At 40.3% G+C, this 144,179-nt stretch overlaps 1 protein-coding gene and 1 pseudogene across 1 annotated transcript; one reads left to right on the forward strand and one right to left on the reverse strand.

The window, feature by feature from the left end:
* Positions 1-3,419: 3,419 nt before the first annotated feature.
* Positions 3,420-3,536, reverse strand: LOC124723748 (annotated as a pseudogene).
* A 44,117-nt stretch (positions 3,537-47,653) lies between these two features.
* On the forward strand, positions 47,654-115,857 carry LOC124722177 (mucin-5AC-like). The gene is made up of 7 exons (XM_047247377.1): positions 47,654-47,962; positions 48,125-48,184; positions 77,362-77,466; positions 86,078-86,847; positions 95,359-95,688; positions 113,526-114,273; positions 115,700-115,857. The coding sequence occupies exons 1-7, from the start codon at positions 47,875-47,877 to the stop codon at positions 115,855-115,857; spliced, it is 2,259 nt and encodes a 752-aa protein (XP_047103333.1). The 5' UTR covers positions 47,654-47,874.
* Positions 115,858-144,179: the final 28,322 nt, after the last annotated feature.

The raw sequence follows: 144,179 nt of genomic DNA on the forward strand, positions 1-144,179 counted from the left end.
ATGTGCGTTCACCGCGATGTCGCCAAACACGGATGCGACCATCATGATGCTGTAAACGGAACCTGGATTCGTCCGAAAAAATGACGTTTTACCATTCGTGCACCCAGGTTCGTCGCTGAGTACACCATCGCAGGCGCTCCTGTCTGTGATGCAGCGTCAAGGGTAACCGCAGCCAAGGTCTCCGAGCTGATAGTCCATGCTGCTGGAAACGTCGTCGAACTGTTCGTTCAGATGGTTGTTGTTTTGCAAACGTCCCATCTGTTGACTCAGGGATCGAGACGTGGCTGCACGACCCTTTACAGCCATGCGGATAAGATGCCTGTCATCTCGACTGCTAGTGATACGAGGCCGTTGGGATCCAGCGCGGCATTCCCTATTACCCTCCTGAACCTACCGGTTCCATATTCTGCTAACAGTCATTGGATCTCGACTAACGCGAGCAGCAATGTCAGCGATACGATAAACAGCAATCGCGATAGACTACAATCCGACCTTTATCAAAGTCGGAAACGTGATGGTACGCATTTCTCCTCCTTACTCGAGGCATCACAACAAGGTTTCACCAGGCAACGCCGGTCAACTGCTGTTTGTGTATGAGAAATCGGTTGGTAACTTTCCTCATGTCAGCACGTTGTAGGTGTCGCCATCGGCGCGAGCGTTGTGTGAATGCTCTGAAAAGCTAATCATTTGCATATCACAGCATCTTCTTCCTGTCGGTTAAATTTCGCGTCTGTAGCACGTCATCTTCATGGTGTAGGAATTTTAATGGCCGGTAGTGTACTTTGATAAAGGCAGTACCTGTAGCCTTACTGCATGGCTTCAGATCTTCACTTTCAGTGTATGCAACAATTAAATCGTTCATCATCTGTTGGCTGTGTTATGCGTGACAGTGTCGGGTGATCCCTCAGAAGAAAGTGAATACCGGTGTCCCAGTGTTTTCTGCTGAAGTTCACAGGCGACAGTTATCATTTGTGGACATTGGATTCAACCCAAAACGTGTAATGAGATTTCTTAATGCAATGCCAATTGCAAGGACTGTCTGTTTGCTCTAGATGCCAGTGTCTCTCCGTCTGTTATTCGTAGGTTGTGCACAGGGTACAGGGAGACATGGCAGTACATAAGGCGAGTTTGACAAGGTCGCCGACGCTTTGCAACCCTACGTGAAGACCGACATCCGGCCAGCTTTGCTTTGCGGCGTCTCACAGACCATACCAGAGAACTGCAAGACGATCTCAGAAGGGCCACTGGAGCCGCTGTGTCCGTTCAGACTGTAATGAACAGGTTACGAGAAAGGACTTTACGTCCCAAACGTCCTTTTCGAGGACCGCGCTTGACACGACAAAATCTTGGAGCCTACCCACAGTTCTACCGTCCCCATGTAAACTGGCAACTTCGTCATTAGCGAAACGTGTTATTCACAGACGAGTCCAGATATCCTCTGTCACAAAGAGATGCTCGTGTTCGTGTGTGGAGACCCCTGGTGAGCGGTACCTCTCAAATGTTGTCCAGGAAATTGCTGTCTCTGGATCACGTGGTCCTGGGTTCGATTCCTGACCGGATTGGGGATTTTTCTCTGCCCAGGGACTGGGTGTCTGTGTTGTCCTCATCATTTCATCATCATCATCATCCTCATCATTTGTGACAGTGGCTAGATTGGACTGTGAAAAAATTGGGCTGCTAACAACTGGGACTTTGTATGGGCGCTGATGACCGCACAGTTGAGAGCCACACAAACCAAACATCACCATCATCCTCATCAGTGTTGATAGCCGTACGGGTCTTGTCGTTGTCCACGGTCGCCAGACAGTGCATCGGACAGTTCCTGTTGGGCCGTGTGATGGCTGCTGCATACCGTGGTGGGCCTGAATTCCTTCTAATGCCAGTAGATGTGGCGGGCGTCAGCAGGGATGTCTTGCAAACCCTGGACACTTAAGCAATGGAATCGCCGGTGGTGAGTACCGACCTAAACCCCACGCTGCATATGTGGAACACGCTTGACAGGCGTGTCCGTGGTCGTCCTTCTCCACCACAGAATCTTCAAGAAATCTCATAGGCTCTCACTGAAGAATGGGAAGTTATAATACAGGGTGAACTCCATAGTCTTTCTCCATAGAGCATGCCGCGTAGGTGTCACGCAATGATGGTAATGATAAATGCTCACGGAAAGCATCCAGGATGACGGGATAGTATATATGCTCAGCACGTGGGGGCCCTTACACTACCTCTTCCTATATTTGTACCATTTTTTGTTCAATCTTTTTCAGATGTTGGAGCTAAGCAGAAACAAACTATCCCCCCCCCTCCCCCACACACACACGATGTTTTATATGCTTATTGATTCCCTAACTGAATTTCATTCAATTCTGACACTACAATTAAGTAATAGAATCCAGTGCGTTGTCCTCGATGGTGAGTGTTCATCGGAGGTGATGGTATCATCTGGAGTTCCCCAGGGAAGTGTGGTAGGTCCGCTGTTGTTTTCTATCTACATAAATGACCTTTGGATAGGATGGACAGCAGTGTGCGGCTGTTTGCTGGTGATGCTGTGGTGTGCGGGAGGGTGTCGCCGTTGAGTGGCTGTGGGGGGATTCAGGATGACTTAGACGGGATTTATGGTTGGTGTAAAGAATGGCAACTAACACTAAATATAGGTAAATGTAAATTAATGCAGATGAATAGGAAGAGGAATCTCGTAATGTTTGAATACTCCATTAGTAGTGTGGCGCTTGACACAGTCACGTCGATTGAATGTTATGCCTAAATTCATTTTATTTTGAGCAGTTTACTTATGGTGTCGTCCGAAGAACGAGGACCCAGGGCAAAAGTGATACCTCACGACGGAACCACTAGTAAGTACAGTCGCTGCTAATGCAGCAACGAATGAGAGACGCCGACGCAGACACGTCCTCAAGAGGTTCCATACGACCCCGCTGCTGGAAGAGCACATGTCCGAGTAAAGTGCGATTCAGCCCGACTCTGCAATCATCGCTTGCGACGACAGCGTTGTCTTACTTCAGATCCAGCAGCGATAGTTGTATTAGAAGTCAGAACTTATAGCAAATTTTATAGTAAATTGTACAGCGAAACGAGACCATTATTCTGTATTGTATCAAAGTTAGTGTTCAGCGACAGCAAAAAAAACATAGACATTGCTAAGGACATGGTTTGTTTCCAAGCTAAGTATTTTAGATTGTTCAAAATTTAATAAAAGACGAAGGTACTCCGTCTTCAGGCCACAAGTGGCCCATCGGGATCATCCGACCGCCGAGTCATCCTCAGTTGAGGATGCGGATAGGAGGGGCGTGTGGTCAACACACTGCTCTCCCAGTCGTTATGATGGTATTTTTGACCGAAGCCGCTACTAATCGGTCGAGTAGCTCCTCAATTGGCATCACGAGGCTGAGTGCACCCCGAAAAAATGGCAACAACACATGGCGGCTGGATGGTCACCCATCCAAGTGCAGGCCATGCCCGACAGCGCTTAACTTCGGTGATCTCACGGGAACCGGTGTATCCACTGCGGCAAGGCCGTTGCCCAAAATTTAATAAAGTGATCTAATATTGCGTGTGTCGTATAATCTGCTCGGCCTCCTCCAGAAGTAAAACTAGACTTGATAGGAGCCACCACAGTGTCGACTCGAATGTCTCAAGTGTTCTTTCGTCCTGCACTACATAATTAGCGTGCTTCTACAGTTCCAACACAAATAAAAGTTAATTAGGAATGCTAGAATCTTTCACGCAGGAGGATCGTACATACATACCGCCGTTTGAGTCCCGTACAGATTCCCGTATGGAGGACATAGTGATAGACATCCCTGCGGTTGTGAAGCAGCTGAATGAGTTGAAAATAAATAAATCGCCAGGTCCTGATGGGATTCCAATTCGGTTTTACAGAGAGTACTCTACTGCATTGGCTCCTTACTTAGCTTGCATTTATCGCGAATCTCTTGCCCAACGTAAAGTCCCGAGCGACTGGAAAAAAGCGCAGGTGACGCCTTTATATAAGAAGGGTAGAAGGACGGATCCTCAAAATTACAGACCAATATCCTTAACATCGGTTTGTTGCAGGATTCTCGAACATATTCTCAGTTCGAATATAATGAATTTCCTTGAGACAGAGAAGTTGTTGTCCATGCATCAGCACGGCTTTAGAAATCATCGCTCCTGCGAAACGCAACTCGCCCTTTTTTCACATGATATTTTGCGAACCATGGATGAAGGGTATCAGAAGGATGCCATATTCCTTGACTTCCGGAAAGCGTTTGACTCGGTGCCCCACTGCAGACTCCTAACTAAGGTAGGAGCATATGGGATTGGTTTCCAAATATGTGAGTGGCTCGAAGACTTCTTAAGTAATAGAACCCAGTACGTTGTCCTCGATGGTGAGTGTTCATCGGAGGTGAGGGTATCATCTGGAGTGCCCCAGGGAAGTGTGGTAGTTCCGCTGTTGTTTTCTGTCTACATAAATGATCTTTTGGATAGGGTGGATAGCAATGTGCGGCTGTTTGCTGATGATGCTGTGGTGTACGGGAAGGTGTCGTCGTTGAGTGACTGTAGGAGGATACAAGATGACTTGGACAGGATTTGTGATTGGTGTAAAGAATGGCATCTAACTCTAAATACAGATAAATGTAAATTAATGCAGATGAATAGGAAAAAGAATCCCGTAATGTTTGAATACCCCATTAGTAGTGTAGCGCTTGACACAGTCACGTCGATTAAATATTTGGGCGTAACATTGCAGAGCGATATGAAGTGGGACAAGCATGTAATGGCAGTTGTGGGGAAGGCGGATGGTCGTCTTCGGTTCATTGGTAGAATTTTGGGAAGATGTGGTTCATCTGTAAAGGAGACCGCTTATAAAACACTATTACGACCTATTCTTAAGTACTTCTCGAGCGTTTGGGACCCCTATCAGGTCAGATTGAGGGAGGACATAGAAGCAATTCAGAGGCGGGCTGCTAGATTTGTTACTGGTAGGTTCGATCGTCGCGCGAGTGTTACGAAAGTGCTTCAGGAACTCGGGTGAGAGGCTCTAGAGGAAAGGAGGCGTTCTTTTCGTGAATCGCTACTGAGGAAATTTAGAGAACCAGCATTTGAGGCTGACTGCAGTACAATTTTACTGCCGCCAACTTATATTTCGCGGAAAGACAACAAAGATAAGATAAGAGAGATTAGGGCTCATACAGAGGCATATAGGCAGTCATTTTTCCCTCGTTCTGTTTAGGAGTGGAATAGGGAGAGAAGATGCTAGTTGTGGTACGAGGTACCCTCCGCCACGCACCGTATGGTGGATTGCGGAGTATGTATGTAGATGTAGATGTAAACGACACTCTAAAAAGGTAATTTACACAATAGTGCCTATGCCCCTATGCCATCAGCGACACTCCACAATAATGCAGCATATATTAGGACTACAATCGTCACAGGGTAACCAACTTATTTGTAGCTCTGTCTTCACAAAAATAAGCATATAGGACAAAAAAATTTGTCATCTCCAGGACACACCATGGATATGTACACGAAAGGTAACACTTCGTCACCGAGAAAGTTGAAATAAACATTCTGGTTCATGTTCGCGGTTACCTGAATGAGTGGATCCAAGTCATGGTACGCAAAACACTCCCAAAACATTACAGAACCATCTCATATCTGAGCTGCACCCTCCACATACAGAGGGTTAAACGTCTAATTGAACCGTTGGTGCACTTGACGCTTCACATTATTTACAAGTGGACCATACTACACGCCTCCAGTTAGCTGCTGTCCAGTTTCTATTTTGTTTGGCCCATTGAAGACGTGCAACTGCAAGTGCCACTGTGAGAAATGGCCTTTTGCGAGGTACTCATATCCAGATGTCCATTTCATGCAGTCGCAATTTTCGCACGGAAAGTGACTGAGATGACTCTACATAAACTGACACTGGCAATTCTTGTAGGGATGTCATTGACAAGGGTGACACTCCCCTGTAGTCCCTGACGATTTGTTTTTTTTTTTTTTTTTTTTTTTTTTTTTTACGACCAGTGTTCTTAACCCGTGTTACATGGCTACGGGTGGTACACCATTTAATTTAGACACGTTGCATAGTACACGTTGATACATTAACCAATCGATCAACTTCATTCACATTGTGGCCATGGACACATCCGAAGACGATGGCTTCTTTCTACCATTTAGTCGCGTCTCCATATCGACCTGTCTTACTGCGCTGATTCGGTTCAAGCGACTGGAACACACATACCACTTCACTGTCATGACTTCCGTCAGCAGAGGAGTCTCACATGAGCACCTGGTAGCAGTTCTACGCTACCCATAGCTCTACAGAGTGACCAGTGTGCTCCTTTAAGAGGGTGGCTAATATTTTGCCCCCTGGGCTTCTTGTAGTTTAATAATACAACTACTGTCTGCGGAATACTTGAAATAAACATATTCCATTCGTATCCTGCCTCGACCCTGATACTTACTGTAACATATCTTGCACCGAAATGCATTCCAAGAAAAGAAGGAAAAAAAAACAGAAACAAAGTACCACAAAGGAATTATCGGATTGAGAAGAGAATGAGTAGATGTGATATACACATAAAACAAACAAATGATCATAATTTCAGAAAAATCGGATGATTGATTCAAGAGAAAGGGCTTCACAAATTAAGCATGAACCCGTTGGTCCACCTCTGGCCCTTACTCAAGCTGTTAATTGATAGAGTGTTGGATGTCGTCCTGAGGGACATCGTGCCAGGTTCTGTCCAACTGCCGAGTTATATCAGCAAAATCCCGAGATGGTTGGAGGGTCCTGCCCATAATGCTCCAAACGTTGTCAATTGGGGAGAGATCCGGCGAGCATGTTGGCCAGGGAAGGGTTTGTTTGCCTATCCCTACCTTGGCCACCAAGCTCACCGTATCTCCCCCAACTGAGAATGTTTGGAGCTCTAAGGGCAGGTCCCTCCAGTCATCTCGGGATTTTGACGATCCAATATGAACAATTGGACAGAATTTGGCACAATATCCCTCAGGAGGATATCCAACTATTATCAAACAATGCCAAGACGAATAACTGCTTGTATAAGGACCAGAGGCGAACCAACTGGTTATCTCTTGCTCAGTTTGGGAAGCTCTTTCCAATAAGTCATCCAATTTTTCTGAAATTATAATCATTTGTTTGCTGTACACGTACATCACATCTAGCGATTTCCGTGCCATACGGATGATTCCTTCGTGGTGCGTGTTTCTCTCTCTCTCTCTCTTTTATTTATTTATTTATTTATTTATTTTTTGAAGCGTAGCTCTGATACCCTGCTCGGTAGTATCTCATTCAAATTCTCTGTGACTGCAAACTCATTACGTCGCATTTTGTTCTGAACAGCACATATCATTTTTATCAGCAGAGGCTGTTAAAAGAAGAATGGTAATCCACAAAGGTTTCAGCGATACCCTCCAGATCGTATTTATAATAGTGAAAGGGAGAATCTGCTGTTTAGGCAAGGAAAGAAAATCGTAGCCCACTCGAGATTTCTATGTTGGTTACATATTTATCTGACATTGAGTAGCAGACCGTCTAGAAATGATCATCATCAATACTATCTCGGATATTTTTCTTACAACAGCAACTCACGTCACTCTGTTTTTCCACTTTTTGTATTGGATCATTCACTTTACTCTATATATAGTATTTTGTGCTATAAATAATTGTATGATTCCTCAAGTTGATCAGGTTATCTAAGCCGGCAGTGAATAGGGAATCGTCTTATCAACAGCTCTTGGCGGTTCTGAAACGCTACTTTTTTCGTTATTACTCTGTTTACTCCATGATAATTGTTACCATTCCTAAAATTGGGGCTGCCCTCAGTCCTTCCGACACTCCAAAAATTCGTTGCACTTAAGAAACACAACCAATCCAGTCTTCTCCGCATTATCTTTGGCCTCTAAAACTAGGAGTTGCCTAACATGCTATGGCAACTTAATGTCAAGTCCCAAAATAGTAGTTTCCAAATGACTAACTAAAAAAGCGTTATTTTATGGATTCGCGTCTAACAGCAAGCCTTCGCAGCCGTTCATCAAGCCAAAACTCACTAAGGGTAGCCGGTAGACATTTCTTGGACTATAAGTGGAATTTAGTTTCAAACTGGTTCACCATTTGACTAGCCTCAGCAACAGGCACATTTCCTCTCCCCATTCCCCGTGACAGACATTTAGAAGCTTCCTCACTTTATAAACGATATCTTTTCGTTCTAACAACTGGAAACGTTTGTAAAATGTTTTAAATAAGACACCGGGTGGATTAAACTTATCGGATCGATCTTGGAAAAATTCTAACATTCACCCAAAGTGTTTTCCTCTGGTACGCTCTCTCCTGATCAAGACGCCAACAAGCTGATATGCTGTTTTGGACGTCTCTTAACGTTTTGCAGGCCTTCGTTGTTTTTGTCCTGTACATGTTCATGCACTGTTACATATCACCCTTCACCAGCATTAACTTAGCACTGCTCCCCTATGTTCCTATATCATCACTACAGTCATTGACAATCTTTCTCATCTGTTCATCACGCCGTTTCTCCATCATTTTAAGATTATTAATGCAGGACTTTTTTAGTTTATCACCAGAAATTCTATGACTATTATACAACTTGAACGTCAGTGACGATTTTACTTGGTCGTTGTCTCTTTAAGATTTGAAATAATACTGGAGATACTAGAAGGTATCAGATAGATTATATAATGGTAAGACAGAGATTTAGGAACCAGGTTTTAAATGGTAAGACATTTCCACTGGCAGATGTGGACCATGACCACACTCTATTGGTTATGAACTGTAGATTAAAACTGAAGAAACTGCAAAAAGGTGGGAATTTAAGGAGATGGGACCTGGATAAACTGACTAAACCAGAGGTTGTACAGAGTTTCAGGGAGAGCGTAAGGGAACAATTGACAGGAATGGGGAAAAGAAATACAGTCGAAGAAGAATGGGTAACTTTTAGGGATGAAGTAGTGAAGGCAGCAGAGGATCAAGTAGGTAAAAAGACGAAGGCTAGTAGAAATTCTTGGGTAACAGAAGAAATATTGAATTTAATTGATGAAAGGAGAAAATATAAAAATGCAGCAAATGAAGCAGGCAAAAAGGAATACAAACGTCTCAAAAATGAGATCGACAGGAAGTGCAAAATGGCTAAGCAGGAATGGCTAGAGGATAAATGTAAGGATGTAGAGGCTTATCTCACTAGGGGTAAGACAGATACTGCCTACAGGAAAATTAAAGAGACCTTTGGAGAAAAGAGAACCACTTGTATGAATATCAAGAGCTCAGATGGAAACCCAGTCCTAAGCAAAGAAGGGAAAGCAGAAAGGTGGAAGGAGTATATAGAGGGTCTATACAAGGGAGATGTACTTGAGGACAATATTATGGAAATGGAAGAGGATGTAGATGAACATGAAATGGGAGATATGATACTGCGTGAAGAGTCTGACAGAGCACTGAAAGACCTGAGTCGAAACAAGGTCTCGGAGTGGACAACATTCCATTAGAACTACTGACAGCCTTGGGAGAGCCAGTCCTGACAAAACTCTACCAGCTGGTGAGCAAGATGTATGAGACAGGCGAAATACCCTCAGACTTCAAGAAGAATATAATAATTCCAGTCCCAAAGAAAGCAGGTGTTGACAGATGTGAACATTACCGAACTATCAGTTTAATAAGTCACGGCTGCAAAATACTAACGCGAATTCTTTACAGACGAATGGAAAAACTAGTAGAAGCCGACCTTGGGGAAGATCAGTTTGGATTCCGTAGAAATATTGGAACACGTGAGGCAATACTGACCCTACGGTTTATCTTAGAAGCTAGATTAAGGAAAGGCAAACCTACGATTCTAGCATTTGTAGACTTAGAGAAAGCTTTTGACAGTGTTGACTGGAATACTCTCTTTCAAATTCTGAAGGTGGCAGGGGTAAAATACAGGGAGCGAAAGGCTATTTACAATTTGTATAGAAACCAAATGGCAGTTATAAGAGTTGAGGGGCACGAAAGGGAAGCAGTGGTTGGGAAGGAAGTGAGAAAGGGTTGTAGCATCTCCCCGATGTTATTCAATCTCTATATTGAGCAAGGAGTGAAGGAAACAAAAGAAAAAATCGGATTAAGTATTAAAATCCATGGAGAAAAAAAAAAACCTTTGAGGTTCGCCGATGACATTGTAATACTGTCAGAGACAGCAAAGGACTTGGAAGAGCAGTTGAACGGAATGTATAGTGTCTTGAAAGAAGGATATAAGATGAACATCAACAAAAGCAAGACGAGGATAATGGAATGTAGTCGAATTAAGTCGGGTGATGTTGAGGGTATTAGATTAGGAAATGAGATACTTAAAGTAGTAAAGGAGTTTTGCTATTTGGGGAGCAAAATAACTGACGATGGTCGAAGTAGAGAGGATATAAAATGTAGACTGGCAATGGGAAGGAAATCGTTTCTGAAGAAGAGAAATTTGTTAACATCGAGTATTGATTTAAATGTCAGGAAGTCGTTTCTGAAAGTATTTGTATGGAATGTAGCCATGTATGGAAGTGAAACATGGACGATAAATAGTTTGGACAAGAAGAAAGTAGAACCTTTCTAAATCTGGTGCTACAGAAGAATGCTGAAGATTAGATGGGTAGATCACATAACTAAAGAGGAAATATTGAATAGGATTGGGGAGAAGAGAAGTTTGTGGCACAACTTGACAAGAAGAAGGGATCGGTTGGTAGGAAATGTTCTGAGGCATCAAGGGATCACCAATTTAGTATTGGAGGGCAGCGTGGAGGGTAAAAATCGTAGAGGGAGACCAAGAGATGAATACACCAAGCAGATTCAGAAGGATGCAGGTTGCAGTAGGTACTGGGAGATGAAGCAGCTTGCACAGGATAGAGTAGCATGGAGAGCTGCATCAAACCAGTCTCAGGACTGAAGACCACAACAACAACAACTGGTCAATACATTAAAAAACTTGAAAACTTTTGACTCATAATTGAAAACTTGTGGCCATAATATCAAAGTTTTGCTTAGTTCCGGCTAACTGTGAACTGTAAATGGTGGTAAACTCTACATAGGATAAACCACATATAACAATTGTGTATTTTTTTATCAAAGTATTGCTGCAAATGTCGATATGGACTGTAGCTGTCTGTTATTAGTCATAGGCAGTTTTACAAACTAGAGCCACACACGCATTGTTCATGCAATTCCTCATATGGCCTGAGCTACTCATTCTTTACTATTTGTTCTGATCTCAAAATACTCAGTTCTTGACTCTCTGCCATCTGTATAATTTTGAGCCCAAAGTTTGAAACACGCTGCACATGGTCTGCAAACAATATTGTCTTAGGTCGCAACAACCAAATTTTAACGTTGTAACTTTGATTTTGCTGTTATAGGTACTGAACGTGCCACGAAAACGTTAAATAAAGATACATCTTACTGTGGGTGTTACAAGTTACGCATCAGTTACTTTAATGCTCGATATTTTGTGTTTTGTATTCCTTCTTTTTTACTGATAACAACTTTTCTCCAAAGTACGACTCCAGCTTCGACATCACAAAACCAATTTCTCCTTTAGAATAAGTTCTGTATTTGATTCAGGAAACAGTGCTCAGAGAAGTAGCGTGTTTGAGTTAACAAAGAAACACAATACCCGTCATCGCAGTAATTGCATTTCAACATGTCTGTCTTAATTGGCTCCTCATGCTGCCAAGTCCTGATGTGTATTTCACATTGCCGATTTCGCGACGACCTGTCCCATCATCAGATTTGGCCCAAAACTAGAATCAATCTTTATAATGTACGCCCATTGTGTGTATTCATTCGTCTACAGATCTATCTTCATTCACAGGCGACATCCGATACCAACTGAACCGCAACACCAGCAGACAGAGTATTTTAACATTTTCCAAAACATTCAGTCTAGTTATGCATCTTTTGCAATGTTGCAGCTAACTTAAGTGCAGATATTGTGTTCATTCGCACCTTAGTATGTATCCATTTCAGTGTTTTGTTTTGTTTCAGAGAGCACAAACAACCAGGGCCATACGCGCCCACTTCAATGTGTTAGTTGTTCTTTTTTCTGAGTCTAACAGTCTTTCTGCAGACATGTCAAACAATTTACTATCTGATGTTACCTGCACGGTCGTAACTGCACCACTAAGTGGACTACGCCCGTCAGTATACACTCACGTTTTGCGTCCCTGTGTCCACACTTCAACACATATCTTGCTGCCCAGAGGAAACGAAGCAGTAATGGCTTTCTCTTGTAGTATGTATTTGGAGGTACTAACCGGCCTAAGAACATACTACCCCTAATAACTCTAATTTTTAGCCTGCAAATGAAGTAAATACTGACGCAATATTGTTGAGTAACTGTCCTCAGTCACCAATAAAAGTATGTGCACTTATAGCACCAACACCCTGTGTATCACAAGGATTTAATAATTTAAATTTACATTAAGTAACAGCTTGGTGATTACACACTATTCCAATAAATATGTTTTATTTAACAGAAAGAAGAAACGTGAAGAGATACCTAAATGTTTAGGATTGTAAAAGTTTTTCATGTGTTATTTGGTCTCAGGAGTTATCACTTTTGCTGTTTTGTTCCTGCTCGGATGAAACCAGTACGATGCCTATTCGGAAAGTAAGGTCCGATCGGTCGCAAAATGGAAATCATTGTGAAAATCAAAAACGTTTTATTTGCAACAGTTAGCTACACCTTCCAGCAACTTCTCTACATAGTCGCCGCTCCTATTTACACATGTGTCGCAGCGTTGTCCCAGCCTTTCAATACCCTTGTCAAAGAAGGAATCCGCCTGTGCTTCCTGTCAATTCTCTACTCTGGTCTACAGCTCGCTGTCTGAGCCAGAACGTTGTCTTCACAGCTAGCGGTTCATGTGAGCAGAGAGGAAACTCAGAGAGAGTCAATTACAGGCTCTATTGTTGGTGATCAAACACTTCCCATCGAAAACGCTGCAGAAGCGTCTTCATTGGCACTTCAGAGTGCGGCCGAGAATTGTCATGCAGAAGGAAACGTATGACAGTTATATTATGTGGGCTGCATTACATCAGGTGAAATCTCACACCAGGCCCTCCTACTTGGCGGGAGACACTATTGTTCTAAGCATCTTTACGTGCCCACTGTGCGCTCAGAACTGAATAGATCGTCGTGACGCGATCGACGGGGATACTAGAGAGCCTGCCCAACGTATCTGTGCAAAACTTCATCGGATTTTCACTGTGGTTTCCATTTCGCACGCCATCGGACCTTACTTTCCGACTAGCCGTCGTAAAATATAAAATATTACTTTTATTTTATTAACACTTTGATAGTGGTTTAGTCCTCTTTATTCTTTTTGTCTTTACCTTTGTCTAGCTTGAGCTGTAGGTCTATATCTGTTTACTTCCTGGAATTTTCTTGGTTTAATCTGTGAGGCTATCGTTAGTTTTTAATTTATCCATCGGCGTGGAGAGGAGTCAAAACCATAATGAACCGCAAACCTAACAAGCTATTGATGGGCCCAAAATTTTACAGGCCTACCTCATTTCTGGACGCCATAAGAAAAACATTTCGATAAAATTTGGCACCAAGAACTGCTGTAAGACTTACAAAAGTGGGAATACAGTGCGACTCATGGGAACGCTACTGGAAGACGGACTACGTGAAGCACAAGTAAAAATGCCACCTTAGACGAGTGCAGACCACAAGAGCCTATCTTAGAAAAGACGAGAACACGAGGGATACGAAAGATTCAACCTCTGCGACGACCACAGACGCAATCAGGCTATACGAAGTAGCTAGGCTTAAATCTGAGAAATACCTAAACTGAAAGACAAAATTAAATAGTACCATTATCCATATGCCTCCATACGATCTATAATCTCTCTAATATTATCCTCACGGTCCTTGTACGAAATGTGCATTGGTGGCAGTAGAATCGTTTTGCAGTCAGCCTCAGATGCCGGTTCTCTAAATTTGCTCAACAATACTCTTCGAAAGAACGACGCCTTCCCTCCAGGGATTACCATTTGAGTTCCTAAAGCATCTCCACAACACTTACATGTTGTTCGAATCTAGCAGCGACAAATCTAGCAGCCAGCCTCTGAATTCTTTCGATGTCTTCCATTAATCCGACGTGGTGCCGATCCCAAACACTCTTAACATTAGCAATAACGGGTCGCGCTAGTGTAGTGTACTGTAAGTTCGCCACTTCATCTAACTCGGGTGAAATTACATTAGGTGTTCCACAGGGTTTAATCATGGGTCCCTTCTGTTCTTGATATATGTGAACGGCCTCCCTTCCTATCTGAAACAGGAAGCTGAACTGACACTGTTTGCTCATGATACAAGCATCATTATTAATCCAGTAAAAGATACTCTAATTGAAAATGGTGCAAATGAGGTCTTTGGAAAAGTCATTAATTGGTTTTCTGCAAATGGGCTTGCTCTGAACTAAGAAAAAATGCAGTAAATCCAATTTTCTGCTGCAAAAAGTACAGTTCCTTCAATAAATGTAATACATCAATAGAAGTCAGTAGACATGGTAGAGCATACTAAGTTTTTGGGTGTACATATATATGAGAATCTTAATTGAAAAATTCATATTTTGGATCTTCTAAAGCGACTAGGTACAGCAACTTTTGCAATCAGATTAATTGCCAATTTTGAGGATATAGAAATTAGTAAGCTAACATACTTTGCATACTTTCACTCTCTGATGTCACATGGAATAATATTTCGGGGTAGCTGAACATTTAGGCATAAAGTATTCACTTTTCAAAAGAAAGTGGTTAGAATAATGTGCGGGGTTCATTGTCACACATCTTGTAGGCATCTTCTTAAAAGATTGGGAATTCTTCCAGCAGCCTCACAGTCCATTTACTCACTAATTAGATTTGTTCTCAACAACATGGACCAGTTTAAAAACAACAGTGACATTCATGATTATAATACCAGAAAAAAGAAAGACTTACACTATATTCTACTCAACCTATCTTTGGCACAGAAAGGGGTAAAATATGCTGCTATAAAAATTTTCGACAAATTACCAGATGAAATAAAATGTCTGACAGACAGCACTAATAGCTTCAAAAATAAATTGAAATCATATCTCTTTGACAACTCCTTCTATACCATAGATGAATTCTTGAATAGGAATAAACAAATCTATAAATATAGTATATGCATTTTGTGCATTTAAGGGAATGGGGTAAATAATAGAAATATTAATCTTTAACTCTGCATTGTAATATATATAGGGTGTCCCAGCTATCTTGTCCACCCAAAATACCTCTGGAACAATAACAGCTATTGGAAAACGACTTTCACCGGTATCAATGTAGGGCTGGGGCCCATGAATCTACATATTTGGAAACATTCTAAAACGAAAGCATATGTGTTTTTCAACACAAACTTATGTTTTTTTTAAATGGACCTCCTATATTTTTTCTTCAGCAATCCATAGCATGACAAAGCACATACACAATGGCGTTGATTGCGTCGCAATATTCCCATTACATCCCGAGATATTGAGACGCGAAGTTGACGCTTGAAACACCCGACATGCGCTGCTAGCGCACGTCCTGAGGCTCAGGCGTGAACCCCATGCTGCCCGTAATCGCAATGTGATTGACATGCGTAATCACACTTCCATACTTATCAAGAGGTCCGAAACGAATAATACGGGCTGCTGCCATCCTGCATTAACGTCGTACATTCCAGCAGGTATTTATTCCATAGGCTAGGGGTGATGCGGTTCTGTAACATATCTGTGTACCGCAACGTTAGTCACAAAGTTAACTTCGCTTATCGTTAATCCGTTACTAAAAAGGTAATGCCGTTCAACGTTAAAACTTTACTTTACTGTAGATCTAGCACAAGTGACAGTTAAACATTCACTCGTAATAGTAAAATTAATGTTGATGGTTTTAGTGAAACGAGCAAGTGGTCTAAAAGTTTTACCGTTGTTTAGGTAAAAATGTTTTGATTTGGGAAGTTCAGGTAGGACATAGAAGATGAATGTAAACATGTTTAACCAATTAGTTTTATTATCAATGTTATGTTTATCTAGTGCGTTAAATGACAAATTGTTGCAAACAAATGTTTCTTAACATCACTGGGTAAAATGGTCCTTTGTAGAAACTTCCACTGTGATACCAGCACTACATACTAAACATAGCGTTCACATCTCATGCTCAAAGTGATGCCCATTGGCTTGCATACATAGGGTCAAATGAAATGGCTCTGAGCACTATGGGACTTAACATCTATAGTCATCAGTCCCCTAGAACTTAGAACTACTTAAACCTAACTAACCTAAGGACATCAAGCAACACCCAGCCATCACGAGGCAGAGAAAATCCCTGACCCCGCCGGGAATCGAACCCGGGAACCCGGGCGTGGGAAGCGAGAACGCTACCGCACGACCACGAGATGTGGGCACATAGGGTCACTCTGCGGATGAAGGATGCCCTACTTCGTGCTACTGTTTCCTCTTTGATGGCTGTACCAGCATCAATAATGCGTTGCTTCATGTCCTCACGTGTTGTTGGTTCATGTTGGTAAACAGCATCCTTCACTGCTCCCCAAAGAAAATAATCCAGCGTTGTAAGGTCCGGAGATCGGACAGGCCACCTACCTGGGCCACGTCGTCCGATCCACCTACCAGGGAACTTACGGTTCAGAAGTCGTCGTGCTCGTAAGGCGTTATGTGCAGGGCATCCATCATGCTGATACCACATGACCATTCTCCGGTTCAGGGGTACGGTGTCCAAGAGAACAGGAAGATTGTGTCGTATAAATCTGGAGTATTGTCTGCCATTTTGGATGCCATTTATAAAGAAAGGTCCGATAATGGTATCTCCAATAATCCCACACCAAACATTAACTTTCCACGGACGTTGATGTTCTACCTGACGGAGCCATTTTGGATTGTCTGCGGACCAGTAATGCATATTCCTCATATTGACAATTCCTTTGTTGGAGAATGATGCCTCGTCGGTAAAGAGAACATCTGCAAAAAAATTTGAATTAGTCAGAAGTTTTTGCTGAGCCCACCAAGAAAATGTTACCCTATTGCGGAAGTCATTTCCATGAAGATCCTGGTGTAAATGAACATGGTAAGGATGAAATTTATGACGTTTAAAAATACGCTGTGCACTTGATTTCGACACACCAACTTCACGTTCAATTTGACGTGTGCTGATTTGAAGATTCACAGCTATGGTAGCGAGCACAGCAACTTCAGTACGTTCAGCTGTGCGTGTTCTAGGACGATGTCGAGGTCTTGGATTTAAGCTTCCCGTTTCAAGTAGACGAGATGTGAGACGACCAAACATCCGGCGCGAAGGCGATGGCTTGTCAGGGAATCGTCTTCTGTACAGTCGTTCTGCCTGGACAGCATTTCGTCCACCTACAACAGGGTACAGTACAGGTATGTAGAGTAGGGTAGAAAACAGACATATTAACTTAATAATCATAATGTTCGCTAACAGTACTATCAACAAACAAGCAATCTCATAACGTATTTCCAGTCAACGTACATTCTCCATAGATCAGCAGCATTTCTACCATATCTTCATGTGTGTACATTATACTGTACAGTATAAGTTCCACAACACAACGTTTATTCACAAAGTGTACTACCTTCGTGCCGTCACTAGATTACTCTGATGCACAACTACACTGGAAAGCGGTGTACTGCACGCCAAAGCAACAACAAATGGGATGCTCGGAGGGTGGTGGAGTACAGGAGTTTGCATGGGTCGCAAATCATAAACAAGGCGAAGTGGTAACTGTGGCAGTAGTGGGAACTACGTTGGACACTTGACTAGGTAGAGCCAGGCCCTGCGCGACAGGCTCAATGGGTCATATAACGCATTAGATAAACCTTATTTTGGGTGTGCAGGATAAATAAGACAACCTGACGGGTGTACACCGATCGGTGCTGGTTCATATTGTGTACGTAGATACGTAAAACGTGCGAGAGGGAAACCATTATGTGCTTATGAGAGTTGATGGCAGCAGACCGTATTATTCGTTTCGGACCTCTTGATAAATATGGAGGTGTGATCACACATGTCAATCACATCGCGATTACGGGCAGCATGGGGGTCACGCCTGAGCCTCAGGACGTGCGCTAGCAGCGCATGTCGGGTGTTTCAAGCGTCAACTTCGCGTCTCAATATCTCGGGATGTATTGGGAATATTGCGATGCAATCAACGCCATTGTGTATGTGCTTTGTCATGCTATGGATTGCTGAAGAAAAAATATAGGAGGTCCATTTAAAAAAAAACTAAGTTTGTGTTAAAAAACACATATGCTTTCGTTTTAGAATGTTTCCAAATATGTACATTCATGGGCCCCAGCCCTACATTGATACCGGTGAAAGTCGTTTTCCAATAGCTGTTATTGTTCCACAGATATTTTGGGTGGACAAGATAGTTGGGACCCTGTATATACACTCCTGGAAATGGAAAAAAGAACACATTGACACCGGTGTGTCAGACCCATCATACTTGCTCCGGACACTGCGAGAGGGCTGTACAAGCAATGATCACACGCACGGCACAGCGGACACACCAGGAACCGCGGTGTTGGCCGTCGAATGGCGCTAGCTGCGCAGCATTTGTGCACCGCCGCCGTCAGTGTCAGCCAGTTTGCCGTGGCATACGGAGCTCCATCGCAGTCTTTAACACTGGTAGCATGCCGCGACAGCGTGGACGTGAACCGTATGTGCAGTTGACGGACTTTGAGCGAGGGCGTATAGTGGGCATGCGGGAGGCCGGGTGGACGTACCGCCGAATTGCTCAACACGTGGGGCGTGAGGTCTCCACAGTACATCGATGTTGTCGCCAGTGGTCGGCGGAAGGTGCACGTGCCCGTCGACCTGGGACCGGACCGCAGCGACGCACGGATACACGCCAAGACCGTAGGATCCTACGCAGTGCCGTAGGGGACCGCACCGCCACTTCCCAGCAAATTAGGGACACTGTTGCTCCTGGGGTATCGGCGAGGACCATTCGCAACCGTCTCCATGAAGCTGGGCTACGGTCCCGCACACCGTTAGGCCGTCTTCCGCTCACGCCCCAGCATCGTGCAGCCCGCCTCCAGTGGTGTCGCGACAGGCGTGAATGGAGGGACGAATGGAGACGTGTCGTCTTCTGCGATGAGAATCGCTTCTGCCTTGGTGCCAGTGATGGTCGTATGCGTGTTTGGCGCCGTGCAGGTGAGCGCCACAATCAGGACTGCATACGACCGAGGCACACAGGGCCAACACCCGGCATCATGGTGTGGGGAGCGATCTCCTACACTGGTGATCGTCGAGGGGACACTGAATAGTGCACAGTACATCCAAACCGTCATCGAACCCATCGTTCTACCATTCCTAGACCGGCAAGGGAACTTGCTGTTCCAACAAGACAATGCACGTCCGCATGTATCCCGTGCCACCCAACGTGCTCTAGAAGGTGTAAGTCAACTACCCTGGCCAGCAAGATCTCCGGATCTGTCCCCCATTGAGCATGTTTGGGACTGGATGAAGCGTCGTCTCACGCGGTCTGCACGTCCAGCACGAATGCTGGTCCAACTGAGGCGCCAGGTGGAAATGGCATGGCAAGCCGTTCCACAGGACTACATCCAGCATCTCTACGATCGTCTCCATGGGAGAATAGCAGTCTGCATTGCTGCGAAAGGTGGATATACACTTTACTAGTGCCGACATTGTGCATGCTCTGTTGCCTGTGTCTATGTGCCTGTGGTTCTGTCAGTGTGATCATGTGATGTATCTGACCCCAGGAATGTGTCAATAAAGTTTCCCCTTCCTGCGACAATGAATTCACGGTGTTCTTATTTCAATTTCCAGGAGTGTATATTAAAAATCCTGTTTCATATGTGCGTTTCTTGTGCAGTTGACACGTTCCACATCATAACGGCTACCGGACGGTGTGACTGATCAATGGAACACACAACCAACTAACTAACTGACAAACTATACGCGTTCTCCTTTATAGATGAACCACACTTTCTTAAAATTCCTCCCAATAAACCGCAGTCAACCATTAGCCTTCCCTAAAACTGTCCTTACATGTTCATTCTGTAACGTTACTCATAGAGATTTAATCGGTGTGACTGCGTCAAGCAGCACACTGCTAATGCTTTATTCGAACATTATGGGTCTGTTGCCGCGCGGGGTAGCCGCGCGGTCTTCGCGCCTTGCCACGGTTCGAGCGTCTCTTCCCTTCGGAGGTTCGAGTCGTCCCTCGGGCATGGGTGTGTGTGTTGTTCTTAGCGTAAGTTAGTTTAAGTTAGATTAAGTAGTGTGTAAGCCTAGGGACCGATGACCTCGGCAGTTTGGTTCCATAGGAACTTACCACCACCACAGTATGGGTAGTTTTTTCCTGTTAAACTGCATTAACTTACTTTTTTTCTACATTTAGAGCTAGCTGCCATTCATCACATCAACTATAAATCGCGCCTAAGTCATCTTGTATCCTCCTACAGTCACCCAACGACGACCCTTTCCCATACATCACAGCATCATCAGCAAACAGCCACAGACTGCTGCTTATCCTGTTCGCCCGATCATTTATGTATAATGGGTGAATCAGCTGAAACTTGCACCGCAAATATTGTGGAAGCGGAAAGTGCTACTGATGTGCTGTTTCGACTGAATGGATTGGTAGTCAGGGGCTCGTACTGTTAGCCAATTTACAGATTGTAACAATACTTAGAAAGTTTATTTTTTACAGACATCCATTTTTTTAATGGAGCAACGCCTACTGACATTAACAGACTAAATGTAGGGTAAATTAGATTGTTAGTGGTATCTGTTGCAGGACTCTATAGCGATTAGTATTCTAAAAAGTTCCCACTCCGACAGTTGTACAACATCTGAGGGAGCACACACTAAAGTACAACAAAATACTCTAGTTATGTGAATTCTCCCCAGTAATGAGACAATTAACCACCACAGTTTGTGTTCAAAGCGAGCACCTGCAGCTGTAATACACGCTTCCAGTCTGGTATGGAACGGCAGCTGCACATCTTTCAGCGGAGATATCCGAGCAGACTACAGCAATACGTCGTTGTATATCATCGGGTGTAGTTGGTATGTACTTGTAGACAGCGTCTTTCAACTTTCCCCACAGAAATGAAGCCTACAGGAGTAAAACTGGGGAACGGGCCAGCAAAGGCACAGGGGGTCCTCTGCGTCCAGTCCAACTATTTGGAAACGTTTCGTGAAGACATGCTGTAGAACTTCGTGTACTATTGACTGGACAGTCATCATGTTGGTACCACAGGTTCCTCCTAGTCTGCTAAGGAACTTCTTCTAGCATCTGTTTGGAGGCTGCGATACTTGTGCGCGTACAGCGTTCGTTCTATGAAAAACCGGCCTATGAGCTGATGGTTCACTATTCCACACCACACGTTTGCGCTCCATGGACGCTGACATTCCACCTGACAAAGCCAACGGGGATTGTCAAGAGACCAGAAGTTATCACGATTCTTGTTATCATTTCCCCGCATCTCTTGATGAGGAGAGATGTGATAGGGATCTACATCTACATCTACATGACTACTCTGCAATTCACATTTAAGTGCTTGGCAGAGGGTTCATCGAACCACAATCATACTATCTCTCTACCATTCCATTCCCGAACAGCGCGCGGGAAAAACGAACACCTAAACCTTTCTGTTCGAGCTCTGATTTCTCTTATTTTATTTTGATGATCATTTCTACCTATGTAGGTTGGGCTCAACAAAATATTTTCGCATTCGGAAGAGAAAGTTGGTGACTGAAATTTCGTAAATAGATCTCGCCGCGACGAAAAACGTCTTTGCTTTAATGACTTCCATCCCAACTCGCGTATCATATCTGCCACGCTGTCTCCCCTATTACGCGATAATACAAAACGAGCTGCCCTTTTTTGCACCCTTTCGATGTCCTCCGTCAATCCCATCTGGTAAGGATCACCACCGCGCAGCAATATTCTAACAGAGGACGAACGAGTGTAGTTTAAGCTGTCTCTTTAGTGGCCTTGTTGCATCTTCTAAGTGTCCTGCCAATGAAACGCAAACTTTGGTTCGCCTTCCCCACAATATTATCTATGTGGTCTTTCCAACTGAAGTTGTTCGTAATTTTAACACCCAGGTACTTAGTTGAATTAACAGTCTTGAGAATTGTACTATTTATCGAGTAATCGAATTCCAACGGATTTCTTTTGGAACTCATGTGGATGGCACCTATACCGATGTAGAATGCGTGGGACACTTGCCTGACATGTGCCGCTTCTTCATGCGATTGCACGGTGTCTAACATGTGGATCAGCTGCAACAGCAGCAAGAAAATTAATTTCTCCCTTTACTGTCGTCACTTATTTCCTTCTGTTACGTCGTGTAGGTGTTACACTACCATTTTCATGTAACTGGTTGAAGAAGTTGATAACTAATGCCCGAGATGGTTGAAGCCTATTGGGGTATCTTGACGCATACACCGTACAAGAACGACCTACATTCTTCGTACACTCTCCATACACCACGAACATGTCGGCTTTTTCTGTGTTGGTAAATGCCATCGTCCACTCACGACCTACTGTTTGGACTATCAAACACTAACTGACTAGCAAGTCGCAATGAACTCAATGAACACACACGAGTACACTGTAAGCGAACATAACAACATCGTACATAGCAACTACGCAGGTTGAATGGCACAGACAAGTGATGGTTTGGAAAATTTTCAAAATACGATATCTAGTAACCGACTCGCTCTAAAATCCTGTAACAAACAGCACTGACATTCTAATTTACCATACTTTTAGTTTGTTAATGTCATTATGCATTGTTCCATTTAAAAAACTTTATCTTTGCACAAAAATACACTTTATAAGTATTATTACAAAATGTTTTTTGGCTAACAATACGAGCCCCTCTCGACCAATTCATTCTGCGAAAACCGCACGCCGCACATCAATAGCACCTTCCATTTCCGCAACATTTGCGGTGCAAATTTTTGGTGATTGACCTTGTATAGAAAACAACAGCGCTCCTATCACACATCCCTTGGCCAATGCTGACTATATCCTTGTCTCGCATAAACACTCACCGTCGAGGACAACATACTGGGTTCTGTTACTTAAGAAGTCTTCGAGTCATTCAAACACCTGGGAACTCATTCCGTATGCTTTTCTCCAGTCTGCGTTGTGCCACCGTGTCAAATGCTTTAAGTAGATTTAGTAACGTAGAATCCACCTGTTGCCCTTCATCTGTGGTTCGCATTATCTCATGTGAGAAAAGGGCAAGTTGAGTTTCGCACGAGTGATGCTTTCTAAAACCGTGCTTCTTCGTGAACAGAAGCTTTCCCCCTGAAAGAAATTTATTATACTGTATTTGAACTGAGAATATGTTCAAGGATTCTGCAGCAAACCGATGTAAAATTTATTGTTCTGTAATGTTTGCGGGTCCGTTCTTTATCCTTCTAATAAGGGGTCGCCTGAGCTTTCATCCAGTTGCTTGGTACTGCGCTGCCGAGCGGTTCTAGGCGCTACAGTCTGCAACCGCGCGACCGCTACGGTCGCAGGTTCGAATACTACCTCGGGCATGGATGTGTGTGATGTCCTTAGGTTAGTTAGGTTTAAGTATTTCTAAGTTCTAGGGGACTGATGACCTCAGATGTTAAGTCCCATAGTGCTCAGAGCCATTTGAACCATTTTTTGGGACTGCGCTGAGCGAGAGATTCGCGATGAATGCAAGCAGAGTAAGGGGCCAATGCTGTAGGGTACTCTTTGTGAAACCGGAATGGAATTCCATCAGGACCTGGCAACTTATTTGCTTTCAACTCATTCAGTTGTATCTCTACACCAGCGATGCTTATTACTATTCCTCCAAACAGGAGTCTGTGCAATGATTAAACAACGGTATGTTTGTTCGAGTGCCCTGCGTGAACGATATCTTAAATGCGAAATTTAAAACTTTGGCTATACTTTTGCTGTATTCAGCTGCCGCGTCAGACTGATAAACAAGTGAGTGGATAGAAGCTTTAGACCCACTTAGCATTTTTACCTAGAGCCAGTGTTTTCTCGCGCTAGGACACTTCCCTGGGTCACGACAGTTCCTCGTGCGATTGCGCGGGAGCTAACGTGCGGATCAGCTGCAACAGCAAGAACGTTAATTTCCTCCTCTTCTGTCGCCACTTATTTCCTTTTGTTACTCTGTCTAGGTGTTACACTACAAATTTCACGTAACTGGTTGAAGATGTTGATAAATAACTGACAGTGCATTGCTAAGGTATGGCTGTGGAAGTTGTAAGCTTCGCACAGCGATCTTTTTACAGACGCCTTTCAATTAAATTACGCCTGACGTCATTCGCACGTTCTCTTTTGAACCAAGTGTGCAGCAGCCTGTGCTTGCTTCTTCAGTATTTTTCGAATTTCGTTGTTGAACCACGTTGGGTCTTTAAATTTGGTTTACTTTTTTTTAATTTAGTGTAAAATGGTTCAAATGGCTCTGAGCACTATGGGACTTAACTACTGAGGTCATCAGTCCCCTAGAACTCCTTAAACCTAACTAACCTAAGGACATCACACACATCCATGCCCGAGGCAGGATTCGAACCTGCGACCGTAGTGGTCACGCGGTTCCAAACTGACGCGCGTAGAACCGCACGGTCACACCGGCCGGCTAATTTAGTGTAGTATTTGATAAATTTAACGTAGTTTTTCATTGGTATCACAAATGTTCTTATGTGTGTTGTCAGTCTGTGCTACTCATTATCACAATTTTCATAGCGACGATCTTTGTGTGTGGGTTGTAGTGCGTATAGCGTCAGAGAGAGCAGTTTTTCTGTTCAAATGGTTCAAATGGCTCTGAGCACTATGGGACTCAACATCTTAGGTCATAAGTCCCCTAGAACTTAGAACTACTTAAACCTAACTAACCTAAGGACATCACACACACCCATGCCCGAGGCAGGATTCGAACCTGCGACCGTAGCAGTCCCGCGGTTCCGGACTGCAGCACCAGAACCGCACGGCTACCGCGGCCGGCAGTTTTTCTGTGGAATGGGGTGTTATGCGCTGTGGTAATCAATGGGTAGTTGCACTTATATCGAAATTTTGTTGTGCGTCTAGGTGCAAGAATATCACTCATTTCTAGTCTGTTCCTTAGAATGCGTCATCCGTATGTAACACGAGGAGTTGAAACTCCCGTGTGTAGTGGGATCACCTCAGTGTGAGCAGGGATACGCCACGAAAGGCGAGGGATACAGTTGTTCATTAGTTAGGCCGGTCGTAGCTCCCTAGGCGGCAGATGCATACTCCATCACCGATCTTACGTATATTTTATATGTGCTTATTGTCGTGACGGGACTGCATCCATGGAAACGTTCTTGCCCAAACCGTGTTAGTTTTTGTCTTTTGCTCTATTGCTCTATTTGCGAGTGGAACAGAAATGGAAATGATTGGCAGTGGTATTTGGTACCCACAGCCACGAACCATATAGTGGCTTGCGGAGTGTGTATGTAGATGTAGATGTAAGCATAATAAGCGATAAATATACCTATTCAAATAAGCTAAAAGTATGCCTATTCAAAAAACAGATAAATATTCACTTGACGCCTTCCTGAGAGACAATCTCCACTCATTCCAAATTAATAATATAAGTGTAGACCAGATGTGGCTTAAATTCAAAGAAATAGTATCGGCAGCAATTGAGAGATTTATACCAAATAAATTAACAAACGACGGAGCTGATCCTCCTTGGTAAACAAAACGGGTTGGAACACTGTTGCAGAAACAACGAAACAAACATGACAAATTTAAACAGACGCAAAATCCCCAAGATTGGCGACCTTTTACAGAAGCTCGAAATTTAGCGCGGATTTCAATGCGAGATGCCTACAACAGTTTCCACCACGAAACTTTGTCTCGAAAACTGGCAGAAAATCCAAAGAGATTCTGGTCGTATGTGAAGTATGTTAGCGGCAAGAAACGATCAATGCCTTCTCTGCACGATATCAATGGAGATACTATCGAAGACAGTGCTGCCAAAGCAGAGTTACTAAACACAGCCTTCCGAAATGCCTTCACAAAAGAAGACGAAGTAAATATTCCAGAATTCGAATCGAGAACAGCTGCCAACATGAGTAACGTAGAAGTAAATATCCTCGGAGTAGCGAAGCAACTTAAATCACTTAATAAAAGCAAGTCTTCTGGTCCAGACTGTATACCAATTAGGTTCCTTTCTGAGTATGCTGATGCATTAACTCCATACTTAACAATCATATACAACCGTTCGCTCGACGAAAGATCCGTACCCAATGACTGGAAAGCTGCACAGGTCACACCAATATTCAAGAAAGGTAGTAGGAGTAATCCACTAAATTACAGGCCCATATCGTTAACGTCGATATGCAGCAGGATTTTGGAACATATATTGTGTTCGAACGTAATGAATTACCTCGAAGAAAACGGTCTTTTGACACACAGTCAACATGGGTTTAGAAAACATCAATCTTGTGAAACACAACTAGCTCTTTATTCACATGGAGTGCTGGATGCTATTGACAAGGGATTTCACATCGATTCCGTATTTCTGGATTTCCAGAAGGCTTTTGACACTGTACCACACAAGGGGCTCGTAGTGAAATTGCATGCTTATGGAATATCGTCTCAGTTATGTGACTGGATTTGTGATTTCCTGTCAGAGAAGTAACAGTTCGTAGTAATTAACGGAAAGTCATCGAGTAAAACAGAAGTGATTTCTGGCTTTCCCCAAGGTAGTGTTATAGGACCTTTGCTGTTCCTTATCTAAATAAACGATTTGGGAGACAATCTGAGCAGCCGCCTTCGGTTGTTTGCAGATGACGCTCTCGTTTATCGACTAATAAAGTCACCATAAGATCAAAACAAACTGCAAAACGATTTAGAAGAAATATCGGAATGGTGCGAAAAGTGGCAGTTGACCCTAAATAACGAAAAGTATGAGGTCGTCCACACGAGTGCTAAAAAGAACTCGTGAAACTTCGGTTACACGATAAATCAGTCTAATCTAAAAGCCGTAAATTCAACTAAATACCTAGGTATTACAATTAAAAACAACTTAAACTGGAAGGAACACATAGAAAATGTTATGGGGAAGGCTAATCAAAGGCTGCGTTTTATTGGCAGGACACTTAGAAAATTGTAACAGACCTACTAAGGAGACTGCCTACACTACGCTTGTCCGTACTCTCTTAGAAAACTGATGCGCGGTGTGAGATCCTTACGAGATAGCCGGCCTGTGTGGCCGAGCGGTTCTAGGCGCATCAGTCTGGATCCCCACAACCGCTACGGCCGCAGGTTCGAATCCTGCCTCGGGCATGGATGTGTGTGCTGTTCTTAGGTTGGTTAAGTTTAAGTAGTTCTAAGTTCTACGGGACTGATGACCTCAAATGTTAAGTCCCATAGTGCTCAGAGCCATTTGAACCAGATAGGACTGGCGGAGTACATCGAAAAAGTTCTAAGAAAGGCAGCACTTTTTGTATTATCGCGAAATATGGGAGAGAGTGTCACAGAAATGATACAGGATTTGGGCTGGAAATCATTAAAAGAAAGGCGCTTTTCATTGCTACAGAATCTTCTCACGAAATTCCAATCACCAACTTTCTCCTCCGAATGCGAAAATATTTTGTTGACAGCGACCTACATAGGGAGGAACGATCACCACGATAAGTGAAATCAGAGCTTGTACGGAAAGATATAGGAGTTTATTCTTTCCGCGACCTATACGAGATTGGAATAATAGAGAATTGTGAAGGCGGTTCGAGGAACACTCTGCCAGGTACTTCAATGTGATTTGCAGAGTATCCATGTAGATGTAGATGTAGATAGATGTAGATGTAATTATATATCACATAAAGCAATTATTAAGTTTTGCATCGTCAGCTATCAATGGCGGACTGCAGTGCTGAGGAGTCGGATTCAGTTCCCTGTACTGCCAGTGGACTGGAACGAGGTCCAATCAGCATCGTGGTGCCAATTGAGGAGCTACTTGACTGAGACGTAGCAGCTCCAAGGCTGCAGTGCCGACAACGGCGGGAGAGCGGTGTGCTGACCGAACACCCCCCCCACACCGCAGGCGGCGCCGGCGAGATATACGAGGCCTGCAACGAACTTGTGACGTCACACTTGTCAGCTTGCCCGTCACACTTAGCGAACGCTCGGCCCACGAGAAATCGATTTGTAAAAAGGTACCCACTAAAGGTATTAACTTTGTCGTCTGTTATCGAGAGCTTGCATGCATTTAAACGCGCAGTCAAGAATTATTACACTCGTCTGAAACAGTTACTCGCTCCCCTCCGGAGACAACTGTTGGCTCTCGTGAGACCTGCAGTGTCACGTGCTGTGACGTATGCGCCACAGCCTATCTTTTCGAGGGCTTCGTACCGCAGCCAAATGACGTCACCGGCTGGGAATGACACTGCGGTCGCTAGGTCCTGATTGACTCAGCCGACGCCAGAACGACGGAGCTTTGCATGTCCAAAAAAGAAATTGTTTTCTGCCATGTCTCAGTTAGACAAAAGAAAGTAACCACTGATAACATTACATACGTAATTTTAGCCTACATTATATTTTAAAATAAAAAAAGAAAATAGACCACAAAGAGCCACAAGTTCTCAAAGAGCCTACGCTGCCCCTTTAGGGAAGAAAACGAAGCGGAAGAGTAATTCTCCGTACACTCAAATATTTGGCAGCCTTTTTTCTGGACAGGGCATCTTGGGGGATGTTTGTTTCTAAACGTACTCATGTTCTTACGTGTAACAGATGCTGTGAATCTTGTGTCTAGTCATTGTTCTTTTCTTTCTTTGGCGAGATGGGAAATAATATTGCTCCCTTTGTGTTGTTATTTCGTCGCTTAAACTGAAATATTTGTTCGTTCGACGCCCTGATGTCACCTGATAGTGTGCTTAGTGTTGCAACATGAAATAATATGTGTATACAGTTTAATATGTGTGTAGTGTGTGCAGTGGTGAGAAATGAAAGAATAGCGTAACACTAGTCTTTTACATTATCAAATAACTGCTTTGCAAAACGGTATTCTAGTCTACAGATAAACCTAGTAAGGTAACACTGTTTAAGACAGACTGGCCTTGTATTTAAAAGGATGGCCGTTCCAAACTTCATCTGAAGCACCAACGCAACCTCTGTTTAAAGGTGAGGATGGGAGGAATAAATCGACACAGTTCGAGATATTCTTTTGCTTTCACTTGGAAAGAATGGGAAAAAATAATTTTGGAATTTTTAATGAGGCTGTTAGTTAGATCCAAATATGTCCTGTTTATCGTGTACACTGTAATAGAGGCATGTCCGGCAAATAAGTACCGTTTTGATAAAATCTCATAAAAACTGGTTTTCTACATAATTGTTCACATTGTTCAGACATTTATCATAGCGGAAAACCAATGTTTCTATTCCCTTTTCACAGAGAAATGCCGCCAGTGAAGATAGCCACTGCTGAACACCATTTTTTGAGTCGTCATCGCTGTCAAAGTACTTTCCTCCAAAATCACGCTTCCAGTTGAAGAACAAGTGATAACCGAAGGTGCGATATCGGGACTGTACGGCGGGCGAGCGAAGTGCTCCTAACCGAACTGTGGAATAAGGTTTTGAGTGACACCAACAGAATGGGAACGTGCGTTATCACGAAGCCATGCGATGCCTTGACTGAGCATTGCGCTCCTTTTGTCTTGAATTGCGCGCCTACATTTTCTCAGTGATTCACAGTATCGTACCGTGTTGACGGTTTCACCTCTAGGCAGGAACTTAACAAGCACAAACCGGTGCAAAAAAAAGGTGTTCAGCAGTGGCTGTCTTTACTGACAACATCTTTCCGTGAAGAGGGCATAGAAAAGTTGGTTACCCGCTATGAAAAATGTCTGAACTATGTTGGTAACTACGTAGAAAAATAGTATAAGAAGTGCTCTTCCTTGTAAAAATAAATTTATGTTTGAAAAGACGTTTTTATGGTTTTTTTTCAAAAACGGGACTTTCTTTCTGGACATGTATGTTATGTGGTAGATCGTCATACTTGATGTGAATAAGCTTTAAAGCGCTGGCACGCAAAAAAGTACTACTCCCGTCAATAATGTCTGTGACTTTCTTCATTGAATGGCACAGACGAAACTGTAAAAATATTTCCATAATTTCATGGAGGTACGTCATACGCCCATGCATAATTTGCTAATTTCTGAGCACCTGTGACCATGCTTTCTTTACTTTCTTTATATCAAGAAGGCAACGATATTTTCATCACATGTACTCTGTGACTGGAGAACAGATGAAATTTGTTGTTCTGCGTTGTAAGTTCTTTTTAGCTATGAATAAATAATCAGGTTCACATTTGACACTATCTCCTGATTGTTATTAATAAGTGTGAAATGTAAGATAGTAAATAATGTCATACTTGCCAGTCGTTGTATTGACTTTGAAAATTAAAGGAACAAACCTTAAACACTGACGCCACAGTAAGCAACTACTGCTGTGAAAATGGCTACCGACGAAAGTCCGTTTGGTGCTTTTCTCGAGAAATCGTGGATAGAATGGTACGAACACATTAAGGATGGACAAGTTTCGAGTAAGTTGAATAACCCTAGTGCTGACTGACGTATATAGGCAAAAATAACTGTTTGGGAATGTGTCTATAAGAAGTGCGCTTAGGAGACAGATCGGTAGTACTAATGCAGTTTGTTGAGACCTTGTTTACGTTTATTTAACATCATTAAAAATGTTGTCGCAGGTGACGAGGAAGACACTCCTTCAGGACCATCTGGAGACTTTATGCAGCTTCCGAAGGAAGGTAATGCAACTCATTTTATCTGTTCAGTGTGTGTTGTAAGAGTTTGTGCTTGGAGATATTGTGTTAACTTGTGCTCCATAACTAATGATCCGCCCTTTGTGTTTGTTTATTGTTCTGTTGGATAATACCAAGTGTGGTGGGAAGTAATTTATATAAAAATCAACGATTCGGTGAATGTCACTCGAGGAAGCAGGAACTCGAGATTTGTTATTTACAGTACCCGAAAGCGTTAGTATCGGTTTGGGTGTAAGTAAGAGAGTCCGAGGGATTTTTAATATATTTTACTGTTCTGAAACCAGAAATATTGTATGGGGCATGAATGATTTCTTTTTGTGTAGCATTCTGTCGGTTAACTGCTTCAGGCAAAGATTAATAGTCACCCATATTGAGTGCGCTTTGGGCATTTTATGTAATGCAGGACAGTAATATCCGTTTTGGAATACCTTTCGTTAATTTAAAAGGCTCACATGGGAACTATTAAATTCTAAATAGGCTGTATTTTTATCGAAATTTTTTTTTAGGTTTCGTCCAATTTAGTGATGTTTATGGTGTCAGCCAAAGGAGTTTAATATTTAAATTGAGAAATTATTTCTCGATGTTATAGATTATCAGCAAATGTTTGTATTGAGCCGTGGAAAAGATGTGTGTAGAAAATAACTGTATAGGGTGGGGGGGAGGGGGTGATTGACATTGTTTGTGGGAGTAACTTAAGCAGCTTCTTTCTCATTTCTGTGAGATGTAAGATTTTGCTCATGGTTAGTTTTGAAATTGGTTTTACAAATGTGAGACAGTTTTGTTTCATTACGTCATTTGCAATTCTAAAATTTGTACTTCTGTTGCAGTACAAATAAATTAGTGTATGTATGTGTGTGTGGTATGTAGGCATGCTCATGTCAGAATTCAGTAATCACTGATGTGGACTAACATGCAAAGCAGTATACAGATGGTGATATAAATGTAAACTGTGTGAATGGCTGCCAATGCAAAGTTTTTGAAAGTCTAATGCATTATTGATATGATGTAAGTAAAATGTCTCATGTGAGTAGATGGTTCATGTTAGTAGAGTTTGTGTTAGTAGTGTTTAAAGGTTAAAATATGAAGAGGTGTTGTGCAGGGTTTTTTAGTGTATTCGGTATGTGTTCTAAGTGCAATCTTTACTTCATATTGTTGAATGGCATCTTAGAACGCGTTGTTGGTAGCTAGCTGACAACCAAAATAAGACAGTATGTAGGGAAACACCATCATGAGAACTGTTCAATTAGTTGTCCTGAAAGGATGGGTGTAAAGGCAGTGGAGAAAGTCAAGACCTTAGTCGTTTTAGTGTTTCATAATGACGAGGACTGACACCCAAAACGTTTTTTTTTTTTTTGTCAAATTTACACTGACCATGGAAGCCTATGAACTTACACAGTACTAATACCTTACTTGCCCTCCTTAAGCAGAAAGAGGTTAGCGGCCCAGAATATAATTATATTAATTGCTACACTCTAAAGTTATGTGTAGCACAAAATTTTTTCACATGCATGCGCAATTGGCAGTTCACAATTCTGTGTAACCAGTTTGTGTTGGAGTTAATCCTTCATAAATTCTCTGTAGAATTGACAGAGGTTCTTCCCTTAAATACTCATCACCAGTTTATGTAAATGTGGCAATCTTTTTTTTCCACAATCTTCATTATCAAATTAAGTTGAATATGCTACATAAGTACAATACCAACATAACAGTAGCAGGAAGTGAACTCCTTACCACTGAAATCTGTTGCTCTATTGTGGTAGCTTGCTTGCATATTGCAACTGTCTGCTTTCAGGGTTGAATGAAAAAAGTTTGTTACACCATGAGAAACAATTATCCATCATTTATTAAAACAATGTACACAATAAATACCTAGCTTTAGTTTTATGAGAAAGTGTAGTACTGATGTTCTGAACACTGGTCTAACCTAACTTAGTGAACAATGACTAACTAAGCTAATAACTGTTCAGTCTGGGCTGCTGTCAGTGACAGTTTCTATGTTCACACTGTCAATATACATACCCTGTGGCACTCGGCAATAACTGTGGCAACAGCACTTGTTGAAAACTGCCGCTGAATTGCTGAGTAGTATATGAGTGTGCTGGGTTAACTAGGACAGTGAACTGAATTATTTTCAGAAATATGAGAAAAGGAATGAAAAATTGAATCAGATTATAAAAATTGTAATATTTTTAAAATGCATGAAAATTATTAAATCATATTGTATAAATCGTAATATTTTTAAATACAAGAAAATATAGAATCAAATTACGTAAATCGCAATATTTTTGAATTTTTGAAAATATTGAATGAGATTATGTAAGTCAAATGTACCATACATATTTACGGTAGATGGTATAATGGACTGAGCATATGAAGATTGCATGTTATTCCAATGTGAATTACGACAATGATGCATTTTCAAAGGCATTATAAAAATCTAAATCAGATTTAATAGATCGAATATACCTAACACGTTTAGAGTTGATGATGAAGAGTTTGTTAACAGTAAGTGTGATTAAACGATTTTTTAAAAGTATGTAATTAATACCTAAATAAAATGTTATCTGTGAAATGATGCTGTTTAAAAAAGCGATTGTAATTATATCTACCTGAATATAATCAACCTGAATGTTGTCAGAATTGTGGAAAGTGGTATAATGATAGAAATCGGTGTTGTTATCATTATCCTAATAAGCCAGGCCCACGAGACAACGAAAGTTATAGATGTAAATACACTCCTGGAAATTGAAATAAGAACACCGTGAATTCATTGTCCCAGGAAGGGGAAACTTTATTGACACATTCCTGGGGTCAGATACATCACATGATCACACTGACAGAACCACAGGCTCATAGACACAGGCAACAGAGCATGCACAATGTCGGCACTAGTACAGTGTATATCCACCTTTCGCAGCAATGCAGGCTGCTATTCTCCCATGGAGACGATCGTAGAGATGCTGGATGTAGTCCTGTGGAACGGCTTGCCATGCCATTTCCACCTGGCGCCTCAGTTGGACCAGCGTTCGTGCTGGACGTGCAGACCGCGTGAGACGACGCTTCATCCAGTCCCAAACATGCTCAATGGGGGACAGATCCGGAGATCTTGCTGGCCAGGGTAGTTGACTTACACCTTCTAGAGCACGTTGGGTGGCACGGGATACATGCGGACGTGCATTGTCCTGTTGGAACAGCAAGTTCCCTTGCCGGTCTAGGAATGGTAGAACGATGGGTTCGATGACGGTTTGGATGTGCCGTGCACTATTCAGTGTCCCCTCGACGATCACCAGTGGTGTACGGCCAGTGTAGGAGATCGCTCCCCACACCATGATGCCGGGTGTTGGCCCTGTGTGCCTCGGTCGTATGCAGTGCTGATTGTGGCGCTCACCTGCACGGCGCCAAACACGCATACGACCATCATTGGCACCAAGGCAGAAGCGATTCTCATCGCTGAAGACGACACGTCTCCATTCGTCCCTCCATTCACGCCTGTCGCGACACCACTGGAGGCGGGCTGCACGATGTTGGGGCGTGAGCGGAAGACGGCCTAACGGTGTGCGGGACCGTAGCCCAGCTTCATGGAGACGGTTGCGAATGGTCCTCGCCGATACCCCAGGAGCAACAGTGTCCCTAATTTGCTGGGAAGTGGCGGTGCGGTCCCCTACGGCACTGCGTAGGATCCTACGGTCTTGGCGTGCATCCGTGCGTCGCTGCGTTCCGGTCCCAGGTCGACGGGCACGTGCACCTTCCGCCGACCACTGGCGACAACATCGATGTACTGTGGAGACCTCACGCCCCACGTATTGAGCAATTCGGCGGTACGTCCACCCGGCCTCCCGCATGCCCACTATACGCCCTCGCTTAAAGTCCGTCAACTGCACATACGGTTCACGTCCACGCTGTCGCGGCATGCTACCAGTGTTAAAGACTGCGATGGAGCTCCGTATGCCACGGCAAACTGGCTGACACTGACGGCGGCGGTGCACAAATGCTGCGCAGCTAGCGCCATTCGACGGCCAACACCGCGGTTCCTGGTGTGTCCGCTGTGCCGTGCGTGTGATCATTGCTTGTACAGCCCTCTCGCAGTGTCCGGAGCAAGTATGGTGGTTCTGACACACCGGTGTCAATGTGTTCTTTTTTCCATTTCCAGGAGTGTATATATATAGTATGCACTTAGGATTTCCATGTAGTTATCTATTGTGGCACTGATAAAGCAATAAACTTATATATGTACAATAACTAACGCCACTTTGATGTAACTGTGGGCGTGAGAGCTAAATTAGGATTGTCCTATTACTGTGACGATGAAGGTACATAAATTAAAGTCAAAGGACGTCAAAAATGTAGCAAAATTGGATGCGGCGCATACAAAAATTATTATGTTTTCGAGCATTCCAAATGCAATAACACAGTTACAGGTAAAAAATTTGAATCGTAATCTGCAGCTACATAGATACTCCATAAGCCCCCATACGGTGCGTGGCAGAGGGTACCCTGTACCACAACTAGTCATTTCCTTTCTTGTTCCACTCTCAAATAGAGTGAGGGAAAAACGATTGTCTATATGCCTCTGTATGAGCCCTTATTTCTTGTATCTTATCTTCGTGGTCCTTATGCGCAATGTATGTTGGCGGCCGTAGAATTGTGTCCAGTCAGCTTCAAATATGAGCACTCTAGATTTACTCATCAGTGTTTCTCGCAAAGAATGTCGTCTTCCCTACAGGGATTACCATTTGAGTTCCTGAATCATCTCTGTAACACTTATGTGTTGTTCAAACCTATCTTTAATAAATCTAGCTGTAAAGATACTGTTTAAATGAAAGTTATCTGCACTTACATTGCGAACTACATGTCGTTCGATTATGAGGATAAAAACAAATAAAAATACACATTACAAATATTATTATAGCTCACCATTTTAAATTTATTTCTAATAATCCTTTCTGTAAGTGGATGATATCTAATAAATATACAGGTTGGTCTATTGATCGTGACCAGGCCAAATATCTCACGAAATAAGCTTCAAACGAAAAAACTACACAGAACAAAACTTGTCTAGCTTGAAGGGGGAAACCAGATGGTGCTATGGTTGGCCCGCTAGATGGCGCTGCCATAGGCCAAACTGAAATCAACTGCGTTTTTTAAATAGGAACCCCCATATTTTATTACATATTCGTGTAGTACATAAAAAAGTACGAATGTTTTAGCTGGACCACGGTTTTCGGAATTATAGTCACAAACATATGGCTCACAATTTTAGATGAACAGTTATTAACAGGTAGGTTTTTTAAGTTAAAATACAGTATGTAGGTACGTTTGAACATTTTATTTCGGTTGTTACAATGTGATACATGTACCTTTATGAACTTATCATTTCTGAGAACACATGCTGTTACAGCGTGATTACTTGCAAATACGACATTAATGCAATAAATGCTCAAAATGATGTCCGGCAACCTCAATGCATTTGGCAATATGTGTAACGACATTCCTCTCAAGAGCGAGCAGTTCGCCTTCCGTAATGTTCGCACATGCATTGAGAATGCGCTGAAGCATGTTGTCAGGTGTTGTCGGTGGATCACGATAGCATATATCCTTCAACTTTTCCCACAGAAAGAAATCCGGGGACGTCAGATCCGGTGAATGGCGGGCCATGGTACCGTGCTTCGACGACCAATCCACCTATCATGAAAAATGCTATTCAATACCGCTTCAACCGCATGCGAGCTATGTGCCAGACATCCATCATGTTGGAAGTACATCGCCATTCTGTGATGCAGTGAAACATCTTGTAGTAACATCAGTAGAACATTACGTAGGAAATCAGCATACATTGCACCATTTAGATTGCCATCGATAAAATGGGGGCCAATTATCCTTCCTCCCATAATACCGCACCATACATTAACCCGCTAAGGTCGCTGATGTTCCACTTGTCGCAGCCATCGTGGATTTTCCGTTGCCCAATAGTGCATATTATGCCGGTTTACGTTACCGCTGTTGGTGAATGACGCTTCGTCGCAAAAGATCTGTCGTCCCGTAATTTCTTTTGTGCCCAGTGGCAGAACTGTACACGATGTTCAAAGTCGTCGCCGTGCAATTCCTGGTGAATAGAAATATGGTATGGGTGCAATCGATGATGATGTAGCATTTTCAACACCGACGTTTTTGAGATTCCCGATTCTCGCGCAATTTGTCTGCTACTGATGAGCGGATTAGCCGTGACAGCAGCTAAAACACCTACTTGAGCATCATCATTTGTTGCAGGTCGTGGTTGACGTTTCACATGCGGCTGAACACTTCCTGTTTCCTTAAATAACTTAACTATCTGGCGAACGGTCTGGACACTTGGATGATGTCGTCCAGGATACCGAGCAGCATACATAGCACACGCCTGTTGGGCATTTTGGTCACAATAGCCATACATCAACACGATATCGACCTTTCCCGCAATTGGTAAACGGTCCATTTTAACACGGGTAATGTATCACGAAGAAAATACCGTTCACACGGCGGAATGTTACGTGATACAACGTACTTATATGTTTGTGACTATAACAGCGCCATCTATCACCAAGCGAATAAAGTGGTCCAACTAAAACATTCATATTTCTTTATGTATTACACGAATATGTAATAAAAAATGGGGGTTCCTATTTTTAAAAAACGCAGTTGATATCCGTTTGACCTATGGCAGTGCCATCTAGCGATCCAACCATAGCGTCATCTGGTTTCCCCCTTCAAGCTAGACAAGTTTCGTTCTTTGTAGTTTTTTCGTTTGATGCTTACTTCGTGTGATATTTGGCCCGGTCACTATCAATGGACCACCATGTATATAGATGATCATGCTAATGTTTATGATCCCTAATTCAATCTGAACCCTTGTGTCGAAAATACAATAAAACCATATATCAGCGACACAGGTATTAAACTATTGTTACTGGAGACAAAACTACTAGGCTAAAAAATTATAGGTAGCAGCAATTCCGTTGAAGTTTCTTTATTGTGAGACCTGCAGCATATATTATGTCACAGTAAGACATGATACAGAGCATTAGTAGACAGTATGCTGCTTGATATTGTAATCTAGTACAAAAGCTTATTTTGGCTTTACTGCCTCCGTCAGTACGTGTCGTGACTTTGTAGATGGACATATGTCATCTTTAAGTACATTTCATCCAACAATTAGTTTATTCATACTTCACATACGTCCATCTACGACACCAGGACATGTCCTAATGACGGCAATAAAGCCGAAATAAGCTTATATACTAAAATAAAGTATCAAGCAGCATACTGTCTACTAATTCTCTGCTTAACTTCGTACAAAGTGCATTTAACAGCTTCCCAGAAACGTTTGATTTGAATTAATTAAAGAAAGGCTATTTCCCATATTTGCTTAAACATAGGAAAATGAAAACTTCATAGGACATATTCCCGATATCAGATACTGTGGTGTTGACTCTATGACACAAAAAAGAAGAGAAATATTTCTCTGAGGGCATACTCAAAAAGCCAAAGAAACTAATGTATCCACTAAGTATGAGGAAGTTAATGAAAATTGTACCTCTGATGTAAATGTGCAGAGAAGTTGTTTAGAATTAAGGAAACAATTTCTGGAGATAGTTAATGTAGATCCATTCTGCTATTTAACTATTTCTGGAGTTTGTAGAGCTATACAGGGCGTTAAAGAAGTGATGGTCAATATTGAGAGATATGACAGGAATGATCATTCAAAACAAAAAAGTCAAGTAAACATCGGCTCTAAGGCGCATGTCTTAAAATCTATGAGCAATTGTTGAACTTTGATACTGTGGAACAAATCTCTTCCACTGCAAGCTCTTTGCTTTCCATATTTTAGGAAGTGTTAGTATGGACCAAAATAAGAAAAAAGTCCAGTAAACATGTGCTTTAAATGCATACCTTAAGAGATATGAAGACTTGTTCATCTTCGCTACCTTGGAACACAACTTTTCTAATAAACAAGTGCTCATAACTTTTACAGTATGCATTTTAAAGCAGATGTTTAGTGGACATTTTTTGTTGTTGTGGTCCATATTACCCCTTTCCTCAAATATGGAAAGCAAATAGCTTGCAGTAGAAGACATTTGTTTCAGAGTGTTGAAGATCAAGAATTGCTGATAGCTCTTAAGGTATTCGTTTTAGAGTCCATGTTTACTTGACGTTTTTGTTTTGAATGATCATTCCTGTCCCATCGTTGAATATTCATCATCACTTCTGAGACACCTGTCGTGCGGGATTAGCTGAGCGTCTAAGGCGCTGCAGTCATTGACTGTGCGGCTGGTCCCGGCGGAAGTTAGAGTCCTCCTTTGGGCATGGGTGTATGTGTTTGTCCTTAGGATAGTTTAGGTTAGGTAATGTGTAAGCTTAGGGACTGATGACCTTAGCAGTTAAGTCCCATAAGATGTCACACACTCACTCTGAGACACCCAGTATATAGAATTAAATATTTACCTAATAGAAAAACTGCAACATTGAATAAAGGACAAAACGAGAATGATATTAAGATTTTGATTAAACAGTTTAAACAATAACAATATTCAACACACTCTTGATAGAGAATGGGACACTGAGAAATAGCCCTGTGTTTTTAACCTCCAAGATTGCTAGGCATGAGCCTATCCAAATTTTTTCTTGTGGGGATATGTGAAGAAAAGTGTGATCATCTTCCCGTTATCTCATGATACAGAAGAACTGAAGAGCAGCGTAACAGCTCCCCTAACTTCTGTAGAAACAAATATATAAATATGAAACACCCTATACTTGTAAATCGTGTGGAAGGAGCATAATGCAGTACCTGTTATGCACACCTGTGTGGTGCATTTTAAGAAGAAATTGCGTTATAAACGTGAGTGGTGATTGATTTTCAGTTGTGTGGTACCCTACTGCATACTGCTTTTGTTTGCGTCTTCAGTGGATATTACTGTGTACAGATGGTGAACACAGCGCTATACTGTACGTATAAATATATACACCGTTCAAAAAAAGTTTTGCATCACCTCAGTTCCGAAAGTTCCGGAACCTGTACAGAAAATTGGAATAGAGATCAACATAAACATCATTTCCACCCTTTTTATTGTACATGAAAGCCACATGTTGGATGTTGTGCCACCATACAGCGAGACGTTTGGAGGTGGTGATAATGATTTCTGTACACACCGGTACCTCTAATACCCAGGAGCACATCCTCCTGCAGTTATGCATGCTTGTATTCGTCGTGGCGTACTATACACAAGTTCATCAAGGCACTGTTACTCCTGATTGTCCCAGTCTTCAATGGCGATTCTGCGTGGATCCCCCAGAGTGGTTACTGGGTCTCGTTGTCCATAAACAGTCCTTTTAAATCTATCCCAGGCATGTCCGATAGGGTTCATGTCTCGAGAAAATGCTGGCCACTCCAGTTAAGCGATGTAGTTATGCTGAAGGAAGTCATTCACAAGATGAGCACGATGGGGGCGTTAATTGTCGTCCATGAAGACGAATGCCTAGCCAATATCCTGCCGATTGGTTGCACTATTGGTCGGAAGATGGCATTCACGTATCGTACAGCCATTATGGCGCCTTCCATGACCACCAGCGGCGTAAGTCGGCCCCACATAATACCACGACAAAACAGCAGGAACTTCCACCTTGTTGCACTCACTGAACAGTGTATCTTGGGCGGCCTGAGCGAGGCATGACATCGTCAGTTTCTGTTTCTCTGTATCTCCTCCACGTCTGAACAACATCGCTTTGGTTCATTTCAATACGCCTGGGCACTTCCCTTGTTGCGAGCCCTTCCTGCCACAAAGTAACAATGCAGATCGAGCCCCGGTATTCACTGTCTAGGTATGGTTGAACTACAGACAACATGAGCCGTGTACCTCCTTCCTGGTGGAATGACTGGAACTGATCTTCTATCGGACCCATTCCATCTAATAGGCGCTGCTCAGGAATGGTTGTTAACATCTTTGGGGTGGTTTAGTGATGTCTCTGAACAGTCAAAGTGCCTGTGTCTGTGACACAATATCCACATTCAAGGTCTATCTTCAGGAGTTCTGGGAACCGGGGTAGGCAAAACTTTTTTTGATGTGTGTATATAGCAGAGTACCATATCTGATGGTAGACACAGCATAATTATTAACATTCATAATCTGTATTATCAATACTACATATAATTGTATTTTTGCTGCGATGAACATGCCTCCTCTAATGATGTTCTTTATCTTTGTAGTGTACATTTTTGAACTGAAATTTAGAATTTTACTGCTGTTAACATCCTGTCCCTAGTAATATGTGGTTATTTTTGCTGTCTATAAGTGAGATTCATTCTGCGACCTTTCCGTAAACACTGCCGCAGTGCAGCATTGACATTGTCTTTTATTGATCTTACATATAAATGCTACTGTCTTTAATTAATAGAGATAATATTTTTCCCTGTCTAAGACCGGAACATATTCTTAGTGGGCATTTCTGTACCATAAGAAACCAATATTTACATCCCACACATACTTTGCTCGCTAGTAGCTGCTTCCTAACCTTAGTGTATACCTGGCCTATTAATGCGAGAATGGATTGGGGGTAGGTCCTATAATTCTCCACCCATTAGCATAGGTCGAGAAATGTGCATTCACAATTGTCACAGAATCAGTTCTTCGAGCTCCTCCCACAGCATTGTACCACTCGATCTCCTCAACCTGTTCATCCGGCCTCTCACCACCAGAGGCTGTTCATTTGAAGGCAGTGGCAGTAAATCAGCAGAGAAATCCAGAATGAGATTTTCACTCTGCAGCGGAGTGTACGCTGATATGAAACTTCCTGGCAGATTAAAACTGTGTGCCCGACAGAGACTCGAACTCGGGACCTTTGCCTTTCGCGGGCAAGTGCTCTACCAGCTGAGCTACCGGAGCATGACTCATGCCCGGTACTCACAGCTTTACTTCTGCCAGTATCTCGTCTCCTACATTCCAAACTTTACAGAAGCTCTCCTGCGAACCTTGCAGAACTAGCACTCCTGAAAGAAAGGATATTGCGGAGACATGGCTTACCCACAGCCTGGGGGATGTTTCCAGAATGAGATTTTCACTCTGCAGCGGAGTGTACGCTGATATGAAACTTCCTGGCAGATTAAAACTGTGTAATAAATTAACTAGTATTTTAAGAAGTACTTTGAGATAACGTATTCAAATATGATTTCATAGTGTCATACCAAACCTTTCACTTCAGTATTGAAGCAGGAGTTGTAATCTTTGAGAAAATAAAGGATCAAGAATAAATAGCTGGTAGATATGATTTTTATGTTTCGTTAGTGGGTTGGTTTGAAAGAGAGAACGAAAAGTGTGACATAAGGAAGTGTTGGGATGGAAAATAAATGTTACTTGGGTTTATAATGCACTATTCTAAGTAGTTCCAGCATGTTCTTTGGATGTTATAGAACAGTTTTCTGATATTATGGAGAGCAGACTGAACGATTTGTGCTGCCACAGATTATTAAATCACCGAATGCTACTAACAGATAATGTAAATTACAGATTGTGCAGTTTTCTGAAACATGAGCGTATTGAAAAAGGCTCCTTAAATGTTAGACTACCTCAGACTCAGAAAAGGAAACCATATCCAGAAATTAAAGGAAATATATTTTGACCTTGTCTATATTATGTAATCTTTTACAGCTGTACCATAGCTCCTTTATAGCTGAAGCACCAATTCAACCTTTGTTTAAAGGTGAGGATGGGAGGAATAAATTGACATAGTTCGAGATATTCTTTTGTCTTCACTGGGAAAGAATGGGAAAAAACAATTTTGGAATTTTTAATGAGGCTGTTAGTTAGATCCAAATATGTCCTGTTTATCGTGTACACTGTAATACGAGGCATGTCCAGCAAGTAAGTACCATTTTGATAAAATCTCATAAAAACAAGTTTTTCAAATGAACATTTATTTTTACAAGTTCTTAAACTGGTTTTCTACATAATTGTTCACATTGTTCAGACATTTATCATAGCGGAAAACCAATGTTTCTATTCCCTTTTCATAGAAAAATGCTGCCAGTGAAAATAGCCACTGCTGAACACCATTTTTTGAGTCGTCATCGCTGTCAAAGTACTTTCCTCCAAAATCACACTTCCAGTTGAAGAACAAGTGATAACCGAAGGTGCGAGATTGGGACTGTACGGCGGGCGAGCGAAGTGCTCCTAACCGAAGTGTGGAATAAATTTTGAGTGACACCAACAGAATAGGAACGTGCGTTATCATGAAGCCATGTGATGCCTTGACTGAGCATTGCACTCCTTTTGTCTTGAATTGCACGCCTATGCTTTCTGAGTGTTTCACAGTATCGTACCATGTTGATGGTTTCACCTCTAGGCAGAGATTAGATTAGATTAGATTAGTTTTTCGTTTCATAGATCCGTGTTGAGGAGATCCTCGTGGATGTGGAACATGTCACTTTTTTTTTAAAGCGGAAATAACAATACTAATAGTATGAATATATACAATACATCATTTGTTTCTATTAAAAAATTCGTCAATGGAGTAGAAGGAGTTGGCCACTAGTAAGTCTTTCAGGCTCCTTTTAAACTGATCTTTATTTGTAACTAAATTTTTTATGTTTGCTGGCAAATTATTGAAGATGAGTGTTCCTGAGTAGTGAACCCCTTTTTGAACTAAAGTAAGTGCTTTTAAGTCCTTGTGCAGTTCATTTTTGTTCCTGGTATTGTATGTATGAACTGAGCTGTTTGTTGGAGAAAGAGCTATATTATTTAGGACAAATTTCATTAAGGAGTAAATATACTGAGAGGCAGTAGTTAGTACACCCAGTTCTTTGAAGAGGTTTCTACAGGAAGCCCGTGAATTTACTCCACAAATAATACGTATTACACGCTTTTGGACTCTGAAAACTTTTGTTTGAATTGAATAGTTACCCCAAAATATTATACCATATGACATTATTGAGTGAAAGTTTTTCACTTTTATGTCGCCTATGTCTGCTAACACTCGAATTGCAAATACAGATTTGTTAAGGCGTTTCTGCAGTTCTGTGGTGTGCTCCTCCCAACTCAATTTATTATCAAGTTGTAATCCCAGGAATTTAAGACTGTCAACCTCTTCTATCTGCTCTTCTTTGTACTTTATGCATATGCTGGGTGGAAACCTCTTACAGGTTCTGAATTGCATATAGTGAGTCTTTTCGAAGTTTAATGTCAGTGAGTTGGCTTTAAACCATTTATTAATATCCATGAAAATATCATTAGCAGATCTTTCTAGAACTACACTTCACATACTATTTATTGCAATACTTGTGTCATTTGCAAACACAACAAACTCTGCTTCCGGTAACTGATGAGAGATCATTAATGTACACAAGAAAAAGCAATGGCCCTAAGATGGATCCTTGTGGGACACCACATGTAATTTCTTCCCATTCTGATGATGACTGATGACTTAATTCACTTGTCCCTTGCACTGACACCCTTTGTTTTCTGTTAGCGAGGTATGACTTGAACCATTCTGCAACACTGCCCGTGACACCTAGAATTCTAATTTATTTAAAAGGATGTTGTGGTTCACACAATCGAATGCCTTTGACAAATCACAGAAAATACCTGCTGCTTGTAAATTGTTATTTAATGAATTAAGTGCATTTTCACTGTAGGTGTAAATAGCCTTCTCGATATCAGAACCCTTCAGAAATCCAAACTGTGTTCTTGATAATATGTTATTTGTGGTCAGATGGTTGAGCAGCTGCCCGTACATTACTTTTTCTGAAATTTTTGAGAATGCTGGCAAAAGTGAAATCGGTCTGTATTTTGATGGTATCTCTTTATCCCCTTTCCTGAATTGAGGCTTAACATCTGCATATTTTAGCCAGTCAGGAAATGGCCCAGTTATAATTGACTGGTTACACAAGTAACTTAGAATTATACTAAACTCACAAGAACATGCCTTAATTAACTTTGTTGATATTGCATCGTAACCACTAGAATGCTTTGTTTTTAAAGATTTTATTATGGAAGTTATTTCTTTTGGTGAAGTGAGTGATATATTCATGTACCTGAAGCTATTTGTAAAGGCTAGTTTCAGATATTCAAGGGCATTATTTACTGATCCTGACAATCCCATTCTATCAGTAACGGATATAAAGTACTTGTTAAATAGATTTGCCACACAATGCCCATCAGTTACTAATGTGTTATCTACCCTTAGTGCTATTTGCTCCTGTTCCTTTCTGGTTCTACCAGTCTACTCATTCACTATATCCAATATTGTTTTTATTTTGTTCCCTGTCATTGCTATCTTCTTCTCGTAGTGCATCTGTTTAGATGTCTGAATTACTTTTTTTTAAAATATTTTACAGTAGCTAAATCATCAGCATTGGAGCTATTCTTGGTCGACAGATACATTTTCCTTTTTGTCTTACAGGAAGTCTTTATTCCTTGTGTGATCCATGGTTTTATTATAGACTTCTGTTTAATTTGAAAAACTTTTAGAGGAAAACAGTTTTCAAACATGGTACTGACATTGTTCATGAATGTGTTATATTTTTCATTCATGTCATGAGCATTATAAACATCTTTCCAATTCATATCTTTGAGCAGTTTTCTAAAACACTCAATTTTTGGTTGATTGAATACTCTCCTGTACTCAGATTTAGCAGTCTTGATAATCTGCTTAGAATTTACATCTAAAACAAGGAGCTGCATGCCATGATCTGATAGTCCATTTATTACAGGTTTTATGATATGATTTTGTTCCTTTGATTTGTCTATAAAAATGTTATCAATGGCTGTCCTTGAGGATTTAGTGATCCTAGTTGGAAAGTTTACAGTGTGAGTTAGATTGAAAGACAACATTACTAACTGCAGTGAATGTTTACTGGATGAGTGCATTAGAAAATCTGTATTAAAGTCACCAGCAATTAAAATTTCTTTGTTTCTTCCTGTTAAATAACCCAACAGAGCTTCTAGATGATTTATGAATAGATTATAATTTCCTGCAGGTGCTCGGTAAATAGTTAATATTATATAGGATCTGTTATGGAACTCTAGTTCTGTTGCACATGCTTCTAGATGCTGCTCTAAACAGAATTTATTAATGTCAATGTTCTTGAATTTATGGCAGTTTTTAATAAATGTGGCAACTATTCCTCCATCCATATCTATTCTGCAGAAGTAGGAAGCTAGATTAAATCCTAAAATGTCTAACATATCTATACCAGTGGTCACTTGATGTTCAGAGAGGCAGATTATGTCAATTTGGTTAGATGAATTCATTTCATCGATACAAATGAGTAGTTCATCAACTTTATTTCTGAGTCCCGGAATGTTCTAGTGTAATAATGATAACTGATACTGCATACTAATGGGATTATAACTACTTTGGTGAAGATGAACTGGCAGTTTCTGATTACTTTCTGTTAAACATTGTTTAAATGGAGGCTGTATGCTAAAATCTTACTCCTGTTCATCTGTTTTCTCAAACTGAGTGTGTCTGCCAATCTCTCTTAAAACTCGTTTTCTATCCACCTTCCCTATCCTAAAACTGAAATCCCTCTGACACCAGTGACCACTGGTATTTTACCACTTGTGACAGTGCCCCCCCCCCCCCCTTAAGTTATCTGCAATCAACCCAGACAGTTTTCCCTTCCCTTTCCTATTGAGGTGAAGGCCATGCCTAGTGTAGTCCCACCTATTGATAGCATCCACAGGAATCAAACCAATATGAGACCCTATATCTGTCCTAAGCAGCCACTCCAACTCCAAGTTCACCCTCCCTACAGAAGAGTTCAAATGAGGCCGATCATGGCGTCTCAACACAGACACAAATCCCACACTCGTATGCTTCGTTGTTGATGCTATCTTCACCAGGTCACTCTCTATGGAATATTGAGAGTCTCTGTCAGTGCTATTTCCCGGACCACCCACTATAACCACGGCATCCTCCTTCGTGAAATCCTTGCATAAAGAACCTGTATCCTCTGTTACCATATCCAGATCTGCACTAGGCTTGAAAAAGTTTGTGAACTGGTACTCTGGACCTAGATTTTCCTGCAGTAGTTGGCCAACACCTCTACCATGGAACTACCTAACAACAGAACTTTCTTTCTCTGTACAAATTTCCCTACCTTTTTCAAGTCCTTGACAGCTTGTTGTGCCCTTTCTACAGTTTCAGCTACATGAGGCTCATCCGATTCTGGCTGAGGCAACAACTCAAATCTATTTTCAATATTTATCACAAAGCTGTCTGATGCTCTCCTTTGCCTGTTCCCCCTTTTACCTGTTGCCACTTCCCACTTCCCAGGAACTCAACAAGCACAAACCGATGCAAGAAAAGGTGTTCAGCTGTGGCTGTCTTCACTGACGACATCTTTCTGTGAAGAGGGCATAGAAAAGTTGGTTACCCGCTATGAAAAATCTCCTAACTATGTTGATAACTACGTAGAAAATAGTATAAGAAATGCTCTTCATTGTAAAAATAAATTTTGGTTTGAAAAGACGTTTTTTTTCCCAAACGGGACTTTCTCACTGGGCATGTATGTTATGTGGTAGATCGTCATACTTGATGTAAATAAGCTTTAAAGCTCTGACACGCAAAAAAATATTACTCCCGTCAATAATGTCTGTGACTTTCTTCATTGAATGGCACAGACGAAACTGTAAGAATATTTCCATAATTTCATGGAGGTACGTCATACGCCCATGCATAATTTACTAATTTCTGAGCATCTGTGACCATGCTTTCTGTACTTTCTTTATATCAAGAAGGCAACGATATTTTCATCACATGTACTCCGTGACTGGAGAACAGATGAAATTTGTTGTTCCGCTTTGGAAGTTCCTTTTTAGCTATGAATAAATAATCAGTTTCACGTTTGACACTATCTCCTGATTGTTATTAATAAGTGTGAAATGTAAGATAGTAAATAATGTCATGCTTGCCAGTCTTTGTATTGCTTTTGGAAATTAAAGGTACAAACGTCAAACACTGACGTCACAGTAAGCAACTACTGCTGTGAAAATGGCTACCGAGGAAAGTCCGTTTGGTGCTTTTCTCGAGAAATCATGGACAGAATGGTACGAACACATTAAGGATGGACAAGTTTCGAGTAAGTTGAATAACCCTAGTGCTGACTGACGTATATAGGCAAAAATAACTGTTTGGGAATGTGTCTATAAGAAGTGCGCTTAGAAGACAGATCGGTAGTAGTAATGCAGTGTGTTGAGACCTTGTTTACGTTTATTTAACATCATTAAAAATGTTGTCGCAGGTGATGAGGAAGAAACTCCTTCAAGACCATCAGGAGACTGTATGCGGCTTCCGAAGGAAGGTAATGCAACTAATTTTGTCTGTTCTGTGTGTGTTGTAACAGGTTGTGCTTTGACATAGTGTGTTAACTTGTGCTCCATAACTAATGATCCGCCCATTGTGTTTGTTTATTGTTCTGTTGGGTAATACCAAGTGTGGTGGGAAGTAATTTATATTAAAATGAACGATTCGGTGAATGTCACTGGAGGAAGTAGGAGCTCGAAATTTGTTATTTACAGTACCTCCGAGGGATGTTTAATGTATTTTACTGTTCTGAAGCCAGAAGTATTGTATGTGCCTTGATAGTATTTCTTTCTGTGTAGCTTTCTGTCGGTTAACTGCTTCAGGCAAAGATTACGAGTCACCTATTTTGAGTGCGCTTTGGGCATTTTATGTAATGCAGGACAGTAATATCAGTTTTGGTACAGGTTTCGTTAATTTAAAAGTGAAATGTTTGAACCATTTAATTCTAAATAGGCCGTATTTTCATCGATTTTTTTTCTTTTTTTTTTTTTTTTTTTTTTTCGTCCAATTCAATTATGTGTACGGCGTCAGCCGAAGGTGTTTAATGTTTAAATTGAGAAATTATTTCTCGGTGTTGTAGATTATCAGCAAATGTTTGTATTGAGCCGTGGAAAAGATGTGTGTAGAAAATAACTGTATGGGGGGGTGGGGAGGGAGGAGAGGGTGATTGACATTGTTTGTGGGAGTAACTTAAGCAGCTTGTTTCTCATTTCTGAGAGCTGTAAGATTTAGCCAATGGTTAGTTTTGAAATTGGTTTTACAAATGTGAGACAGTTTTGTTTCATTATGTCATTTGCAGTTCTAAAATTTGTACTTCTGTTGCAGTCCAAATAAATTTATGTATGTATGTATGTATGTATGTGTGGTGATGTAAATGTAAACTGTGTGAATGACTGCCAATGCAAAGTTTTTCGAAGTTTAATGCATTATTGATATGATGAAAGTAAAGTGTCTCGTGTGAATAGATGGTTCATGTTAGTAGTGTTGGTGTTAGTAGTGTTTAAAGTTAAAATATGAAGAGGTGTTGTGCATGGTTTTTTAGTGTATTGGGTATGTATTCTAAATGTGTGTTTCTGCTGCCAATTTTGTAATTTGATGGCCAGTGTTTTGCTGCAAATTTGTAAATCATGTTACAGTTATTTGTGCTACTGTAATTATGCCAAAGTGTTATTCTAACATCCCTCCTACATGCTCATAAGAAGAGTTTTTTTTCTGTTATGATATTTATGTCATGTGATGTGGAATGTTTAGCACATATACTAGATAAGCATAATGGTGCTAGTTGTGAAACTTTGTCATTCTAAATTGATAATGGCCTGAGAAAAGTCAGCAGTGCTGGGACATGTTAAATGATAATGTCTTGTAAAATAGGACTATAACTACCATACAACAATCCTTTTCAGAATCCTTTTAGTATAAACTATTTATCTGTTCTTGGGGCTAAAATATGGGAAACAGATGGTTGATTAATATGTGGGTAAAGTGAACTAAAGAACTGACTTGAAGCAGATGATAGCCTTAGGACATCTAGAGTAATCCTTATGAGAGTGAAGTTTGGAGGGGTCAAGTTATATAATAACTGTATGTGTTTTCTTGGGGTTGAAGCTCTTTTCTTCCGTGTTTGCTTTAACAATATGTATGTTTTTAGATAGTGTCTGCCTTTAGCAAAACACATTTTCTCTTTTTTAACCCAAACATGTTCCACTGCAGTTGCAGCATCTTCAGTGGGCCTTTATTTTCCATCTTTTAAAGATAAAGGGTGTTCTTTGCTGTTTGTATACACGTAGCTATTAGTTTTTTAATTGTAATTACATATATTTTAAAACAGATTACGAATTCATACCTTTTTACCACATGGTGTGGTTTTTCTGATGTGTTGTGTTTCTACAGTGACCATTGTTTTGCACAGTTTGTCATCTGCAACCATTTATCCAATGACAAACTATGCACTGTAGAAACACAACACATCAGAAAAACCACAATATGTGGTAAAAAGGTATGAATTCATAGTTTATGTATTTTTCAAATATCTGTAATTACAATTTAAAAACTAATAACTACATGTATACAAACAGCAAAGAACATTCTTTAACAGATGGAAAATAAAAAGCCCACTGAAGATGCTGCAACTGCAGTGAAACATGTTTGGGTTAAAAAACAAATGTGTTTTGCTAAAGTCGGACTCTATTCAAAAACATACATATTGTATATGTTTCCCTATCAGTATTGGAAGAAAGGGCTACTCGGTGGATGCTGGGTTGTTCATGCAAATAAATTGTTTGGCACATATTGACCCATTTCTATGGCCTCCATCCTATGACAGTAATCATACTGTGAGGCAGTTACTTGACAGGCCTTGTATTTTTTTATGGTAGAATAAATCTTCGTTCTGATTTGCACAGTAGTTTTTACCAAGATGTTTTAATATTTCCACAAATTTGTTATTCGTGTTAAAATTTCCGTTATATGAAATGAAATGTAATTATTTGCAGTTGTTTAGTGTCAGCTGTATGCTATATAATTGTCAGTGATGAGGCCTTTTGGATCAATAGCAAGGCATCAACTGCAGGATAAGGAAAATTATAAAACTCTTACCTTAGGGTCAAGAGGAATGTTAGATACATTGTCAGCCTTGGCCAGTGATGTGAAATGTTAATGGCTCATATCGCATCACTTTATCGTGTGGATGTTCACAGTTTTGTTGTTAGCTGATGAAGCCATGGAGTATGAAGTTGAGAGGGGGTGAGGGGGACTTAGTTGTGGTGACAGATCTATCTGTAACTCAGCCCGAGGTATAAATTGGGTTGGAAGCCAGTGGGGGGGGGGGGGGGGGGGTGTGTGGCTTACAGTCGCTATACAGTTTGTGTTTGTTTCACGTTTCCTGTCGCTGGTCAAAGGTTACAGCTCATGTAACACTCTTAATAAAATGTATACAGAACCAATGTCTTGAGAAATGTTTTAAAATGTATGGCAGAGGGTACTTTTTATTGTACTGCACACTTTAGTATAATTGTTGCCAACATGCGCAATCTTTGTTGATGAACATCTTGCGCGCATTTAGCCAAGAATTTGAGAGAAGGAAAATTCATGGCAGAACTTGATTAAAAGAAGGTATAGGTTAATAGGACATCTCCTAAGGCTTCAAGAAATAGTTAGTTTAATGGAAAGAGGACGGGTTTAAAACTGTAAGAGATTGTAAAGATTTGGCTGGAGTAAGCAGGTTCAGGTGGATGTAGGCTGCAGTAATTACAGAGAAGTTTTGACTTGCGTAGGATATGCTTGGATGCAAAGCTGCATCAGACCAGTCTTTGGGCTGATGATCACAAGCCATAAGTGAAAATACTACTTGAAGTAGTGGCTTTCAATTGTAATGGATTTCCTGCTGTTCAGCAAGAGATTAAATTTAACATTTTTATCAGTTGACAATATTTATTGTAGATATGCCTTAATGAAATTTTGTGTGTGTGTGTGTGTGTGTGTGTGTGTGTGTGTGAGTGAGTGAGTGAGTGAGTGAGTGAGTGAGAGAGAGAGGGGGAGGAGGAATGTTTTACACATGTTGAAATGATACTGTTGCACTTTCAGTAGGAAAGGCAAAAATGAGAATGTGCAGTAATTGATACTGAGGGCTTAGAATATTCAATGTGATTATCACCTCCGTATGTGGCACTTTGTTTCTGGTGCTCCAATTGAGTAAAGTGTGCAATGTGCAGTGGCTTCAGTATTCCTTTTATAACTAGAAATACACAGTTATGTGTGCACTTGTTTTGGCATCAACTGAAATAAGTCCCATTTTATGTTGGATAAATAATTTATATGAAAATGTAGATGTAACATTAGATTGATACTGGCAGGTTTCATTGTTTTCAGGGAAATTGTTCAGATATTAAGCAATAAAGAACACACATCCTTACCTTATTGATGAAATCTAAAGACTAGACTGTTTAGTATATTTTGTAGGTCCTGCTGTAGACATAATTTTAAAGTCAAATTTTGGTAGAGGGGGAGGTGATTGTTTTTCTGTCAAGGAAATGTAATGGTACTGAAAAGACTTATGTGATATAGGTACAGTAATGAGTAATGCTGTAGTATGTAATCTCTCTGAATGTTCTTCTTTGACTTTCCCCGTTCCACTATCGGGTTGGCATTGTTATATGGGTTCTGGAAGTGTTAGTGACAGTTGGTGCTGGATAACCCTCCTGGCACCACCACTCTCCTTGGCACAGAATGTGTGTAACCCACCTGTTTGAATCTACAGTAAATCTCGTGCTCAAGTGTGAGAACATTTTCTGAATGTTTATAGGCTTTTGATGTGAAGTGGGGTGTGGGTACCAACTTAGTCCTCACCTAGTTGGATGTGGGTGGGGGTTGGCCAGCCCGTCCGCCAACCCACCAGCCCTTATTGTTAACGTCTGTGAAGAGGAAAGGCAACTGAGGAGACAGATTCTGATATCTCCTTGAATATTTTAAAATTAAACGAAAAAGACCTTTCTCTATTAATAAAGAGTGGCGTAATACGGAAATTGCCAATCCCTCATCTTGCTACTGGAGTGGCAAATATCAAATGAGAAATCTTGTTGACTTGTCCTGTTGATCTTCACAAAGTTCTCTTTCATGTATGTCTTATTTTTGTATTGGTATAAGTGCATTTAGTATAATTGAAAACATTTACTAAACATTGTTGGTTGACTTCGTTGCTAAAAATAGGAAAAAATATTTTTTAGTTCACTCTGATATACATTTCATGCCATAAATATCACAGAAAAAAAGGTATATGGGAGTCTTTCTCATTATTAAGACCTCGACTTTGTATCTTCAGTGTACATAAGAATATCAAGTTTTTTTTTTTTGTATTTGTGAACTTTTAAAGAATTAAATGCGGTGCTAAAGCAGCTTATGCTCTCTAACATATACAGTTTTTTCCTAACAAGTGCTCTATTCCTTAAAAGTAATTTTCTGTCATACTTGGGTCACTTTACCCTATGAACCTCTCTGGCATTTGTTTCTCTACTACCAGATACATGCGTTTGCTCCACTTCATCTTGATAAGATGGAATGTATGTGAATAAGCTGCAACTCTCCAAGTAGCAGACAGGAACATACTAGCCAGACAATTGTGTAGCTTTTGGGCAAAATTCTCCATTTGGAGAGAATAGCAGTCTCCTTGTTCATGTATGTTGTGTTGGACAGTTTGTTGAAAGTGCTATAATTTGATATTGAGGTGTTTTCCAGACTAATTTGGTAACATTGTATGTGATTGTCTTCAGGTCAGCCTCTAGATTTGCCAAGCCTCTAATAATAAAGGAATATACTGTTGGTTTTTAGTGTGTGTGTGTGTGTGTGTGTGTGTGTGTGTGTGTGTGTGTGTGTGTGTGTGTGTGTGTGTGTGTGCGCACATGAAACTGCACCTTTCATCTGCTTGTGTGGCTTTCCCATATTTCTGTATAGTTAGTTGTCTTTTTCTGTGTCTACATAGGAATGGATAAGTGTGAAAGTTCATTTGCAGCTAAATTTGGTAAAAATTTATTTGTAGATGTATTGTGTTTTTAATTTCTGTAAAATTTGTGTTCAGGATAGATTGGTAGCTCCTCACTTTAAATAACCAGTCTGAAATGGAACATAAATAATAAAAATGAGACAGGTGGTGATGGCCTCAGTAGAAAATGCATGCATTGCTTTTGTCAGATGGTTTGGTGTAGTGACCAACTCTGTCTGGGCATATCTGTTTCAGTGATGATGATTTTAAGTGAAGCATCTATTCAGTTGATGTGAAATCCCTGTGGTTTGCTGTGTGAAGTGATCAGTGATGTGTCTGGTTAAATTTACCCAGTCTTCATTGTAAGATTGTCATTTAGTGTTAGAAATAGTTAAGGGACCATGTATTTAATATTGGAAACGGTCTAATTCAAGATAATCTGGGTAATTTGCATTGACTCTCATAAAGTTGTAATTTTGTAAGTGGTACTCTCAGTTGAGTAACTTAGACTAGCAGCATACTACGAAAGTTTAATTTCGCAAGATATTTTATGTTCTAGGCATCTGAAGGTGTTAAAAGTTTAATTTGTTGTTTTTCAGTTACTAGTTCATTGCAGATTTCTGCCAAGTATCACTTAATTCTCAGATTATTCATTGCTGTGGCATATGGTGTTATGGTAAGAAAATCTTTAAGGTAAGGTGAAGCTTACTGACATGTGAAGCCATATGATAACAAAATTTCAGTTAACTTGTATTTAACAAAGAAGATGAATTCCTGGTGAGAGTCTGCACTCAGGAACATTGTGAATCACTGTCTAAATTTAGTGATGGTTTCTTGAATCACATTTTTACTCTTGGAATCTGGAATCCTCAATTTTGTCCGTTTCTGTCTTTGTAATTTCGTGTTCTGTTCTTGATATACAGAACATTGTTTCTCGGTGGGGAAGTGCAACGTGTGTGTGTGCGCCTGTGATATAATATTGAATTTAACAACTTTTCAGTTAAATTCCTTTACATGTATGTTTCTTTGTGAGGGAAATATGAGACACACCGTTTCTTGATCTGTGTGGGTTGCCTGAAAGTGTAGCCCTCCAACAGTTTTGTTGTATTTGCTTTGCAGTTGCAGTAAACACCTAAATTTCCACATGGAGTCTGCCAAGTAGGCCAAACCACACAAAGCTTATTAGAGTACCAAATGTTTCTAGACATGCATATAACCTGAAATTCTTTAATCTGCATGTGATCTCCCCCCCCCCCCTCTCTCTCTCTCTCTCTCTCTCTCTCTCTCTCTCTCTCTCTCTCTCTCTCTCTCTCTCTCTCTCTCTTATATACATATATAAGATACAGTATAGGTATCAATTGGCTGTATCTTCAATGAATCCTAACATTTGTAAATGCTCAATGCTAAAAAGCACTGTTGTCTGTTATAAAATTTACACACCAAAAACTATTTGGATGTCTCATTTTAAGTAAATAGAATGCCTAACAGTTCACAGAATTGCCAACCACACAATATATGTGCATTTAAAAAAGCATAGGAAAGAAAAGAATAACCAAAAAGTGAAATGAACAGTTAAAGTCTATGAACAGTGATTATTAGTTTATTTTTTAATTACATGTTAATTGTCATGAAATTGGTGATTTCTCAACTTTTCTCAGAGTGACCGATAAATGGTTGGCTTCCAGGTATTCAGCAGAATAGTATTTTGACTACTGGTACAATTATCTTCCTCAGGTACTGTTAGTTACTTGGACTCCAACTGGACTGTGAAGTATTGATGATATTGTAAAAGTTGGATAGGTTCTGCTAAAAAAAGATAGTGGCATGAGGTCAACTATAGTTCAGCTTGGTCGGAGTTCAGGCAACAAGTACATATAACGTCAGAATTCTCAGCACCTGAAGATGACCAGTTTGTCTGTCAAAATATTGTGCACAAACTGGAAACATCACCCAATACTTCGAAGACAATCATTAAAAATAATTGATGTGATGAAAGAGGGGAGTCTTTGGAAGATTGAGTAATTGTAATAATTGCAGAGGTCACTCGGTATGCAAGCAGTTGTATATGTTGGCGTATGTTGAACATCAAATAAACTTGTGAGCCATTGGTATGTTCAAAGTTATTAAAGTTTCTTCATACTCGAAAATTTGTCTTGAACTGATACTTGTAGCTGGATTCGTACAATTCACAATAGTATTACTGAGGTATACAAACTTGTCTTACACTCAAATTTGTCAGTAGTTCTCTCCTACATTCCAAATGATACAAATTCCCTTCTACTCTTCACAATTAGAAAAAGAATGGGAAAAAGAATGTCTATGAATATCTGAGATGGAGCATAAAGGTTGTCGAATTCTTCGTTGGAGAGCATACTGTGATGGAACTTAGTGACACACTAAAACTGTGTATAATGTGACCCTTGCCTTTTGTGAGTGGTATTTTTCGATTGTACTTACGTAAATTTTAGTAGATGGGGACTGACACATCTAAGTATGTGATGTGCCCATAAGCAGTCAGTAAGAATGTTAACAAAAGGTGTATCTTGATCCAGCTTAAATTTTAATCTGTGGAAGGTTCATTTCATTGTTAACTCCATTATGGAGTAACATATTCATTATAGTAATTCTTCTGAATGGAAATTGTATTAAATAATGTAAACTGTAAATTGAATTAAATAAATTACTTGCCTACAGCATGTATATTTGTCTTTATGTGACAGTTACAATCAAATAATTCTCATTAACAAGACTTATTTGCTCAGAGATTGTGGGGCAGAGATGGTTATTTGAGCCAAACTGGAACCTTTGACTGGTCGGTCTCTCTCTCTCTCTCTCTCTCTCTCTCTCTCTCTCTCTCTCTCTCTCTCTCTCTCTCTCTCTCTGAGACAAACGTTGAGTTCGTAGCAAATACCAAATACTGCTGTCTTCGTCATATTTCAAATCTGTTTTTCAGTGAGTTTCTTGGACCTGTTACTTAGATTGGCAATAGTTTTCACCATAAATGAAAACATCAACAGGAGAAGAAAGTAATTATGAAAATGATTACCTATGTGGAGTTTACATTTGTGTTAAAGGTAAAAAGTCAAATGTCATACCAGCAATAATATAGGTTTTTAAAGCAAAACTGCTTACAGCAATACATCTGTGAGTAATGAAAAGTGTGGACAAAGTAAGGTCCTTTCTGTATTAAGTGTAAGGTCTTAAGACTGCATACTTATATTGTTGTATGATTGAGCTTTCGATTGCGGTAAAATCTTGTTAACTTGCTTCTAGGGCCGCTAGTTGAAGCATGTATTGAGCAGAGAGGGAATTTTCGGCTTCGTGACGCGCACCTTGTGTAATATGTAAACATGAATTTGCAGTTGTGAAAGTCATTCCAGATGCTCCAAGAAGAAATTTAAATATTTAATTCATTTCTGCTGTAAAGTAGGAACTATTTTCTTGGGACCAAAGAAACAACAAATATTTTAAAATATTTACAAAGTCTCTTCCACTTCAGTTTGTTTTGGGATTTTAGCGTAGCTTTCTATGTGATTAAATTTAACAGTTTATAAGACAGTTAAACATATCATGGTAAAGCTTACAGTGTCGAGGACTTTACTGAAAGGCGCAGGTTGAAATTTGCATTTCAGCTTCATCTAATCTTCAACACAGTTGGCTTCTGGAACATACGTTATTTCATTTATGTCCAATATCTGAGATGTAAATACATTAGCAACAGCAGAAACAGTTTTCAAAGGTAGATGTTACAGAGTTTATCGGACTTCTTGATGCCTGTTTTCAAGCTCAGTGGCATCATGGGTCCCAACCTAAATGTGTAAAAAGTGTAATATTCTGCTGTACATACTGTTAAGAAATGCATCCTTGTGAAAATGGTTTGTATTAGTTTTAGTATTTGTGTATTCAGAGGCTCAGGTTTGCTGGTCGTTTTATAAGGAACAAAAAAGTTCCATGTCAAGCAGAAAAGGATTACACATGGTCAACAAGAATTGCCTAAAAGTAATTGTCATATAGTTTCCTTTGATTGTTTGATGATTAAATTGTCTCAGACAAGTTAGATATTGAACCCCCATTATGTGTGGTCATGGGTATACTCGCACAGCAGTTTTCATAAACTTCTTAGGCAATGGAAGTTTGGAATAGATTGAGGACATGCAGTTCATTTCTGTCCTGTCAGTGTTGGCATGAGAGAAATCACTACTACCTTTGCTGGGCATTCCATTGAGGCAGATTCCTTTTTTTTCTGTGTAAGTTGCCACAAAAGACCAAAAACATTTCAAATTCATCAGCAACAGATCTGTTGCATTTATAATATAGTGTGCTGTCAGAACACCATTTTTTACAGGCTATAACCTGATATTCATGGCTTTTCTCTCTGCTGATTTATGTGATTAAAAATTGTAGCTTTTCTTTAACGTACTCAGTGAGTGACTATATGCAGTAACATTTTGTTAAGGTGGCTGTGGGAAGATTATGCATCATATGCATAAAATTATCTTCTTTCATTATGTTCACAATTTCTAGTTTGCTTCAATTGTCAGTCTACATGGTAAAGGCCCGTCCACACGCAACGATCTGTCCGTGCAAATGTCTGCGCACATCACATGCGCGCAGACAGATCATTGCGTGTGGACAGAAGATTTGCACCAACCTGAGGTGTGTGCAAACCTGGAAGTTGGAGTTGGAGGTTTGAGTGAAACCTCTCAAATCTGTGGGTTCAAACCACATCTGCGCAGACAAGTTGGAGCATGTGGACAAGAGATCGCCGCAAATCTGGCACACAACAGCTATTTGCTCAGACTAGTGTTTGTATTTGTGCACACAGGGCATTAAAATGGCTGATACTCATCAGTGTTCTCGAGAGTTTGTAAGTGAATTCATTGAAATATATAGAAACCACCCATGTTTGTGACAGAGACAAAAAGACAGCAACATACAATGCTCTAATTGAAAAATCGCGGGCAATTGACGCCTCGGCAAACAGAGAAACAGTAATAAAATAAATAAATTCGTTGCAAACCGAAAAGAGTTATCCAAAGTTCAGAAATCTAGAAGATCTGGTGTAGGAGTAGATAAAGTATACCAGCCAACTTTATGGTATTTTGATCTGCTTGGCTTTCTTAGGCTCGCCCTGCAACTCTCGCAGTAAATCTACGTGAGAAAACTGCTTTCGCTTTAGCAGCCACTGTCTACCACATTTTGACCGCTTTCTCTGTTCCCTGCGGTTGGTCTGAATGTTTTTTGCAACACAAGTTGCGAACACAGACCACAACAGAACTTCCTCCATTTTATATTTCAAAATAACTGAATTAAATTTTTGACGTTTACAGGGAGTGTAATCGTTTGCCACTGATATTTCTTTTCTACACAGACAGATGGCGGGCGAGTAGTAGATTGGGGTTTGTGTCGTGTGAACACACCACATTTGCAGCGATCTTTTGCATGTACAGACATCTGCGCCGATGTCTGCGCAGACAGATTGGTGCGTGTGGACCAGGTTTAATTGATGCAGTTGTAATTGACTGTATTTATTAAATAAATTTCCAGCTCAGCATGTTGCCCAGCTTTCAGTTTATGGTAGTTTGTAACCCCTTTATAAGTAATTTGTTAAAGGTATTATATTTTGCCAGCATTATTTCACACCTCTAGACTATTTCACAAATCCATTGCAGCAGTGTCTTGATGTCACTGTAAATTGCAGGAGTTGAAATTTCCATATCACTGAATATCTCCTATTGCTCAAATCCATGTTGTAAAGCTTTTGGTGGGTGCGTTGGTGGGTGACTGTGCAGTTGCAACAAGGTAGGTGGTTGGAAAAATACTGCTTCACCTGCATAATATGTGTGGTCCGCAGTTAGGAAATTCCATTTGTCCAGTTACCAATAAAACATTTTTTGTGCTACCTGCTAAGTCACTCATTTTGTGTTTATCTTTTGTGGGCCCACTGAAGCTTCCTGAGAATTCACCACTGGTGGTGAGGCAGCACATCTTACATGAGAAAGGGGCTTTTTAAATGGAAGATATTTTGCACTTGTAAGTAGCTGAGTTAGAGATGAGCTGTGTGTGGGAAGGGGGTGGGGGAGGAGAGTGCATTCCTGTCATTTCGACAAATGGAGCAGTCGTGATTTGGGATGAGTGGACTTCGGGCCTCATTCTGTTGATCAGTGTGGTAGTAGAGCACGTAAGATACTAACAGCACATTTGATTGGTGCCAGATTGTGGAGGAGCAAAATGGTGCACTGCATTTAGAGGGTCATTTCATGTCAAGGGCATCCCATGTCTACCATGATTTGAGGAAAAACTGTTGTTGGCAACAGGGGTCACAGTCAACAACTGCAGATTCTAACAGTGATTGGTAGGAAGACAATGGAGGGAATATTTTCAGTCCATTGGTGGACGACTGGTAAGTAACACTACAGTTCCCAACCATCTTTCTGTGGGGACGCATAAGCCATTCTCACACGTCACATTGCTTGTTGAGTCACGAGGTGCAAGAATAACAACTGCAGAAAAACTGTAATTGAAGGCTTGAGTTGAGGAAGAGGTTACCTGAACTGAACTGAACTGAACTGAAAACTTACAGTACATGTTGGCATCTGACACTGGTCTGGTATGATTATGTTCGGAAACCATGAGAAATGCGTCCTGCTCTCCAAGGGCACTGTTTCAGCAGATGGAGGAAGTAATTCCAGTGTAAAAGACATTTATATGTAAAAGACATTTATAGCTGTGACACATTAGCCATTTTCTCTTACTGATAAACTTTACTGTAACCTTCTGCCCTATTATTAGCATCTCTTTATTCACCTGCGACTCTGTGCAGGTGACTGGTAACTTGACAGTGTGGACCCTATCACTTGCAGATTATCAGAGTCGTTCCAGTAACACCTAGTGTAAGTACTGTCGTTGAGGTGAAAGAAGGTGCTGCATGCTAGGTGAAAGCGGGGTGCTGCATACTACCAGATCTTTTAAAGCTTGTATTGAGGGACAGGTTTCTATTAATGTAATTCGTCGCTATTGTATACTCTGTATGATCTCACAGAATTTTTTGTGGAGCTGGAGTGAGAAGAAGTGTTACACTTGGTAAAGTGTGTATGGTCAACCATTATCATACTTTAATCAACTGTAGTATGTTATAGGAAGTAAATATAAACATTATGCTACTGCTTTGTATCACATATTTGAAAGCAATTGATATACTTGAACTTCAAAAAGTTTGTTAAGGTTTCATGTTGTAAACTGTGCACCAAAAATTAAACTACAAGCAGCAACGTTTGTCCTCTAACCCAGCGTCACCATACTTAGCAAAAAGCAGTACAAATAGCTGTGATTAAAAATGTACATGTAAGTATGTGCAGCTATTAGTTTGCATATCCCTCAAAACCAATCCAGATAAAGAGATTCCATACAGGCATACACATTCTGATCAGCCAGAACATTATAACCACTGACCTACTATAGACATGAACCTGTGCAGGTGATAGCAATGTCACCTGGTGAGGAATGACTGCTAGTCACACACCTACGGTGCACGTAGGAGCAATGAGCATGCTGTCTGTTTGTAGAATGTGGAAGGTGTGCAGTCTGAGTTTGATCAAGGGTAGACTGTAATGTACCGGAGACTTGGCACGAGCATTTCGAAAACTGCACGACATATCAGGTGTTCGAAGAGTGCTGTGGTGAGTGTCTTCAACACGTGGCAAAATGAAGGTGGATTCATGTCCAGGCGACATAGGGTTGGGTGGCCATCCGTCATTACAGATGTCAGCCACCGTAGGCTGGGCTGATTGTTAAAACAGGACAGGCGACGAACTGTGGCGGAACTAACATCGGACTTTAATGCTGGGCAGAGTAGAAGTGTCAGAACACACAGTGTATCGAATACTCTGAACTATGAGCCTCCACAGCCAACGACCCCTGCGTGTGCTGTTGTTATCACTTCAGCATCACCAACTAGTACTCAAATGGGCATGAGACCATCGGCACTGGATGTTGACAGTGGCAGAGCATTGCATGGCCTGATGAATCCCGATACCTTCATCATCATACCAATGGGAGGGCATGAATCCATCATCTTACAGAGGAGCAGTTCCTTCAGGCCTGTACGACGGGATGGAGACAAGTTGGCAGTAGCTCCACTATGCTCTGGGGAACATTCACATGGATCCAGTTGAGCTCGTAGAAGGCACCATGACAGCCAAGGAGTGTTGTACACTGGTTGTTGACAATGTAAACTCCTTCATGGCAGTCATGTTTCGCAATGACAGTGACATTTTTCAGTGAGATAATGCGCCGTGTCACAAGGCCAGGAGTGTGATGATGGAGTGGTTTGAGGAACACAGTGGCGAGTTCCAGTTGATGAACTGGCACCCCAACTCGCCAGATCTGAAACAGATTGAACATATCTGGGATGTGATTGAATGTGGCGTCAGATCTCATTGCCCCCTCCATGGAATTTGTCGGAATTTGGTGTACGTGTGTGTATGTGTGTGCATGCAAACTCCCTCCAGCAATGTACCAAGGCCTCATTGCTTCCATACCACGACGAGTCCCTGCTGTTATCCGTGACAAAGATGGACATAATGGCAATTAGGTAGGTGGTCATAATGTTCTGGCTGATCAGTGTGTACAGAACTTTTAAAGTTCGTATTCGGAGATTTTTATGTCCAATTACAGGAAACACTCAAGAAGAAAATTGAATTAATTATTAAATCATGGAAGAGTAGGAACTCTCTTATGGGTATAATGAAATTTAAAGTAAGGACCATTGCACCATGCATTTGTGTTAGCTAACTGTGCAATGTGTCTTTAAGGTGCTCTGAGTTTCCTGTTTGTATTCAGAAGCAGATATTACAAATTAGTATAAAGCACTTTAAAAACTTAAAATTGGATGCCAGTATCCTTGCTGCTAGTGTTAAAAGAAGTGAGGTAATGTATTAAAGTGAATGCTACAGGCTTCAGTGTGATAACAATATCCATTGTTGCTAACTCTGAAATGACAGTTTATTTTGCTTAGTTTTACTCTGTTGACTGCTGTGGTATCATATTTTGGAGTAAGTTTGTGTATTCACAAAGAATATCCTTAGCACAGAAAGGACCTTCAAAACATTCTGCAATCTCTTTGTGAACTTATTGCACTATATTTTTGAAGCAGCTTGGAACCAACATTGCATCCTCGTGCATAAACTTAATCATCTGATAAGTGCTTCATGATAAGTATAGCTGTCAACCAGAAGGCTGGTTTAAACACAAATGCTTTACTAAGCTAGATCTTATTGCAAATACAATGTTTCTGACCTTTGAGTTGATTAACACAGCCAGTTATAAGCTTATCTACAGTTTATTCTGCTGCAACTCAACATTTTTTGAAATAAACAAGTCATTGCTGTAGTTAAAATACGCTATTAGCACAAAGAACATCCTTGTGTGAACTGAGGATTGAACCCTGGACATTTACGTTTGCAGTCTGTCACCCACTGAGTCACCAAGTCTATGGAATCATTAAATAGGAACTGCAACATTTGCTTCATGAGCACTAGACAGAAGAAATATTGCTGTTGAATAATAACTTCATATTGCTGTTGGATGAAATTTTCTTAACTTTGGATTGTACTGTAGGCTTCCTACAAAATTGAAATATAATTTGCTGATTTGTAAACCTTCAGTAGAAAGGCTGCCTTTTAGAAAGCTCCTTTTGTTGTATAGTAATTCTTTGCAATGACGTAGAGACTTTGGCTGTAATGTTGTTCATTTGCATATACTGTCATATATAATCTGTTTTTGTTAAGTCTTTGTTAGCATTCGATGAATTATGTAAACACTTATTCTCGTGCAGAGGAACTTTGACTCGTGATCAGACATCTACAGTAAACAAAAAAAAAAAAAGAAGAGTCCAACAGTGACACACCAGGAAATAACATTTCTTACTACAGTAACTGAATTTTATGATGATCATGGAAAAATCAAGAACTGGGACACTAAATGAAGGCAGAACTTTCAAAATGATGGAGCAGTAACACAGTATTGACTGTCTCGTCAAGAACTAAGCTTTTCAACATAGTGAAGTGGCAGTTTGTATAAGTTTGCTTGCAAAGTGTAGATACGGATACACCAAAAATTGAGGTTGCTCCATCAGAATCAACTAAATTATCTATTTGAAAGTAATTGAAGTCTGTCATTTTACCCTATATATTTAAGACCTTCTCAGTGAGAGTTTTGAAAACACACAGATAAAAAGGTGAATTGTCCATGTGGAATGAAGTATAGCTTACATTTGGTTGTTTATGACAAGTGCGCACTTCCTGATACCCTCAGACTGTACCCATGTCATCCTCCCTCTCTCTCCCTCTCTCTCCCTCTCTCTCCCTCTCTCTCCCTCTCTCTCCCTCTCTCTCCCTCTCTCTCCCTCTCTCTCCCTCTCTCTCCCTCTCTCTCCCTCTCTCTCCCTCTCTCTCCCTCTCTCTCCCTCTCTCTCCCTCTCTCTCCCTCTCTCTCCCTCTCTCTCCCTCTCTCTCCCTCTCTCTCCCTCTCTCTCCCTCTCTCTCCCTCTCTCTCCCTCTCTCTCCCTCTCTCTCCCCCTCTCTCCCCCTCTCTCCCCCTCTCTCCCCCTCTCTCCCCCTCTCTCCCCCTCTCTCCCCCTCTCTCCCCCTCTCTCCCCCTCTCTCCCCCTCTCTCCCCCTCTCTCCCCCTCTCTCCCCCTCTCTCCCCCTCTCTCCCCCTCTCTCCCCCTCTCTCCCCCTCTCTCCCCCCTCTCTCCCCCTCTCTCCCCCTCTCTCCCCCTCTCTCCCCCTCTCTCCCCTCTCTCCCCCTCTCTCCCCATCCCATTATCCTTCTCACTTTCTTCTCCCACCACTTGTCGTCCACCGATTTTACTTCATACTGTACAGCTGTAATTAATACGCTGCTATACTGCACGTTAAAATTGGTGTTACTTTTGCGCAGCCAGTTCTGAGAGACTAAGGCTATATGTGAGGGTAGATAGAATACATGGGAGCGTCTAAAATCATTTACACTCTCAAACTTGTATCGACTAATACTACACTATGCTGCTTGGAGAGGGACTGGATGGAGCTTGTTGGAAAGAGAATTAAAGATCTTGGGTAATAATGGAAATTTTATGTTGAGAACAACATTGTGTAAAAATTCCTTCAGCAACTGTTCTCCACTTTTTTTTAATTAAATTTTTGCAGATTTGCATATTGGCTCAGTACTTGACTAGCCGGTGGTTTGCTCCAAATGTACTGATTATATTACTCCCCCCCGCCCCCCCCCCCCTCCCCAAAAAAATTGCCAAATATAAAAATGACAAAGCTTCTTCACTTCCTTCCCCTTGAGAAATTATCAGGCCACACGATGCAACTCTGAAGCTCAGGATAATACTAACACTCTTACTGTATTTCCAGAGACATTTATGTATGAAGGTTGCATTGTACTTTAAAGAAGTCTGATTACATTTGGTGCATGTGTTTAATTCACACACATTTTTTGCATTTTATAATAGCAGTTACATCGTTTTGTAAGAGTTTCCTCCTGACATTGATGAACCTTTCCGGTTGGTGATCCTGCATTCCTTTTCTGACGTGTGAGAAGGACATGACTATTTGAATGGTGCTTATCTACTGACTAAGGTTTTCTACATTGAATGTAATGCATGCCAAAACAAAAGTTAATTGATATTTGATGCAACAAATGTTGTCTCTAAACTCTACCTTTGTGTCAAATATACCACCACTCAGAAGCTGTGGTTCAAACATGTTCAATGCAAGCTAAATTTGAAATATGTGAGCTGTAATCTCATCATGTCTAATTCTTCTCTTGAGTCCCTGAACAAAAACCTTAAAATGTTGTCCTCTTAAACTTCCATTTATGCAAATGCTTTGCATTTGCACTGTATTGGAAATGGATTCATGTGAAGACTGTAGAGAATTTTTACATTAAATTACAGTGGGAATTGGCAAGTAGTGCTAAAGTGAGTACTAGCTTTAATTCCACTCAGGTGAGAACCACCAATAAGGTGTAGAATATGTGAACAAAGTACAGTCAAGACTTAAAGAGAAAGCCGATAGTTGACTACTTCCTGTACGACAGTGAGATGAATAGGAACATCATTGACATTAAGGTAATACTATGAGGCCTTGGATAGTGACCACCGTTTGCTGGTAATGAACCTGAGAGGGACTAAGGATAATAAAGGAATAGAAAACAAGGAAAGACGTATAAGGGTATGGAAGTTGAAAGAGGAAGAAAGCAGGGTACAGTACCTACAGGTAGTAAAGGAAAGCATTCCAAAGAATGAACCAAAAATGATAGAAGAGGAATGGGGTAGATTCAAGGGACCATTAGTAAGTGCAGCGGAAGCAATATGTGGGAGGACAAGCAACAAAAAGAGATGGAAAGAAACAGCATGGTGGAATGATAAAACAAAGGTTATAGTACAGAAGAAGAATAGAGCCTTTAGGGTTTGGTTCCCGAAGAGAACAGTAGAGACAAGAGAAGAGTATCAGGCAAGCAAGAAACAAAAAGAGTGGCGATGGAGGAAAGAAGGTGGATGGACAGTGTACCAGAATGATGGAGGATAGTGAAGGTTCAAAAAAGGTGTTATGTGGGACGATTAAAAGTAAGAGGAAGAACGGTGTGACAGTTATGCTTGAATGGTGAACGAAAGTGGACAAGATGTAGAGAATAAGGAGGAACTAAAGTTTATGTGGAAGGAGTATTTTGAAGAACTCCTGAACGTGAATGGAAACCTGGATGAGGAGGAACAAGCCGAGGAGAGAGAACGAGGAGGAACAGCAAATAGAAAAAGACTTTACATGGGGAGAAGTGGAAGAGGCATTGGGCAAGATGAAGAGAGGGAAGTCACCAGGTCTTGATGAGCTAAGCGTAGAGATGGTGAGATCAGCAAGAGAGGTGGGGATACAACGGCTATATCGAGTAATGAAAATTGTGTGGAGACGGATAATGATCCCAGAAGACTGGAAGAAGGGAATAATTGTACCGGTCTTTAAGAAGGGAAATAGAAAAGAGTGCAAGAACAATCAGGGGATAACATTGATGAGTCATTGTGCAAAGCTTTTTGAGAAAATTTTGGAAGCACGAATTCGGGCAAAATTAGTAAGAAGAATGAGAGATGAGCAACATGGCTTCAGAACAGGAAGGTCCACGGTGGATGGGTGTGTGGCATGTTTTGACCCCCTTTTGGGGTGTTTGGCCGCCTGTTGCAAGTCTTTTTATTCGACACCCCCGTTGTTAACTTGCGTATTGATAATGGTGGAATGAGGACAAGGTAACATCCAGTCCCTGAGTGGAGAAAATTTCTGACCCAGTGGGATCATTTTCAGGTCTCAGCATGATTGAGAGCTAAGATCTCCAATACAGTGCAAGTAACATAGAACAGTATGTTTAAATATAATATAGCACTCTTAGAATCAACTGAAATTAGAGAAAAGTACCAGGAGAGGGTAATGCGGGTACTCAAAACTGCTGAAGAATGCAGTAATGTCGAACACCTTTGGGAAATATAGATAGACTCTGTCGAGACATCAGCAAATGAAATGCTAGGAAGTGAATAAGGTATGAGATATCTGTGGTTGGGTACTGAATGTGCAATAGCAATAGAAGAAAAGAACAAGGCATATAAGGATGGTGGAAGATGAGGAAAAATGGAGGATTGAAAGGAGGACTCACCAAAGGAGTGCATGGAAGCAAACACGGGAGAAATTGAGCTGCTAAGGTATAAGACTGAGGCAGGGAATTTGTACAAGGAAATAACAGAAGCACACAAATCTGTTGGTGATAAAACATGCCTGATAAAAGGTGAAGCTGGGAAAAATTTTAAGTTAGGGGAAAGAGAGATGTGAAAGGTGGCAGTGACACGTTGAGGAACTCCTCAATCCCTGAATATTATCAAGATACCCAGCAGAGATACACAGGGAAAATGGCTCTGATTGCATAGAACCACCAAACCTAGAAGAAACGAGGGCTGCCGCGAAGAAACTGAAAAGCAACAAGGCAGTAGGAACAGACTGTTTCGGCTGAGCTATTTAAGCAAGCGGGCAGTGAACTGGAACGATCTTCATAAACATGGCTGCTTCAGTACAGGAAGAGGAGAAAATGCACCAACAATGGTAAAAAAGGATAATATATCCCTTATATAATGAGAGATCAGTTAGAATGTGGTAACTATAAGGAGGATCACATTACTTATCCTGGGTATAAAATATTCTCCAACATACTATTTTACAATCTCCTCCCAATTATTCAGATATGTGGGGCATATCAATGTGGATTTCTAGCAGGAAAGTCAAATATAGATCAGACCTATACTTTAAGGCAAATTGTAGGAAAGGTGATGGAATTAGGAATTGGAACACATCACCTTTTTATTGACTTCAGTGCTGCATATGATAAGGTAGGTAAAGAGTGGTTACAACATACCCTATCTAAACTGGAAATCCCTAGAAAATTGCAAAGGTTAGTGAGAATAGCAGTGAGACATGGGCCAAGTAGATGCATTGACCTGCCTCCTTTTTGTTGTTGCACTAGAGAAGGTGGTTAGAGATTCAAAACTTTTGAGTGGGGGAATGATCTTCCATAAATGGATGCAGATACTCAATCATGTGACAGATATTTTGGCAAGAACCTGAAAGTCAATGGAAGACACATTCGCTGCACTTGAACATACTAGCAGGAACATGGGATTAAACATTAACCAGCAGGAAACAAAATACATTGATGTTGGAAAGGCATTCAATGGAAACTTGCTGGCCTCTATAACAATGGGAAATAAAACCTTTGAGAGAGTTGAAAGGTTAAAGTATCTCAGTTTGACAATCACTTACTCAAACATTATTTCCCATGAAACCAAACAGGCTAATAGCAGCCAATAGAGCTTATTTTGCTCTAACAAGACTATTTATCATCATGGATACATCTACTGAACACTTAAAAGACCAATGGTCACACATGCCTCTGAAACTTTAACCCTAACAGCAAGAAGGTACTGAAATGATGGATGCATTTGAAAGAAAGATTCTCCAAAGAATCATCGGTGAATTTTGTGAAAGAGGAATATGGAGGAAAAGATACAATCACTAGTTTTAGAACATTTATAAAGACTGACCTATCTGAAGAGTAGTGAAACCACTCAGATTGAGATGGGCGGGACATGCAGCATGGGTGAGTGAAGTGGAAGTAGGCAAAAAGGTACTATGAGGAAATGCAGGAAGACAAAGAGATAGTGTTTGGCGTAATATTAGGTGGGAGGTTGGAGTCATCGAGGGTCTCCGGAAATCGGGTTATACAAACTGGAGAGCTGTAGCTACAGTCAGAGGTAAATGGTGGGAGGCCAAGGCTCACAATGAGCTGTAGAGCCACAAAAAACAGTTAGGAGTCTCAGTTGATTAGCTGGGTTTGAATGCTACCCATCATTAAATGTTTGCAGTGCAATTAGTAGACAGGTAGACAAATGAATCGGATTATTCTGCCCTTCAGTAAATAACATCATCCTGTCCTCATCACAATTTTATAGGAATGTTAGATGAGAATAAATAAATGTGGCCATATGTGTAGAAAAGAAAAGGTAATTCTTAATTATTTACACATTTTATACCACATAGTAGTACTGAATAAATTATGTGCACAAAGTGGTTCATACTTTGGAGATATTACCTTGACAACACCTCTCTTGCCTCTAAAAATTTAGGCGTGATATTCACATTGTAAATCTCTTTGACTTACCATGGCACCTTGTCTGTCAAAGGATACTGCACGCAATTTGTAATTAGGGATGTGCTTTTATGGCGAGAATGTACAGCTGCTTGCTAACAATGATCGTGGCTCAGCTTGCTCAAGGTATTTCAACTGTGACATTGCTTCCAGATATATGTCCTGTTGCACTATGTGTAGGTGGCATATCTGAAATAAAATATGATTTTTCAAATGGGCTGGTCATTCAGAAAAGTAAAGGATCCTAATTAAAATTACTGTTAATTGAAACTAGGTGAACAGTAACTGACTACTCGCAGCTGACCCCTCACCACTAGTGGGGCGACCTTACATAAGTCATAACTTTGTTCAGCAAAATACAGAAAGTGATTACTCTGTATTTATGGATCTTCTCAGTCCTCTCTTGATGTAACAAATCGTATGAATGATTGTAATGTTTGTAAGGACAGTCTGTTCTGTTGGTTGTGCAGTGGGGCACTACATAGAGTGCATGTCTGCTGACTACAGATTGAGGACAGAAATAGGAGTGCAGAAAAACTCTGCTGTTACTTTTGTTTGTCAATAGTTGAATGCTGCTCAGGTTCCAAAAGTATAAAACTACTCGTAAATTTCTGCCAGACAGCGGTTTAAACAGTGAGTCATAAGGCGTGCACACCTATTTGGTGTAGGCAGCTGGAGGTAGAAAAAAAAGTCCAGTGTTGCACAAATATCCTTTAGAGATTTTTGAAAAGTTTTGTGCCCTAAAACTTTGGAAGATCATGCTGAATGATCCTCAAAATTAACTGGCTTTACAGTGCCTCACTTTTAGTGGAGGCTGTGAGAACAAGTGAAGTAAACTTACTTTTGAGTTACACACTGTACTCTGTTGTAAAAAAAGTGTCTGCTGCGAAGATGTTACAATCATAGCAAGAAACTGCAAGTAGAATGGGCTGATAAGGATACAACAAGTTATCATAATGAAAAGTGTAACTGATGTATTTTAGATGATAAAATGATTACTCCAGTGTAGCTGCAGTGTTGGAAGTCATTATTTTCTCATGACTGGACCATTCTCAAGTGATAACGGCATTTTGCATAGCCAAAATCACAAAATATGTAAAGACTGATTATCGTACAGGAATCACTCATGGGCAGTATACAGGGTGTTACACGATGTTTTAAAAATTCAGAAGATGAAAGTTGGAATGTTTTGATATTATAGCAGGAAGTGAGAAATAAAGTTTTTACGTCCACCACTGAACTGTGCAAAATCCACGCACACTATCTGTGCAAGAAGTTACCAGGTCAGTCTCAACGAACATTTGGGCTGGAATTAATGGAGATCATGTTTTTGGACCATACATCTTACCATTTAATTTTACTGGTGCACAGTGTTTTAACTTTTTTGAGATTGCCGTGCCTGAACTTCTGGAGGACATACCCATGCAATTGTGCACTTGTTATAGATTGATGGTGCTGCAGCACACTTCATTTGTCAAATCGGGGCATGTCTTACAGACAGCTTCAGGCAGACAGTGATTGGAAGATGATGCCCATTCTTTGGCATGTGCACCTTATCCCTCTTGACTTCTGCCTCTGGAGTTATGTAAATCCTATTGTGTACTAAATACCAGTACATCTAAATCTACATATACAGGGTGGCGCATGAAATGTGTTACCATTTGGTTTTTTAATATAAACTTTATTCTCACTACTATCTGAAAGGAACATATACTACAATGAAGAGCCGTCCATGGAGATTTGTTCTAACTCAGCACATGCTCAATATGTCCACCATTTTGTTTTCTAACTTCCTTCAAACGAACACTGAAGTTAGTGATTACCATATGTCACATGTCTTCTGTAATTTCACTGCAAGCTTGAAGAATAAGTCTTCTGAGCTCCATTAAATCACATGGATGTTTCGGGAAAATTTTTGCCTTTAGGTACCCCCAAAGAAATAAGTCACATGGATTGAGGTCTGGACTATTGGGGGGCCAATTTTGTTTGTCATTGAAGCGACCTGGAAACCTGAGTGAAATGATCCGATGCCGAAATGCTCGTGTAAAAACTCCAACACAGTGTTTGGAGTATGTGGCCTTGGTCTATCTTGCATGAACCACTGCGTGTTGAAGGGCAAGGCAGTAGCAAGAAGCTGTGGAGTGAAGCTATTGCGAAGCATGCTCAAATAACGCTCGCTGTTAAGTTTCTTCAAAGAAAGGGTCCAATAAGTCCGTGACTGGAAATTGCTGCCCACGCTGTAATCCTCGGATCATACTGTTGTCGTTCATGAAGCACTTGTGGGTTTTCAGTGGTCCAAAACCGTACATTTTGTTTGTTAACCACACCGTCAAAATGAAAATGCGCCTCGTCTGAAAACCAAACGTTGTTGCGAGTTTCTTCCCTATCCTCCGCACACTGAGCAAACAGTGGTCTCTGCAGCTTGTGTTCTTCAGTGAGCTTCTGTGCACAGGTCATCTTGTATGGGTATATATGGAGGTAACTTTTAAGAATGCGTTGAACGGAGCGTCCGGTTATTCCCAGTTGCACTGCTGCCTTACTACACGATTTCCCGGGACTTCTCTGTACAGCAACTCGTATCGCTTCAATATTCTCCAGCGAACAAACAGGCTTAGGCTGAGGTCGCTTCACTTTCAATACTGTTGCTTCCTATACAAATTTATCATACAACCTGTGGATGGTCTTTTTGCAAGGGACCCATTGTGTGTTAAACTGTTGTCGAAAATGCCTCTGAGTCACAACAAGGCTTTTTGTTTCATGAAAAAGTAACACAATTGCTGATTGTTGCTGTGTCGTCAGTCTTCCATTGTCAGCTATTGCTGCTTACTAGTCTCCTAGCGGCAGTATCGTGAATTACATGTCATTTCGTAACTCGTTTGTTTTTCCAAGATCTGCTGGTACTGCTGTAGAGATCCCAGCAGAATATCTAATGTGCGTCGTAAATGGTGAAAGAAACAATTGGTAACACAGTTCGTGCGCCACCCTGTATACTCCACTCGCCACCAAGCGGTGTTTGGCGGAGGGTACAATTTGCGCCAAAGGCATATTGCACCCCCCTCCCTCCCTCTCTCCCACTGTTCCGCTCGCAGATTGCACGAGGGAAAAACGACTGTCTGAATGCCTCAGTACGAGCTCTAATTTCCCTTATCTTTGAATGGTGATCATTGCGCGATTTGAAAGTTGGTGGTAATAATATATGTTCTACATCCTCGGCAAAGATCGGATTTTGGAATTTAGTGAGCAGCCCCTTCCGTTTAACGCATAGTCTATTTGCAAGTGTGTATCACTTCAAACTTTCTATGAGATTTGCAATGCTCTCATGATGGCTAAACGTACCAGTCACGAATCTTGCCACTCTTCTTTGGACCTACTCAATCTCTTGAATCATACCCAACTGGAAAGGGTCCTATACAGACGAACAATACTCTAAGACTGGGCGAACTAACATATTGTAAGCTATTTCCTTTGTCGACGGACTGCATTGCTTCAGGATTCTACCAGTAAACCGCAATCTACAGTTCGCCTTGCCTGTTACCTGTGTAATCTGATCATTCCGTTTGAGATCATTTCTAATAGTCACACCCGGATACTTGACTGATGTTACGGCTTCCAAAGACTGGGCATTTATATTTTGTACTCGTGCATTAATGGGGATTTTGGCCTTGTTATATGCAGTAGGTTACACTTACTAATATTGAGAGATAACTGCGTCATTACACCACGCGTTTATTTTTGCAAATCCTCATTCATTTGTTCACAACTTTCGTGTGATACTACTTTCCTGTAGACTACAGCATCATCTGCAGACAGTCTAATTCCACTTTCAATACCATCAACCAGATCGTTTATGTAAATCGTAAAAAGCAGCGGACCTATTATACTGCCCTGGGGCACACCTGAAGTTAAGCTTGTGTCACCCCATTCAGGATGACATACTGCTCTCCGTCTGTTAGAAAACTTTCTATCCAACCGCATATGTCATAGGATAGACCGTAATCGCACACTTTTTGGAGCAAGTGACAGTGCGGAACTGAGTCAAACACCTTTCGAAAGTCGAGAAATATGGCATCAACCTGGGAGCCGGTATTTAGAGCTTGTTGTATATCATGTACAAAGAGGGCTAGCTGTGTCTCGCATGGCCACTGTTACCTAAAACCATGCTGGTTTCTGCAGATGAGCTTCTCAGTCTAGAAAGGTCATTAGGTCTGAACACAAAACATGTTCCATGATTCTAAAACAAATCGATGTCGGTGAAATTGGCTGGTAATTATGTGCATCCGATTTTCTCCCCTTTTTATAGATTGCTATGACCTGGCCTCCTTCCAGTCCTGTGGACCTTTCCACTGTTCCAATGATCTGTGATAGATGATGGAAAAAACAACACCTGAGCTTGAGAGCATCTTTACAGCATTTAATACCATCAGAGTGGAGCACAGACTTTAAGGCACTCAGACAAAACTTGGTTCCTCATTGGACATTATGTAACGAAGCTGATGGTCAGTGCACTGAACATTTGCTCTACACTAGTGAAGCCAAATCTTCGGTTTATGCTATTCGATTTTACTCTGACAGTGTAGGTTTTCCAAACTACAGTATTCTGGTGTTTTGTTTAGCCTACCAAATATGTGGAAAGGGTGTAATGTTGTAGAAACTCGATTTCTTATTTTCAGATATGGATTCCTTATGGAAAAAAAAGGTTCTGAATTCTCCTTTACAACCTCCCAGATTCTTAACACATATATATTCTTCCATGAATAACTGTCTCTCTGTTCACCGTGTCACTCAGTTTATAATTTAGACTTCAAAAATCCAGGTATCACTCAAGAGTAGCACAAGGCCAAGGGAAAATTAATAAATTAAGGGATAGTACACCTGCAGTGGTGTAATGATTTTTATCGTTTTCACAATATGTGGCAATTGTAACATAGTATGAATAAATTACTGGAAATGGTTAGTGCTTATATATCCCCTTTAGTGAAATTGTCCAAGTACATTGCAGCTTATATATTGGGCTGCAGATCTGTGGTAGTAAAGAATCCGGATTGCAGTGTGTTAGATCCTGTAAGATTTATAAGAAGGAAGTGTTAATAATTTCTGGAACTAAGAATGGAATAGCTAATGCTAATGGTATATTTCTTATAAAAAATTAATATGGTCATTAGAGAGTACCACATGATAGCCACCTTTACTCCAGCTACAAAATTTAGATTATTTGGTTCTGAAAGTTTCTTCGGACTTTGGGAACTGAAATTATTTCAGATGACTTTATATTTTTCCTCCATGATTGGCATTTATTAATAATTGCTCTAGTAATTAACAGATTACTAAGGTGATAACTAAAAAAACAGCCCGGAAAAATGTTGTCCTACTGGAGAATAATTAAGACGCTGGACCCAAGTAGGCAAGAGACAACTATTGCAAATGTGTTCAGATTATAGTTGTCAAACGAAAGAGCTTTACTGTTAAATGAAGACAGGAATACATCCTTCACAGTGCTAAAAACTGCCTATTGTAGTCATAGAACCATCTACAGTTGGCTGTAAATGTGCCACTGTAAAATACCAGAATTCCATTAGCAGCATCAATATTGTAACAGTGTTCATTCAGCATGACGCCATTAAGATAATTTGACAAACTGTTGTACATCATCAGAGGACAGGGAATGTTATAACTTGCTGACATAATAATTTTTCTTTATCACATGTATACCATTTACATTTGATATACTCATTGTAATATAGATCCCCAGTGAAAAGTTAAAAGTATGTACAATGTGTCACAGAACAAAAAAAATACTTAAACACATTTATATAAGGAGATGTATGCTAATGTTTCTCATATAGAACTTAATGTGAAATGACCCTCAAGGAAGTGAGATAATTTAAAAAAATCTTAAACATATTTTCATTTAAAGTGAGTACCAAACTTACCACATACATGCAACTGTAAACATACTGAGTTGTATAAGATAATTCTACAACTGTTACTCGGACCACATTACTTTACTGGAGGAATGCAGTTGTCATATTTTATGTCACACATATTTAGTGTTATTAGTAGTAAATACATAAATTGGTTCTCTAAGAAATTTGTCAGTAGAGTAAGAGTTGGCCACATCCTTTATCCTTCTCCTGAATTTTACTTTAGTTACTAATAATCTTTTTGTGGTTGCTGGGAAGTTACTGAAAATGTATGTTTCTGAATAGTGGTAATGGACACCTTTCTGGACCAAAGTCACAGTACATCTTCATATGGAGTATTCTTATGCCATGTATTGATTTCATAAACTGAGTGGGGCACTGATGACCTTAGCTGTTTAGTCCCCCTTAAACATCCCAACAACCACCACCATAAACTGAGATTTTGTTTGAAAGAGAGATGTAAATTTGACTAATTTCAGTAGGTAATGAATCTGCTTATGCATTCCATAAGACTTTCTACAGTAAATTTGGGTATGGGGGTTGCCTGGGGTGGGGTGGGGGGGGGGGGGGGGGGGGGAGAAGAGGATTCACATAGAGAAAAAGATTTCTTTATTATTTCAACTCTCCATTTCCATTCAGCAGTGTTTATTTATTGAGCTTAGTTTCACATATTATCAATTAGACTTGAATGGCTCGCATCTTATGTGAATTTTTTATCATCTTGACATTCTTCATGGTCTTACATCATGGGAGCTACTGGTCCACGGAGGAAGCTGCTGCATAATGACACTTGATCCTCTGTTCTTTTCACTAATGTTAGTATTTTGAGACTGCCAATATTTTTCCTTTTGAGAAATTTCCTTAAGAATTTATTATAGTAAATAAGAATCCTAATTCAATGTGTGTGTGTGTGTGTGTGTGTGTGTGTGTGTGTGTGTGTGTGTGTGTGTGTGTGTGTGTGTGTGTGTGTGAGAGAGAGAGAGAGAGAGAGAGAGAGAGAGAGAGAGATCACATCACTCAAAAAATCCAATACAAAAATATTGTCATTGTTAATGTATTATATGAGGGTGTGCTGAAAAGTAATGCTTCCGAATTTATGTGAAAACTCTCAAAGAGTTTTTAAATGAAGCAAACATTATTAACATTCTACATTATTCATCATGTCCACACATTTACTTCTCAACGTAGTCACCATCGCGACTTCCCAACAAGACACCAGTTTATTGATACCGTCACTGTAGAATGTTTGACTTAATTGACAGAGCCACAATCTCACCTCTGCTTGCACTGCCTCATTACTATCAATGTGAAATCCTTGAAGGCGTTTTTTTAAGCTTTAGAAATGGATGAAAATTGAAATCGGATGGTGCCAAGTTGGAACTGTATGGAGGATGATCAATGACAGTGAACCCAAGGTGACAGATTGTTGCACATATCAGAGTGCTTGTGTGTGGTCTGGCAATGTCATGTTGAAGGGTGCTCCAGGTGGGAACAAACTCTTTTAATTCATGCTTTCAGTTTTCTGGGGGATTACAGCATGCTGTTTCACACACTCTGATATAGTTACACTACAAATGGCCATGTTACATGCTATGATTTAGAGCCATGTAGCAGCAGACGGCTGCAAATATGTTGACGTGAAGAATAAAGATTTAGACTGTTAATAATGTTCGCTTCATTTAAAAAAAAGCTTTGAGTTTTCTCGTAAATGTGAAGACTTTACTTTTCAGACCTTGTACTACTGTGTGTGTCCACCTTCATAACACAGTGGTAGCATTACCGCCTGCCACGTAAGTGGGCCCAGGATCGATTCCCGGCAGGGGACTGGGTGTTGTGTGTCCATCATTTTCATCATGATTGAAATGCAAGTCGCCGAAGTGGCGTCAACTAAACAGACTTGCAATATGGCGGTCGAACCCCGAAGGGAATATCCCGACCAATAAATGCCATACGATCATTTCATTTCAGACTGTGTTATATGTAAGAGTAACCAGTAGCACTCAGTATTTATTTGTTTATGGATAATTCTAAATGTACCTAACTTTTCCATTTCAGACATGGGGTTGTTCGGCCACTGTCCAGAGAGAGACCCGTTTTATACTGTTGTGTGTGAACAGTGTAAGGCACTGGTGAAACCTCAAGGCCTGCGGAGCCATATGGGTGAGAATTTGAATTTATTTAAATATTACTGAAAATAACACCATACAACTCTATAAAGTCATTACGTCATGTCATGTCCTTTATAATGGAGGGGTTTCTCCTTTGCAACTGAAACTTAATGCGTTAGTTAATAATATGTTACAAATGGGAAAATTGTGCTTCGCATGTGGTGGGGGCAGGGGCAGGCATTTTGGGTAATCCATTTTTCTGACTGGTGTCTCTGTTCAGGCGTGTGGAATTTTTTGCTCAACTGTATTTTTAAGTGTGTGTGTTTGTGTTAAGTTATCCAAATTGACAATAGTTTCTGTGTAGTTTCAGTTCATTTTCTAGAACTTTCATTTTTCTGAACATTGTACATGAAACTTCATTTAGCCTTAGGAAGTCTGCTTTATTAATCAAGAACTGCGGTGTTACTGATAATGTCCCACACAAAAAACCTAGTTTTGATTGTAAAGGCGCGTAAAGCTGAATCCTCTCTACATTGCCAGAAGCCAATATTTCATTGATCTGTGTATTTTTGGTACTTTTAGGAAACATTATTGAGGTTTTTGTTTGATGCATGCCTATCCTCTTCACGTTTTTCAGACTTGCTTTACAAAATATCTTCAAGCTCTATTTCACTTCTGTCATTGCACTTCCATTTTCTAGCATACTATCACCTTACAATTATCATAAATAAAGCACTTCAAAGTAATTACATTTTTAACAACAATCATCACATTCACTGGATGAAAGACAAAGATTAACTGACAAGGCCTCTTAAAAACAAATTAAGGCTGGATAGATATAAAAGATGGACAGGATAAAACTAGTCCAGGAAATGTGTAGAAGACCAGTGTGGAATTGACCCTTGTTAATGAACAGGAGAACTGTCCATTACAGAAAATGCTGGAAACTGTGATGTCAATGCATGAGTCAGTGCAAGTGCACCTCCTGCATTCTCTCTTCTGAGTACTCAGCTGTGTCATTACATTTGGCTGAGAGAGAGGAGTAGACATGTTTAGTGACCAGTTAAGTACATCACAAAATGATGCTAATGACAAAATGGCTCATGTTCGTGTCGGGCAAAGCACCATTTTTGGAAAAGTGCAGAACTGTTTGTACAAGAGTTTGACTAGAAATTTTTTAATAAAACCTCCAACAAAGTCTGCAATGCAAAAATTAATAGCAAAATGGTGTGAAATGGACTCTGTAGCAAATAGAAACTGCAACTATTTGAAGAGAGTCTGAACACCAGGTAGCATTGCTCTAGTGAACGAAAGCCTGGAATACAGTTTGAAAAAGTTTCAGTACCATTTATATCTGCATGTGGGAATTCAGAGATAACTGTGTCAAAATGTTATCGAAAGGTCCTGCATCTGTATCCTTACAGAATTACTGTTGTGTACATGTTAATCCTTACAGAATTACTGTTGTGTACATGTTAATCCTTACAGAATTACTGTTGTGCACATGTTAATCCTTACAGAATTACTGTTGTGCACATGTTAATCATTACAGAATTATTGTTGTGCATGTGTTAAAGTGTCTAGACAAACTTTCTCATCTTGACATCTGCTAGTGGTTTCTGAGTGAAGTGGAATTAGGATTTTCAGAGCTTCAGGTTCTCATTTCCTCATCTGAGGAATGTTTCAGCCTGTCAGGGTAAGTGAACCTACAGAAGACGGACCATTATGTATCAGAAAATTCCCATCAGTACCTTGAAGTGCTGTTGTATAATCTCAAGGTTGGCGCTAGAGTGCACACAGTATTGGCAGCTCGTCCATTGGGTGCTGATGTTGCCAATTGGCTGATGATGGTCACTGATGTTAGTTGTAGCCAGTTGGGTGATAGTATATGGTAGCCAATGAAAATTGCTGAATCTAATAATTTCTTTTGGCAGAAGATACTAAGTGATTACCAGTATTTCTGATATAACGAGCACCAGACTAACTTTTACTGATCTGGTTATTATGCTTTTTATGGTTGGTTACTGATTTTCACATTTCTGTGGTGACTGGAAGAAAATTGGACTTGCTGACAGACTTGACTTGTAGTGAAGCCTGAGGGCTCGATTAGATTGGAATGTGACAATTAAGCTGTAAGTTGCCAAAGCCAACAAATGTGAATGGAAGAAAGCTAAAAGCGCTGTAGCATAGCTCGAGGGCTGGCTTAGCTTGGAATGTGAAAATTCGCTTAAGAGTTGGCCAAATCCAGGAATCTCAACATGAAAATATGATTGCCATAGTAGAGTGATATGTATCATGACCCAAGATTTACATTCATCATTGCAGTAGCTTCCATTTTATGTGTTATTTCCAGTTTTGCTGAAAATTCTGACAGTGTGACTGAATTCTAATCTAATTGAACAAAATATTGGTTAGCTTTATTTACGAACGATTGGCCATTATGAACAAAGCATTTGGGTTAGCTACTGACGACTGAATGTAAGTTCACCATATTCATCTGCCATTGTTCAGCACACATATTACTACCAACAGTGTCATGCAACAGAAAAACGGGACACTGTAAGTGCACTTTTACCAAAGATCAGTGTTTGGTGCACGATGTCTGGTGTCTGCATCATGACTCAATAGTGTCACGAAGCTGTTAACGCTAACAGGTATGTCCAGACACTCTTTAATCCTTATGTGTATCAGCTCATAGAAGATGAACAGCTGTAAACATGTTCGCAACAATACGGATTAACAACATGCACTGGCTGTGACACACTCTTACCATGGATGCATGTGAAGTTCCCTCCCTCTCCCCTATCTCCCCCCTCCGCCATCCCCCTCCCCCACCCTCCCTGCTCCCCCACTCTCCTCCCTCCCCACTCCCCCTCCCCACTCTTCTCCCTCCCCCTCCCCACTCCCCCCTGTCTCCGCCCTCCCCCCCTGTCTCCGCCCTCCCCCCCTGTCTCCACCCTCCCCCCCCTGTCTCCGCCCTCCCCCCCCTGTCTCCGCCCTCCCCCCCCCCTGTCTCCGCCCTCCCCCCCCTGTCTCCGCCCTCCCCCCCCTGTCTCCACCCTCCCCCCCTGTCTCCGCCCTCCCCCCTGTCTCCGCCCTCCCCCCCTGTCTCCGCCCTCCCCCCCTGTCACTCATTCGAAGATCTACAGCAGAACATTGAAAACACTGTTGCTATCAATCTGGCAGAGCTGCACGAATGTCTAACAGGGGTCAATTTCGTGCCAGTCTTAAGACACATTAACACAGAGTTCGAAACATGTTCTGCAACAATGTAAGCAATGTTTTTTGCAGGTACTACTGGGACTACCGGTGCTTACAGCATGTTGGCATGTTGCAAATATAAAGTGTGTTCCCTGTCTGTGTCTGTACAGATCAAAGGAACATTATTTCTGGTCTGCTGCTCTGAAATGCCGGGCTTTGAAATTTGGAATAGCTGTGTAATACTTTCATAGGAATCTTCTGTTGCCAAAGACTGTAGAGTAACAGCAGTTTCTTACTTCTACTTGTACAGCATGTCATTCCTGCCATGTCTTCTATAGTACCAGTAAACCACTGATCCTTTGAAGAATCAAACTCACATGCATGAAACGGCTTCACATGTCTGATTACTTTACAAGTGGGGTAATGTGTTAAATATTTAATGTTAAGCATGTAAGTAAAATGTTTCAAATTATGCTTGAAGTTTGTTGGTAGTCACTAAGTGCTCTTATTCCACAGATGATGACTACATCTGTTATTTTGTCAAGTATTATTAATAAAACACCACATACCATTAATTCCTCCTCTTCACTTGTCATAGCATAGCTCTGGTTTTGAATACACTTTGTGAAAGGTTTGCTGCCAATTCATTGTAGTAGACAACACAAATACATGTGTAGAAATGTTTCTTTCTAGTGTAGATGAGGACCTAAACAATGGTCATTGTTGTCAACGTGTTTATGACTTGACGAGAAGAATGTTCCAAACAGAAACATGTTTTTAAACTCATTGTAAACTAGGCTTTATTGTATGTTTTTTGAGGCCAGTTCCATTTTGCCCATCTTGTAGAGAGTTTATGGGAGTGAAGGGGGCTAGTCAGAACTAAAGAGGGGGCAGGGAGGAAAGAATAAAACCCAAGGAAAATAGTAAACATTGCATTCCCTCTTTAGTGTTCACCAACTCCAAAATGGTGCACTGAGCAGAGATAATCATCAGGATCAAAATTTTTGGGAGTTAAATATTAACTGAAGTTACTTAAAAAGTGCTTATTTTTCTAGCCATTAGCATAAAACCAATTTTAGTGTATTCTTTCTATTTGTGGAAAAAAATTACTTTCTCTCTCTCTCTCTCTCTCTCTCTCTCTCTCGAAATAGGCGTTTCCACTGTTATAGTTCCTGCCCAACATTGGTACAGCTGAAACTGAAGCCTAAAGAATAGGTTGCAATTTTTCTATTTGAGTAATCCTTACCCCATAAAATGAATTGTAGCGGAGACCTGTTCTTAAGTCTCTAATGCCAAAGTTTCATTAGTTTCTCATCTTGTCTTTCAGGTAGTAATAGATGTGAAAATGGCATCTGTTTACACATCAAACCACTGTGAATTCAATGGCAGAGGGTATTTCCTATTGTATCTTGTTGTTACGGTTTCTTCCTGCTCCATTTATGTATCGAGTACGGGAAGAATGTTTGAATGCGTGTTTGTGTACTGTGATTAATCTATGTGAGCAATAAACAGGGGGTTGTAGTATATTCCTAGAATCACCATTTAAAGCTGGTTCTTGAAAGTTTGTAAATAGATTTCCTTGGGATAGTTTATATATATCTTCAGGAATTTCTTAGTTCAGCATCTCTACGACTCTCTCCCATGAGACAGACAAACCTGCGTCTGTTAAATATCCCCTGTTAGTCCTATTTGGTACATGTCACACACTTGAGTAATATGTCAGAATGGGTCATACGAGTGATTTGTAAGCAATCTCGTTTGTAGACTGATTGCATTTTCCCACTATTATATTAATAAACAGAGTTTTAGTACTTGCTTTACCCACAACGTAGCCTATGTGGTAATTTCATTTCATATCCCTGCATAATGTTACACCCAGATATTTGTAGACATTGGCTGGTTCAAATTTTGATTCATTGATATTATAGCCCTAGGGTACTAATTTTTTGTTTTGTTTTGTGAAATGCACAATTTCACGTATCTGGACATTTAAAACAAGTTTCCAGTCTTTGCACCACTTTGAAATCATAAGCTATTGATACAGTCTGCAAGGCCATTAATATGAAACCTGAACAATAAGGTTCCCAGCACACTTCCCTGAGCCACATCGAAAGCTACTTCTACATCTGATGCGTATTCTCCATTCAAGAGATCATGCACGTTCTCCCTACCAAAAAATCCTCAATCCAGTCATGTGAGAAAAGTGTGAGTTGGGTTTTTCATGATCAGTGATTTTGGAATCCATTCTGGTTGGCTTGGAGGAGGCCATTTTGTTAGAGATTATGTTTGAGCTCAGAAAATGTTATAAGATTCTGAAACAAATCAATGTCAAGAATATTGGGCAGTAGTTTTTTGGATCGCTTCTACTTACCCTTCTTGTAGATTGGTATGACCTACACTTTCTTCCAACTAGTGAGCATGTTTTTCAGTTCGAGGGATATAGTTAACAGATGAGCTAACTCAGCTGCAAATTCAGTATAGAATCTGATAGGGATTACATCAGACCCTGCAGCTTCATTCAATTTTAGTGATTTCAGCTGTTTCTCAACACCACTGACACGTAACACTTATTTCACTCACCTTTTCAGTGGTAAAGGGTTAAATTGGGACATTTCTCCCGGGTTTTCCTTTGTAAAGGAGCATTTGAAAACAAACTTAACCATTTCAGCATTTGCTTTGCTACCCCTCAGCTTCAGTTCCTGTCTCATTTGCAAGTGACTGGACACTAACTTTGGTTCCACTAACAGCCTTTACATGTGACAAGAATTTCTTTGGATTTTGTGAAAGATCATTTGGCAATATTCTGCTTCCGTGAGGCATGTGTGAGTGATTGTGTGGGTCATCGTGAGTCTGGTGGGAGTGAGGGCATGAGTGTACCCCGTTGCCATACCACACTGTGCGTGAGGAGTGGGAAGAGTGGAAAACGATGAATGCGTTGCAGTTAAATGGCATTACAGTTGTACTGCATAGGACTTGGTTTTATATTTCACATTTCTCAACAACAAAGATCACAGACAAAACAAGTTTTCATTATTAATCAATTATTTATGGTGTTCCGAAAACATAATTTCGTTAGGTACAAATAGTCGGCATGTGGGCAGATGCAGACAGTTTCAGAGTTTTGCACTAAAGTTGCCACATAATCATGACATGTACTTTCATAATCCAAATGGGCTTTCACACAAATATGTCGATTACAAACACTTTTGCAGCCTCATTATGGGGACTTGAAAAATCTACCTGAGAAAAGTAATGTAGACGTTCTGGACAGTTTTAACATAAAAAGATTGTAATTAAAACTAGAATTACTTTGCAGGTCAATCAGTTGCATTTGCACATGCACAGAGGTGCTTTCAACTGAAATGGCAAATGGAAACCTTTATACAACTATTGTCGTAATTCTTGCAAGGCCACAATGAATTCTTCAAACCTCATGCCTTCTTTAATGCCAGTTAGCTTGGGGAACTGGATTACCTTAATCGGAATGTGTCCCTCCTACAATGTGATTTGCTTTTTATATACATCCCCATCAAATCACAAAAATTGCAATGTCTTTTTGTGGGCAGTGTGCAGCCAGGTCCACTTAAAATGAGAAGTCTACAATCCATTCCAGATGTCCTAATTTTTGTTCCTGCACTCCTTTTTCCTTCATAAATTCAAAAATAACACGATCTCAATTGAAAAATCTTTCCAAGTATGCCCCTGGACTTAACCAACTCACTTTTCAGCAATAGGTTAAGTCGCCGTACTCTTCCTTCATTTTCATTGAAAACTATTGCAACGGTTAAGGCAACAGAAAAATGTGTTAAACTTTATTAGTTTCCTAAAACTTTGTGATGTTGATTATAGTCGCTAACAAACTTGAAAATAGAGTTAATTTACAATAAATGTAGGTAATACATAGCCTACTGCTTTTGAACTGGAAAACTAAATGTGTATGAAGGCTCTGTGGAATTTTCGAACTGTGGGAAGTACCATTGCTATGTTACACTTTACTATTTTAATCTTAAAGGCTTCTTAACTGAGCTGCTGGTTAACATTACACAATTAAACTGCTGGATCAAAATTTTACAGCCAGTAGCAGCATTTTGTATTCGTGGTAGTAGTAATAATTGGTGTTGTTGTATATCTGAAGGAAAGGAACATTTGTGAGAAACAGGACTCCATCTTCTGTATTCTAAGTATTTGTGTAGAATTTTAGAGCAAAGTTTGATCTTAGTGTAGTAAAAATTTAAAACAAAATTTAATGTTCAGCAAGTTTCGCATTTCAAGACCTCTGTATTAGAGAAAATCATGTTTTCATTACGGTCCACGTAGGTCATTCAGACTCCCCATGTTAGCAGAACCTTGCAGACTATTAGCAAGTTACTTTTAAATGAAGATTTTTCTAAGCTTATTGCACTATAACGATATGTGAATCTTTAACTGTAACAGCACATCCAAAAGTTCTAACAAAACCAAGATAGCTTTCATTAGGTAGATAATAGGAAGTATTGAAACACCCTATTTACCGGGCCTGACAGTAAGAATAGATAGCTACTAGAATTCCAGGTGGCCAAATTTGGAGAATGTACTCATTTGTTAAATTCAGACTCTGGGTGCAGAGTTGGTACAGCATGTGAAGGTTCTGCATTGTGAAAGAAGGCAAACTGAATTCTTGATGGTGAATACTTTAAGCAGAGTGGGATTTCTCCTCCATAGAAAATGTCATGAAGATCTGGGTGACATACATGAAGTAGTTGTGAATAATGATGTTGCTCTTGCAGGAGACACATAATCAAAATCTTCGTGTTTGATATAAAAATAGGAATGAAGTGAATTGATACCATAGTAAAACGCTGAAATTATTCAATGAATACTGATAGTGCTTACATGGTCTATCTTATTTGAGTTTTCCATGGTTTCTGTCAGGGTGGCACTATGTAGAGGATCATGGTCAGCTTCACTCTTCACCCTTGTCAATCCTGTGAAAGAACTGTTGGTAACATAGCTCACAGTGGGACGTTAAAACCTCCTAATTTCTGGACAACTAGTACAGATCAATATGTTTGTGACTAATAAAATGTAACCTGTTCGTCATATCACTTAATTTTCTGTTACATGAGTGTAGAAGCTAACTTAATTTGCTGTCCAGTCTCCAGCAGGTGACATTCTTCATCAAGTGATGTACTACTGAATATACATTTATGATTGTAGTGGTGTCTCCAGTTTATAGGAGGAAGTGTATGCCTTTTTGACGCTGACTTCGATAGTAACATTTTGGTTTTATGGTAAAATCAGTTTCCTAGTATGATTATCGAACTATTTAGTTAAATTATTTATATGTAGCTTATTAAAATTTCAGTGATTAGTTTTGTGAAGAATATCTACTAATTCTTTCTTAAAGAGTTTGAATTTAGTAGCGTATTAAGTTATTTGTTACTCTGTGAAATGCTATACTTTTTGAATGATCTGTATTCCAGAAATATGGCACAGACCAAGGCCTCCAGATGCTCCAGTGCCAACACCAGAACCGGTCGAGAAAGTTCTGGCAAACAGATTGCCCTCCACAAGCAAAACAGGAGCTGGAAATAAATCGGGGGCTGGAAATGTAAAATTGAAGGTGAAGAAACCTTCGCAGCCCACAGTTTCAACAGGTCATCCCCCTTCCGCAGCAGCGGCGGCCGCGGCGCCCGCGCCCCCCACCCCCGCCCCTCCTCTGGGGGCGGTGCCGGTGACGCTGACGCTGACAGTGCCGGTCTCGGTCCCTGTGCAGGTCCCAGTGCCGGCTCACGCGGCCGCCGCCTTGGCAAACGACCCCGACTTGGGGCCACCCGTAGCTTCAGTAGCTCCAGGGCCAGACGCAGTTCTGGAAACCATTCCCGTTGTAATAGAGCCTGCAAAAGCACCCGTACGGACTCACTCACCCCCCATTCGGCAGTCTCAGCAGAAGAAAAGACCTCGAGTATCAAGGGATCGAGAGTACGATCCAGACAAGCATTGCGGTGTGTGGAATCCAGAGACAGGAAGACCATGCACTCGCTCCCTTACGTGCAAGTCTCATTCCCTGTCGATGCGGCGCGCAGTGGCGGGCCGCAGCCAAAACTTCGACAGACTGCTGGCAGAACACAGGTCAGCCAAAGAAGCTTTAGGGCGAAAGGGAAAGGGTGCAGGAGCATCCCTTGCACCCTCCGCCGCAGTCCGAGGCTCAGTGCAAGGGCGGTCTCCAGCTCGGCATCGGAGTCAGTCACAGGTCAGTATTAAAGTTATTTTTTTCCTTACGTTTTTTGTTTAATTGTGCAGCCCTGAGGTGCACTAGACGTTTTTACTAAAATTGTGTGGCACAACTTTTCTTGAGTCTTCATTTGCACTAGTAAGAATTAGAGTAGGGGGAATATCCTTGAATGTAGTGTATGATTATAATGGTTTTCCTGCACATTGTTTTTATTGTTTGAATAATTTTGGATATTAGTTGAGGTTTGAGAAGTCGGAGTGATTTGTTAGGCTTTCTGTATTTCAGTACCTGCAGTTCTGTGTTACATTAGTTGACATGTGTGATGTAAACAGTCATGTACAGGCTCTAAATGAAGTACCCCCATTGTCTAGTTACTTAGTTACTTCTGCTTATGCAAGTTGTAATGTTCAGTCTTCATTTTAGCATGTTATTGCACGGAACAGTATTAATCTGTAAAATTGTTCTGGATTCTTTTTATTTTTGTTTTATTTTTTTAAGGGAATAGATTGTACCTGAAGAGCATTGTGTGATTTGTTATATGTAGGAACCTAAGAGAAAAATAGCAAAGTTATTGTATATGGAAGGAGGGCAGGGGTCTGAGTGACAGAAAAAAGGCAAAAATTCATTGAAGCTTTGCTGACTGGGCTCACTATCTGTGTTGTTGACTACTGAGAGATGTTAACAGAAATGTTCCACCAGCCAGTGCATCCAATTGTAAAGAATATGTCAGTGCACACAACTACGACTTATGTTCAACAACTTTGCAATTGACAGTTTGCTGTTGCTGGTATAAGGGGGGGGGGGGTTGTATTATGAGCTTGCAGCAAGCCGCACTTGACAAGGCTTTGCATGCACATACAAAACAGTGTGTGAGCATATGGCATTCGAGTAAACTAAAACTGCCTGGCTCCAGCCGCATGGCTCAATGAAACATCAACCATAGAGTGATTTTAATCGGAGTATGGTACATTTATCAAAGCTTTTTGAAATAATAAAGCACACCTTACCAAAGATGACACTGAATGGGATTTTGTTTCACCATAACAGTGTGCATGCTTGAGAAACCTCATGAGAAGTCCCAAATCCATGTGATTCTCTCCGTCCCCTACCCAAAAAAATAAAGAATAAGCCATCGATGTGAATTGTCTCGAGTATCCAGTGGTGTTGTATGAGCAACTTCCCTTCAGAAAGTTGTTCTCTGTATGAATAAATGATTCGATGGGCAGGGTTGGCAGCAATCTGCGGTTGTTTGCTGGTGATGCCATGGTGTATGGTAAGGTGTCGAAGTTGAGTGACTGTAGATGGATACAAGATGACTTGGACAAGATTTATAGTTCGTGTTATGAATGGCAGCTAGCCATAAATGTGGAAAAATGTAAGTTAATGTGGATGAGTAGGAAGATCAAACCCGTAATGTTCGGATACAGTATTACTAGCGTCCCACTTGATAGTGTCAAGTCATTTAAATATCTGGGCGTAAAGTTGCAAAGCGATACGAGGTGGATTGAGCATGCGAGAACTGTGGTAGATTATCGTACAGTTCACATTTTCCTTCAAATGACTAACTTTTTTTCCAAAGTACAAGAAGTTGTTGTTGTTGTTGTAGTCTTCAGTCCTGAGACTGGTTTGATGCAGCTCTCCATGCTACTCTATCCTGTGCAAGCTTCTTCATCTCCCAGTACTTACTATCTGAGAGATGTCAAAGTTAGCGTAAGGAGGGCTATGCGTGAAGCGTTCATTGAATTCGAAAGTAAAATTCTATGTACCGACTTGACAGAAAATCCTAGGAAGTTCTGGTCTTACGTTAAATCAGTAAGAGGCTCGAAACAGCATATCCAGACACTACGGGATGATGATGGCATTGAAACAGAGGATGACTCGCGTAAAGCTGAAATACTAAACACCTTTTTCCAAAGCTGTTTCACAGAGGAAGACCGCACTGCAGTTCCTTCTCTAAATCCTCGCACAAACGAAAAAATGGCTGACATCGAAATAAGTGTCCAAGGAATAGAAAAGCAACTGGAATCACTCAATAGAGGAAAGTCCACTGGACCTGACGGGATACCAATTCGATTCTACACAGAGTACGCGAAAGAACTAGCCCCCCTTCTAACAGCCGTGTACCGCAAGTCTCTAGAGGAACGGAGGGTTCCAAATGATTGGAAAAGAGCACAGATAGTCCCAGTCTTCAAGAAGGGTCGTCGAGCAGATGCGGAAAACTATAGACCTATATCTCTTACGTCGATCTCTTGTAGAATTTTAGAACATGTTTTTTGCTCGCGTATCATGTCATTTCTGGAAACCCAGAATCTACTATGTAGGAATCAACATGGATTCCGGAAACAGCGATCGTGTGAGACCCAACTCGCCTTGTTTGTTCATGAGACCCAGAAAATATTAGATACAGGCTCCCAGGTAGATGCTATTTTTCTTGACTTCCGGAAGGCGTTCGATACAGTTCCGCACTGTCGCCTGATAAACAAAGTAAGAGCCTACGGAATATCAGACCAGCTGTGTGGCTGGATTGAAGAGTTTTTAGCAAACAGAACACAGCATGTTGTTATCAATGGAGAGACGTCTACAGACGTTAAAGTAACCTCTGGCGTGCCACAGGGGAGTGTTATGGGACCATTGCTTTTCACAATATATATAAATGACTTAGTAGATAGTGTCGGAAGTTCCATGCGGCTTTTCGCGGATGATGCTGTAGTATACAGAGAAGTTGCTGCATTAGAAAATTGTAGCGAAATACAGGAAGATCTGCAGCGGATAGGCACTTGGTGCAGGGAGTGGCAACTGACCCTTAACATAGACAAATGTAATGTATTTCGAATACATAGAAAGAAGGATCCTTTATTGTATGATTATATGATAGCGGAACAAACACTGGTAGCAGTTACTTCTGTAAAATATCTGGGAGTATGCGTACGGAACGATTTGAAGTGGAATGATCATATAAAACTAATTGTTGGTAAGGCGGGTACCAGGTTGAGATTCATTGGGAGAGTGCTTAGAAAATGTAGTCCATCAACAAAGGAGGTGGCTTACAAAACACTCGTTCGACCTATACTTGAGTATTGCTCATCAGTGTGGGATCCGTACCAGGTCGGGTTGACGGAGGAGATAGAGAAGATCCAAAGAAGAGCGGCGCGTTTCGTCACTGGGTTATTTGGTAACCGTGATAGCGTTACGGAGATGTTTAATAAACTCAAGTGGCAGACTCTGCAAGAGAGGCGCTCTGCATCGCGGTGTAGCTTGCTCGCCAGGTTTCGAGAGGGTGCGTTTCTGGATGAGGTATCGAATATATTGCTTCCCCCTACTTATACTTCCCGAGGAGATCACGAATGTAAAATTAGAGAGATTAGAGCGCGCACGGAGGCTTTCAGACAGTCGTTCTTCCCGCGAACCATACGCGACTGGAACAGGAAAGGGAGGTAATGACAGTGGCACGTAAAGTGCCCTCCGCCACACACCGTTGGGTGGCTTGCGGAGTATCAATGTAGATGTAGATGTAGACTACAACCTACATACTTCTGAATCTGCTTAGTGTATTCATCTCTTGGTCTCCCTCTACGATTTTTACCCTCCACGCTGCCCTCCAATGCTAAATTTGTGATCCCTTGATGCCTCAGAACATGTCCTACCAACCGGTCCCTTCTTCTTGTCAAGTTCACGGTGGAAAGACGCTTTTTTTCTCAAAAAGTGAGCTTAAGCATACGCCAGTAAGTTAGTTAGGGGAATAAGAAAGCTTATACCTAGGTGTATAAAATATATCTGTGTAGGTGGTCATTATATGTAAAAGTTAATAAAAAAAGCCTTCTAGTGCTTCAAATCTGTTTTCTGTTTACCATTGATTTATAATTAGGTGTAGCATTGTTGGGCACACTTTTCTGAACTGATTTGGGATGTTTATAGCTATGGGTGTCTAGTTTTGTGATACATGTGAATTTATGAAGTTTTTTTATTTTATTTCCATGTGTGTAACACATGTAAAGTCTTCTCTCGTCATATAGCACAATAATTTCTGCAACTGTTTGTAATTTCTGAAGTGGTTTAAATGTTTTGCAGTTTTTGACACACTATGTGGTAAGGTGCATGAAGTTGCATGCACTGCATTTTGCAACATGTACACAGATTCATGTACAGTGATGTGTCACAGCAAAATATAACCAGCTCTTGTGTGGCTCAACACATCACATATTTGGAATAGTGGTGGCAGTGTTGTTTTTTTTACTGATATGTTAATTTACATCACTTTTTGGAAAAACTTTTATATGGTCCAATTTACTGTGCAGCTTAGGAGGTTCTGTTTCATGAGACACTCTCACAATTTTTATCTGTAACCTCAGCAAGATGCAGGATGAAGGTACCAGCTTCAGAAAGAAGCAGCAGATGTTATGGTCCTGTGGCAATAGATTTTGTAAAAAGTGCTGACACTTTTACCTATGACAGCATCTTTGTTTGAATATCTTTGTGTATTCAGTCTTGGTGGAAATTTGATTCCATTTCTGTACAATTTTCGGGTTTCTTAGATTGTTAGATTCTAATTCTTTTCACATCGTATGTCACTGGGACATAGTCTGCTGTAATTGCGACATTGAAGTCACTGGGACATATTTTGGCGCGATTGCAGCATGTTAGTCATTGCTAATATATTGCACTGCTTAGAACTTCCATTGATCACCAGTTTTGAGGATTAGTAGTGCCCACATATGTTCAGAGTTACAAAGGCTTTTAGTGTCAGTATTAATTGTATTTAAATGTACATGTGTTTTGTTTGATTGTAAGTATGTATTTTTTCATTCTCACATAAATATATTCATTATTTGTTATCAGTAACATCACTAATTTACTAGGTTGTAAAATTGCTCAACTTTCATTGAGCCTTTGATTTCTTGTTAGTACATGGTGTCCGCATGACTGGATGATGGTATTATACAGGTTTTTTTGAAATTATACATGGAAAAACATTGTAAATGATAGATACAGCCTCTTCTCTTTTGTTTCTGTAATATGTTTGGTTCCTGGTTTCCAGTTAGAAAGTTTGTTTGTAGCAGTTAGATTTTTTATGAGATAAAACCCTGGAAGATTTTGGAAAGAAATGAAAATTCTTGGCTATTAGAAAATGTATCTTCACATTTTTTGCAAAGCACTATTGTCCAAATTGTATACACTTTTGTACTATTTCAAATTAGTGAATGATCCAAGAAATGATCTACATCTTCATCTACATAGGTACTCTGCAAGCCACCATATGGTGCATGGCTGAGGGTACCCAGTACCACTAAATTTCCTTTCCTGTTCCATTTGCAAATAAAGTGAGGGGAAGAACAGCTGTCTATATGCTTCAAATGTCGGTTCTCTAAATTTCCTCAACAGTGTTTCTCGAAAAGAAGGTCGCCTTCCCTCCAGGGATTGCCATTTGGGTTCTCAAAGCATCTCTGCAACATGTGTTGTTTAGACCTACAGACAACAAATCTCGCAGCCCACCTCTGAATTGCTTCGATGTCTGCCTTCAATTTGACCTGGTACAAATCCGAAACACTTGAGCAGTATGCAAGAACAGGTCGCATCAGTGTCCTGTATGTGATTTCCTTTACAGGTGGACCACTGTTCCCTAAAATTCTCCCAATAATCCGAGGTCAGCCATCCCAACAGCAGAAATTTCTACTAGACTTTCGCAAGCAAAATTAAAGGTTACTCACTGCAAAATCTGACTTTCAGGAAACGAGATGGAAAACTTGCACTCACTAACCAAGAAAACTGCGAAGAACTGGCACTGTACTTTTCCGACCTCCTCAACTGCCCAAACCAACCAAACATTTCCAACACCTAGTCCCAGAGCACACAAAACCTGATGCAGAACCACCAACACAAGAAGAAATCCATCACCACATCAAAAAACTCAAAAACAGAAATGCATCATGAGAAGATGGAATCGTCGTAGAATTACTGAAAAATCTGGGGACACGATCACTTCAGGAAATCGCACAGATCGTGCAAGAAATCGGACAAAGTGAAAAACTGCCAGATGACTAGAAATGTGCTCTCATCTACCCACTTCACAAAAAAGGAAACAAATCTAACATAAATAACTACAAAGGAATCTCCCTCCTCCCCGTCCCTTACAAAATACTCTCTGCCTGCCCCCTACAATGTGCACAAGAACAGCTTGAGCCCCTAATTGGTGAATACCAGACAGGGTATAGACAACACAGATCATGCACTGAACAAATTTTCAACCTACAATCCACATTAAAACTTAGAAAGCCTACGACTCCATTGATTGACAATCTGTCTTTAATATACTTGAAGAAAGCAATCTTGACCCAAAAACACGATGACTCATCCAACAAACTCTAACCAACAAAACTTCCAAAGTGAAGTTCAGTGGAGAAATCTCCCAACCTTTCCTCATCAAAACTGGTGTCGGACAGGGTGACGGACTCTCCCCACTACTCTTCAACATCGGTCATAAAAGAATGGGAAAAGGTAGTGAAAAAGCAAAACAGCTGGAGACCCATCATGCAAGGAAAAAACAGGATAACATCAATAATGTCACATGTTTAGTCTTCACTGGCGATCTCGTGATCCTCTTGGAGGATGAACAAACAGCAATTCATCAGATCGAAGTACTCAAAGAATGTGCTGGTAAAGTCGGGCTCCAGATCCCTTTGATAAAAACTGAATTTATGGCCACAAAACATATCAAAACAGAAAATTTCATCACAGAATATGGCACAATAAATGTAGTCAATCACTTCAAATACTTCTGTGAAATCATCGAACCCTCAGGAAAAGAAAGATTAGCCCAAAAAGCACGTGAATTCAAAATGTGAAAAGCATACAAGAAAATTGCAAACATCTAAAACAGAAGCTGCATGAATATCAAAACAAAAATTCGACACTATGCGACTGTCATCAAACCCGAAACACTGTATGCAAGCGAGACCTTAGACCTCAATTACGAAGGGCATCTAGACAACATCAAAAAAGTTGACAGGAAAATCATTTGCAAAATCCTGGGACCAAAGGTCACAGATGAAGGATATCGGCTACATTCAAACACGACAACAGAAAAATATTCCAACATTGAAACAGACTTCCACAAACGATGACTGAAGTTCTATGGACACAAAATGAGACTGGGTGACAACAGATTAACAAAGAAAATTCTAATGTACTCACAGAAGCTAAAAGCAACACCAGTCTGGATCAAACAAGTTCAAACTGATCTCAAAAATGCCAGCATCACATCTGCAGACATTGCAGATCTAAAAATCTTCAGACAGGAGAGCCACTGCTGGGAAGTTGCACCAGAAGAAAAACCCGAAAGATCTATAGGAAAATGCACAGAAGAAAGTCAAGCTAAACATAGTGAGAGGATGAAACAATTCTGGAAGGACAAGAAAAATAGCAACCACAGATTGTAGTTAGCTTTGTGTGGTCCTCTATGGGTCTAAACAATTTAAATTGATGATGATGATGATGTCGTCGTCGTCGTCGTCGTCGTCGTCGACGACAACGACGTTGGATCAAGAAGAGGCAATGGCCATGTGAGGAAATAATCAAAGAATGCTAAACACATCGGCTCAAGATGCACTCTTCAACAGTCTCTGGAAATCAAAGTAAACGCATGGTTGTTAATGATTGGACAGTGTGTCAAACATTGACATTTGAGACCCACCCACTACATCTTGTATTGTAGAATATTGTAACAATAGATTAAAGTAGTTGATATTGTGCAACTCTTGTTAAAGTGACAATGTGTGAGAAACTAAACTAATAACTTTAAGTTAAAAATCATTAAATTCATAGCACTAGCCTATATCTGGCATTTTGTAAATGAATTTGGGTGCTGGACACACAAATCGATCACTTTTACAAAGCTATCAAAATATGAGTCTTTCATTTTTGTACAGGACACCATAAAACAGATTTGTTACTGCCCTCTTTTGGTGTTCGGGACTCATTTTCTGTGACATCTCAATAATAATAATAATAATAATAATAATAATAATAATAATAATAATAATAATAGATGATGATGATGATGATGATGATGATGATGATGATTTCACCCTCCTTATCTTCAAACCCCCCTACTTAACAGTTTGTGATTAAGATGCAAATTTAGTTGTAAATTATTACACGTATATTTTAATTTTCCATTTGCTATCAAAATTTTGTCTTAAGTGTGTTGCTTAGGTGCTGGTGTTTGATGTGTAATCAGTCATATGCTTATATACAGTCAGTAATCAGCTTCAGGATAAATAGATGTAACTTTTGAGTCTGCCAGTTTATCAATTAATTACCTGCCTCTAGGCTTTCTGCTAAATTTGATTTTGGAATTCTATAGTAATTTTTGAAGATAGCCGGTTTTCAGGTTAATAATTTTAACTATAGAAGCAGTAATTTTAGTACCGCTTGGCTCCTTGCTGTGTGCTCCACCACTTAACAATGATATTGCATTATAGCTTTCAGATTTGCTTTTTATAAAAAGTAAACCTTCCATTATTTATTTTGCAGAATGCAGTACCCAGTTCGGCTGGCAACCAGTTAAACACGTCTCTTCCCATAAGAAGCGAAGGAAACGTCGTACTAGGTGAAATGCGACTGAATCATGTGGTTGCTCCTTCAGTACAGGCCATCCAAAATGTAATTACCCCAACACCAGAAACTGCGGAGAGCATTTTACGGACCCAGTCTACAACTACCTCAAAGTACCCACTTATTGCAACTCTTGCAAGGTTCACCCCAACAGTTACTGTGAAAGCGCAAGAAGACAATGTTGTTGCGTATTCTCGAAAAGCTGAGGATGGCTCGTGGGTGACAACAGTTGCACCAAAGCCTGTTGCAGTAAGTACTTTCTTCCTTCTCCAGTCTATGGATTTTTTTTTTTTCATGGAAAGTTATGCTGAAGATAATAGCTGGTATGGACAAACTGTGTGATTGCTTTCACTAAACCAGTACACTATTGTGCACGTATATGAGCTGTTAAATTTAGACAGTTGCTTGAACTGAAGCAGATACACGAAGCATCAAGATAAAATTTTGGGAAAAATTAGCATCTGTAACATTGTTTGGGACAGGTTAAAATTAATAACAGATTACACATGCAGTGATGCAGAACTGGTGCAGTGATCTGACGGAAAGGTTGGGACTTCTGTAAATTCACAATCCTTTAATCCATTAGGGAGTAGAGTGATCGAAAAAAAGTGTGATTTTATCTTGTAGAGTGGAAATCAATAACGGGCTAAGTGCCAAAAAGACAGATTCTGAGTTGTTTAGTTTATTATTATTATTTATTATTATTATTATTATTATTATTATTGCTTTGACAAAAACATTTGAATGCAAAAAACCTCAAAAATATTTTTTATTTATTGACTGTAAGAAGTCACACAATTGTTGCAAAATTTTTCTAAGATCCCTACCGTTAGATCAATGAAAATCAATATTTTAATATGAAAAATGCAGAATGTGCTAAATGCCATATAGGTATCAACAAAAATGAGGTAGGTGCCAATGAAAGAAATCACAAGCATTCACCCCTTTTGTTAATAATACGCACTTTACAGATGCACTGTCCTGTGAATAAATTGTTTTTAATCCTTCTTTTAATTCTATAGAGCGCAAAGGAATTTTTATTGATTAATTGTTCAGAAAATGTTCTTTTACCTACTTTCAAATACGGCAGCATCTGCTGTAGGTAGTTGCCTTTTCAGCTGACAAGTTGTGTTAACATTGTTGTGACACTACAGCGAACTTCTTTATTATGTCAGTGGTTATCCCATTCTTGAAAATCTTGTTGGTGCTCCAGTACTGATGACATCAGGTGCAGTTTTTTTTTTTTTTTTCATGTGAATCCAACTACATTTGGAAATATTTATTTTCTTAATTTTAATGTGTGTATCGGCTACTTTTTTAAATGTAAAAGTCCTCAGGCTGGAGCAAAGTAACCACAAATAGATTGTTAGGTGTCACATTTTCCAAAGGCCCTTAGGTACTTGGCATTCTTCCAGCCTCGTAAGTTTCTCAATCTGGGTAAAATCTTTGTCACATGCTGCAAACAATTCAAAAGCTTTGTGGCACTCACAAGGAAATGGTCCAATAAGACATGTCAAAAGTTACTCTGAAATTTTCTACACAGGTAGAAGATGACAAAAGAAATGCACTGCCAAAATTTTAGCTGCTAAGAGGCACTGCAAATATTTTGTAAAAAATGTTTAAGTTACAAATTTTTGCCGCGTGAAGAACAGCTTACAACAACAGTTTGTACAGCCCTGCCCACCTAGCGCGCAACTTGGCGAATCACTCACATAGCACTGCGTCGTGGAATTATCCGGAGTTTACAACACCAATTTTAAGAAGCCTGGTTTTTTCAATGGAGCGAATGAGAGCAAACACGTGTGAATGAGCATTTGCAGAAAAATCACTACCATTCATTTGTATATGGGTAGAATAGTTTATACTAGAGGGAATGGAAGAGAACACAAGGTAGCGAACATTACCTATGAATGCTGTGTTACTAGTTTTTAGTTTTTGGAGCTAATATTCAGCATACAGGATGCAACTCGATCTTCTTAGAGCCGCAATGTGAAACTTACCTATTCAGTGAGGATTATTTTGCATGGCGAGCCCACTGTTCTTAATGGAGTATGCAAAATGGCGCACCATGGAAGAAAGAATTTAAATGTGTCAATTTGTATGGAAACGTGATGTGTGTGGAGATTGTGCACTTTACACAGAATTGCATCTCCATCTCTCCTTAGGACTGGTCCAAAATTCACCTTGTATGTCGGCTGCTATTTTTCCCTGGCTTCTCGTTACCATGGAGGAGAAATTTATAAACAGAACACTAATTACTGACATTGAACATCATCTCAAGAGGTGACACAACTAGTGTTTCCACTACGTGTGTAAGGTATAATGGTCATATTGAAAAATGGTCTAGTGGCAAAGTGCGTGCTTCACGATCCAGTGTGCGGGATCAAATCCCGTTCAGACAACAACTTTTTCTCTGAGTTTTAACCTAGCATTCACTTCTCACAGATGTTGGAGTGGCGACGAAAGACATGCGGTTCGGATTCCACATTAAACTGTAGGTCTCAGTTTTCTGCTTAGGTAACTGGGAAAGGTGAGGGAGGAGTAAGTAGCTGCAGTGGCATCCGGTTGAAAGCCCTGCAAGAGGCCTACTGGGTACACCAGACTGAATTCTTTTTCACTCGTTCCTGTTAACTTGTTTGCTCCAGTGAAAACCTGGCTTAAACTATATAAGCATTTCTTTTTTTATTTTAATAACTTGATGTCAACAGTTCAATTCTTGCACATTTAATTCTGATAAAAGTGACTAGCAGAGAAAATAAAATCATGGTAGTGTTTGATGTCATAGACGACTTCCCTCACTGAGGACTTGTAATTTGTTGAAATGAAAGGTCTTGAAGTACTACATTTTATAACAATCTCTATAGGCCACTCCTTATAATAATGTTTGAATGTTGTACAATTGACTATCAGTGAAACAGTTCATTGTTTACTCCCTGTAGTCCTCACAAAAATGCGAAGTGTCTATTGAATGACGAAAAGAAACATTTTTCTTGCACCTGGCACACAGGAGAAAGGAAAAATTGATGCAGTCGGGCACTTTGCAGTAACCACTAGTTTTGTTTAGATAGAACTGGGATGGAGTCAGAAATGGTCCCGGCCCTTGTTCTGCATATTGCGCTGCATACCAGACCTACTACATCAAATTCGTAAAGCGTGGCAAAGAAAACTGGTAATGCACAAATGACTGGAGCTTAAGAATACTGTTACGCTGATAAACCTGAAATGAGAGAGAGGTGTTGGAAATTATGTTGTCTGATAATTTCCTGAAAAATTTTTTCCACTATTGAAAAAATTCTTTATCAAGAGGTTGAATCACACTAGTAGTTCCAGGTGAACTCCACGTTACATCTACAGGTTTTTTTGTGGTCCTCTACAAAAACAGAAGCATAGTTACATCTAGACCACGAATCCAACAAAAGCAATGAATTAGTTTCTGCAGCTGGTAGGAATGCGTTCCAAACAAAATGTTGAAAATTATTCTTTCCCATTTTTCCAGATTTTGATATGTTGTTTACAAGATTTTTGCAACTAAACAGTCCATTTTTTATTTTTGGTCCTAATTTGACTTGTGGTTCTTGAAGACAGATATACAGCTGCTGAAACAGGAATCAACTCATACTTATCACTGGTATTATCGTATATGAATATGTCATAGCATTTATTGATGGGGCAACCGACTCTGTCTTTTTTCAGCCTGAAATGATAAAGTACGGTGTGAAACGCAGTTGTTTCACGAAACCTGACTGATCAGCATTATAAAAAGCAGTTTCAGGGATAACAACTACTTTAGTCTTTACGTCAGCTATGAATTTCTCTCTAGCATTGTCTATCACTGGCAGCTGCTCTACACATTTGTGTGACCTAAACTTGGTAATTTTGCGACTTTGTACTCCGTATGATTTCGTGAACTTGCATAGCCAGGTCAGTGAAGCCTGGAAATTAGCTATGTTCATGTCTGATGCAATTTGGAGGTTCCAGTCTCGTAGATCTCCATCTGTAAGGGTGCACAGCCTCTTGCGAGCAGTTCTAAATCCTTCAAACAGTTTTTCATTCACATAGTTTCGGGTTTCTGTTTGGCGCATATTTCTTACCTCGTGTAATTAATTCTTCCATTTGTATAGTTCACGCTCTGGTTTTACAAAATGAAAACACCTTTGCACACTGCGTAACTTCAAGCAGTTTTTTCCCCTCCTGCATTTAACCAATATTTCAATGCCCTTTCTTTGTCGCTGAAAGCTGTTGCAGCAATTTTTTTTTTAAAGAGAACCTGGAAGGTATTCTACATCTACATCTACATCTACATCGATACTCCGCAAGCCACCCAACGGTGTGTGGCGGAGGGCACTTTACGTGCCACGGTCATTACCTCCCTTTCCTGTTCCAATCGCGTATGGTTCGCGGGAAGAACAACTGTCTGAAAGCCTCCGTGCGCGCTCTAATCTCTCTAATTTTACATTCGTGATCTCCTCGGGAAGTATAAGTAGGGGGAAGCAATATATTCGATACCTCATCCAGAAACGCACCCTCTCGAAACCTGGCGAGCAAGCTACACCGCGATGCAGAGCGCCTCTCTTGCAGAGTCTGCCACTTGAGTTTATTAAACATCTCCGTAACGCTATCACGGTTACCAAATAACCCAGTGACGAAACGCGCCGCTCTTCTTTGGATCTTCTCTATCTCCTCCGTCAACCCGACCTGGTACGGATCCCACACTGATGAGCAATACTCAAGTATAGGTCGAACGAGTGTTTTGTAAGCCACCTCCTTTGTTGATGGACTACATTTTCTAAGCACTCTCCCAATGAATATCAACCTGGTACCCGCCTTACCAACAATTAGTTTTATATGATCATTCCACTTCAAATCGTTCCGTACGCATACTCCCAGATATTTTACAGAAGTAACTGCTACCAGTGTTTGTTCCGCTATCATATAATCATACAATAAGGGATCCTTCTTTCTATGTATTCGCAATACATTACATTTGTCTATGTTAAGGGTCAGTTGCCACTCCCTGCACCAAGTGCCTATCCGCTGCAGATCTTCCTGTATTTGGCTACAATTTTCTAATGCAGCAACTTCTCTGTATACTACAGCATCATCCGCGAAAAGCCGCATGGAACTTCCGACACTGTCTACTAAGTCATTTATATATATTGTGAAAAGCAATGGTCCCATAACACTCCCCTGTGGCACGCCAGAGGTTACTTTAACGTCTGTAGACGTCTCTCCATTGATAACAACATGCTGTGTTCTGTTTGCTAAAAACTCTTCAATCCAGCCACACAGCTGGTCTGATATTCCGTAGGCTCTTACTTTGTTTATCAGGCGACAGTGCGGAACTGTATCGAACGCCTTCCGGAAGTCAAGAAAAATAGCATCTACCTGGGAGCCTGTATCTAATATTTTCTGGGTCTCATGAACAAATAAAGCGAGTTGGGTCTCACACGATCGCTGTTTCTGGAATCCATGTTGATTCCTACATAGTAGATTCTGGGTTTCCAGAAATGACATGATACGCGAGCAAAAAACATGTTCTAAAATTCTACAAGAAATCGACGTAAGAGATATAGGTCTATAGTTTTGCGCATCTGCTCGACGACCCTTCTTGAAGACTGGGACTATCTGTGCTCTTTTCCAATCATTTGGAACCCTCCGTTCCTCTAGAGACTTGCGGTACACGGCTGTTAGAAGGGGGGCAAGTTCTTTCGCGTACTCTGTGTAGAATCGAATTGGTATCCCGTCAGGTCCAGTGGACTTTCCTCTATTGAGTGATTCCAGTTGCTTTTCTATTCCTTGGACACTTATTTCGATGTCAGCCATTTTTTCGTTTGTGCGAGGATTTAGAGAAGGAACTGCAGTGCGGTCTTCCTCTGTGAAACAGCTTTGGAAAAAGGTGTTTAGTATTTCAGCTTTACGCGTGTCATCCTCTGTTTCAATGCCATCATCATCCCGTAGTGTCTGGATATGCTGTTTCGCGCCACTTACTGATTTAACGTAAGACCAGAACTTCCTAGGATTTTCTGTCAAGTCGGTACATAGAATTTTACTTTCGAATTCAATGAACGCTTCACGCATAGCCCTCCTTACGCTAACTTTGACATCGTTTAGCTTCTGTTTGTCTGAGAGGTTTTGGCTGCGTTTAAACTTGGAGTGGAGCTCTCTTTGCTTTCGCAGTAGTTTCCTAACTTTGTTGTTGTACCACGGTGGGTTTTTCCCGTCCCTCACAGTTTTACTCGGCACATACCTGTCTAAAACGCATTTTACGATTGCCTTGAACTTTTTCCATAAACACTCAACATTGTCAGTGTCGGAACAGAAATTTTCGTTTTGATCTGTTAGGTAGTCTGAAATCTGCCTTCTATTACTCTTGCTAAACAGATAAACCTTCCTCCCTTTTTTTATATTCCTATTAACTTCCATATTCAGGGATGCTGCAACGGCCTTATGATCACTGATTCCCTGTTCTGTACATACAGATTCGAAAAGTTCGGGTCTATTTGTTATCAGTAGGTCCAATATGTTATCTCCACGAGTCGGTTCTCTGTTTAATTGCTCGAGGTAATTTTCGGATAGTGCACTCAGTATAATGTCACTCGATGCTCTGTCCCTACCACCCGTCCTAAACATCTGAGTGTCCCAGTCTATATCTGGTAAATTGAAATCTCCACCTAAGACTATAACATGCTGAGAAAATTTATGTGAAATGTATTCCAAATTTTCTCTCAGTTGTTCTGCCACTAATGCTGCTGAGTCGGGAGGTCGGTAAAAGGAGCCAATTATTAACCTAGTTCGGTTGTTTAGTGTAACCTCCACCCATAATAATTCACAGGAACTATCCACTTCTACTTCACTACAGGATAAACTACTACTAACAGCGATGAACACTCCACCACCGGTTGCATGCAATCTATCCTTTCTAAACACCGTCTGTACCTTTGTAAAAATTTCGGCAGAATTTATCTCTGGCTTAAGCCAGCTTTCTGTACCTATAACGATTTCAGCTTCGGTGCTTTCTATCAGCGCTTGGAGTTCCGGTACTTTACCAACGCAGCTTCGACAGTTGACAATTACAATACCGATTGCTGCTTGGTCCCCGCATGTCCTGACTTTGCCCCGCACCCGTTGAGGCTGTTGCCCTTTCTGTACTTGCCCAAGGCCATCTAACCTAAAAAACCGCCCAGCCCACGCCACACAACCCCTGCTACCCGTGTAGCCGCTTGTTGCGTGTAGTGGACTCCTGACCTATCCAGCGGAACCCGAAACCCCACCACCCTATGGCGCAAATCGAGGAATCTGCAGCCCACACGGTCGCAGAACCGTCTCAGCCTCTGATTCAGACCCTCCACTCGGCTCTGTACCAAAGGTCCGCAGTCAGTCCTGTCGACGATGCTGCAGATGGTGAGCTCTGCTTTCATCCCGCTAGCGAGACTGGCAGTCTTCACCAAATCAGATAGCCGCCGGAAGCCAGAGAGGATTTCCTCCGATCCATAGCGACACACATCATTGGTGCCGACATGAGCGACCACCTGCAGATGGGTGCACCCTGTACCCTTCATGGCATCCGGAAGGACCCTTTCCACATCTGGAATGACTCCCCCCGGTATGCACACGGAGTGCACATTGGTTTTCTTCCCCTCTCTTGCTGCCATTTCCCTAAGGGGCCCCATTACGCGCCTGACGTTGGAGCTCCCAACTACCAGTAAGCCCACCCTCTGCGACTGTCCCTGGAAGTACGGCTTTGAACAAGTTTGAGCAGTCAGTTTATTTAAATTAGTTGGTTTTTTGTCTTGCGGCTGTTGAAATATTAAAAATCTCAAAATCATGTACAAGCATAACACAGTACCAAAAGTATTGGGAGTGTCTATTTCCATGGGATGCTCCTGATGCCAAAAACTGTACAATTGATATTTGTACTGAGTGCAAGAAAGTAATCAAAGTTTCCAACTTGGGGAAAAGTGCTTTGGAAAGTCATGCCACCTGGGAAGCCCACTGAGAGTGAACTCGCCACTCAGGGCCCATAGGGTCCATGCATTGGCCTAACTACATCCCTTGGTGCCAGGATGCAATTGGTCTCGCTTTCTGTTGTGTGGCCAGTGTAGGAAAAGGTTTGTGGGATGAACGACGTCTACTGGCAGTTTGCTCACTGTCTCATGGTTGTGTGCATCATGGGAGCCCTTCAGGATCATGTGCTAAACAGCTGGCTGCCTGCATGACATTGCTGTAATGTGGGTTGCTGGCAGAGTATGAGTAGGCCCCCAATACACTAATTATTATTAAATATAAAATCTGTGAAAATACACAGTTTAAAAATGGTGTTATTTTATCATAACTAACATGTAATCAACTTGTTTAGCCATTCTTCTGTAGATGGACAATAGCCTTCAGCGGTTTAGTCATACAACCCCCCCCCCCCCCCCCCCTACACCAGTGATTCTTGAACTCCTACGTACAAAACAGCTATAAGACACGCTTTTTTTCTTCGAAAAATTGCCTCCAAAATTCAGGAGCGTCTTACACACGAAATAAATATAAAAATGCCCAGTGTTCAATTTAAAATTGCTGCTAGTCTTAAAAATGACCATATATTCGATGCCTCGCGAAACATATCTATATCTGGCAACATTGAAAAAATTGCAGCAGTGCACTGAGGTGATGAACATGAGTTGCAGGGATTCACAAGCTTGCTAACACTATCTACCTCCTACCCTGCCATAACAAACCCAGAACACTGTGTCACTGCAGTCTACAGTGTCAGTGTACTTGAACTGAAAGTCATTTGTAGTACTAGTAATAGTACAATAATTTAGATAGTAGCTGGTTTTGTAATGGAAAAAAATAAAAGGTATTCATTTGATGCGGGATATAAATTGAAAGTAATAGCATATGCAGAAGAATGTGGTAACAGAGCAACTAGGTGGCATTTCGACCCTCCACCAACAGAAAAAACCATTTGCGATTGGCAGGCTTGTAAAGAAGAACTGAAAAAAGTGAGGAAGATTGAACGTGTGAATAGGGGATTGAATGCAAAATGGCCAAAACGATGACGTGTTGAAATGGATTCAAGAACACTGTCAAGATGGCACTGGAATTAATACAATAATGATTCAAATACACACTTGTATGCTAGTGCTACAGTGGAACTTAAGACTTTAAGGGTGGAGTTGGTTGGTGCTATAGGTTTGTGAAGGGTCACGAACTTAACATGCAAACCAAAACCAAAATATCTCAGGAAATTCCACAAGAGGATGGAGAGAGAATATTATCCTTCTATCACTTTATTATTTAACTTTGAAAGAAACTAAGCCAAATAGCGAATGTGGACGAAACTCCTCTGACATTTGATGCGCCGAGTAGGAACTGTTGCCATGAGAGCTGCTAAAACTGAGACTATAAAAACAAGTGGACGTGAAAAAAAAAAAGTGCTACACTGTTGTCCTTTCATTCGGTGCTGATGGTACTAAACTTGCATTTTCAAGTGCGAGACAATGCCAAAATCTTCAGAAATACCACCAAGTGGTGGTTTTCACATACATGACAAGGGTTGGGTGGACGAGGCTGGAATAAAATTATGGGTTAACAGAGTGTGGAAGAGAAGGAAAGGTGCTTTATTAAAGAAGAGTTCTCTTCTTATGCTATATCAGTTTAGTAGTCATTCGAAAAGTTCTGCAAAAGAGAATTTACTACCACTACTCGTTTATGCTACAGCCCTTGTAGGGTTTTGGCCTTCCGGACAACCTCCGCCCACTCTTCTCTGCTGGCTACCCTGGCTCTCCACCTTCTCACTACCATCCTTCTCAAGTCCTCTTCCACGTTGTCTAGCCATCTGGTCCTTGGTCTGCCCCTTATATGACGTCCACCGGGTTTTCCTTTGAAAATTTTCTTGACTTTGCTGTTCTCCTCCATTCTTTCTACATGTACCAACCAACATAGTCTATTACTCTTTATTTCTATAGACTTAATGAAGCCGAAGAGTGGGCAGGAGAGGATATTAAAGAAAGATGGGAAATGGTTAAAGGAATAATACACGAGATGGCTTAAACTGTACTGGGCAGAAAGAAGCAGTCAAGAACCCAGAGCTGGTTTGAAGAAGACTGTAGGAGGAAGATAGAAGAAAGAAATGAAGCAGGAAAAAGAATGCTGCAGAGGAGAACTGGAGGTACTGTAGAAGAGTACTAGGAGAAGAGAAGGGGAGAAGTTAAGAAGTGTAGGAGGAAAAAGAGAGAATTTGAAAAACAGTGGAGTGATGAGTTAGAAGAGAGAAATACTGCTCAAGAAACAAGGAAATTCTGTATGAGGGTTACAGATATAAGGAAAGGGTTCCAACCCAGAGCAGTTTTCTGTAAAGATAAGGAGAGAAATCTTATTGGAGGAAAAGAGCAGAGTTTAGACAGATGGGTGGAGTATTTTAGTGAACTACTGAATACAGAATCAGAAAATGAAGGTGGAGTTGATGCCGGTACGGCAGAAGAGGTGGAGCAGGAAGTAAACAGAGATGAAGAGCACTGGGGATCAGTAGCAGAACCCACACTGTAAGAAGTTAAAGTTAGTATCGAGACTCTAAAAAACAATAAAGCTCTGGGAGAAGACAATATTACAGCAGAAATGATAAAATATGGTAAGGGTTTTGCATGAGATTATAGTGGAAATATGGCAGAAAGAAAATATGCCGAAATAGTGGAGTACAGCAATACTCTGCCCTATACATAAGAAACATGACAAAGCTGACTGTGGGAATTATAGAGGAATTGCACTACTCTGTATAGTATATAAAGTATTAGGAAAAATCATGGCTGGGTGGTTAAGAACATACGTAGGAGAGTATCTAGGAGACTGCCAGTGTGGTTTCAGAGCTAATAGATCAACTACAGACAAGATTTTCACTATCAGATACATCGTTGAAAAATGTTATGAGTACAACATCGATGTCTACCAGCTGTTCATTGACTTCAAACAAGCTTATGACAGTATCAAAAGGGATCAATGTTAGAATGCAATGCAAGAGGCAGGAGTCCCTAACAGAGTGATAAGTTTGGTTCAAATGACTTCGAGAAGAACAGTATGCAAAGTAAAGATCGAGGGTACTTTATCAAAGGCATTTGAAGTTAACCAAGGACTGCAGCAGGGTGATGTGCTCTCCCCTATTATGTTTAATGTCGCCTTTGAGAGTGTAATGTGAAAGACACAAAGCAACAACCCTGGGGAACACTGTTTAATGGAGTGACTCAGGCGCTTGCATATGCAGATGATATGTAGTTATTGATGGATGGGCCAGAGTGAATTGAAAACTTTTGACCTTAACAAGGAACTAAAAGAATCCTTTGATGGTCTAAAACTGCTTCAAATTAGTACCTACAGTTTGCACGTATTGTATGGCACTTTCAAAACAAGCACACCATAAACTTAATAGGGACATCATCTTTTTTAGAGCACTTTATTAGTTATTTCATGATTTGCCTGCATGGAGATAACCAGATCTTCATCCTTTCCTACATAATTTTGTGGAACAAGAGGGATCGAAAATGCCAATGCAGCTGAAAAAGCTGTAGAAATTATTGAATATATTTGAACTTATTTTACTGAAAGATAGAAATTAAAAACTATTCCTCCATCATAGAGTTTCAGAATTGTTTCTGATGCTGTCAATAATAAATTGCTAGCTCCAAAACTGACATTGTTCGGTTCAACGGCACATTGCTTGGCACAATTTTTACTTGATTGTCAGAGCAGTGTTCCAATGGCTCCACATCTACATGATGAAGTACATAATCTTATGAATATTTTGATGCAGCGAGAAAGGATGTAAAGAAGTGGATTACATCATTGTTACTAGAGAAATTGTGAGAAAGATTACTACCCCTGAAATACAACTTAATGTGTGGGATTTCCTGCTGCAATCCAGAAATTACATTAAACCAGGAAGTTGCTCAAAGAAGACTGACAGCATGACTTGAAATTTTGTTACTGAACGGAAGAATGTCGAGTTCAAAGGCAGACAGTGGCAAACTTGAATTGATGGAGATGTGGGGAGAAAAAGAATTGAAGATAAAATCGTACAAGAGAAGCAAAAATTATTTTGATAATTTCTAGATTTATGTAATCAAGTTACTTTCAAAGCCATGCCCAGAGTGTTGAGATTTTGTGCAAATTGTTTTAATAATCTCACATCGAAATGCTTCTGTTGCTGAGGCTTTTCTGTAAATGCTAAAATTATAATTTCAAATCGGACAGAAAAGAGCCTTATTGCTCAAAGAGACATATGTGGCACAGTCCAGGATGCTAATGGGGTTGACACTTTAAACATTGACAAGTTTTATACACTCTTTTTGCTTTGCACATTCTTTGTACATACATGATATTAAAACTAAGGAGAAGGAAGGTGAAAGATAGGAGGAGGAATGATTATTAAACAAACAAAATCAAGCTGAAATCTAAGAATTAGAAGGGAAAAGAGCAAATATGTTGAGCGAAGCCTCAAAGGTTTCAACTGAGATAGAAAATTTAAAGAAATGGTGTATTCATTTATATTATGGAAAAATTTCTAAAGTTTGTTCCCTTCAATTCAGAATGTGTAATTTTCTATTTGATATTTTGTACTGTCTGTAAATCAAAATTTAGTATATAATATTTTATAAATCTTTTAATTCATATCTCTGATTTATACTATTAATGAAAAATGTTGTTAATCATGGATATTCTAATAATTATCAATATATATACTTTTGAAAAAATGTTCTATTGTCAAATTTTGTAAAAAAAGTAACCTTCAAAAATATTTGCCATGAAAACCGTGGAAGGTACCTCAAAGTTCAAAATGACTCATTGCTGGATGCCCTGACACAGGTCCTGTATGGCTTGCAAGGGAATCTGCTACAATTCTTCCTGCAAATTACGTGCAAGTTCAGGTAAGGTTGATGGAGGTGGATAGTAATTGGACACCCTTCACTCCAAAAGAGACACAAAAACTCAACAATATTGAGATCTGGTGACTGGTGGCCAGGGGACATGGTGCCAGTAGAATGGCTGTGGATGGCAACAAGGCAGTTTGCTGAAATATCACACCATCTGTGAGCCACCACCATTCTGAATACCTGAGACTGGTCCAGAATCCTCACACACTGGGCAAATGTAAAATTGCACACACATTATTTCAGGGACAGCATTTCTTGACATGGACACTCATTACAGATTTGTTCCATTATGAGCAATTACAATTTTAACTTGGTTCACTGTCCTGATGAAATAAAGCACTGTTAAATTCAACAACTTCTTTTCTAGTGGTCCCATAGCATGTGTGAGGTTGAAAAATGACATTTTATTTTTGGTAGAGGTTTCTGCTGCACAGCTGATTTATGTACTCATAGTAATTACAAAATCATAAGACAAACTCGTTTTGGCATTTTGTCATTATCAGACATACCTGTGCAGATGGTATAATATTGTTCCTTACATCTGTGTTAGTTAGTCTATGTATGGTACATTGTTTGGGTCATAGCTGGTATGACATGGTCCATATTGCTTCTTCGATAAGTATCAGTTGTCTTCCATTTATATTATGTTCACATAATTTCTCTCTACTTTCATTTGCGTGAACTCTATAAAATTATTTTTGACAGCTGCGGCTGTTTGAAATTATGTTTCTTGGAAAGTCTGTGAGTACATTTAATTTTCAGAGATAGGTATTTTTTGAATTTAGGTAAATAATATTCTATCGTTTCTTGTGATGATTCATCCCTTCTCCTTTCTAATGTCAATAAAATTTTCCAGGTATTTTTTTATGTATAAAATCTGTATGTTCATTATTTTCTGGGAATTTTTCTGTATGAATGTAAATTCACATTTCCTCCAAAATGTTCATTGTATGTCTCTTAGGTTATTTGTATAGAACTTTTTTGAAAGTTTCAGTATCTTCTGTCAGTTTTTGTTCCTTTAAATGTAAGTAAAATGTGGGTTGGTTGCTGTCACAGTTTCATGTATGTTCTTAAAATCTAATTCTGAAACTTGTACCTGTTTGTCCAGTATAAAAATTATTGCAGTGTTGCAAAGTTTGCAGACACCTGGATTTAAATAAGTGGAGATATTATTTTTTGGTGTCAGATTTTGGCCTTCAAGTTGTTGTTTGAACAAAAAAGTTAATTTCATTTTTGTTTTCTTTAACAAGTTGTCCATTTTATTTGATATTTGCCCCATGTGTGGTGCTGTGACATAGATCAGTAGGTTTATTTGCAATTTATTTTTCTTCCACTTTTAATTTTATTTCTTTGTGTGTATTATCTGTCTTTGGTTTCGTATGCTGTTCATATAATCTGAGTACTATTTTGGTGTTGAAGTAATTTTGTTGTGCCGTGTATTGTAATGTTTTTATTTCATTTTTATCACATTATTATCAAGAGGTAACTTCAGAATCACTTTAATCATTGATTTGAAATATGCAGATTTGCACGACAAAAATTTTTGTTTATGATGTCAGGGGTAGTAGTTTTTTTACATATATCAAATTGGTGGGGACTGTTTTTGTTGCCTATTTTTAGGTCTAAAAAGTATATGGATATTTGTGTTTAGTGAAGGGGCCCACTGACATGTAATAATTTATTTTCAAATTGATGGCATACTGATGCTAGTAGAGAGGCATGTTTCATGAAATGCCAAGAAATATACTATTTCCTCCCATGTACAGTTTGTGAAATGTCTCTAATGGAAAACTTGTAGAAATTACAGATCATACAGAGGTTTAATAACATTTCCTGCACACGATTTGAGAACTGAAGCTTAATGGTTTTACTTGAAGCACCTCCTACTGAATGCCGTAAGATGGCTTGTTTAGCTTAAATGTACAAGAGGTGGCTGAAAATTTCAATTAATGGTCTCAGAAAATAGAGGAAACCAAGAGTAACAAACAAAATACGTTTACTGGCACTCATAGTAGTCATGATTTTCTACAATACACTTCTAACATCCATCCACTGGGACAAAGTACTGAAAAGGCTTTCACTTAAATATTCTCCACAGAAAACATTGACTATGCTGGAACATAATGTCTCTTATATCCAGATTACAGGTGGAGAAATCAGTGCACTAGGAATACATTATGATGGCAAAGACCTCCTCTTGCAATCCGCAGTTTGTTTGACATATTTATTTGCTTGAAGGAAGATTGGTACTGTTGTACATGAAATATTTCATCAGAAAAATATGGGGGCTCAGTTTGCGCCCATGACAATATACAGTACCGTCCTTTGAGAACGAGCTGTAAAACCCCTTTGATATCTTGGCTGAGTAGCCTGCATGGTGCCAAGGGTTCTCAAAAAGTTTATCACTACAGTCCAGTTTATTTTACTTTTGAAAATAATTACAAATACAGTGAAACCCCTCTTGTACACTTTTCAAGGGACTTCGAAAAAATTGTGTAAAACACGGGAAAATGTAAAATGTGGGAAGTAATGTTTTAAGCTGTAAAAGTTACGTGTAGGATACTGCCTTGCACTTTATTTATGATACATGTACATAACAGGGATCAAAGACGTGTCAAGGACTTGTTTATTAATCTAATGAAGGTTTATCCTTCCTTATATATATAATTCTGGTGTCACAGTGTTAGTTGCCCTACTCCTCCGAAACGGCTCTGTTAATTCTGATGAAATTTTACGTGTATATTTGGTATGTCAGAGAATTGGTCGTAATCTATTTTTCATACCCCTAAGTTTAAGGGTGGTCCACCCCCAAAATTTTTTCTTTTTTTGGACAGAACATTTTATTTTTATTTTTTATGATGTGGCATTAAAAAATACACACAACCCTAAATTTTCACCCTTCTACCACTAACCCTAATTTTTTAATAGCGATTTTAGTAACTCGATAATTTTCAACCCCGGTCGATAACTGATCAATTGTCACTTCATTAGTTATCCTGCCAGGTGTCTATCAGTGATAGTCTTTCACTATTCGTTAGATAGGTAATTGAAGAAAACGTATCAAAAGCAACAGCTCAAATATCCCTCTCTGAATCGACTTAACTAGACCAAGAAGTTTAACTAGGTAGCACGCATCATTCGCCAAACCGAAATTTAGGCCTAGCGCACAAGTATTGATCGTACGATCAAATTGTTTTAGTGGAACAAAGAAGTTCCTATGCTCTCCTTTGTTCCTCTAAAAGAATTTAATCATACAATATTTTAAAGTACGATAAAAATCGATGCGATTGCGCTTGGCCTTGTCCATAATGCTGGCGAACACGTTTAGACACGAAATTGCCACAGTGTTTGTATGATGGTGTCAGCTAGCGCTCCAAGTGGCCATACGCTGAAACGTGCTAAATATGGTTCGACAAAGGTGTCACGACAATCACAACTATCATGAACTTGTGTTTGCCCAGTGGAGACAATTCAGAAATGGTTGTCGTTGCTCAGATCGTCATTCGAACAAATCTAGTTACTCCCATCAGCCATCATGCCAAGTAGAGCTTGGCAGCTGCGGGAAATAGGGCACGAATTGTTCCAACTTTTACAGGTTTCCTTTTTCAAATCTGCTGAGTAGAGCGCCTCGTTGTCAAGAAACTTAACAACGTAATATTTGTGAACACTACTGGATGGCCAACATCATGCCAACGTCACATTTTTCTCCACAAACATTTTTTCATAATGTGTAAATCACGGGAAAATTAGAAATATGTTGACGCAAAATCGGGTGCAAATTAACATTGTGGGCATAGGAAGTTTGACGAGACTGATAAAAAATGTTGTAAACGGTGGGAAAATGTTAATTGTGGGAATGTGAAAGTGAGGTTATACTGTATTGTCATTGCAGGTGATCCTTAGAAACGATACCTTACAATAAGTACACACACACTTTGTAACTGGTTTCAGCTACATATTGTTTTCTGTCTTTGCTAGAACATCCTTTCCATAACCCGTACATATTTCATGTATTTATATGTGATGTATTTTGACCTTGATTAACCTACAGGTACACTGGAATAAAGAAGCAGTTTGACCCTTTGGTTTCAGAGCATGTTAAGATGAGTCCAAATATGACCACAAGCAAATTGTGACTTCAGTAAAAAACACAGCCTCAGTTGCACCAGCAGAATGCCTATTTTGTACCTGGCCAAGACTATTAGTGAATGACAAATATTGCGATCATTAGGCCTATGCCAGGTTTCCTGCCATCAATCCAGTATTTGAGGATGTGCTATGTTGTTGTTGTTCAGTCATCACAGATTTGCTGCTTTCAGTTGTCACGTAATAACAAGAGCCAAAATGTGTGATTCTAAATAAATCTCTGTTGCAGCTGGAGAAGAAATTTTCCTCATTGTTATCACCATGCAGTTGCTGTTTCGCTATTGCTCTTTCTCTGAACAGAGAGAAAAGATCAGATTGTGTTGCTTGGGGCTCCCCCTACATAACCTTCTAGTACCCACTGTAGCATTTGTTTGCTCGAGAGAACCTTTTGTGTAAATTGCACACACCTTTTTCTCTTGGTACACCCTCCCCTCTACCACCCCTACACCTTATTCCTCCCATCCCTCCTAATCTGTTTTTATCCTATCTGGATGCCTTATTTGTCAATATTATTACTTGCCCTCTTCAATTTCTTTTATTTTGACTTTACCTTGTGTCGTCCTATCCCTTCTCTCACTCACTTGCATAGTATAGCATTTATTTCTTCGTAACTACCACTCATTCTTCTACTACGCAGGTGGCATCAAGTTTGAAGGTCATTTGTTGCACTTTGTATAGTTTGTATCCAGTGCCCCCCCCCCTCCCCCCCCCCGCCCCCTCTCTCTCTCTCTCTCTCTCTCTCTCTCTCTCTCTCTCTCTCTCTCTCTCTCTCTCATGCAAGTTTTTGTGTGTGTGTGTGTGTGTGTGTGTGTGTGGGGGGGGGGGGGGTTATTTTTATTTTTTATTTTATTTTGTACAAGGATTAGGTGATGGGCTGCTTCAGCAACTTTTATAAAATGATACTTCAGTCACTCTAGCGGCAGCGATACCTTTAAATCTGTCTTTATTTCTCCTATTGAGCAAGTGTTTTATGTACGAATATTAAAAACACTGAGAGTGAATACACGTTTGTGCTTTCTTGATTTTCAGGTGGTTTCGCTTACCTGTCGAAAGCAGGGTGTTGTGAAGTTTTCAAGCCGACGTCCAGATCAATCAAGAAATGGCCTGCAGACTGCATTAACAGAAGGAGTTGTTAGAGTACCAATGACCAGTGAGATATACAGCATTCAGCTGAACAATGCTACAAATCATGCAGCATCTACGATGAAATCTGTCCTCACAAACATTAGCACCAAACCTAGTTTGTTAGGTGCAAACACACTTCTAATAAACTCAGCAAAGAATCACGTGCCAATTCTTCCCAACATAACACGTAAGAACCAGAATTCTGGTACTCAGAATAGTGCTAATAGCTTTAAAAACATTTTTGCCAAATGTGTTACGACTAGTGCAAAGACTGTGGGTAACTCAAAACCATCACTTGTGAAGACTGGTCAGTTTCATATGCCAAATATTCTTAGTGCAAGTCTGAAGAGGCCTACAGAGACATATAAATCTAGTGCTGAAGCTAAGAGGAAAAGAAAAAATACAACTGTAAATGCCGTTGAAGTTATGACCAGTTTGTTGGGAAAGAAACCTGCTGGTACTCCAACATTTGCTTTAACTACTCCTCTCATAAAGGTTTCACTTCCTAGTGGAATTACTGCAAACTGCAGTCAACCAGAAGTTGTAAACTCAAATTCTGTATTCAGCTCACAAACAACCAGTGCTGAACAGCCGAAACCTATTATGACAGTTGCTTCGTTGCCTGATGTAGTGAAAGCATCATCTGTAAAAGGTAAATTTTCTTCAAAGATAGTTAGTAGATAATAAATTGTTGTAAAGGTTAGAATTTCATTTTATAAATAAGATTTTACTTTTCTTGCAGTGTAAAAAACAAAAATCTTTATGGCAGATGGTTAACTAATTTTGTAGTTACTTTGATACCACTGCTCTGATTTTAAAATGTGTACTTCAACTATGTTCATGTTTATGGTATTAACCTGTGATGCTATTTGAATTTTTTCCCTATTGTAAATAAATGAGTTGAATTCCTCTAAAGTGCATTAGAAGTTACCCTTTTGCAGTATGAAAGTTGTTGATCATTATTTCTTTGTTTACTATATATTTTGGAAATTGTGTTTTGAATTATGTTTAGCTAAAAAAGGAAAATCTATTTCTTTTAAGCCTGATAGTGGTGTATTTTTCTTCTAAAAGGGAAACAGCCCTCTTCTTTGGCAGACATTTTTTCACTTCTTCCATTTCTTTTGTTGTTCAGAATCCCAAATTTTACATGCCTTTTCCATTCTTCAACATTTTTGAACCTCGATTTAGAATCGCCATTTATCCTGTGCACTAGTATGGACATGAAAATCTCCTAAATATTTATCTTCAAATGTACATGTTTGTGTAATTATGGCTCATGAGGAGGACAAGGCCTTTTTTGCCAGGAGATTGTTGAACCCCTGCAATTGTAAAGCTGTTTGAAATTGTCAGCAAGAGCTTTTTATAGAATCGCTCAACTCTTTGGTCATGCATTGTTGGATATCCGCAGCGAAACAGGAGACGAGATCTGGTGCTACCAATATGATCGGTAGACCAAGGGACAGTCAGTTGCATGGGGTTAGCCTTCCTTGCCTCTCAGAAAAAAGTTGGCTGACAAAATCCAGGATGAAGACAATGTTCATCACATTTTTCAATAGCCAGGGTGTGATCCATCCAAAGAAGATAGGTAAGTCAATGAACACCTTTTTGTTGACTGTTACTTGGTCTCCAGATTCTATTGGTAGCACCAGGTCTCGGCTCCCATAAATATGCGGATATCCCACAAGGCGTGACCACAGTGCTTTGAGTGACTCCACAAGAAGCGTTTGCTTACAGTTTCCAAAAGCTTTGAAACTGATGCCAGAACTGTGTTGTAGATAACGATGATTACTTTGAAGCCCAATGAAAGTATTTTGTTTGCAAATATTGCTTCCTTCATTTTCTCAGACTATTGTCAAAACTTTCATGACACTCTTTGTATATTTAGAAACCAGACATAATTTGCAGTTAAGTGTCAGAGAAATGTTTAAAACTGAAATTAATCTGTCTTTTGCTGTTAATGAGAATTTTGTTTTATTAGCAATGAAGCAGTACTGCTGTTACTGCAACGCTTGGGTTTATAGACAATAATTGATGCCTTTGTTGAAAAGAATACACATTTATATATAACTTATTTTTAGGTGTAACACAGAATGTAAGAATAGCAGCATCGAGTAGTGCTATCCACGTACCAGCCAACTCTATAGCCTACCTGACTGCTGGACCTGTTACATTTCAAAAAATACCAGTCCTCAGCCCTCAGGTAAGTTTTTACCTCCATTTTGTTGCTTTATATTGAAGCAAAGAGTGCTGTGCCGTAGGTAAATGGTGTGTATTACTGTTGTACTAGAGAAGTAAGACAAATAATATTTAGCATATATTACAGTCAAAATAATTGTTACAAAATATGCCCAAAATGAAATTACTGTCAAATATGCTGTATGACAGTGAAAATTGGAACACTCAAAATTAATGGCCCAACTGAATACATACTGGGAGGATGTGTACAATAGTCTGTTGGCAAAACAGTGATTAAATTGGCACAGGAACTGCTCACACCTAAGCCCAGTAATACCCTGTCTTGTGTGACTGAGAAGATTAGTATTAAATAAGTTAAGAGGCATCAAATGAAGTGGAAACATGGAGGCAATAATTAATCTACGTCAGAGGGTGCAATTCATCATATGAGTCATTTTGTATTCTGCAGAATGATTTTTGTTGGGGGTGGGAGGGGGGGCCGGATGAATTTCATACTGTGACATTTCATTTTGGACAGGGCTATTTGCCACAGCATTGATACATTTGTGAAATTATTTGATAGAAGAGCGTCCATCACATGTAGTGGCAAGCAGGTACCAGGCCACAGCATTTGATAACTGCTCCATTGTCACCATAACAGCGGGGACAGCATCTTCAAGTGCTTATTTGATGTTCGAGCACTACGGTGGTTGTGATTTTGCCTGAGTCTGTGGTTGGATGCTGTTTGCTATGGACTGGGCATGTTTCACACATTGTATTTCATCAACTTCAGTTGTCTAAAAACCACCAGTGCCTCGGGCTGCAATGGGTATGTGAGCACTGTACTGCTGAGCTAATGGCAAGAGGTAGTGTTCTTGTAATAGTCTTGGTTCAACCTGTTTTATGGTAATGGCAGAATGTATGTTACCCAATTCTGCAATAACTCAAGTTGATAGAACAGTGGAGTACTGCCATGTGTTACAACATGAAATGACATCACAGCATACAGTTTTGACTATTCCATAATTAGAGCAATCTGATCTGCAGGATTAAGTGCAGCTCCTTCCTTGGCCAACTTACATATTTCAGCATCTCATTGAGGTTGGGTGGTGTGCCAATGGTACGTGTCTTCACAGAACAATATTTTGATGGCATTAACTTGACATCATCAGGTATTCCCTGAGACTAACTGCCTGGTTAAATGGGTCCAATGTTTATATGTGGGTGGTGCCTGGAGTTCCATCTGGCGTCCACTCTGGATCGGGTGTTCTCTTTGCTCCCTGCACACGAAGCACGCTTCCACACTGCTGCAGGTGTTTTTCATTCCCTCTGTTTCCACTATGGCAGTCTCCTGCATGGTGGCCCTGCCATGGTGTTCTGTATTCGGTCTCCTCCCATGGGGCTTGCTCCTTGTAATTTTGCGCTGCTGCCACAGTTCTGTGTAACGTGTGTGCCGGCTACAGGAGCCTCTTGTGGCGGAGACTGCCGTCCGGTGTTCTGTATTAGGTTTGCTCGTATGAGGTGTGCTCCCTGAGGTCTCAGGTTGTTGATGATATTCTATATCTCTTCTGCGTGAGTTGTGACCATCTCCTGCAGCAATGGCCACAACCAACTACTCCGTATGTGGTCTGGACCTGTCGTATACTCCTGCAGTCGTCAGAGATTCATTACTGGAAATGGAAACTTTTTTCTCGTGTTTCTGTAGCAGTTAGAATGTTGGATTTCATGCTATGCTGAGTTTGTATCATGCTTCCCGATTGATTAGATGTACTGCCATCTTGATTACAATTGGTTCATTGATGACACCGGGGGCTTGGGTTAGGATCCTGGTGTTATCATAATCCATGGTGTATTAGTGTTCCAGGCAGTGTTCTGCTGTTGCTGATTTTGTGGCCTGTCCTAGCCTACGATGTCTCTGATGTTCCTTACGTCTTATGTCCACTGTTGTTGATGTATGACCGGCGTAAGACGTACCGTATTCACAAGGCATCTGTTAAATACCAGGTTTTCTGAACTTGATATCATCCTTGAATGTTACATGAAGAGCCACGATTGTGTTGGGCAGATAGAAGACACTTTTGGGTTCCCTCAGGATCTATCTATCTGGGAAGAGCTAGGTCCTGCATAAGGTAGTAAAGCTACCTTTCTGATCTCTTCTTGTTCATCTTCTGGTGTATCAAGTTGTGTGGTGAAATGTAATGCTTTGTGGATGGCCCTAGTTGAATATCCGTTGTCAGTGAAAACTCGCTGAAGATGTTCTAATTCTGTTATTAAGCTATCAGAGTTGGAAACCATCTTGGCTTGGTGTACAAGTGTTCTAAGGACCCTGGTGTTGTGTGCTGGATGATGGTAGCTGATGGTGTGTGTGTGTGTGTGTGTGTGTGTGTGTGTGTGTGTGTGTGTGTGTGTGTGTGTGTGTGTGTGTTTTGGCTTTTAATACACACTGTGGCCCAAGATTCCATCTGCCTTCATCTTCACCAGGACATCCAGCAACAGAAACTGACCATCACTCTCTAGCTCCATGGTGAACTTTGTTGGGATGTTGAGAGTTCATGTGGTCCAAGAACTTGTCCTTTGTTTCCTGGCTGTAAGGCCAAATGAGGAATATGCCATCTACATATCTGAAGAAACACATTGGCAGGTTGGTGGAAACTGTAAGGGCCTCATCTTTGAACATCTCCATAAACAGACTGGCCACTACCGGAGACAAGGGGCTACCCATCACAACTTAAGTCTGCTCATACAGTTGGCCTTCGCATTCAAAGTAAGAGGGTGTTAAAATCTGCTTCAAGAGATCTAGCAAAGCAGCAAATCTCTCACCGATCAGATCGAGTGTACCCTGGAGTGACCTTGTGAACAGGGACACCACAGCAAAACTGCCCAGGACGCCTGCATCCGTGATACGTAAGTTTCTGAGATGTTCCACAAAGTTTAATGATGAGGTGCAGGTGTGATTGATTGCACTTTCCCACATACGTTGCTAACATCTTCTTCAGGTATGTAGCTGACGGGTAGGTGGCTGCACCAATATTATTCATGATGGGACATAGCTGTACATCTTTGTGAATTTTGGGTAACCTATATAGTCTGGGGGGTATTAGTACCTTGGGTGTCGGTTGCTTCACAACTTTCTCAGGCAAGCCTGTTTCTATAAAGAGTGTCATCGTCATCGTTTTCATTTTCACCCTATTAGTGGAGTCATATTCTAGTGGATGATCAGCAGGGTCCAACAGAAGTTGAATCTTCAGGTAGTATTTGGTCTTCTGCATTATGACCAAAGAGTTCCCTTTGTCTGCGGGTAACACCACTCTGACGTTGTCATCCCCCAACCTCTTGAGAACTATCCTCTTATCTCTTGATATGTTCATTTGGGAGGCCTGGCTCCAGTTAGTACCCTGCATGTCTGTCTCTCAATCTCTCTGCCAGACTTGAAGGTAGTGCGTTGCCTACTTGCTTCACGGAGCTGATGAAGCCGTCTACCAGTAGGCTTCTGTGAGTTACTGCAAAGTTAAGGTGCCTTCTGAGTACCCTCAGTGTGACTTCATCCAATGTCTGATCCCTCAAATTTACCACTTAGCGGATGTCACATGTTGCTGCACTGTGTTTTTCATGCTTTCAAGTTTCACCAAGTTTTGGGCTGCATAATGTTGTTGCCACAGACAAAGGGCACTCTTTGGTCATAATACGGAAGACCTGAAGATTTGTCAGTTTCTAGAGGACCCTGCTTATCATCCATTAGAATATGATTCCACTGATAGTGCGAACAGAAAAACTAACACTCTCTTTAAGGAAGCAGGTCTGCCTGAGAAGGTTGAGAAGCAACTCACATCCAAGACACCAGTACCACCCAGACTATGTGGGTTACCAAAAATCCACAAAGGTGATGTACAACTATGTCCCATCATGAATAACATTGGTGCAGCCACCTACCTGACAGCTACTTACCTTAAGTACATTAGTCACATCTGCAACTCATCAGATTTTGTGGAATGTCTCAGAAACTTATGTACCTCGGATGCAGACATCATGGTCAGTTTTGACGTGGTGTCCCCGTTCACCACAGTATCACTCCAGGGTACACTCGATTTGATCAACAAGAGATTTGTCGGAGCTTTGCTAGATCTCTTGAAGCAAATTTTAACACTCTCTTCCTTCGTATATAAAGGCCAGCTGTATGAGGAGACTGAAGCTGTGGTGATTGGTACACCCTTCTCTCTGGTAGTGGCCAGTACCTTTATGGAGAACTTCAAGGATGAGGCCCTTACCACTTCCACGTACCTGCCAATGTGTTTCTTCAGATCTGTAGATGACATGTTCCTCATCTGGCCTTACAGCTCGGAAACACAGGATAAGTGTTTGGACCATCTGAACTCAAAACATCCAAAAATAAGGTTTACCGTGGAACTAGAGCAAGGTGGTAAGGTTCCATTGGTGGATGTCCTGGTGAACAGGATGGCAGATGGCACCTAGGGCCACAGTGTGTATCAAAAGCCAACACACACTGACTTAAATCTACATGCTGATGACTACCACCAACCAGCACAGAAGAGCAGGGTTCTTAGAACACTTGTACACCAAGCCAAGACAGTTTGCAACACTGACAGCTTGGCAACGGAAATAGAACACTTCCAGTGAGTTTTCTCTGACAACGGATATTCAACCAGGGACATTTGCAAAGCGTGCATACCACCACACAACTTGATACACCAGAAGGGCAACAAGAAGAAGAGACCAGGAAGGTAGCTTTTCTACCATATGCAGGGCCTATCTGCTCAAAGACCAGAAGAATCCTGAGGAAACACAAAATCAAAAGTGTGTTCTATTCACCCAACAAAATCAGTGCTCTTCTTGGAATGCTCGAGGATGATCTGGGGATAAGAACACCAGGTGTTTATTAAATACCTTGTGGAAACAGTGTGTCTTATGATTGGTCAAATGTCAACAACAGTGGACATAAGATTTAAGAAATGCCAAAGATGTACTAGCCTAGGTCAAGCCACAAAATCAGCGATAGCAGAACACTGCCTGGAGCACTAACACACCATAGATTATGGTTATACCAGGACCCGGCCCAAACCCCTAGATTCTGGGACAGTGTCACTACTGAATCAGTTTAAATCTAGATAGCAGTAAACCTAATCAATCAGGAAGCAAGATGCCAGCTCAGCAGAGCGTGGAATCTGGGGTTTGAACTGATATGGGAACACCAGAAAAAAGTTCCCATTTCCAGTAATGACCCTTGGACAATGGCAGGCATGAATGGCAGGTTCAGATCACATATGGAGCACTAGATGGTAGCTACTACTACAAATAATACACACAATTGGCGTGGGCGAGATATGAAACATGAGATCTCGGAGACCATGCCTCATGGGAGCAGACCTAATCTGGAACACTGGGCAACATTCTCCGCCATAAGAGGCTGCTGCAGGAACTCCAGCGGCAGCACAAAATTGCAGGGAGTCCGCCTTGCATGCACAGATCAAGTATGGAACATCAGGAGACTAATACCACCACAAGAGACAGCCGCAACGAGCACAGACAGCATAATGAATGCCTACAGAGTCGCGTGTCTGCAGGGAGCACACCTCTCAACTGTGGACCAAATACAGTATGCCAGGTGTGGCTGCCACTATGGGAGACAGTTGCAGTGGGGGTGGAGCAAATAGGGGACACCTAGAGCAGCATGCGTTGTGGTCATGGACCGAATACAGAACACCGAAAACCTGGAGCAGCCCAGAAGTGCAGCTCGTGGGTGTGGACCAAATACAGAACACCAGTAGATGAACACTGCTGCGAGCTAAAGCCACAGGGGGTGCAAGCAGCACAGGGAACAACTACAGTGGTGCAAGACAACAGAGAATGTGCCTCGAGGGCGCGAACTGATTACGGAGCACCATGACATGGCCACCGCCGTGGGAGACTGTTACAGCAGGCATGGACAGAGTGAGGAATACCTGCAGTGGTGTGGAAGTGTACCTCGCGGGCACAGGTTGAAGCAGGAACGTCTGTTCCAGAGTAGCCACCAGATGGAACTCATGGCACCTCCCAAGCATATATACGGACCCAGTCAGCACGACAGTCTGTCTCTGGGAACACCTGATGGAAGACGTTGAGGTTTTATTTTTTTTAATTCGTATTTTTTTCAATTTAAGAGCAGCACTTGCAACCTATGTCCTCAATTATTTGCTGGATGTATTCCAGTCTCTGTCTTCCTCTACAGTTCTTGCCCTCTACAGCTCACTCTAGTACCATGGAAGTCACTCCCAGATGTCTTAACAGATGTTCTGTCACCCTATCCATTCTCCTTGCTAGTGTTTTCCACATATTGTTTTCCTCTCCGATTCTGTGTAGAACCTCCTCATTCCTTACCTTATCAGTCCACCTAATTTTCAGCATTCGTCTGTACCACCACAGCTCAGATGCTTCGATTCTCTTCTGTTCTGGTTTTCCTACAGTCCATACTTCACTACCATGCAATGCTGTGCTTCAAATGTACATTCTCAGAAATTTCTTCCTCAAATTGAGGCCTATGCTTGATACTAGTAGACTTTTCTTGGCCAGGAATGCCCTTTTTGCCAGTGCTAGTCTGCTTTTGATGTCCTCTTTGCTTCTTCCATTATTGGTTATTTTGCTACATGGGTCTTAGAATTCCATAACTTCATCTACTTCATGACCATTAATTCTGATGTTTCTCGCTGTTCTCATTTCTGCTACTTCTCATTGCTTTCATCTTCCTTCAAATTACTCTCAGTCCACATTCTGTTCTTGTTATATTGTTCATTTCATTCAGCTGCTCATGTGATTCTTGTTCACTTTGTGAGGTTAGCAATGTCATCAGCAGATTGTATCATTGATATCCTTTCACCTTGTATTTTAATTCCACTTTTGAATCTTTCTTTTATTTCCATCATTGCGTCTTGTATATACAGATTGGACAGTAGAGACAAAAGACTACAACCCTGTTAGCGCCGTTTTTAATCCAAGCACTTTGTTCTTGGTCATCCTCTCTCATTATCTGCGTTTGGCTCTTGTACACATTGTATATTACCTCCCTCTTCCTGTGGCATACCCCTGTTTTCTCAGAATTTTGAACATCTTGCACCATTTTACATTGTCGAATGCATTTTCCAAGTCGGCAAATCCTACGAATGTGTCTTGATTTTTGTGTAGTCTTGCTTCCATTATCAACCACAATGTCAGAATTGCCTCTGTGGTGCCTTTACCTTTCCTCTAGCCAAACTGATGGTTATCTAACATATCCTCAGTTTTCTCTTTCATTCTTCTGTATATTATTCTTGTCAGCAATTTGGATGCACAAGTTGTCAAGCTGATTGTGCGGTAATTCTTGCACCAGTCAGCTCTTGCAGTCTTCGGATTTGTGTGGATATTTTTCCGAAAGTTGGATGGTATGTCACCAGACTCACATTCTACACACTAACGTGAATAGTCATTTTGCTGCCACTTCCCCAATGATTTCAAAATGCTGATGGAATGTTATCCATCCTTTCTGCCTTACTTGATCTTAATTCCTCCAAAGCTCTCTTAAATTCTGACTGTAATACGGGATCCCCTATCTCCCCTAAGTAGACTCCTATTTCTTCTTCTGTCACTTCAGACGAATCTTCCCCTTCATAGAGGCTTTCAATGTACTTTTTCCACCTATCTACTCTCTCTTCTGCATTTAACAGTGTAATTCATGTTGCACTCTTAATGTGACCACCCTTGATTTTAATTTCATTGAAAGCTATTTTAACTTTCCTATACGCTGAATCAGTCCTTCCCACAACCATTTATTTTTCGATTTCTTCACGTTTTTCATGTCATTTTGTCTTAACTTCCCTGCACTTCCTGTTTGTTTCATTCCTCAGTGACTTGTATTTCTGTATTGCTGAATTTACCTGAACATTTTTGTACTTCCTTCTTTCATCGATCAACAGAAGTATTTCTTCTGTTACCCATGGTTTCTTCACAGTTAGCTTCTTTGTACCTATGTTATCATTCCAGCTTCTGTGACTGCCCTTTTCAGAGATGTCCATTCTTCTGCAACTGTACTGCCTACTGAGTTATTCCTTATTGCCGTATCTATATCCTTAGAGAACTTCAAGCATGTCTTGTTATTCCTTAGTACGTCCGTATCCCACTTTTTTGTGTTTTGATTTTTCCTGACTAGTCTCTTCAACTTCAACCTACTTTTCGTCACTACTGCTTTGTGATTTGACTCTATATTTGCTCCTGGGTACACCTTACTGTCCATTATCTGATTTCGGAAACTGTCTATGATGTAATCTAACTGAAATTTTCCCTTTTCCAAGTATATCTCCTCCACTTGTGATTCTTGAACAGAGTATTCACTATTACTAGCTGAAATTTATTACAGAACTCAGTTAGTCTTTCTCCTCTCTCTTTCGTTGTCCCAAGCCATATTCTCCTGTAACCTTTCCTGCTACTCCTTTCCATACAACTGCATTCCAGTCCCCCACGGCTGTTAGATTTTCGTCTCCCTTTATGTATTGCGTTACCCTTTCATTATCCCCATATACTTTCTCTATCTCCATCTTCAGCTTGCGACATCGACATGTATACCTGAACTATCGTTGTCGGTGTTGGTTTGCTGTCGATTCTGATAAGGACAACCCTCTCACTGAACTGTTTACAGTAACACACTCTCTGTCCTACCTTCCCATTCATAATGAATCCTACTCCTGTTGTACCATTTTCTGCTGCTTACCCTATATTCATCTAATCAAAAATCCTTGTCTTCTTTCAGTTCCACTTCACTGACCCCTACTACATCTATATTGAGCATTCACATTTTCCTTTTCAAATTTTCTAGCTTCCCTACCACAGTCAAGCTTTTGACATTCCATGCCGCAACTCGTAGAACATTATCTTTTCATTGGTTGTTCAATTTTTTTCTCATGGTAACCTCCCCTTCGGCATTTCCCTCCCGGAGATCAGAGAAATCATCATGACACGTTTTCAGTTACAGGCCACATGTCCTGTGGATACATGTTGTGTGTCTTTAATGTAGTGGTTTCCATTGCCTTCTGCGTCCTCGCACTGTTGATCATTGCTGATTCTTCCGCCTTTAGGGGCAGTTTCTCACCCCAGGGTTAAGAGAACGCCCTGAACCTCTGTCCACTCCTCCACCCTCTTTGACAAGGCTGTTGGCATGATTATGAATCAAAATTTAAGTAGTGGCGGGTTTTGAGCCCGGGACCAAGGACATTTTGATTACTGATAAGAGACTTTAGTCTACACCATGTTGAGTTACGGCATGAAAATATTGTGTTGGGAAGATGAGGACCATGGGAAGAACATCTTATCGCAACAAGGTGACAATGAATTGCCAGGAAAGTCTAAGAGAGTACAGCTTCACTTTAATTATAAGCACCCTGTATAAACCTTTTGTTGGATATTTCTTTTCATGTCCTGCAGATTACATGAAAATAATTATATAGAGTTGCACAATAGGATAGTATTGGGTATGAGTGTCTTAAATGATGGAAGTAAAATGCAACTTTATTTACAAAGGAACAATGCCGCAGAAAAGGTAAGAAGCAGATAATGAAGAGCTTTTGCTACTTTGAAAAATTTATATTTCATGTAATATTGTCAGTAATGCAGATATTTTCTTTGTCTTGATGATTTTGTGATGAGAGGTTTATTTAACACACAGATGAGACTTTTTTTAAAAAAAGAGAGAAATGTTGTTGTTTATTTAGTGGGTCACAATTTCATGAGCTTACATCAAGAAAGTTAAATTGATGACCATTTGAAAGGGATGCAGGCAGTTGGGTACTGTGTGTGAAGGTCAGAATACAGTGCAACTTCCAGTTTCTTTCAAAAACTTAAGCGTTATGGTTATTATATTTGCCACAGCTAGCTCCACCAGACAGTGGAATCCAATAATTCATAGCATTAGTATTGTAAGGCAGCCATGTCACATTGTATTACACTTTGGATCTCCCATTCCCCATGAATCTTGAATCTTGTTGCTTGTTTTAAGCAAATTGGTCCGCGTATGATACTTCATGGCAACACAGTAATAGTTGCAATTAGTGTCTACCACATGAAATATTCTTGCTTTAGTCAGTAGCTGTGAAAGCTTGGAAAATTTCCAAAAAGAACAGTCGGGGATTGTGCGATTTCTGTGGAAGGGGGATGTAACAGCTGATAGGGGTATCTTTTGGTTGAGGATAATATGGCCAAAATGTTTTTTGGATATAGAGGGCATAATGCTCAGTGAGTGGCCTGAAATGGGGCCTACAGTGACAAAGTGACAGAAGTGACAAGTTATCATTGACGTCAATCTGCTGTAAATTGCAGAACACATTTTGAAGCCTGAGTTAATTAGTTACCTCAAACAGTATGACCTCCCTGCCAACTAGCATGGAATCTGAGAACATCGTTCAGGTGAAAGTAAAACCAAACGCTCCCATCTTTTACATGACATCCTGAAAGCCGTGCATCATGGCACTGTGTTCCTTGCCCCCCCCCCCCCCCCCCTCCTGTAAAGCATTTTATCAGTACCATACCAATGCTTATTAATGATAACACTCAGTTGTGGTACTGAGGATTTCTTGCTTTAAATGTCCAGAAATGCAAAATTTTGCTCCTAACAACACACACATATGTAGTATCCTGTGACTACACTATCAGTGAGTCACAACTGGAATCAGTTAAGACATACAAAGTCATGATTCTAAAAAAATTGTGGGGATGTCAAATGAATTGATTACATAGGCTCAGTTGCAAATAAAGCAGGTGGTAACTTTCAATTCAGTGATTGGATATTGGAAAAACGCATGAGTTACAAAGTAGAGTGGTTACAAAACTATCATGTGACCAGTACCAAACAGGATTAATGGGATGTTGAGTGTAATTCATTTATTTGTTTTTTGTATGAGACTTTGAGAGGGTATACATTAGGTATCTTGATTACATGTTTTCCTATAATGAATATTTTAAATGCAGTATCATAGAATGCTATTCCAGAGGTCATGAATGATTTCATGTAGGCATTACAGGATGTTACTGTCCTTATCATCACTTTAACTCTTAACGTATCAAGCAGGGTCCTTTAGGGACTCAGAAGAGTGATTTTTGGTGATACTGCTGCAACTGTTAAGAACTAATTTATTCTTGATGTATTTGTGTGTCCTGCATTTGTTTAAGATGAGCTGTGATGTATCCGTTAAAAAATATAGGGGGGGGGGGGGGAACTTGGGTTCCTGGCAGGACCCAGCTTGGTATACTTTGTTACGTATTTTGATGGATTTATTTTTTGTTATTTTTCGTAATGTAAATACCATAACTTTTTCATGTAGTCTGCAAACGAATCTGAGCTGATGAAATTTTTTGGGTGCTGGCTGAAAGCAATTGCAGTGACCTGGAAGATGTTCTGAGCGAACCTGATGAGGACTTTGTTCCAGAACAAGTTGCATGAGAATTGGAAAATAGCCTTGAAGTAAATTTAGATGAAAATGATATTGGCATCAGAAATTGTGATGGGGATTCCAATGAAGGAGATGAGTTTATGAGACAAAAATGAAGTAGTTCAATGTCCCTAGTGACTTACTGTTGTCAATGTAATACTGTCAGAGGATCTCCCAGGCCAATGCACGCAAGTGCTCTTTTACCCACAATGTCCAATGTTTTCAACATGTTCTTTGATGAAATTGTAGATAGGATATGCACCTTCACCGATGCTGAACCGTTATGTGGTGTTCAGCATTACAGTGCCAGTGATAACTCTGAGCAGAACGAGAATTTGGACAGATGTAGGTTCTGACAAACTGTGTGTGTGTGTGTGTGTGTGTGTAATTGCTGGAGCTCTTCATTGCTGAAAGGAACCAATTTCTGAAAAGCGGACAACCAATGAAAATATTTTTATTGCTCCCATGGCACAAAATTCATTCGCATGTATTCTCCAATTTATCAGGTTTAATGATAGAGCAACACTTCAGTAATGTTTATTTAGTTTAAATATATTTTTAGCTGTTGAAAGAACCTAGTGGAATCCCCAGAAGACTCCAGCTTGGTATGCAACACTGATGATTTAGGGTTGGTATGTTAAGTGTGTTCACATGCAGAAGAAATGTTTCTGATGTTAGCCACATAAAATTTCCATAATATAAAATTAGTGCAAATGCCTAGACTACCACTGCTGTTCAAAGGAGTTCAGAGGTTTGTCTACCCCAAACTTTTCTAAGTGACAATTTATATTTATCTAAATTTAATATTTGATACCTAATTAAAACAATTTTCTTTTCATTTGTCCTGTAGTAACTACCAGTACTGGTGTTGTTACTGAAGAACTATCGAAAGAATATTCTTTCTCTCTTGCTTCTGGGGTATTTGAAAAGTATGACATTTAAAACAATGTTCCTGTCTATACTGGATACTTCAGTTTCTCACAGAACAATATCAGCTTACAGGAGATACATGATTACATCCTTTCATAAGGCAACATAGATGTGTGGCTTAATTTTTTATGTGGAGTGTGTTATCTGGTATGTCTGTCTCACACGGAAATGTTTCCAAGAGTCAATAAATGATATTGATGGAATGTGGGTAGTGTGGAGAGGGGCGAAAACAGTGCACTATATATTTTTTTGTTTGGGCTCAGTTTCACTCCTAAGGGGTAAAGCGCACCCCAGAAGGTAATTTGACAATTTAAGTTTACGGGGAGTATCTTTGAAACAATGGTATATAAAAAATGTTTTTCATATAAAAGTTGATTTGTAATTAATGTTCTTGAAAACTGTATAATTAACTTTTGTAATGAATTGAAATTTTGCAAAATACTGCAGCACCATTAATTAATTTTGGAAAATTAAAACTTTTGTTACAATATTTTATGTGCACGGTGTTAAAGTTATGTTTTAGTAATTTGCTTATAGAGTATCATTATTTTAATTATTTTCTGTCATAATAATGAGTTTCCTATTATTTTCAATTAACAGTATACATGACTGTGAAGTGGTAAACTAAAAAACAAAACAAAAAATGTAAAATAATAATTTAAAACAAAAATAAATACAAATGAGTAATTAGAATAGTAATGAATACTTAGAGATTTTAATTAGGTATGTTGAAAATACTTGCAGCATATTGTGTACATCATACTTTTCAAAAATGGTATTTCAGAAACCAGCTTTATTAAACAGGTATGTATGTGGCTTGAAAGCTTCTTTAATTAATATTGTAACAAAAGTTTTCATTTTTCAAAATTAATTGATGGCGATGGGGTATGTTGCAGAATTTGAAATTATTACAAAAGTTGATTATACTGTTTTGAAGAACATAAGTTACATACCAACTTCTACATGAAAAACATTTTTATAGATCATTGTTTCTAAGATATTTCCTCTGAACCTAAAATTCCAAATTACCTTTCAGTTTGTGTTTCACCCTTTGAAAGTGAAATTGGACACAAACAAAAAATATGTATTGCACTATTTTGCCCTATCTACACACCCGCCAATTTTCATCAAGATCATTTATTGATATTGGGAATGTTCCTTTGTCAGTACCATGACTTTTGCTAGATGTGAGCGTTATATGCTCTGCACTTCATTATGGGTGCTGTGTTGCACCACAAAGTGAGTGTCCTGCTTCTCCTCCTGTGATATGAGACTCTGGCAACCATATCTTCATCTTTCTTATCGTACCTTAAGAACCGACGCATGCAGAACCTCGGGACGTATGACAGGAAAGAAGCGTGGAAACACACATGACTCTTGGTATACAGGGTGTTCTGAAACAATTTGTGGACATTAATATAGGAGGTAGAGAACATCAAAACAAATATATTTTGGTGAGGAACATATGGTCTCTGAAATCAACATTTTCTTAGTGTTGCCAGAAGGAAAAATGACATTCGTTACTCCACATTAAAGTTGTCTTCAGCACAAAAAGGGGTTGCACAATGCTGCAACAAAAATTTTTGATCACTTACCCAGTGATATAAATCGTCTGACAGACAGCAAAGTAAAATTTGATAACAAACTGAGAAAGTGTTTCCTTGCTAACTCCTTCTATTCTTTAGAACACTTTCTGTTACCGTAATGTGTAAAAGGTGGTAGGTAGGAATTTCTAACTCACATCTGTAGGTCTTTTTTTTTTTCTTACAAAAACCTTAGAAATGATCAGAATGGAACTGTATGTACAAATTAATTTGCGATGTGAATGTAGAATGACTCATTCCACATCATTATAATCTGTCATGCAAAATGATCCATGGAACATGTTACTATCTCAGCTGTTGTATTGGTGTTGCTGGCTGGCAATGTGTACCAACATTCAGATAGTCACAATTCGCATGTTTGGTCACATGTGAATCCACAAAGTACTCGACCTTGAGGTCATCAACAATAATTCGATGTTGATATTTGGGCTGGCATTCTCGATGATAAGTTGACTGAATCGTACATTCTTCCCAGCAGATGGAGATGTCACATCTTCTTAGAAGGTGTGTTGCCAGAACTGTTGGAGGACCTGCTGATGAATGTTACACAAAGAATGTACTTCCAGCACAGTGATCTGCCAGCCCATTTCAACATTACTGTGAGGAATCATCTGAGAGACACCTTTAGGAATTGATGGATCGACCAAGGTGGCCCAGTGGCCTGGCCACCTTGGTCACCTGTCCTCACTTTTCGGGACTCCTCTGGGAGCATATGAAGCTGCTGGTGTATGAAACCATTGTGGAAAAAGACACCACCTTGTCACTGGAATTCCTGTGGCTGCTGGTACCATTGCGGACATGCCAGTAATCTTCAAATGAACAAAACAATCATTGATCTGACGATGTACTGTGTACGTACAGGCTAATGGTCATGCATTTCCTGTGAATACCACTGCTATAATTAGTGTGCTGAACTATCTTTTGTGTAAATTGTCACTAGCATCAGAAGCTGCCGTCGAGGACCATATGTATTCTAACTAGGTATACTTGTTGGGAGGTTGTATTAATTTGAACAGATAGTTTCGGATCACACTGTATAAGTGTCTGTGATACCCAGCATGTATAGTAAGGTTAGTAACCACCCAAAATGTCACGCAAGTTGAATATAGAATGAACTTGAAATAAAACAGGGTGAAAATGTGCATATAAATGGGAGTGGCCACATACAGTGTCAAATGTGAGAGGTACAGCTGTTTGAATTCACTTAAAAGCTCATCAGAACCTGGTAGCAGTCCGTCAATTCCTCTACTGCATGATCTAGTAAATATTTTTGTTGCTTTAGTCCAGAGACTGGTTTGACTGGGCTAGCAGTGGTGCTCAACAGTAATTGTAGTACATGCGAATGATCATTTCGTAATATTGCCGCATTTTGGAGTATGTGTGTCCTGAGTGGACCTTTGCAGCTTTAGACAAGGGACAGAAGCTGCAAGATTTGCAGAACATAGCCTAGCTGCGAGAGTTATATGCTCTGCACTTCATTATGGGTGCTGTGTTGCACCACAGAGTGAGTGTCCCACTTCTCCTCCTGTGATATGAGACTCTGGCAACCATTTCTTAATCTTTCTTATTGTACCTTAAAAACCGACACATGCAGAACCTTGGGACATATGACAGGAAAGAAACGCGGAAACACGGATGACTTGTGGCTGCTAAGGGATGAGGCCAGTCTGTCACCTCTGTCAGTCAGTAATAAGATAGCTTTTCCAAAATAATCAGTTATGATGACAGATGTTTCACTTGTCCCATAAAGGATGCCAAGTAAAAACAGTTGTTATCAAGCCTTCCATTGGTGCAACTTTCTCAACAGTATAACAGAATAAACACAAGTGGCAGCAGTACTGCCTCTGTTACCCACAGTAACAGCTGAATGCTGGCGGCACTGTCAAACGCAGCCACAGTCACTCAAACACTCTGGTTACTGCACATGGTTGATTCTCTCAGTGCTGCTCAACTTGCCACTGCTCCACTTGGAACACCACTGGAATTGTGCACACTGGACAGTGCTAGTTTGTATTGCCAGTGCTGTTCTGCTCACTGTACCATGCAGCTCTGGTCATGCTGCACTGTTCAACAGTAACCACACTCTAATAGATAGTGGTGCGAGGAAACATGCCCTGCCTCCTTATGGCAAGGTAGTAGCCTATATCTGTGTTCTGCAAGGACAGAACTGTCGCATGGGTCACAGATCTCTTCTAGTGTTCAGGGTCGTAATCAAAATCCGTTATGGTCCACGGTTAGTCTTTTCACTCATTTCAAAGTAAGAAAAGAAAATAAGTGAGGGAAAAGCTACTACGCATTTGCCTACTGAGGTTGGCATACCGTTGTAAATGCAGTAGTTAAGGCCTGACCACTAGCCTTATTTGATGCAACCACAGTTGAAAACACCTGCCACATTAAAAGTTTCTTGGTTGTATCAAGATTTGAACTAACAGACAAATGTAATCATTTCATTGCTCTAAGATGCTAGGTCCCACAGCGTAATAGTGCGTTGCGTTACAGGGTGTGTATCTTATACAGGCCATTCTGCTGCACACATTTTCCACAGCACTGGTGAATCGAGCGCACTGATACTTTGTTGTGTTCATGCACTTCTTATTTTGCAAACACTTTCTGACACACTATCTTTCCAAATAGGGCTTCACCAAATGATATGCAGTACCAGTAATCGAAAGTTAAATTTTCGATATTCATCTGCAGAAAATAAAGTTATTTCAAATTCTCTCTGATAAAATACTATAGTTCATCTGGATGCAGTTTCAAATTAAATAGAATCTATTTGATAATTTCGTGTTTTCACATCTACAGAGTGGCGCACATAAAACCGGCCCGAACCGGAATGTGAACGCGAGTGAGTAGCATTACAAGTTTCTTTGCCACCTTCCAACAGCAGTAGTGTGCGAGTAGTTCATATGGAAAGTAGTTGTTACAAACGGTGTACTTCATTGTCATGACTTACTCCATTGAAGAACGGGTGTTCATTGTTGAAGAATATGTGCGATCTGAATCCATTAAAGTTGTTCGTGACACTTTTCATGAAAAGTTTTCTGAAAGTAATATACATGCAAAATCAGCGATACAGGATCTAGTGAGAAAGTGACGTTAGAAAGGCAGTATTGGTAATTCAAAGAGAAATAAGGCACTGACTGTACATACACCTGAAGTTGCGGCAAATGTGACAGCACACATTGAAAGAAGTCCCTACAAGTCAACACGACAATAATCACAGCAATGTGGAATATCTCGCAGGTCATGTCAATGCATCCTTCATGGCTTAGAAATGAAACCTTACCATGTGAGTGGTGTGCAGCAAATAAAAGAAGCGGACAAGGGTAAGCGTACACATAACTGTAATTGGTTGCTGGAAAATGTTGCTGGGGGACATCTTCATGTGTTCCTCCTTTTTTCGATGGATGAAGCTTGGTTTCATATGTCGGGTTATGTTAATTCACAAAACACAAGATACCTGAGCTACAGAGAATCCCCATGGCATACTGCAAAAGCCGTTAAACCATTTAAAAATTGGTGTATGGTGTGCTGTATTTGGTAACAGAATTATTGGGCCATTGTTCAACGAAACTGTCAACACACGTTTACTTGCAACTATACAATGAATTTTCAGCTCTGTTAACGCCAAACAAAAAAATGTTGTGCATATTTCCAGCAAGATGGGGCAACTTCTCATATGTCGAATTTGTCCTTCACTCATATACATACTGATTTTACAGAAGAGAGGACCATTAGTAAGGGCTTGTGGACACCCCGCTCTCGTGGCTTGTCACCATGTGACTTTTACCTCTGGGGATTTCTAAAGGCTAAGTCTATTGCAACAATCGCATGTGACACATTAAAAAACAACATATGTGAAGAAATTTTGAACATTCCACAAAGAGTACTGAAAAGTGTTTTCCTTAACATGCTTTGACGTGCACAACTTTTCTTGGATGTTGGCGGAGAACATTTTGAACCCAGGCTTTAAATTCCTTTCTAAAATATGCTTATTAAACTAATGAAACTAAATCTGTTACTTGAACTGTTCCTTATATTGTTAATAATGCTACTGTACAATAAAAATGGAAGAAAGCGATGATGTACATTGATTTTCTTCATTTGTATTCCCTTCAGCGCAGGGGCCAGTTTTATGTGCGCCACTCTGTATATTCGCATTTATCACAAAATGCCAATTTCTCCAGCCCCTGGCTTATTACTCACATTTCTGTTGTTTTGTTGCCTGATCTTCAGAATTTCAAAGAAACTCTAAAAAATGTGTAATACTTGCGTATTTTTGTTGTTGATTGTGAAGGTGACATGTGCACCATAAGTGGCAATTACACATTTTCTTCTTGATATTAAGTTCATTATAATGTTTACAAACCTGTCATTAACATTGCCGTATTAGTCTGTTCTATGTAGTAAATGATATCACTTCAAATTGAGTGAATATTTTGTGCCTTTGAACTCTATAATTATTTCCACCGACTAAGGTGATACAGTCAAGTCATTGGACTCGTGTGTGGGAGGACAACTATTAAAGTCCTCACTTGCTTATTTATAGCTAGGTTTGCCATTGTTTCCCGAAAACACTGACACAAGATTTCTTCCCCTATTTTTATCAAATTTTAGCATGTGTTTCATAGCTAATGGCTTCATCATTGATGGGGCATTAAGTCCTGATACTTTCTCCTTCAGTGGCTTTCTACAGAAACTGAGGGAATTTAACATATTTAACTGTATGTTTTCTTATTATCAAGAGCCTTAAATCTGTTCATTTTTTATTTTTCCCCTCATTTATTCTTAAATTATGTGAATCATGAATTCATATTTGGACTTAACGAGTTTAGCTTTTAAATTTAATATCTATCTCGAGCAGACATCTGTGATGGTTCTCTCCCTTAGACACTTCCCCTCCTTTTGGGATTTTTGTGAGATATATATTTTTTAGTTTTTCTGATGGGCACAGAGTAGAATTTTGGGAGACATTATGGTTTCGGTAATTTTATTGTATAAATTAATGGAATTATGGACAGACATATTCAGTGTTTGGAAAGAAAGAGTTTTATGTTACACCTCAACAACTATAAAACCAAACTGTTCACTAACCGTAGTAAAAGTGTGTCCATCTCTACCTTACACAACTGGACTCTGTTGGGATATGCAGTAAGTATCTAGACTGAATAGTATTCCCAACTACCTTTAGAGTATATGGAACAAGTAAATAATTACAAACACATGCCAGTGCACAGTGAAGCTTTATCTCCCAATTAATTTAAATACAGATGTGAAGTGTTTGGCCTAAATGACTTAAATTGTTAGGGGTAGTGAACGGTTCATCTGAGATTCATTTGATCTGAATAAGTTACCATTGAATTTCTTTTGGCAAAAGTAATAACTCTTTTTGCACATCCTCCAGGTTCTGTAAGCTGATAATGATAAAAATGTTCTGACCACAGGTGTGTACTTCTTCAAATTTTTTCTAGTACTGATGAGTATTATGCAATTCCAACATAAAACAGTTAAAAAGCTAGAATTGTATGCAGAAGGAATAAGGATCATATATGGCTGTGCCATTCTCATTTAAAATTACTGCTAGTAACTGATGGAAAACTTTTAACTATGGTTGTACATTTTTTCGTAGGCCAGTAGTCATAGAATTGAAGAATTGTACAGCTAATGGCCAAAAGTAAGTAATTAAGTACTCAACGAGAACTACACTATGTGATCAAAATCATCCTGACACCTGGCTGAAATTGACTTAAAAGTTCGTGGCGCCCTCCATCAGTAATGCTGGAATTCAGTATGGTGTTGGCCCACCCTTAGTCTTGATGGCAGCTTCCACTCTCACAGGCATATGTTCAATCAGGTTTCTTGGCGAATGGCAGCCCATTCTTCAGGGAGTGCTGCACTGAGGAGAGGTATCGATATCGGTCGGTGAGGCCTGGCACAAAGTGGTGTTTCAAAACATCCCAAAAGTGTTCTATAGGATTTAGGTCAGGACTCTGTGCAGGCCAGTCCATTACAGGGATGTGATTGTCGTGTAACCATTCCGCCACAGGCAGTGCATTATGAACAGGTGCTCGATAATGTTGAAAGTTGCAATCGCCATCGCCAAATTGCTCATCAACAATGGGAAGCAAGGAGGCGCTTAAAACATCAATGTAGGCCTGTGCTGTGATTGTGCTATGCAAAACAACAAGGAGCCCAAGCCCCCTCCATGAAAAACACCATAACACCACCGCCTCCAAATGTTACTGTTGGTGATACACACACTGGCAGATGATGTTCACTGGGCATTCACCATACCCACACCTTGCTATCGGATCGCCACATTGTGTAGCGTGATTCGTCACTCCACACAACATTTTCCCACTGTTCAGTTGTCCAATGTTTACACTCCTCCCACCAAGTGAGGCGTCGTCTGGCACTTATCGGCGTGACGTGCAGCTTCGATCATGAAATCAAAGTTTTCTCACCTCCCACCTAACTGTCATAGTACTTGACGTGGATCCTGATGCAGTTTGGAATTCCTGTGTGATGGTCTGGATAGATGTCTGCCTATTACATATTACGGCCCTCTTCAACTGTCGGCGGTCTCTGTTAGTTAACAGATGAGGTCCGCCTATACGCTTTTGTGCTGTACATCACGTCGGGAACAGTGTTTCCAGTTCACTATCACGTCGGGAACAGCGTTTCCAGTTCACTATCACATCGGAAACAGTGGATGTAGGGATGTTTAGGAGTGTGGAAATCTCACGTACAGACGTATGACTCAAATGACACCCAATCACCTGACCTCCTTCGAAGTCCGTGAGTTCCATGGAGCACCCCATTCTGCTCTCTCATGATGATGTCTAATGAATACCGAGGTTGCTTGTATAGAGTACCTGGCAGCACAATGCACCTAATATGAAAAACATATGTTTTTGGGGGTGTGCGGATACTTTTGATCACGTAGTGTATCTCACAAAAAATTAACATTGATATTATCTGTATGGAAATGCAGTTCATGCAAAGTAAATTTAGAGGTCTTAAGATTTTAAAAAATTTCCTTGTAAAATGTTCATCAGCGTTTGCCGTTTCCATGTTGAAATTGCCAAGGAATATGATTTTCATTTTAGATCTTAGCGTATTCTCTACTAGTAGTTTACATTTTTTGAAAATGTGTGTACATCACCATATGGAGCTGTTCCAGCACTACCATTCGCTTTTTTTTTTATATATTTTCTTATTGGCATAGAAACTGTACGTCAGATTATATCTGTGAGGAGCCATATCAGTTATTGTATTCTTCAATTTATTCTGTTATGAAAAGTTCCACAGAACACCCAAGCAGACATTCGCTTATTTTTTGCGACATTAGCTCTCTGTTTCACTTCGCCAGTTCCTTCAGTCTTGCTTAATCTCTCAGATCATACTAGATATGAGGGGCATACAGTAAGTAATGCAACACTTTTTGTTCTGAAAGTAGGCTGAAATTGGTTTCATTCAGGACCCCAATGCACCACGATATTCTCCACTCTTTCCACTACAAAACCCTAATTTTTTCAACATAATCTCCGTTCAGTGTGATGTCCTTACCCCACGTTGCTGGAAGGGCCTTTATGCCTACATGGTACCACTCTACTGGTCTACATCTACATCTACATTTATACTCCGCAAGCCACCCAACGATGTGTCGACTTAGGAGCCAACGTCTTGCTGCATCATTGACAACTCATTCATCTGCATACTGTTTTCTGTGGAGTGCATTCTTCATTGGACCACACAGATAGAAGTCAGAAGTTGCAAGGTCTGGGATGTAGAGTGGATGAGGAAGAACAGTCCAATGAAGTTACGTAAGCTGCTTTCAGCTGTATGGACTTGTTGTGAGGCCTTGTGTTGCATGAAGAAGGTGAAGTTCATTCGCATTTTTTTGGCTATGAACACACTGAAAAGTCATTTCTTCAGTTTCCTGAGGGCAGCACAATACACTTTGCACTTGATTGTTGTACCATGAGGGAGGACATCAGACAGAATAACCCCTTCAGAATTCCAGGAGACCATAGTCATGACTGTACCGGCTGAGGGTGCGACTCGAGGAGATATGAAGTGGTGCTGTTCTGTGGATTGCAATTTTGTTTCCCATTCAAATTGATGAACTCATGTCTGTGGTAATGTTCTACAAAAAATTGTCACTATCAGGCTCATAACATGCAAACAATTCCGCACAGATGGTCCTTCATTGCTCTTTATGGTTTTCTGTTAGGTGGTGAGTAACCCAGCAGGCACACATCTTTGTGTACCCCAATTGGTGGACAAGTGTGTCAGTGCTAATAGATGTCCATTTGAGCAGTGAGGTGTTCAATCACCTTGACCGAGAGTGTCCACACATTCCAACAGTGCAACCGTCCGGGATGCGGGAAATTGGAAAGGTTGATGCAATCTTGTTGCGATGATGACAGGTGCCTTGCCCAATGATTCGCTGTGCTTTTGTTTTCTGCAAGATCTCTGTAGACATTTTGCAAGCAATTATGAATATCTGTGATGTTCTGGTATTCCACCAAAAGAAACTCAGTGACAGAGCTGCGCTTAGATTGGACCTCCATTACAAGTGCCATTCTGAAGGGTGCGTGTAGTGCTGCCACCTATCGGAACTTTACGAAACTGTAGGGGCTGAAGTTGGAATATTCTACTATGTCCCAAAACAGATTCCACATTTTTTCAACTGGAATTGGCTGAGGAAAAGAGGTTGCATTACTTACAAAACTCTCCTCTTACTTTCTTGCCACAACTGGTAGTGGACTACACTTTTTACTTGGGACATGTAGTCGTAATGTTTTAAGTATCCCTTTGAAGAAAAAAGAAAAAAATAAAGTTAGTTAATTAATACTGGTACACACTGAAATCTTCGCACCACAGTACCGTACCATGCTAGTAGAGGTGCCAAAACAAATTGGAACAACCCATTGATGACTTCTTCAGCCATTTGGATTGGCCTGACGTAGTTGCAATATGTTAAATGCGTCCATATGATACTCCTCTTCTTCAATGGGCTGTGCCATTTTGTTTTGCCTCCCCTAGAACTGTCCATGGGGATTTCAGTGTATACCTTGACTGCAGATACATACTTGCAACCAAAGAAAAAATTAATTCCACAAATGTACCGGTTTGATGGTATTTTGCAGTTAAAGCTACATCTTTGTGTCTTAGTTCCTTACACTAACTTTACCAATTTTGTCTTGCATCACTTCACTTTATATTTGCTTTGATTTCATTCCCTGGTTTTCATTCCGGAGTGTGTTGATGAGTCTTCTTAAGGCATTGAGTATGAAATGTAATCTGAAGACAGTTTGTTTAACATTGACACTTCATCACTGCAATTCACACACATTCCCTTTTTAACTGCATATGTGTAACCTTTTCTCGTAGTAAGCTTACACACTTCTTCACTTGCGATCACTTCTTAAAGAAGACAGTGTCCGGAAAAGTAGTTTATGTGATAAAACTTTAACTTATAATGCCATATGAAAAGAAATTAATCTGGGAAAGGAAAAAGGTCCTGTCTTAAAGGAGCATACATATGTTGCTAAACAAAGCCTGCAGTAATAAAAATGTTATAAATTCATTCCATCATTTTATTTACAGCATAGATTTAAAAAATAAAACAAAAATCACGCAACTGTGAAACTGTTTAACCAAATTTGCAACAGTATTATGTTATTAAGTTTATTTAATTGGTATGACAGTAATTTTATGAAGAGGGTTTCATTATAACATTCGTATAACATTAGACGTGAAACATATGCCTATTCTAAAAATAAATGAATGTGTAATTTGTGGTGGGGAAATACACTGCTGACCATGAAAATTGTAATCGCATGAAGGTGGCAGGCAACAAAGGTCAAACTGGCATGAAGTGTACAACAACATTCTTGGCTACACGAATAATGAACATTAGCATAATTCCATAAAGTAACTAGGAATGATTCTATCTCATACATATGAGGAAAGCATAGAAGCTATATCTTACATATTTTCTGCATGCCGTAGACCTCAGTTATCAAAACTTGTGTCATTGGACCTGTGACCTAATCCCACAAACTTTGTCATCAAACATTGCTGTCTTACAAATGTATGAGATGGCTGACTGCAATGCAACACAAGGTGCTCACTTGAAAATTACGTAATTACAAACATTGGCGATAATGTATCGCAATGAATATTTTACAGCCAGAAGCAGACAACAACTTCATTTAAACAATTTATTATGGCTGCATAATGATATGTCAAGAAAATGTTTATTGTTGTGTCCATACATTTTCTGGTGGGCTATACTTGCACTCTTGAGGGGAAGCCTCACTATCTCTTGGCCCATTTCTATCACTAAACAATCAAAAGTTCAAATTGATTGTAAGGGGGGTTGTTGTACAGGACTTCTTTCATGCTTTCGGACCGAGCGAGGTGGTGCAGTGGTTAGCACACTGGACTCGCATTCGGGAGAATGACGGTTCAAACTCGCATCCAGCTATACTCATTTAGGTTTTCAATGATTTCCCTAAATTGCTCCTGGCGAATTCTGGGATGGTTCCTTCGAAATGGCTTTGCCAATTTCCTTCCTCATCCTTCCCTAATCCGATGGGACTGAAGGCCTCGCTGTTTGGTCCCCTCCCCCAAATCAACCAACCTGCTTTCGAATGCCAGCCTGGGATTTGAAAGTTTTCCCTCCTTGCTACTGCATAGTTTCTTTGTTCTTTGTGTTTTATTTGGGAATTTTTTCTTTCTTTTTCAAACAATAAGTGGTATTACCCATGACAATTGCATGAATCTTCTCTAAACTATGTGATAAATTTAAAAATGTGTGCTTAAACACACCACTAGTTATCTCCTCGTGATAACACTAGATTTGCTGGATATAAATATTAACTTTTGATGAGGCCATATTCTGATGATACTACACAAAAATCAAAAGTCTGTTTCATTTGCCAGTCAGAACTTTGTTTGCTATTGCCCATAGTGTCCTGCCAGATGGACTTCCCTACATAGTTTTTATGTAGCCAGGTCTCGCCAAGATAAATAATAGGATTTCCTTTCTGATTTGCATCATTATCAGAAAAGTTGCCCTAGGTACTACAATATCAGTTATCTCCATCAGAATGCATCTTCCATAATTACCTGAAATGTATCTGAATGCAAAGCTTTCAGAGATCTGACAATCAAATGATGGCACCATACAAAACCTGCCCACTTTTGCATTGTGAGAAAAGTTGCCACAGTTGTAAAATTTCAGTACAGTACTATGAATGACGTCTTTCTGGAAATCGTCCAAACCAATGACATATCTTTCCTTGGAGATACAGCATCATTTGTTGATCAGTTTTTCCATTCTTTGTGTTTCAGCACAAACACTCTGTACTGTTCACAGTGAGACATCACATGCCTATACTTTGCATTCTGCAGTGCCAGTAAGAATTTTTTCTCGTCTGGTGTTCCCTTTAAGTCTGAGAAAAAAATGTGTATACGTTTTATGTGAGTGTTCATTTGGTTCAGTATGTCTTGTAACTGAGTTGTTATAACTCACTAACCAGAATAGCAATAGTACAATATGTGTGTTATTAGTCACAGACGGAAAGTTCCACAGGACTGGAAGAAGGCCAAGGTCATAGCAATCTATTAACAGGGGAGAAAATCGGATGCACATAATTACTAGCCAATTTCACTGGCATCGATTTGTTGTAGAATCGTGGAACATATTTTGTATTCGGACATAATGACCTTTCTAGACTCTGAGAAGCTCATCTGCAGAAACCAGCACGGTTTTAGGAAACAGTGGCCATCGAGACAATGCTGGCCCTCTTTGTGCATGATATAGAACAGAGTCTAAATACCGGCTCCCAGGTTGATGCCATATTTCTCGACTTTCGAAAGGTGTTTGACTCAGTTCCGCACTGTCACTTGCTCCAAAAAGTATGCGATTACTGTCTATCCGATGACATATGCGGTTGGATAGAAAGTTTTCTAACAGACGGAGAGCAGTATGTCATCCTGAATGGGGCGATTTCAACAGAAACAAGCTTAACTTCTGGTGTGCTCCAGGGCAGTATAATAGGTCCGCTGCTTTTTACGATTTACATAAACGATCTGGTTGATGGTATTGAAAGTGGAATTAGACTGTCTGCAGATGATGCTGTAGTCTCCAGGGAAGTAGAATCACGCGAAAGTTGGGAACAAATCAATGAGGATTTGCAGAAAATAAATGAGTGGTGTAATGACTGGCAGTTATCTCTCAATATTAGTAAGTGTAACCTACTGCATATAACAAGGCAAAAATCCCCATTAATGTATGAGTACAAAATAAATGCCCAGTCTTTGAAAGTGGTGAAATCAGTCAAGTTCATAGGTGTGACTGTTCGAAATGATCTCAAATGGAATAATCAGATTACACAAGTAACGGGCAAGGCGAACTGTAGATTGTGGTTTATTGGTAGAATCCTGAAGCAATGCAGTCCTTCGACAAAGGAAATAGCTTACAATATGTTAGTTCGCCCAGTCTTAGAGTATTGTTCGTCTGTATAGGACCCTTACCAGTTGGGTCTGATTCAGGAGATTGAGAAGGTCCAAAGAAGAGCAGCAAGATTTGTGACTGGTACATTTAGCCATTGCGAGGGCTTTACAAATCTCATAGAAAGATTGAAGTGGGGCACACTTGCAGATAAACAATGCGCTTAACGGAAGGGTCTGCTCACTAAATTCCGAAATCCAACCTTCGCCGAGGATGTAGAGCATGTATTATTCCCACCACCTTTCAAATCACACAATGATCACCATTCAAAGATAAGGGAAATTAGAGCTAGTATTGAGGCGTTCAGACAGTCTTTTTTTCCCTCACGCAATCCGCGAGTGGAACAGAGGGGGGGGATATGACTTTGGTGCGAATAGTGCCCTCCGCCACACACCGCATGGGCGCTAGTGGAGTATATTTGTAGATGTATATGTAGACTAAGTCAGAGTATGCCAAAGGCTTCTCATTAGCAGTTACAGATAAAGTCAAGACAAGGGTGGAAGGATGACGACGACGACGACGACGACGATGATGATAGGCAGTGTGGTCTCAGTGAATAAGTTTCAACCCTCAGTCAGCCCTAACATTTTCTGTCTCTTTTCCCCCCTCTGGAAATGATTTATGAGGTTTGTTCAAAAAATTGTGGAACATTTGTAATTTCGCTTCAGTGGTGTGTTGGAGAGAAATGAGGTTGGCATCCCTGTACACTCCTGTGTTTAATGTGTAACTGCCGAAAGTTTCATTATTTCATGCCCGCCAGTTATTGTTCAGTTCTGTACTGAGTAGAACGTTGTCACATAGTTTGCAAATTTCAGTATGGCAGGGTTAGAGGAGCAGCACATCTTCATCAAATTTTGTGTGAAACTCGAAGACATTCAGTCATACACAAAATAGTGAAGGAAACCCGATGGTGATGAGTGCTTAAGCCATACTCAATGTTATGAATGAATAGTTCACACGGTTTAAAAATGGCCATACGAAAGTTGGCCCTTGTTCAGGATGCCCTTCAACATGTACCGATGACTCTCGTGTCAGGAACATCAACAAACTTGTGCGTGCCTATCAAAAACTTAGTGTCTGAGAGGGTGCAGAAGAATGTAACACTTCAGTTGGGTCATGTCATGAAATCCTGATACAGCATATTGGAATTCATTGTATTGCTGTCAAGTTTGTCCCACAGCTCATGACTCAAGACCACAAAGACTTTTGCCTCACAATCTGTGAAGAGCTTTTGGCTTGCACAAATGAGAATGAGATGTTCCTTAAGAGAATCATAACTGGTGATGAGATGTGATTCTGTGATTAAGATTTTGAAACCAAGGTTCAGTCTTCACAATGGATCGGGAATGATTCTATAAGACCAAAGAAAGCTCGTCAGGTCAGGTCAAATTTCAAAGCCATACTGATAGTTTTCGTTGACTTTGAAGGATTAGTTCATCATGAATTCGTGCCACAGGAACAAACTATTAATCGATGGCACTGTCAGGGCATGTTGCATTGACTGCGAGAAAATGTGAGGAAGAGATGACCTGAAATGTGGTGAGACAGTTCATGACTCTTGCATCATAACACACCTGCACATTCATCCCTGTTGGTGAGTGACTATTGCACAAAAAACGAAATCACTCTGCTGCCTCATCCTCCATACTCTCCAGACCTGGCACTTGTGGACTTCTATTTATTTCCAAAGTTGAAACCCCACTGAAAGGACAAAGATTTCCAACAATAGATGAGATAAAAGAAAATTCGCAGATGGTACTTCGCACGATCCAGCAAGAGACGTACCAAGACTGCTTCCGAAAGTGGAACCGGTGTTTGGAGCTGTGTATCAATTGTGCCGGAGAGTATTTCGAAGGAGACCATGCACAATACATAA

Source organism: Schistocerca piceifrons, chromosome X (assembly GCF_021461385.2).
Source record: "Schistocerca piceifrons isolate TAMUIC-IGC-003096 chromosome X, iqSchPice1.1, whole genome shotgun sequence".
In the NCBI taxonomy this organism is placed as follows: domain Eukaryota; kingdom Metazoa; phylum Arthropoda; class Insecta; order Orthoptera; family Acrididae; genus Schistocerca; species Schistocerca piceifrons.

Coding starts and splice junctions, on each gene's coding strand:
- LOC124722177 (XM_047247377.1), top strand. CDS start 47,875: ATGGCTACCGAGGAAAGTCCGTTTGGTGCTTTTCTCGAGAAATCATGG. Junction 77,467..86,077: donor AGGCCTGCGGAGCCATATGG/GTGAGAATTTGA, acceptor TCTGTATTCCAG/AAATATGGCACAGACCAAGG. Junction 95,689..113,525: donor TTGCACCAAAGCCTGTTGCA/GTAAGTACTTTC, acceptor CTTGATTTTCAG/GTGGTTTCGCTTACCTGTCG.